The sequence below is a fragment of the Epithele typhae genome (genome assembly GCF_022376455.1).
Source record: "Epithele typhae strain CBS 203.58 chromosome Unknown BXZ73scaffold_43, whole genome shotgun sequence".
In the NCBI taxonomy this organism is placed as follows: Eukaryota; Fungi; Basidiomycota; class Agaricomycetes; order Polyporales; family Epitheliaceae; genus Epithele; species Epithele typhae.
In genome coordinates this window covers 43,305-172,199 of record NW_025954234.1, presented here as the reverse complement: position 1 = coordinate 172,199, position 128,895 = coordinate 43,305, and the positions used below count along the sequence as shown (strand labels likewise).

Below are 128,895 nucleotides of genomic sequence, written 5' to 3'. Positions count from 1 at the left end.
CTCGCTTGTCTGTGGCGTCACATCACCTCTTTTGGCCAGCTTCTGCACGTGTTCTCCTTGCACGCTTATGATCGAGATCAGGTAGCTATTTGCAGTCGACGCTCCGGGCTTGCGAGATGTACTGAACAACGATTACTACTACTTAGGGATCTGTTCTGCATGAAGACCCACCAGACGAAGAATGGTCGCGTTTCGAACTCTACGCACAGTACGTGAAGACGGTCAAGCACATCGCTCGCAATAAGATCAACTGGGACCTCTTCATCCCTCGCTACAGTCGCAACAGCCCCATTCTCCCTAACCTCGTCCGCTTAGAAAATCTCCACCTATCCATTCCTTTCCACGTCATATCTGCTCTGCAACCATACACGCTGAAACATATCGGCTTCTCGAGATCATCAATACATCAAGTCAGACGCTCCCTTCAGAATGCACTTACCTCTCTTGACGCATCTGCACGCCTCATATCCTCGTTGGCTATAATCTTTCTGGCCGAGATAGAGGAAAAGCTAGCGCACCTTCGAACCCTGCATTCGTTACGAGAGCTCTCTATTAGCGCATTCTATATTGCTCGATGCCTCAGCATTGGTATCCTGGTGACGCTTCCCCTCATTCCTTCACTTCGCCGTCTTTCCCTCCGAATGTTCAATTTCCAGTCCAACATCGACTACGACATCTTCAGTGGCAAATTCCAGAATGTAGAAGATCTTGAACTCGAACTCGAACTAGCAAGCATAGACGGACTAACACGCTTCATGCAAACGATTTTCCCTCCTTCACTCAATCGCTTGTCAATCCGATTCAAATGCAAGAGCAGACAGGCGTTCGAGGACCCACCCGCGGTGATCTCTCACGTCGCATCACATATGTCCCGCGTTCTATCTCACGCACCGCATGCGCTACAATACATACATTTCAGCATTTCCTTGGGACATCGTGACTTCCATGGAGCTCTGAATCTTCACCCCTGCTTCATCGAGCCAGCCCTCCATCTCCATCTCCTCACAACGGTCAAGGTGGAAGTGCTCAGTTACTTCATTGCACTCGACGACGCTTCTCTCTCTGCCATGGCTTCCTCTTGGCCACGCATTCAAGAGCTGCATATCCAACACGATGATAGCCTACGTCATCGCGACTCAATACCCCATCTACCCTCCGTCACTCCGACTGCTGGCGCACTCGCACTCTTCTCTGAACGCTGCCCCATGCTCGTGTCGCTCACTCTTCGGATCCGCGTGGAAGCGACTAACGTGCCTGCGACTGCGTCGAGAATGCCGCATTTCTCCAGACACCGTCTCCGGAGCCTTGTGGTCGGGCTTGGCGATGAGGAATACGACGAAGACATGTGTGCACGACTCGCACTGTACGTCGACGCACTCTTTCCGCACATTCAAGGCCTCCCGTCTCCTCTGCTCGCCGACCCTCCGCATCTGAGAGATACCAACATCATCTCCAGGCTGTTCGGGAAGGCGGTCACGAACATGCTCTCTGTCATCCGACTGAGCAAGAGAGTCATGGCGAGCACCGGCGAGAGTGCACTCAGGTAGTCGGGACAGTAGAGCGCCTTCGCGGCGTGCGAATGATGGGAGACTCAGCCACTTGGTACGTGTAACGTGGTATTCCCAGCCCTCCAGTGAATGCATGATTTCATTAATGCCTGTCCAGCTCACGTCATCCATTTTACAGCACGATGCTTATCCGACGTCGCCATGTATCTCTTCATGGATGCCCACTTTGTACCAACCACCTTCTACCCTGTGACGGATCGCGATTATCGAAAACTTGTACCACTATCACGCCCTTCCCTCCATTTACATACGGTCGTTCGGACGGTGTCATCCATTTGACTCGCGTGTAGAGGCACTGCTTGTGCTTTCTGCGACCGCACGGATTCAGCTTGTCAACGCGCCGGCGATCGCGGGGTACCTCGCCTCCCGTGCACCACGTGGTCGGGCAGAAGGTACCTTTGCGTCTCGCGCTGAACTCGCCTCCAGGCCTGTCACCTTCGTTCGTCTGGCCGTCAGTGTGTTCCATGCATCCTCGTGCGCTGCCGCGAGCCGTCCATGCGGGACTGATCCATAGGTGAGCTGCGATCATAGGGTATTCTCCCAGTGCCTAACCATCGAGTAGACAATTAAAGACCTTTCCCCGGGCGCTGAGAAGCCACCTATATCCTCTGAACATACGAAAGTCGAGTCGATCGAGCCCGATATAGTCCGTGCGAACAAGAGGACGCGATCCACATACCGCCAAGCTTCATCAGCAAAACGAGGGGCGGCCGATCGAGCGCTGTGGCGCCCGGCGAAAGCGGATGATGTCAGCTCGGCAGACGCCAGACATCGTCGGACCGGATGCCCAATGATCGGACACGATCGACTTGCGTAGTGTAGGGCTCTGCTCGACCGGTGATAATCTGGTAAGAGATTTGTTGAGAGAGCACTGGGGAGCCAGATGTATTATGATAGATGAAACTTATTCCTTGCCTCTTCACGCTAAGAAGGAGCTGGAGTGTAGTCAGAACATCCTCGGTAGGGGCGCTGGTACTACTACTCTCCCAATTCTATCCACTCGCACGTCCACAGGACTCGACTCCGGACCCCGTCACCATTGCAGACGCGCGCGCGCTCGCTCTCATTACGTGGCGCCTCCCTGAACGGCGTCACACGCTCTCTGTCAAGCCTCGCGCCTCGCCATCCCCGAAGTTCCCATCGTGCTCAGTATGCTTTTCTCTGCTTGCCCTGCCTTCCTCTAATCTTCTCCGCGTTTGCCCACTCCACTCCCTCTCTCCTCCGCGACACCCTCGGACCTCCTGTCTCACGGTACTCGTGCCCTCATCAGATTCTCGGATCTCCGCGTCTCGTACCTACATAGTATGTGGAATCGTCTCCCTCGCCGTATCTGTTGAGTCGTAAGTGTGTTTTGACTTGTTGGCCAGTTGATATTATTGCTGACGAGCCTCTCAGAAGCTCATGGTGGCCGGTGTCACCATCAGCAGGTAAGATGATTAGATGTGCATCCTCCCGTTGCCACCCGGTTCAAGCGCAGCCCATCTGGCAACAGTATCCTGGTCAACATGAACTCCGCTCAACAAGAACACTTATACCACTGGGGCCCGCACTGCTGTAGTATGAACCTCCTTCCCCCTGTCTTGTTTCCTCTTGCTTCACCAATCTTTGACAGCAAGTGCGGCGCCGCTGGCGCCGCTGGAACCGGTTCATGAGGAGTGGGATACGACTTCTCAGGTGAGTATCTCTCCCGCCCTCAACGCGTCCATCTCCCCGCGCTCAACCGATACACCCCTCTGCGCCCTACGCATCCACCTCCCCCGGTTGCCGTGTCCCTTCACTGGCTTCGGCCTCTCCGTCCGCGCCGTCCACTGGAATAACCCCGGGTTCGAGGCCACCGAGCGCGTCGCCCACGCGCAGCTCAGCGCAGCGCGACGTCAGCATGTCACAAGTGACTGCGCTGGTTGTCAGTGTTCGTACCATCCCACTCCTCCTCCGCCCGCCCCGCGCTCACCATTTCCCACTTGAACCCAACATCGTGCCGACCGTCCCTCCGCTACTCGGCACCTGGACGCCCCAAGGCACCTGAGGCCGGAAGTACGTCTTGAATTCCCTCGCCCTCGCGCCGAATCCCAAGCCCCGACGCTGACGCCAAGTTTTCAGCGTTAAGTTCAGCTTCTTCGCCGCGCTCCTCTTAGTCCCTAAGAACGGAACCCACAGGACACAGACCCATGCGGCATACCAGCTTCACGTGCTCGACCACGACCTCCGCCGGCCTGCCTGCCAGCCGCTGTATGAGCACAGAGAGTCGGTCTTAATTCCGCTGACACGGTGACTACGCATTGTTAGCATAACATTCAACATATTCTTGTCGCTCTCTTCAATGTGTAGTATGTACCTTACTCGATATAAAGTAGCAATACAATGGTTTGTGCTGCACACCTGCTATAAGTGCGTGCATGATGTCAGTGGATTGTACCGCACCAGGCATCCTGTGACCCGTCATTTGGTCCGTAATGGACGTCAACACCCGTGTCTGATCGCACTCGACAGGTCTTTGTCGGGTCAAACATGCACTGTAGTATAGCGGCTGCGCGGATGATGTTAGATCATGCATGGGTCAGCTAATGATCATACACACACCGGGATTCGATCTGACGTTCACTGGCGTCTGACCATGCCCGATCGGAAGGCGTCTTGTCCGACAGATGCAGATGAATGCCGATCGTCGCCGCCGTTAATCTACCAAACATGGATACTATCGGATCATTGCTCGTCTGAACTACAAATAATGATAGCGCTATCTGACATACTACAGTGTACTACAGAGCCCTGTCGTGCATGCACCCATTTTGCTGATGTTCTTCCGGATCTCTCTCTTGACCAGCCCCTCCACACCGCCATCTCTCTACTTCAGACACAGCACTCCGGCGACGATGGCCACTCATACAGACCCCTGGGAATCCGGTGGACGCCCATTCCTCGCGGCTGTCGTGCCCCGTGGAAGCGTCGACGTCATCGCTCTCGATGGCTTCGTCGCCCCGCGAGATCGATGCACGCAGTGCGGATACATCCCCGGTCGCCGCGAACTCAAGAACTGCGGCGCGTGCAACGTAGCCAAGTACTGCAGCCCCGAGTGCCACAAGGCGAACTGGCCCTTCCACAAGTGAGTCCACCGCACCACCCGAGTGGCACGCAGGATCTCATCGCGCCCAGGACCGCCTGCGTCCCGCGGCTGCCGAGCGCGCGCGCGCTCTGCGACGACGCCGGCGCAGGCTACAGCTGCCCGGCCGCCGTCGCCGCCGCGATGCGCGACTGGGCGGAGCTCAACCGCTTCGCGATCACGATGGCCTGCAACGCCGCCGTGCACCTCTCCCGCGGCCCGACCGAGACGCCGCTGGAGCGGATGTTCGCGCCCGAGTTCTACTACTCCCTCACCCTCCGGACGCCCCGCACCGAGTTCCCCGCGGCGAAGTTCCGGGTGGAGACCCACTCGTTCAGCAACCACCCGTACGACCACTACAAGGGGCTGCGCTGGGACCGCGCCTTGTGGGGCCGCGTCCAGGACCTGCGCCGAGACGCGTTCGCCGCGGCTGCGGCTGCGAGGCGGAACAGGTCGCACGCGGCGGCCGTCGCTGGATACTTCCCGGTCGTCCTCTGGGCTGAGAGCCTCCGCCAGATCGTCTTCCATGCGTATCCCGTCTACCGCTTGCGCCCGGGCGCGGACGGGCGCGAGCCGCAGCTTTCTGGGCAGGATGCGTTGGTCCTGGGAGATGTTCTGTCGCTCTACACGTACATCATTGGGGGTACGGATAGGGATCCGGCGGTGGTGCACCCACCGAGGAATTCTCGGATGGGGCTACCCATCTTTGGTAGAATGCGACCGAACGGGAAAAGGTGGATATTCGAGCATGTTCCAGACTGGAGCTGGGACACAAACCTCAGTCCCAGCATGAAAGCCATGCTGAAGTCCGGACTGAAGGTCTCGGAGATTTTTGCACGCTTCAGACAGATCGTGGAGATCCCGTGAGGCGATTATGAGTACTCGCATCCCTGCTTCACTTCCTAGACTTATAGTGCTACCATCAGACGTATCCAGCAGACTCGGCGGCAGCGCCGTTTTTCCTTCTGTATGATCGGGCAATAATATTCCTTGCAATACGTGCGCGCGACCGGGCGCAAGCGTCAGGGCTGAGGAATACGTTGAGAATCGAGATATCGATACTTTTATACTCACCAGTGAGTGACCGCTACGGCAAGTCCAGAAGTTATTGTGCCAAGTTCCGTTAATAGGGGCCATTGCTGAGTCCTTTGGTGTGGCATGGAACACGTTAGGGCATCGTCAGGATGTACGCTTGAAGCCTTGAAGACGGCGATTCGCGCCGTAACGCCGCGTCACAGGCACTCGGCGCTTACACCGTTGACTAGCGCTGCAGTCTGCGGCCAATTGCCAAACGACTCGCAAGCAACCTTGCCTACCCCCTTTATCTCAGTCCCTAATCCCCGCTCCGACACTGCAGCTTCAGCATCTGGCGACTGCTATAGCTGAGGGTATTAGGCGGGGCTGCTGCTAAGCTGGTAAGAACTTTCTCGTCACAACGAGTGCCCATCAACTTATCGATATCCGGCAGACCACCATGGATGTTCAGCCGAAACCAACCGACGTTCAAACTCCCACTTCTCGTGCCCTCGGCAGCACAGACATCGTCGAGCTCATCATGGACCAGCTGTTCTCCATGGGTTCTCTGTCATTCGCTCCCCTCCCTAGTGATCGCGACGCCCTCGCCGCAATAGCCCGCGTCTCAAAGGCGTTCAGTCCTCTCGCGCTGGCTCGCCTGTGGCACACCATCGCAAACCTCAAGCCTCTGATACTTCTCCTTTCACCCGCTCAACCGCGGTACTCTGGATGGGTAGGTGAAGCAGCCCAACACAGCACTAGATACACAGCTGACTCTCAATGCGGCCCAGCCTTACTTATACGAGGAGCCATCAGACGCAGACTGGGCCCGCTTCGATTCCTACTCCAAATACGTCCGACGGGTTGAGGTCATCCTGCGGCTGCTCCTAGATGGCGTGGACTGGGACTTGTTTCTTCCACGCTACAGTCGCGACAAGCCTATTTTCCCCCGCGTGGTTCGTATCGACCACTTGGACATCTCTCTCCCCGACCACATCGTCTCGGCCTTGCTCCCATCAACTCTACAGCAAGTGTGCATCGCTCATAATGGGCCCGACTCTCCCAGATCTCATCCCTGTCTCAACGCGCTTCTCACTCTCACGGCAACCGCACTCGACGTTCAGAAGCTGACTATAATTTACAAGACCATTGCGGGCGAAACTCTAGCCCCTCTCGAAACGCTGAAATCGTTGACGGAGCTGAAAATTGAGTGTGAACCCGAAGGCGAGATTTTCAGCGTCGAGATCTTGGCGACGCTCAGGAATACGGCAAACATCCGTCACCTCTCACTCAAAAGACTTCGATTTCCTGCCCAATTTGACTATCGCATATTCGGAGAGCAGTTCCAGAACCTCGAACATCTTAGCGTCACAGTCGACCTCGACGCCTGTTTTGGTCTCGTGACGTTCATGCAAGTCGTATCCCCCCCTCTTCTCTCTCTGCACATAGAAATTGCCAGCTTTAACACGCTCCTGACTCCACCCCAAGACTCCACCTCTATCAATGCACAAATCGCCAGGTACATGCCACGTATCCTTGCGCATGTCCCCACCACTCTCCAGAACATATCTATGACGTTCGACTCGGACCACCGCATGCGAATCAGGATTTTCATGGTCCATCCCTGCTTCGTCGAACCAACTCTACGTCTACGGCACCTCACGACCGTCGAGATAAATAATCCCTGCCTACCCCCCACGTCAGCGCTCGACGACGCCTCCCTCGCCGCCATGGCTGCCGCTTGGCCACACCTCCAAACCTTGGTCATCTCATCCAGCAACTCAGAATCCGCGGCGGAGCGGTGGTCTCCCGCCGCCGCGACGCCCACCGTGGCCGCGCTGGCGGTCTTCGCCGCGCGCTCCCCCGCGCTGAGGACGCTCGTGCTCCGGACCCGCGTCGAGCTCACCGGCCTGCCGGCGACGATGGCCGACGTGCCGCCCCCGTCGGGGCACCGACTACAGCGCCTCGTGGTCGGGCTGTGGGACGACAAGTACGACGAGGGCACGCGGTTCCGTCTGGGGTCGTACGTCGACGCGCTGTTCCCGAACCTCCGGGGCGTGCCGCCGCCCCTGATAGCCCACCGAGTGTTGTCGCGCAGAGGGCTCCAAAATTTGTCGTGTCCGTTCGGACCAGACGTCGCGGCCGTCATTTTTGCGATACAGCTGGGCAGAAGGCGCACGGCGATGGGATGCGCGGCGTCGCAATGAGGACGCGCGGGCTTCTCATGGGCCCTTCAGCTCGTACGAACGTCTCCAGATGCTCCTGTTCCGTACTAATCGCGTTTACCCCTCTACTACCTACTACCCAGGGCGATGCCACAGGTTCGATGATCTGTCCTGTCCTCGGAGCTCCCCTGCATCTCCATCGCCCTCCGCACGCGCTCGCAGACGGCGAAGACTCGCACGCCCTCCTGTCAGCGTATCCCAAGCTCGCGCGCGAGCATATCGTGCCTGTGTTTAGTCGTCGTGTAGCCAGCTGCCGTTCGCCAGAGTCCCGAATCTCCTACAAACACCAGAGGTATATTGTAAACCCGGCTTTTTCGGCGGTTTTCCTACCTGTACGACAGTGGGATATGAGTGTTTTTAGAATATATGCGTGCAAGGGCGCACGAGCGTTAACGTACGAGGAGAGGATTATGTCACAGTGAGAGGTGTGGCAGCGCCACGGCGCCTAATGCACTCTCTCCCCGACCACCACCTGATCATGGCTGTTTCTCAGGCCGATCCACTCAACCAGCGCATTTCTCGTGCAGCGGTAGGCATGGTCTCCTCGGGATTCGTGTCGCCACAGCTCTCACACCAAGCACTGTCACGTTTACACAGCCCACCACGAAGACATTCGTGGGCCCCGAGTCATCCGCAGCTCGTGTCCTCGGATGCCCAGACCTTCTGGAGCTCATCATGGACCAGACTCACGAGTCGAGGTCACCGTTCAAGGTCCCTCCTACACATCGTGGTCGAGGGTCCATCGTTGCAATGGCATGTGTATCTAAGGCGCTCAATTCTGCTGCCCTCTCTCATATGTGGCGCTCAATTGCTGACCTGGATCCACTGCTCTCCCTTCTGGCCCCGTGTCCTGAGAATCGTCATCAATGGGTGAGTCAGACGCTTGGCGGTCGCGGTACCATCACGTCGCTCACTAGGACATATGTTGAAATAGCGCCTGGATGAAGACCCGCCGAATGAAGCCTGGGCACGCTTCGATCTCTATGCCAGCCACGTCAAACACGTAGGGAGGGTTGTCAATAGCGTAGAAAAAAAATAGACTGGGACTTCTTTCTTCCACGCTATGGCCCCGACAAGCCCATCCTTCCTCACCTCATCCGTCTCGACCTTCTCCCCTTCTCTACACTCCCTTTCCCCATCGTGGCGGCCCTTCTTCCGCCGACTCTGAGAAAAGTTGGTCTCTTCGATCCTGGTTCCGCGACTTTCGGGCCACCCAAGTTTCGAAACGCCGTGTTCAACGCATTGTCAGCGCTCTCTGCAACTGCGTGTGGCACTCGAAAGGTGGAAATCAGCTATGAACACATCACAAGAGAGCAGCTGGCACCTCTACAGACCCTCGATTTCCTGAGCGATCTCTCTATCGAAGGACACGCCAGTATTGAAGTTTTAGCCCCACTCAGATGCATGTCCTCTCTCCGCCGTCTCGCCCTCACCTGACTTCGTTTCCCGACGGACGTTGACTACAACCTCTTTCAAGGACAATTTCAGAACGTCGAGGGCCTTGAAGTATTTGCAGAAATTGGACACGCTGGTGGTCTGGCGACATTCAGGCGAGTGTTGTCCCCTCCTCTCCACCGCTTGCAAGTATTTTTCCTAGATCGCTTCCCCTGGCAAGCTGAGGAGTCCGACATGTTACACACCAGCCTCGCCGAACACATGTCTGGCTTGCTCGCGCCCGTACCTCCGACTCTCCACCACCTCTCCTGGAAGTTTCATACGCTGAACCCCTGGCAGCTGATGGACACAATCAAGCTTCGACCCTGCGTCGTCGAGCCGGCACTACACCTGCACGGGCTCACCACAGTCGTGACTCGCGATCGGATCCCGAAATGCGTTTGCGCTGGCCATCGACGACGCCACCCTGTCAGCTATGGCCGCCGCCTGGCCGCTCCTACAGACTCTCGAGATAGCAAAGCGCCACAGGCCGTTCTCACAGTGGCCGCCGGCCGCCGGCTGTCCCACCGTCCGCGCGCTCGCGATCTTCGCGGAGCGCTGTCCCTCGCTCAAGACCCTCGTCCTCGGCACCCGCTTCCAGCTCACCAACCTGCCGAGCACCACGGACGGAATGCCACCCCCATCGACACACGCCCTTCGGCACCTCGAGGTCGGTCTCCGAGGATACGAGTACGACGAGGAGACGCGCTCCCGCCTCGCGTTGTACGTGGACGCGCTGTTCCCGAACTTCGAGGGCCCGTCCCACCCTGTGCGCCCAGATGGAACCTTTCAGATCTTTGGGTTGGGAGGGGGAGCCGAGCCGAAACCGCTCGTCTCTGGGGCTGGGGTCACGAGCACTCTCGCCGCGATCCATATGAGCAGAAGGACGGCGAAGCGACACAGAAGCACTGCAGGGTAAACACGCACGGCATTTGGTGGCGGACGTTATGGTGAAAGCTGCCGGCGATGAGAGCATGTACGTACTACATACAGGTGAGCTCTGTTCTGTCGACATTGCGGCGTGCGTATGCAACAGCTGAACACGGTGCGCAGCTCTCTCCCAGATGCCTCTCTTGCTCCTAGATATCACCCCCCCCCCCCCGTGTAGCGTGGATCAATCGATCATGCTAGGGCATCGTGGACAGTTCGAAGAAAGTTGAAAACGGTGATTCGCCCCCGTAGTGACGCCGCGTCAGCCCACGTGGTTTCCCGCCAGGAGTGAGACACTCGGCGCTTACAACGATGACTACGGAATCACAACAGCGTGCGCCTTGCGGCAAACGACTCTCTCTTCATCCCAGTCCCCAGCAATCTCCGCCTCGACGCTGCAGAACTAGAATCTTGCGACTGATATGGCCGAGGGTAGTAGAGGGGCTGATGCCGAGTTGGTAAGACCTTTTCTCGCCATGACGAGTGCCCATGGGTCATTAACTCATCGATACCCGGCAGACCACTATGGATGTTCAACCGAAACCAACCGACATTCAAACTCCCACCTCTCGTGCCCTTGGCACCACACACATCGTAGAGCTCGTCATGGACCAGCTGTTCCCCTTGGGTTCTCTGTCATCCTTTCCCCCGATCAGTTATGATCGCAACGCCCTCGCCATAATGGCCCGCGTCTCCAAGGCGTTCAGTCCTCTCGCGCTGGCTCGCCTGTGGCACACCATCGCAGACCTCAGCCCTCTGATCTTTGTCCTTGCGCCCGAGTCTCAAGAGCGGGGCTCTGCAAGGGTAGGTGAAGCAGCCCAACACGGCACTAGATACGCAGCTGACGCTCGATGCCCAGTCTTACCTGCACGAAAAACCATCAGACGCAGACTGGGCCCGCTTCGATTCCTACTCCAAATACGTCCGACGGGTCGAGATCATCCTTCGGCTGCTCATGAATGGCGTGGACTGGGACTTTTTTCTTTCTCGCTACAGTCGCGACAAGCCCATTCTTCCCCACGTGGTTTGTATCGACCACTTGGACATCTCTCTCCCCGACCACATCGTCTCGGACTTGCTCCCACCAAATCTACAGCAAGTGCGCATCGTTCATGGTGGGCCCAGACCCTGTCTCGACACGGTCATCACCCTCTCGGCAACCGCACTGAACGTCCAGAAGCTGACTATCAATTACAAGGCCATCGCGGGCGAAACTCTGGCTCCTCTCGAAACGCTGAAATCGTTGAAGGAGCTGAACATCGAGTGTGAATCCGAAGACGGGAGTTTCAGCGCCGAGTTCTTGGCGACGCTCAGGAATACGGCAAACATCCGTCACCTCTCGCTCGAGAGGTTTCGATTCCCTGCCCAATTTGATTATCGCATATTCGGAGAACAGTTCCAGAACCTCGAATATCTCAGTGTCACAGTCAACCTTGACGCCTTTGCGGGTCTCGCGACGTTCATGCAAGTCGTATCCCCCCCTCTTTCCTATCTGCACATAGGACTCGCCGGCTTCGACACACTCCCCACCACACCACAAGACTCCTCCTCTATCAACGCACACATCGCCGGGTCCATGCCACGCATCCTCGCGCACGTGCCCACCACTCTCCAGAACATATCTATGACGTTCACCTTGAGCAGCCGCGAGCAAACCGGGCTCCTCACGGTCCATCCCTGCTTCGTCGCACCGACTCTACACCTGCGAGACCTCACGAGCGTCGAGATCAACAACCGCGGCCTGCCCCCCACCTCAGCGCTCGACGACGCCTCCCTCGCCGCCATGGCCGCCGCCTGGCCGCACCTCCGAACCCTCGACATCTCCTCCGACGACTCCCAAGCCGCGACGAACAACTGGTCCCCCGCCGCCGCGACGCCCACCGTGGTCGCGCTGGCGGTCTTCGCCGCGCGCTCCCCCGCGCTGAGGACGCTCGTGCTCCGGACCCGCGTCAGCCTCGCCGGCCTGCCGGCGGCGGCGGCCGACGTGCCGCCCCCGTCGGGGCACCGACTGCGGCGCCTCGTCGTCGGGCTGTGGCGCGACAAGTACGACGAGGGCGTGCGGGTCCGTCTGGCGGCGTACGTCGACGCGCTGTTCCCGCACCTCCAGGGCGTGCTGCCGCCGGGGCTGCCCAGCGAGATGTGGCACCGAGCGCGGTGCGGAGACGTGTCGTCGCCGTTCGGGCCGGGCGTCAGGGCCATCCTCTATGCGATACAGCTGGGCAGACGGCGCGCGGCGGTGGAGAGCGCGGCGCCGCAGTGAGCGGGCGTGGGGTTCTCGTGTACGGACATGGTGTCTCCAGATTCTTTCGTTCCGTACTAATCGCGTTTACCCCTTTACCACCAGCTCAAGGACCCACCCGAATACAGGGGATAGTGCAGTGCTACAGGCTCTATGCTTTACGCTAACGACTAGATACCTGTCCCTTACGCTTGCGCTGAGCGACCCTAATCATCCACCCCTTCCCACTTCAACCCTTCAGCACACAAACATGTAGATTGTAGCGATACACATGGCACGCGGCCCCTCGAATAGTACACGCAGCAGCCCCCGCTGCCTCACTCGCTGAACGTCCTGTCCTCGGAGCTCCCCTGCATCGTCTCCATCGCCCTCCGCACGCGCTCGTACACGGCGAAGACGACGGCCTGGCCCGGCGCGACGCGGAGCACGCGCGGGGTGATGCCCTTGTAGAACGCGCGCACGCCCTCCTGGCGGACCATCTCCCGCGCGATCGCCGCGATCCGCTGCGCCGCGCTCTGGCCGGGCGCCCCCGGCGCCTTCTGCAGGCGCGTCTTGATGGTGTCGATCGGCGCGTTCGAGAAGGGGCCCATCGCGCCCGACACGAGCCCGATGAGCATGTGCTGGTACGAGGGCAGGTCCGCGCGCTCGGGCTGGAGGTTGTGCGCGAGCTTCTTCAGCTCCTGGTACGCGGTGAAGTTCGCGCCTGCGGGCGTGTGCGGTCAGCCGGGGGGAGGGCAAGGCGAGAGCGGGACGGACCCTGGTTGGTCGCCTGCCGGAGCGCGGTGAGCGAGACGCCGCGGTAGAGGGCCGCGAAGCCCTCCTCGCGCACGATCGAGTACACGGCGTGGCCGGCGTTGCGGTAGCGCGGGACCTCGAGCGGGTCCGCGAGCGAGTGCTGCTGCGCCTGCAGGCGGATCTTCACGACCTCCATCGGGTTCACGACCATCACGGCCTCCGTCACGCCTGCCCCAAGGCCAGCTGGGATCCGGACGGGCGAGAGGGGAGAGTCAGGTGGGGGAGTCGCGGATCGTGCGCGGGGGCCGCGTACCGACGAAGATGTTCCCGACGCTCGTCTTGCCCGTGTGCTTGTCCGCGAGCCACCCCTTGTACCGCTCGAAGCTCGCGAAGCGGATCGCCATCTTGGGCACGATCCCGGACAGGACCGCGCCGAGGCCCTTGTAGAGCGCGAGCGGGGTCTCGCGGCGGACGATCATCGCCCCTGTCGCGATAAACCCGCGCGGCTTCGTCTGGGGAGCGGGCACGGCCGAGATGAGTGTCGCGACACAGGCGAGGGGATCGGGAGCGACAGAGAAGTGAGCACTCACCCCTGGGGCCGTGCCGGACTTGGAGAGCTGCATGCGCACTTTGATGGTGTCGAGCGGTTGGCAGCATAGCTGTGTGCGCGCGGGGACGGCATTAGGCCTGAAGCACACCGAAGCCAAAGAGGAGAGAGAGGACGGACAGCTTCCATAGCCCCGGCGGTACCTCCCGCGATGAGCTGGGTCGCGAACCCAACAGGCTTCTTCTCAGCCGCGCGCGACATCGTTCAAGGAAGCGTGGCCGGGGAAGACTTGCAAGGTGAGAGTTTGGGGGTAGTGCTCTCGAGGACCCGAGGAGGCGGGGAGCGTGGCGGAGGGGCTGACATGGTGGGCACGGAGAAAAGGTCAGCGACTGAAGCAAACGGTGGACAGAGTCGGGTCCGGGCCGCGCGCACGCACCGGTGCGGGGCGGGGTTTATGAGGTGTGTACGGGAACTGCGGGCGTACGAAGGGGTTAAGCGGGCGTAGGCAGAGGGCGCGGGGAGATATGGAGGGAAGGAGGAAGGGAAAACAAGGCGAGATCGGGTGGATGCATGTTGTATTTGAGGGCTGGGTGGCAGGGGAGGACCGGCGAAGGCTGGGTGGATAGGCGGAGAGCGGGACAGGAGCGGGGGCGGGCTCAAAACGGGTGCTCCGTCGGCGGGCGGCGGGACATGTGAATTCACCGTTCACGGGGGCGGCGCTCTGGGCGGGTGGGTGGTGGTTGGGTGCGCACTGGCGAGTGTGTTCAGGCCTAGCTCAGGCGGCGGTGGCGATGGTCTCGAGAAAGGATGGCGTGCGACTGGGCCTTGAGCTGAACGTTCGCATGCAAAGCGCGAAGACGTGGTCCAGTCTCTCGACACCGATCAGCTCCAACCAACACAAGTCGCTCCCTGTGATTCCGGGCCAGCTCACCGCCTCCTCCACGCGACGTTGGCCCGGCATTCATCTCCGCCAGCTCCCGAGGGCGCGAGAACGATGAGCAAGCATGGACGCCTCCTCGGGTAGAGAGACGAACGCTGTTCTTGCCCTCGCACACTGCCTTCCATCTCGTGTGCGACTCCCAGGGACCATTCCAAGTGACCGCCTCCGCGCTGGAAGATCGCGGAAGCGTCATCCATCCCGGCGCGTCCTTGCAGCGTGCCCGCGGTGAGCCACCCCTGATCCCGCGCGCAGTTTGACGCGAGGCTTCCGCGTGCCGGGCGATGCACGAGCGCTCGCCCTCTGTCTCGCTCCCGCCGTCCCAGTCCCGGTCCCGCCTCCCCCCGTACGTGCAAACGCACTTGAACGACGTGCTGACGGGCCCCGACAGCAAGCACGCATCAAACGTGGCCTAATCCTCGCTCTCTTTTCCGGCCACGCTCGCCCCGGCTGTGGTCCCGGGTCGCGGCCATGTCGTAGCGCAGCGCGGTGGCCATGCTTTTCATTCGCCTTGCGCGCCCCGCACGCCTGTGTGCGCGCACATATAACACGCTCCGTGCCCCACTCCGCACCTTGCTTTTCCGCATTACGCTCCCCTTTGCTTTGGCTCTGCCCCCCCTGCCCATATTCTCCTTCGCCCTCGCCCCTCATCTCGAAGGGCGACCGTTTCCCACCCTTGCCTTTCGCTCTAGATCTCCTAAATATTGTTCCCCGCCCCCCTCAACTCCCCACACCACCTCCTCCATCCTATCATACTTGACGCCATGCCCGTCGAACTCACCCCGTCTTTCCTCCGCCTCCTCGCCCCGTGTGTGCACTACGCCTACGCACGGCTCCACCTCGCCGGCTCCACAGCGCTCTCGTACGTGCTCACCCCCTTCCGGATCGCGACGACCATGTCCCTGCGCGCCGCATCATCTGCACGGAGCCTCGTCGTCGTCTCCTCGCGCCTTGCGTTCTGGTCGAGTGTCGCCGCGGTCGCGTACGCGCTCTCAATCATTCTGCGCCGCGCGGGCTTTGCACTTGGTGACTCTGAGGACGCCCGCCCCTCAAATACTTCCACTTCTACTTCGGTGAGCAATCTAGCCAGGTTTATAACGCCAGCGCAATACTGATCGAGATCGAGCAGGCTCTCCGGCCGAGAACGCGCCCGTCATTTGACCTCCAACCTTCATCTCTTCGCCGTTTGTATTGCCTAGCTACTTCTGCCGGCACCGGAAGACAGCCTCTCCTTCCTGGTACGTTCCTTCGCTCGCTCACCGAGCATGTGCGATAATAACACCGCAGCGCACACAGGCCAGTCGATCGTCTCTGCGGAGCTAGCCACACCGCGACGGACGTACCCGCGCGAAGCGCTCCTCTCGAGCTACCGCTACGCGTACTACTACGTCCACCCGCTGCTCTCCGCCGCGCTCGTCCGCCTCGGCGCGGGACAGGTCGCGGTCATCGCCGCGCACTCTTCCTCCTCCGCTCCCTCCCCCTCCTCCGCTGCGTCCGTGCACGACGTGCCAGTCGCCCTCCCCCCGAAGCTCGCGATGTCCCCTTCCGCGTCGTCCTCCGCCCCCGCCCCCGAGCCCGCCCCCACCCCAGCACCCGCAGAGGACCCCGAGAGCGATAGCGAGAGCGAGGACTCGGAGCGCCCCGAGACCCCCGCGTCCCCGTTCAAGACCGACCTCCCGCTCGCCCCCGCCTCCGACGACGCCGAGGACGCGGACGTGACGCTCTGCGAGCCCGACCACGAGCACGCCAAGCACGCCGAGGACGCGCCCTCCTCCGACTCGGACGCCGACAGCCTCTCCCTCCCGCTCGTCCCGCTCGTCCTCCCCAAGGTGCAGCTCGTCAAGATGGTCGACACCTCCTCCCCCACGCACCCCTCCCCCGCGATCTCCCTCCCGCCCGTGCCCATCCTCCCCTCGCCCACCGCGCCCACCACGCCGTTCCCCGGCGATGCCGACACCGACGCCGCCGACGCGCCGAAGCTCGCGCGCTCCAAGACGAGCAGCGGCCGGTGGCGCCGGCTCTCGCTGCCCCTCGCGCGCACACCGACGCCGGCGACGGCAACCGCGCACGCGCGCGCCGCGACGGACTCGGCCCCGGACCTGCTCGCGCCGGTCGCGGGCGCTGAGGCGGAGGTGGGGAAGGAGCGGGAGGGCGGCGCGTCGCGCCGGGGCACGATCCGCCGCCTGCTGAGCCGCACGGGCGGCCGGAAGGCGAGCGGGGAGGCCCTGCGCGCGTCGGAGAAGCCCGTTCCCGCGCCTGCTCCCGCGCCCGCGTCGGTGGAGAAGGTGGCGAAGGAGGAGAAGGAGAGCAAGTCCCTCCGGAAGCGGTTCTCGCTGCGGCGGCTGGGGCTCGGCCTCCCGCGCAACGCGTGAGCTCGTGAGCGCGTGCGGCCCCGGGCGTTGAGCGTCGGTGCCGAGTCTGGCGCGGGCGTGCGCTGTATTTCTTTCGCGTGTATCATATCGTGCCTTATGTATCCGAGCCGAACTCGATGGGTGTATTACTATCAATACTAGCAGGCGCTGCTTGCGGCGGCATTTTAGTTGCATCGCGTCTTCGCGCGTGTTTGTGCTCTGTGAACCATCGCGGCGCGACTCAGTGTCGGCTGAACCGGGCGTGTCAGCAGGGATGCCGGACATCCCATCGAAGACTGTCTGGTCTGTCTGCCTGAATGGGAGGCTTGTACCAGAGGGTAGACGACAGCGATACGTCGTCCCTCGTGCCAATACTTGTTCGACCATCTGCTTAATTACGCCGCAGGAAGTATGCCTCCACGCGGCCTAGGCTCTTGTTGCCACACACGGTCCATATGAGGGACGGGAGTGAACGAGTACAGTAGATGTGCTTGGATGTGATGTTATACCAGCTGTGTGAGATAGTCGGAAGGAGGTGGCCATCGGTCGGAACCGACGAACACCCGGTGCGTGAACGGTAGAACACATGACGATCGGGAGCTAGTTTTCTCGAGAAGGAGACAGAGTGCGTCTCGTCGATATCTTGGGAGTTTTCAGGAGGGGCCGGGCGAGTTGTCGTTGATTGACGGCATGTTCCTTTTGAAAATACGTATTTGTGTGCGCATGCGCCTGGAAGTAATGGTAAGATGCCGGTCGAGAGGACCCAAAATAATGTCACATGTCTTTTGTAGAACAGACCTTTCCAAGGAGAGGGCAAACTATCGGTCACGGCGGAAGACATCCTCACTACTCGGCCGCCACATGTTTCGCACGCCCCGTCTCCGCGCTCCTTCTCCCGAGGTGAATCGCGAAGAGCATATTGCTGACCTCTACTCCAAACGGGTTCGAAACGCGTGACTGGTACTCCCACCAAGTCAGCGGCCCGGCGCGTAGAGGGTGCGGCAAGTCTTGAATGTTCGGAAACAACGCGTCGACGTACAGCGCGAGACGCAGACACGTGGCGTCGTCGTACTGCTCCCTATCGAGACCGACGACGAGGCGCTTGAGTCGATGCCCCGACGGAGGTGGCATATCGGCGACGGTCGAGGGTAGGTTGTCGACCTCGATGAGCGTCTTGATGAGCAGCGTCTTCAGAGAAGGACAGCGCTCCGCGAAGACCGCGAGCCCGCGGACGGTCGGTTGCACAGCGGACGGGTGCCAGTTCTCCGAAGTGATTTCGCTCGACGGGGATATCTCGAGTGTTTGGAGGAGCGGCCAGGCGGCGGCCATGGCAGCCAGAGAAGCGTCGTCAAGGGTGTACGCTGTGTATTGGGTTTCGCAGCCGATCTTGACAGACGTGAGGTTGCGCAGATGGAGTATCGGTTTGACGAAGCAGGGGTGAATATTGATCGTAGTGGTCAGTTGAGGGTGCTCGATGGTAAATAATGAGCAGGAAACGTGCTGTATAGTTGAAGGCATAGGTGCGAAGACGTCAAAGATGTGTTTGGCGATGTGCAGGTGAAAGTTGGGGAGATCTGGATGCTCTGGGGAAGACTCCACCTCAACCTTGACATCAAAGCGGCGCAGGTGGGGAAAAGATACGGCTTGTATGAACCTTGCCACACCACCAATTGTCGTAGCATCGGCATCAATGGTGAGGTATTCCAGGCTCTGGAACCGGTCACCAAAGATGTGGTAGTCGAGGTCGAGAGGGAAGTGAAAGCCTGTGAGGGAGAGGCAGCGGAGACTCGCGATGGGACCGAGCGTCACCAAATCCTTGATGCTGTCCGAGCACCCGATGTCCAGCTTGTTCAGCGACTTGAATTTCTGCAGAGGCTTCAGCTGCTCGCCGATGGGTTTACCAAAGTATGCAACACGGATCTTCCTGATATTGCATGCAGTCGCGGAGAGTGTAGCCAGTGCGTTGCGCAATGGGTACCTAAACCCGGATGTTCCCAGCGAGCCGGAATACCCTGAGAGACAGACACTCTCGAGAGTATGTGGGAACAGGGCTGATATGATTGGGAAGGGGAGATAGATGTTGAGGACGCCAAGATGGACGAGACGAGGAAGGATTGGCGTATCACGGTTGTAGCGTGGAAAGAACTGTCCCCAGTCCACCAAGTCGTCGTGGTCTCCTGGGCCAATACTCTCGACGCGTCGAATATATCTGGCATAGAGGTCGAAGCGCATCCATTCTTCATCTGTTGGATCTGTGCACAATCCACGCTGAAACATAGGTCCAGTGAACTTCGGCTTTGGTGCCGCCAGTGGTACAGGGGCTTACCATTTGTCGGTCTCTTTTGCGCGAGGACAATAATAGGAGTAAAGGTTCCAGGTCTCTGAGTGAATGCCACAGACGAGCGAGCGCAATAGAACTGTGTGCCTTGGAGACCCGTGCCATCGCGGCCAGGGTTTTGAAGTTTCTTTTCGGCGGGGAGCTGGCGCATGTTCCGCACAGCTGATCCATGACAAGTTCCACGATATCCAGGCTGCTCAAGGCACGGGAGGTAGCCATGTCGAGCGCTGTAAACGTTGGTGTCTATAAAATAACGAGATGTCCGTATCGCGGGTTTGATGAGCGTGTGCACGCCGCTCTGACTAGGAGTCAAGTTTGGGCCCTATTGTCGAACTCCTATTACCTCAAGAGGACAAAAACCTATGTTCAAGAAAACGGTAATCGCTCTTGCTTGTATCTGAGATGAAGTGGGAAGCATACCGGCATGAAGGATGGTGAATGTTCGGGTGTAACTTCATGCCTGTGAGTCTGTGTTGAAGCGCGCACTGGATTGGACGCGGCACGTGCTCTCAAAACGGCTTCACGTGCCATGACGCGTAATGTCACGGATGTAACGCGTCGCGGGACCGAACGCGCCCGACTCCAAGTCCCCAGCCAGCTGCCGTCTTCCGAGTCAACCATCCAGCTCTCAACCCCCCCTCTCTTACGCGCGACCCTTCTCCCCGTCTCTGTGGCATGACGAACTTGCAAAGCCTTCTGAGCCTAGATATCACCGACGCGACCGACTTCCCGGACGCCTCAGTCATCCCCGGTCTGCGACAGTTCGACGACGCAGTCCGATGCAGCATATGCAGAGACTTCTACGACGCGCCCGTCACTCTCAACTGCGGGCACTGTTTCTGCTCTGCGGTGCGTGAGTGGTCCTTGTTCATGCGCTCTCGTCCAGACGCCCACACCGCCCCTCTCCGTGGACAGTGCATCCGTGCCGCCCTCTCGGAGCAGGCAACCTGTCCGTCATGTCGCAAGCCCGGGTCGGAGATGCATTTGCGCAAGGATGTGGCGATGGGGAATGCGATTGACGCCTGGAAACTGGCGCGGTGCGTCTTTGAGTCTGTCCGGTGCATTAATCACTTCTCATTGAACGGTGGGCGCGGCAGACCTCTCATCCTGCGTCTGCTACGTGACGAGAGGCTCGCAAGGCGCGAACCGTGATTTCCTCAAGATCTGCACGAACCGGTTCGGATGACGGTACACGCGCAGGACAGAAGCGTAGACGCAAGGTGTCCCCGGTCCGTTCAGACAACGAAGTCGAACTTGTACCCTCCGCTCGAGCCCTATGCCGTCAGGCTCGTCTACTCCCGAAATCATGCCAGGTGAGACTTCAGCTCGCACGTTTCACGCCGTGTGCTACGCGCACGATCGTAGACACCGTACCGTGTCCGATATGTCAGAAGGATGTGCCCTCCCAGAGCATCAACATTCACATCGACAGTAATTGCAAGCGATACCTATCAGAAGGTTCAGCCAGCACCGCTGTTGTGCCTATAAAAGCTAAGAGCAAGCAGAAGCAACAGTGGTCAAAACTCTTCGGTGCAGGTGCCGGCGCGCACCCTCCAAAGTCCCGAGACAGGGGTAAGGGGAAGGCTGGTACGTTTACTTGTGTGTTCGCTTGCGTTCAATATGACTGGTCGAACAGTGCATCGCCGGAGCTCGACGAAGCATCCGAACCTCTACCAAAGGTCGCGTACGATATTCACCCGCAAAAGCGTATTGTGGAGATGCTGGCGGAGTGGAGTCTTTCTACGCATGGCAGCAAGGACGCCCTGGTGAGGCGCCACAAACGGTGAGCATCCGCGACTGGACTTGCGTGAGGGGCGTTGTAACTGACGACGCACAGATGGGTCATCATGTACAACGCGAACCTCGACCGCTTGCCCGCCGCACGTCACTCGTTAGATCGATTGCGGGATGAGCTACGCAAGCAAGAAGACGCGGAGACCAGGACATGGAGGGAAACAGTCGAGGATCCGTCGCGTATCAGTGCGTGCAGTCCTTGCACGATAGTCGCTCCGCTAAGTGTGTGCTGACTCGATGAGCAGCAAGCGAATAGGGCAGCGTTTGCATCCCTCACAGAAGCAGCTCGTCCCAGACGACCAAAGGGCAAAACAGTGTTGGATACGAAAGCCGAGTCCCGCACCCCACGAGGTGGACGATGGGCATGCTGTTGATGCGCCTGAGGTGATAGAGATAGAAGACACTTCACAGTCATAGTCGTATACGTATATACATGTTCGCGTAACAGACGTTATCATAGTTTGTGCATGGACGGTAATGGACGCGATGGGCGGCTACGCGGTGTGCCAGAAAAGGGGAAAACTCGGTCACGTGGTGGCGACAATGAGACGCGGTTGAAGAGGCTGTTCGCCAACGCCGTTCTGTGTCCCCGCCAGCCCAGCGACACCCTGCGATGAGCCTCCGCAAGGCCGTTCTGCAACGCATAACCCCGCTGCCCTCTCGGACGCCCTCACCCAACGTGCCCGCCGACTGGCCCCAGTCCCCCGTCGAGTCCGACTCCGACACGGTCCACCAAATTTCCCCCGACGCCCACGTCGCCGAACGCCCGCTCTCTCCGTACGCACCTCTCGCCCGCAGCCCTCTCGGCCCCCTCGCCCGCGGCCCCGCCCACTGATGCGCCTCTTCCGCGGCACCCGCGCCCGTAGGGAATCGTTGATGTCCCCCAATGGCAACGGCGTCGTGAAGCGTTGGCGGGTGAACATCGCCGAGCACGCCAGCTCCCTCCCCAGCGAGCTCGCGACCGTCAGCCTGAACGGCTCCATCAAGCGCGACGAGGAGCTCTGGTTCGAGGACGGCAACATCGTCCTCCTCTGCCGCGGCTCCGCCTTCCGCATGTACCGTGGCCTGCTCACCCGGAACTCGGTCATCTTCCGCGATCTCTTCTCCATGGCCCAGGCCCCCAGCGCGGAGACGGTCGACAGCTGCCCCGTCGTGCACATCTCGGATTCGCCGGAGGACCTCCGACATCTTCTCCGGGCCTTGTACGGGATGCGGAAGTGAGTCCTTCTCTTTGTTCTCGCTCTCCGTGCCCTGCTTCTTTGCAAGGCCTTCCCGACTTCTCGCGCGGCTCCAATCCTGGTGCTCCCTCTGCCGTCCCCACCACTTTCGAACCTCGAGAGTACTTGACGCAGCATACCAGAGGAGTCTCTCATCATGCGTACCGCACGAACGCCCGTCTCGGCCCCATCTCAAGCAATGCTGACCTCCTCCCTCCGAACAGATTCCCCATCATGCCCGGCGAGCGCATGGAGTTTGCCGAGCTCGCCGCGCTCATCCGCATGTCCCACAAGTACCACGTCGAAGACGTCCACGCGCGCGCCATGCACCACCTCAAGCTCTACTTCACCAACGACCTCACCACCTGGGACACCGCCGGCGCGGACGGCAACGCCTTCCTGCACATCACGCCCCCCGACGCCCTCGCCGCCGTCAACCTCGCCCGCCTCACGCACGCCGACTCCGTCCTCCCCACCGCGCTCTACCTCTGCGCGCAGCTCGACGGCGAGCTCGCCGCCGGCGTCGAGCGCCCCGACGGCACCACCGAGCGCCTCGACGCGCGCGACCTCGAGCTCGTCCTCCGCGCCCGCACCGAGCTCGTCCGCGCGAGCACCCGCGGCGCCTGCGCGATCTGCCGCCCGGTCCCGAGCGCGCAGTGCGCGAGCAAGGGCTGCGAGCGCGCGCTCCGCGAGATCCTCGGCATGATGCTCGACGGCCTCCAGAAGGACCCGATCGGGGACATCGCCGGCTACGCCGCGCTCGACTCGTGGGAGCACTGGATCGAGGACGTCGTCGAGCTCTGGCCGCTGTGCGAGCCGTGCCGGGGCATGCTCCACGCGCGCGACCTCGAGGTGCGCAAGGACGTGTGGAAGCACCTCCCGACCTACATGGGCGTCCCGCTCGACGACTGGAAGGACCCGGCCGCGTCGGCCGCGCCGGCCAAGTGACGACACGATGGAACCTACTGGTGAGTCGCGCACGCGTCCGCTCATGAACCCGCGCGCTGACGAGCGAAACTTAGACCTACGGATACCTCTGCCAGTGCTCACGGAAACCCCTGCTACACCCTGCTACAACGTTCACAGCTACCGGACACCCTCACCCTATGCGCTCCCCTGCTTACTTATTCCCCCCGTAAACTTGCTCCCCTCCTCCAAAACCCTACTAACGACCACCGCATTCCACCCCGGCGACCTTCACCTCTTCGGCATTCCTACTACCCCCGCATCGCGCACGCGCATGCCCGCACACCTGCTGTATTCCATTTCCCCACACACTGTTGCATCACAAAACCGCATCTGCATCCGGGCCCGCACCGCGCGGGTGCCCCGGCGTTGTACTCCCTGGTCTCCGACATCCCAGCCTGCCTCCGCATTAGCCTGCCAATTAGAGCGCACGTGTATCTCCGCGGCCCATCTCATATATTATTTACATCACCCCGCGGCGAGCCCCTGTGGGCTCGCCGCAGCCATGCAATACATTTATTTGACCGTAATCGGGTACCCGTCTAGCAGGAGCCGCGCGTAACCGCATTCTAAGTAGTAAGCCGTGTGCGAGGGTATCGTAGGTGTCGCGTGGCGTTGGAGAGGCGCCGAGCGCACAGCGCGAAAATGGCTCAGAAGAACCGGGTCGTCGCGGTGCGGAAGCCGTTCGCCATGCGCATGATGACCGTGCCCCCGGTCAGACTCGACCACTGGCGCGCGCGACAAAAAACAAAAGTCAGCACCGATCGGGACGGCGAGCACGACCGGAAAACGCAGCGACTCACCCCGTTCCCGATGAACACCTGCGCGCGCTGGCCGACGAGCATGTCCACCGCCTGGCCGACGTACCGCTGCTCCGGCCCGAGCTCGAGGTCGCGGCTGCTCGACACGCCCGCAAAGTGGCCCGTCTTGAGGAGCGCCTTCTTCAGCCGCGCGACCCACGCGGGTCCCCGTTCGTCATCACGAACACGCGCTCGAGCGCGGGGCGGCCCGCGGCGAGCTCGTCCGCGCGCGCGCGCTCCGCGTGCTCGACGATGCGCGCGACGGACGGGTAGCAGCGGTCGAGGTAGACGGCCATGCCCTCCTCCGTCGCCGTGCCGGGCTCGGGCCCGCCGGGGGGCGCGGTGAACTCGGCGAGGCCGGGGAGGCCGTTGAACGCGAGGAAGGTGGACGACCAGCGGGCGAGGTGCGCGCAGTGGCCCTCGTAGTCGCCGCGGCGGATGTGGAGGACGAGGAGGCCGGGGAGCTCCGTGTACCGGTCCTTGTTGTTCGTGAACGGGACGGCGGAGAGCGGGAGCTCGCCGGGGGGCGCGGGGGAGAAGACGGCGCGGTTGGCGTCGAAGGCGAGCTCGACGAGCGCGGACCAGCCGAAGTGGGTGAGGATGGGGGAGGAGGGGAGGTCCGCGGCCCAGAGCCCGTGCAGGGCGTGCCGGTCGCCGAACATCCTACGAGGGGGGGAGGTGAGTTGGTGGGGCTCAGGGGAAGGGGGTACAAATGGTGACGTACACCCAGTCGAAGATGTTGCCGGTCGAGCGCATAACCTCCACGCACTGATCGTCCACGCCCTTCATGTGGTCCACCCAACCGTCGGTGACGTCGTGCATATACCATGACTTGAAGGTGGCATGGACAGGTGTTCTCTCGATGGAGCGTATCCGACCTGCACAGGCATGGTTCCAATAGTCTTCAGCGATGGCTGGAGGGGAGGGCTTGTCTGCTGGAAAGGCGTCGCCGACAATCGGTCCTGGAGAAGCTCCGGATGTTAGCGTGAAGGTCGAGGAGGTCACCATAGTGGGGGATCGACGCCCTCATTATCCACCGGCACCCCCGCACAAGACTACGGCCGGACGTCCATGCATCGCCTCCAGCGGATGGAGCGCGCGTGTGCATGGCGCTGCGGTTCGAAGGTGCGAAGCTGGAAGCGAGTCTCCTTCCGTTCCATCGACGACAGAGCATTCGAGAGTCAGGCCCCAGGGGTGCTTCGCTGCGCAAAGTGCGAGGAAGGCGGGGCGCAGGAAGAGGGATGCAGTGCACAGAAGGGAACGCTGACCTCGGATGAGCGCAGAGAGGGGAATGCGCGACGGAATCGGCTTCCCGTTGTAGTCCGAGTAGTCGCCGTCCTCGCTCCATGTATAGTTGTAGAACACGGCTCTGGAGGGGGTTGGCATCGGTGCTTCGCGCAGAAAGAGAGCAGAGAAAGAACGCACGCTCGGTCCATCTTGTACGCGAGATGGGCGTTGAGCAGGATCTCCTGGAAAACATTCCCCCACCCGGACCCTGGGATGACCGGAGCGTTGATGACAATGGCCGCATATACACGGACGGGTACGCACCTCGCGTATGACCGGGCACAAAGAAGAACTTGGGTTCGCGTGAGTGGTCCGTCGCGTGCCAGCGATGTTGGGGCAGGGCAAGGTCGCGATGGTGCCATTGAGGGTACAGAGGAGGCAGCTTACGGCCTGGCCATCTTCTTGCGGGGTCATCGGAGCTGAGTCCCTCTAGGTTCGTCGTCGTCGGGATGCCAGCGACGGCCGGCAGAGAGTCGTAAAAATACATACGGAAGAGCAGCGTCCCGAGCGCGAAGAGGGTGACGGCGAGCAAAATATAGCGTTTTGTGACAAAGCGGAGGCAGAAGAGGGCACCTTCGCGGGGACCTGAGCCCTTGACGTCGCCCAGGCTGACGGGTAAGAGGCTCATGGCGGACGAGGCTGGGGAACGGCCGGGGGACAAGGGCAAGCTGGGCTCGCGTCTCCACGAGGGCAATCAGCGCTGGGGGCCGCGGCGGCGCTTGTCGCGTCCACTCGTCCAATGCAATTCAACAACCACACAGCCTCGAACTCGAATCACACTCTGCGACACTTCAAAGAACGCGCCCGCGGAGGTCGTCAAAAGGCGCGGATATGGCTGCTGTTTCAGTACTGCCCACAACCTCCGGCGCTTTGACGCGTCCGACGTGCGTACGCCTTATGAGGCAGGATCATCCAGCGTACAAACTTAAGACAGAGGCTCTGCTGCGAACGAGCTGCGGCTACCATGCCAGAGTAGATTCAGGCAGACCGGTATATACATTGGACCATGGGCATGCATCCACGACCACCGTGCTTTCCCCGCAGTGTCTACTCGGCACCCACAAACTCAGATGTGGTTACACAGGACTCCGTGCCATATCAGCCGCTGCGACCAATGCTGCGGACAGAATCACAGTCTTGCGGGAGGTGGGACGAGGTCCATGCGCAGCCCTATGGTTCTTAGATCTCGAATTATTCGTACGTCACGCGTCACAAGGACGCCGAATTTTTTGAAAAACCTGCGCTGTCACAGCTCACAAGCCGAAGTTCGAAACGAGCCCGTGGGCGCCTATGCAACGCCGGCCAATATGGGCCTAAAAGTCAAAACTGCCCTAATACAGCGTCTGGGTTCAGATTTCCCGGCGCCCCGTCACGGACGGCTGGTCAAAGTTCGAATGTCTGCCAAACTGGCTGTCACGCGCAAACCGTCGTTCGAATAAGTCGAAATGGTACAGTATCTGATTGCATGGGGGTCGGCGGCTCTTGCTCCTGCTCGTGGGCCGGACAGGGGAGCTGCCAGTCATCTGATACCGACTGCCTTTGGAAGTGTCTGCGCTTTATCAGCCGATCGCTCTTCTGAAGCTCGTGCAGATGGTGAGGCCTGTACGTGGAGAAGCTGAGTGTACACGGTGGAAAGCATGCGCCGTGAGCATCCTCTTCGCACCGTCTGCGAACGGATAATTTCGGTCGAGCGTTTGATAACGGCAACTCATCGCCGCCCTGACTGCCCCCGCATGATGTGGAGACCACGACGTCTGCCCAGAGCGTTGGCCAGACTTGGACTGCGAACCTTCCTCACGTCGGATCTCTCCCCCAGAACCCTATCTGGTGCGACTCGATAGCGTGTCGGCGACCGAACTCCTGGGCCGCTGAGATTGAAAGCATGTGACCAAGGTCCGGCCACCGTAGTCGAGCCACGTTCGCGGACCGAGCTCGAGCCACGCTCTCGCCCATCCTACTTCCGGAGAACAACCACAGCCAGGAGAACCAACCTCTGCGGTGGCGCGACACGCTCTTGCAGCGCTGCTCTCGGCAACTATTGTCGCCATGCATGATCCATACACGCCCATATCCCCGATAGGCCGCCCCTTCCCATCCTCTGCGAATCTCTCCACGAAGTTTCGCGCATTTGGTCTTATGTTCTCGATCCGAACGTCGCAAAACAGCCGTTCCGCCCACACTCCCCACAAACTGCGGAGAGCACATAATGAGTACGTCCGCCGCGCCCGACCACCTCCACGTTTCCGTCCCTCCCTTAACACCTCCCCACTCACGATCACTCCCGATTAGAGCTCGCGCATGGTCGCAGCCCATCTCTCGTCCTGCGCCCTCATCTCGCACCGCCCAGCCACTCCTTGGCGAGCGCAGATCACGCGCACGGCGGCCCACATTGACTTCGCACCGCCCCGGCGTCATCCCAGCCTCCCAAATCGTCACCGCAGCGTCCCCGAAGCACCGAGTGTACGATGAACCCTGCCGCGCGCACGTTCAGGGCCTCCCGGGTTCCCCGTCCCCCCGCCGGCGCAACACCTCACCCGCACGCGGTGCGTCCTCCTGCCCCCCCCGTTCGGTCGACGCCCCTACCCGCGATGCAGCCCGGCGGCGCCCCCCCGTTCTGCGCAGCGCCGAGCGGTGCTCTTCTGTCCCCCCGCGCGGCGCACACGTCCCGAAGATCCCGTACCGGCGCCGGGGCAGCAGAGCGCCATACCCTCTGGTGCCCTCCACGAGCGCGATCGCGACCTTCCCAGGTCCCAGGCCCAGGCCGCCCCTCCGTCCCGGACGACCCCTCCCGCTTTGCGCACTTTCGCGGAGCGAGCACTGTGCGGATCGTGGCCCCCTCCGTCGCGTCGCGTCGGGCGCTCGTTACCGAGCCCGCGGGGATGTGGGACGTGCATGGGGGCGGCAAGCGGCGTGGCATGAAACCAGCGCGGCGCCTGGTGCGCGAGCCTGGTGGTGGACGCCGTCCGCGCGCGCCGAGTGCGGGTTTCTCGCGCGCGACGCCGGGGTCCTATAAAGACGGGGTACAAGCGGGAGGGTGAAACTGCGAGCCCGTTCTGCGTATCCCTCCTGCCTTCTTCGACCGCGAACCCCCAAAAAAACCCCGCCATGAACAGGCAACAAGCCCAGCCCCAGCCCCCCCACCGCGTCCCCGCCCAGCACCCGGCGGCCCAGCACCCCAAGGGCCCGCCCCAGCACCGGCACCCCGACGAGCTCTTCTTTTTCGGCACGAACGACCCCCGCCAGGGCGACGTCCTCATCGGCTTCAGGAACGACATCCCGGTCCTCTACAGGTTCGACACCATGGACCTCCCCACCGGGACGCGGACGACGGTGAGCGCACGGCGCGGGCCGCCCGCCCACGGCCCCCGACTCACCCGCACGTCCAGGTCCGGTTCAACGAGCAGCTCGAGCTCGCGCTCCTCAACTGGACGATGGGCAAGCACATGGGCTCCCTCGTCCGCAACTTCAACCGCACCGCCGCCGCCAGGGGGTGCGCCCCCCACAGGGCGGCCAGCAACGCGACCCCGATGGCCGACTACGTCGCGCGGGGCTCGGTGCCCAAGTCAGCACCTGCGTCTGCGTCTCGCTCTCCTTCGAACGCCGGTGCTAACCGCGGCCGTCGTTTCAGCGGCAGGCAGTTCCGGAGCCGCGCCGTCGCCCGCAACGAGGTCTTCGAATGGCGGAGGCTCGGACTCGGGCCCACCGGGCGCCCGGAGCACTACGAGGTGCGCGTCGTCTGCGTCCGCACGCCGCCCGTGCCGTCGAACGCACTCACGTTCCGGCGTTCAGCTCTTTGCGATCAGCCCGGCCGGGGAGGACAGGATCGCCACCTTCGCACCCGATGTGCGGGAGATCGAGAACCAGGGCCGGTCGTACGCACGCCTCCGGTACACGTTCCCGGACGAGGAGGAGCTCCTCCACGACGCGGTCATCGCGCTGTGCCTCAATCGGTGGATCGACTGGCAGATCGACTGGCAGGGGATGTGAGCTCTTCGATTCGGTCGAGCAATCTATGTCGGGTGGTGTACATAGGCGAGGAACGAGGTGTATTAACAACAAAGCATGTGCCGAAAAAATGACAGTGACGGGGGGACGGAGCAACGGAGGCGGGCGTCGATGACCACGGGGAGCATAGCAAGGAAACGAGAGGAAGGAGCACTAAGCAACGGAGTGTAGGAGCGGTGCGCGCAATAGACACGAGTCCCAAATATTACCGGTGGTACCCGATGGAAGGCATAAATCAGAGCAAGGCCAGGGTGAGCGTAATCAGGAGAGCAGAATAAATGACGAGCGGAGATATAGCGGCCCAGGGTGGCAGGAGGAAAGGTGGACAAGGCGGAGATAGCAAACAGCCACATTCATCAGCTCGACCCCATCGAGCCAAGCATGTGCTCTAAACTCTGCTCTACTGTCGTCCAACGCGGGTCCGTCTCTGAGCCAACCGAGGACGACGCCGAATGGCCGGGGCGGGCCTTGCCGTTCCCGTTGCTCTGGCCGTGCGCACGGAGCTGGCTCTGGCCATGCTCATGGCCCGGCATAATGTTGAACGAGCCGGCGTCCATGCCACGCGACAGATTTTCAATCAGCCGACCGATCTGCGCGCTGGAGCTGAAGAAGACCTGCACAAACACCGTTAGCGGCCGAACGAGCTAGTTGGACAGCGGGCGCTCAGGGAGCGCCCTTAGACGTACCTTGGTCTCCGGGCGGGCGGAGCCTTTAGACTGGCTCTGTGGGGGCGGTTGCTGGCCGGCGAACGTCGACCCGGGTGCGGGTGACTGCGGAGGAGACTTCTTGCGGGAGACGAACGAGCTGACGCTCCCGCGGGACGACTTGCGCTGATGCTCTTTGAAGAGGACCTTCATGTCGTCCGCGTCCTTGAACGAGTACTCGGAGTAGAAACTCGCACGATCGCCGTAGAAGGACTCGCCGTCATCGTCCCGCAGTCCGTTAACGATTGACCTGCAGGCACGGGTCAGCGCCCCTAAGGTTCAAACTCTGCGTGCACACCGTCTCCCACGACTTACCATATTGTTTCTCCGTTTGCCAATTCGATCACCTCGATCGCCTGGCTTCCTTCCGGAAGCGCCTCATGACCCGGCGCGCTCGCGCTCGCCACCGCCGGCTCGAGCAGCTGACCCCTGTTATCGTTGCCGTACATTTCGTACCTACACACGAAGGCAGCCAGTCAGTACCGCGCCCACAGCGCAAGTGACGGTCGGAACTCACAGAGACTCGTACGCGGAACTCGATTTCTCCACCGGGCTCGGGATGGTGAGCATGCCGTCAGTCTGGACCGTAAGCGACGGCGGGAGCTGTGGCATTGGCGGGGAAGTGTGGTCCGTCGAGAAACGGCGTGTTCCTCCACGGTGTGACGGTGGGGGCGGCGTCGGGACGCGGTCGTGGATTGAGCGCCCAGAGCCCACGCTCGCGCGCCGGCGCGACGACGCCGAACCTTTGCGCAACAGCCCCGCCCCCAGCGCCGAGAAGTCAAGGGTCGACCCACGCGCGTCGTTGGCAATGATGATCGTCCGGCGCACGATCGTGTTCGGCCGCGTCGTCGGCCTCGGCGTCTCTTCCGGCTCGCGCGGAGGGGGAGGCGGCTGGCGGCGAGGAGGCGGGTCTTGACTCTTCCGACGCGCAGCCTTGGACTCCATGGCCCATTCGTCGAGGCTGGGGCGGCCCTCAGACATGGGCGGAGAGTGGATGCTGTCAGGCGTGGCCCTACCACGGATGATCGGCACCTGCTGGCTCTGGCTCTGGCCCTGACCGTGGCTCGGGGTGGGGCTCTGGCTGAGTGCCTGGCTGTGTGTCTTCCAGCTTCCATTCCCGCTCCCGCTCCCGCTCCCGCTCCCGCTTCCTGGCGACGTGGCCCGCGTGAGTTTCGTGAGCGCAGTCGAGCGCGAGGACGTCGATGGCGACCGCGCGATGAGGTCGTTGAGCGCAGCCTGATCGAGCCCAAGGTTCGAAGCGGCGTCGAAGAGCTGCTTCAGCGCGTGTTCGTCCGACGGTGTCCTAGAGTTCATAACCGGCGTGAGCGGCTGTGACCCTGGCCATGGCGTGGGCGACTGCGAGGGTGGCAACGGCCCGTTCGGACTGGTGCTCCTGAACATGGTTTGCAGCGCAGGCGCCGAAGACGGCATGGGCGGATACAGCTCTGGTGAGGTTCCCCCGAACCGCTGTTCTGACTGCAGGGCGGTCGCAGACGCAGGTTGCGGCGGGATCTCGTGTCGCTGCGGTACAACAAGGTGCGGCGGGCCTAACGACTCGGTGGTAGTTGGGCGCTGCTTCCGGAAGCGTGCCATGAAACCCTTCAGCCCGGGTCCTGCAGAAGCAGGGGGACTTGGGAGTGGTGCGGGAGCCTTGAATCTCGGCTCCGCTGCCCCCGCGGACGACGCAATGGGAATCGGCTCGCTGCGGAGTGGAAGATGAGTCGCGCTACGCGTGTGAGGAGAGGGAAGGGGATCGGCGGTTGGGCTTCGGAGCTCGAGAGGGAAAGGCGTGACCTCTTCTCCGGTGAGCTGCGGCTTTGTGCGGATAGTTGAGCGCAGCCTCTTGAAGCGCGAGCCTATCCCACCCGACTGGTGCCCAGGTGTGGTCGCCGGCGCGGACGTCGGTGACCGGATCGGGATCGCGTCGACGCTCGAGGACGCAGAGACGAGCATGGGAGCAGAGATCTCGCGTGGGGTGATACGCTTGCGCACCGTGCCGCTACCCTCGTGCAAGTTTGGGATTGAGGGGGACTTGCGCAGGGCCAAGGTCGCCGCCTCCGCCCTCCGCTGCACCTCGAAAGCGAGCTCCGCCTGGCTCATGCCCGCACTGGGTGATAGGGGCGACAGAAGGGCGCTTGGGCTTGTGGGCATCGTGCCGATCGGGGGCGACATTGGCATATTCGGTGCGGGCTTCTTCCTGAGCGACTCGGACCGCTTGGGCATCTGCAGAGGTTTGGTAGGCGACAGCGTGGACGCCAGAGGCTCGTCGTCGTCGTCATCGTCGTCGGATCCGAAGTCGGGCATGATGGATATCTGCGGAGCGGGCGACGTGCTCTTGAACGGCGAGTCGTCCGCACCAAACAGCGCGTCCGCGAGCGCGCGGTTCCTCCGCATCGGGCTGGACTGCTCGGTGCCGTGTTGTGGGGCTGGAAGCTCCAACGAGTCTTCTTGCGGCAGCTTCACATCCGTCTGAGCCGTGGGCGAGTCGATGCTGTCGACCATCGCGTCCAGCAGTGCGTTCGCGCGCGCAACGTGCTCGCTCGTCGTCCACGGGCTTGGAAGCGACGTCGACGCCTGCGCCACGGGAGGCTGCGGTGTTGAGTTGACCGCACGCTCGCCGTTGAACGAGTAATTCGACTGCGATGTCGACGGTCGCCTCCTGCGAATCGAACCTGGCCGGCGGTTCTCTGGGGTGGCCGCCTTCACGAGGGCAGCGCCGACGAGCTTGTCCTGGATGGCGGCGAAGTCGCTCTTCGAAAGCCCGATTTCGCGCTTGACAGCCTCTTCCGTCTCGGGTGCGTCGTACGGGGACGTTGCCGCAGTCGACGTGGCGCCGACGTCGTGCCACGGCGACGCGTCCGGATCGAGCGCGGAGAAGAGGCCATGCAGCCGATCCGCCTTGTGATCTTCATCCCACGTGTGGTAGCTGGAGCCGGCGGATTCGAGGGACGAGCGAGACGAGTTGGCGAGCGGAGTGAAGAGCAGTGCGTTTGGCGCGGACCCTAGCGAGAACGTGTTCGTGCTTGCGTGCGCCGTCTGCCGCGACGACCGCCGTGAGCTCCGTGCACCCTCAGGGGTGATGCTGGCGTCAGCGAAGACTGCATTCGTCGGAGACCGCGTGCCGTTGTTGGTTGGTGTCGCGGTCCGGAGCGGAGTGCTCGTCTGCATTGGGGAGCCGAGGCTCATACCGGACATGGCGGACTCGGGGCGGTCAAGGATGTCGGCGAAGTTGGTGTAACCGCCGTCCACCCAGGGCGAGTCCGGAAGTGCGGGCGACCGGAGCGAGCGTGAGGTGGCCTGGGATGTCTGGGACTTTGACCGCTCGAGCTCCGAAGTCTGGTCACTGATGCTGATCGAGCTGTTGTTCCGACTGTGGCCGCGGGTGTGCTGCGACTTCTGTGGAGTCCCGTTGGGACTTACGGGTGCGTGCCAGGTGATGTTGGACGGTGTCGTCGGGCGGGAGGGGGGAGAGGATGATATAGGTTGATAGGAAGGACCCGAAAGGGGCGACATGGGCCGGCGCCGGCCTAGTACGGGTGACTCGGCTCCGGAGTCCTTTGTGGGAGAACCTGGTTTGTTGCCGAGGCTGCCCCTTTGACGCTCTTCCGGAGTGTAACGACCGTTCATTGACCGGTTGAAGAATAAAGGTGCCGTGGAGGGGGTAGCAGGGGACTTCGAGCGCGTGCCGGAATATGAAGAAGACGCACTGGAATTGTGCCTATGCAAGCTCGACGCAATGCTCTGGGGTTGGGTATTGATGCCTGGTAGGCGAGGAGTGTTGGCGCGGGGCGTGGTGGAGGGAGTGAGATCTTCTGAGTCGAAAGTTGCCTCTCTCGGCGTCATTGGACGCAGCATGCCAGGGGTGTAGCCGGGCAAACGTGGCGTAGGCGACGTCGTCCTGGAGGCAGGGTGAGGCGAAGAGCGATCATCTTCTGCTGACATGAGGTCGTCAAAGGACAGTGCAGTCCCGGTGTCGACATCAGGTGGGGAGGACATGGGTGACTGTTCGGGCTCCAGCTGTGACGAGACACGGTTGAGGTTCATGGCAGACATGTGGCCTCTCGAGGAGCACTCACCGCAGCGCTGAGAGGCCCATTTATTATTTGGCTCGGCGGAACGTGGGTGATGGGCGACCGCTCCATAACAATTTCGTCGTCACCCTCCTCCTCCAACTCCCGTATTGCCTGGTCGAACGCCAGCGACGCCCGTCTGAAACCTTCCGGTGACAATACCCTGGAGAGTCGTTTGGCGAGTATGTTCGAGTACTCCGTGTCTTCACTGATAGCCCGGTCCTTGGAATTCGTGCTCGCGTTACCGGGGCTGGACGGCGCGGATCCCGAGAACGTGTAGGAGCTGTCTTCGGGGGTTGTAGGCCGCATGCTGTTCGCATATACCGACGAACCGCTCTCCCCGCGCGCGCTCGCGACCGAGCTCACGCTCGCGCCCGAGTCTGACTGCGCGATCGCGCCGCCGGTCGTCGACCGCGGCCCGCGCGCCGCGGGGACCCTGACGTGGGCGAGCCCGCGGTGCGGAGGAGGTAGGCCTGGTCGCGGAACTTGCCCGAGCCAAAGAGGTTGTTGCTCATCCGGCGGCTCGACGTCGAGCCCTTGGCGGAGGAGATCGAGGCGAGCGACGGCGCGCCGTGGAGGGAATGCGCGGACGGGCTTTGGGGGACGGTCATGGAGTTTGTGGTGGAGGAACGCACCGACTGCCGCGTGTCGTCCGCCGCGCCGCCTTCGTCCTCTTCGTCGGCTGCGCTCCCGGGCTCCGCGTCGTAGCCCTTGTGCTTGCTCCGGGAACGAGTCCTCGGATTCCACCGGCCGAGCGCCTCCAGTATCATGTCCTCCTCTTCTTCAGTCACTTGGTTCTGGGAGCCGCGCGCGCGTTGCTCGGCGAATTTCTTCTGTAGGTCATCGAGCCCGATGGGCTCGCCAGTCGAACTTTGGAGTACGCTGAACCGGCGAGTAAGGCTAGAGCCATGGAGGAGTGCCACGAGGAGGCGCAGGGTCAGGGAGGATACGATCGCGGGAAGAAGAAGCGGGTGCGACGCACTCTGGCAGGATCAGGGAGGTTCGAAAGTCGCTGGCCGGGGGTAGAGAGGGGAGGGAGGAGCTGTCGTGCGTGTCGGTGCTCACGGAGACGGAGACCTCGGTACCCAAGGGCCGTCTTGCGTCTGATCTTTTGCTGGAGGGTGCGCGAACGCGAAGAGAGAGATGAGATTGAGCGTCGGAGTACTTGGGTGAGAAGCTTGGCGACGAGTGCCTACCGAAAGCGATGCATGGCAATTGTCTAGCGGACGGGCACCCTCAATAAGCCGGCCTCGTTGTGAACACGTTGAGAGGGCGTGACCAGGACGAGCGGTTCGGGTAGCGGTTCGCGTGGGGGTCCGAACACGAGCTGAGGCTTGACAGGCGTGTCGCGGGCGTGGGTGGGGCAAGGAGCGTATCAGAAATATCAGAAAACAAGGCGAGAGACCGCGGGCGGGAGGCGGCGGGACGGGGAATGAGCGAGCAACGTGTTGGCCACGAGTTGGAGGAAGAAGCGTGATGGCGGTGTTAGTGGAGGCTTTGAAGGTGCCGTTCCGGGTACCTTGAAGGTGCCGTTTGGAGGTAAAGGGTGCCCAAGGGAGGAGAGGCGGGAGGAGGAGGGGGAGGAGGAGGAGGAGGAGGAGGCAATGGACGCCGCCCCTGCAGCTGATGGGAATACCCGGGGTCTCCGCCGTCCGTTCCTGGCACTGTTCTTACATCCAGGAACCAACCCCCCGGCCACACATGCAGCCCTCGGCCTGTTGTATTCAAGTCTTGTAGCTTGCGCAGTACCGACTTTTCACACAAATACCACGAAAGCTAACCAAGGTTTTAACAAGGAGGCATTGCAATCTGGATCGGCGCATTAATTGACAAATATGGCAATCGTCATAGTTCACGTCTAGATCTGTCTCTCGAGTCTCGACCGCAGGATTACCGGTACCTTACCCTCGATAGCTAACATATAAGCTACGTTGGACGTCGCATCATGGCGCAACCTGTCTGTCCAGTGGTGATTGCTCGGGATCTACATATACGTCTTCGGTTTTCAAAGGTACCCTCAATGCCAAGCCAACGTACGCCTCGATACATATCACCACCACATGGCTCCGGCATCGTTTCTGACACTTGATCAGTTGTTCTCGTGTTAGTTAGTTACTCTTGCCCACGCTCGAAACCGGAATCAGTGATCAAGAAGAAATGTTGATACTCAGATGGAATGCGGCACATTTGGAATGCTGCGGTTGATGAACACTGACTGTGCTACCGCAAATGGACCGTGACACACAGCAAGGTGTCCAATACAACCTACCGCACAACAGCCGTTAGAACGGATGTGCTACAAGTGCGGGGATCCTGAGATGGCCATCTCCAGGCAATGATATATGCGGCGAGTTCTGGTATGCCAAGGTGGTGATACAATCGGATATAAAGCTACATGCACTTGTACCGCACAATGCGGCCGACACTGATGTCTATGTCGCATACCTGGGGTGTGTATATGGGCATCAGCTTGAACTCAGACGGGCTCTATGACTCACTTCCTGGTCCATTCCTTCGCAGTCGCAAGGAATTTAGCCTCGTCGTTCTTCATGAGCTGCGGGGGGACATGTTCACATGGTATGTGCGAAATGATCTAAAGGACTTACAGCCGCAATATCAGGCTCAAAGGGGTCATCGGGGCTGGGGTTGTTGAGCTTGTCTTGAATGATGGTCAGTACTGACAGATTGTAGCCATGTTAGGAAGCAGATCTCAGATACCAACGCGGCATATACCTCACCTGACAAAAGAGACACCGTGGGTTTCCACTACAGCAACAAGTTCAGTCCGAGGGGAAGTCTTGGCGACAGAAGGACGCGCGAGACATGACATGCCTGATCACGGAGAACGGGAACACAGATATGGCCCTCATCATTGATCCCAGGGTGGTAGACCTTGGTCGCAAATGTCACCTAAAACATAGGTGGCCACGAGGGAGACCATGTACGCGTCAGGCGGCCTCTGCGGGGTCTTTGCACGTGTGGAGAACGCACCGAGGGAGCCTTGAACGGGAAGGTCTCGGGGAGAGTAAGGGTGAACTTGAACTTTCCGCCAGAATATGGACTATCTGACTGATGCACACACAGAGTTGGTTGATATGCATCCAGCAAGCGAAGACCACGCACGGCTGCCTTGATTATGCATTTCCATTCAAAGAGGTTGTCCTCCGTCGGCTCCACAGTCATACCCTTGGACCCAGTTTGACCACGGTTTGCGTGTTTAGATACATGCAACTCACCTCTATGGGGTTGTTGTTGAGGTCCCTCAGTTCCTACGCACGAATGAGCACCCAGCAACGGAAGCAACAACAGAAATGGCACCTTCTGAATCCGTCTAAGGAGGCATAAAGAGGTCAAACGCCAGCATATACACATTCGAAAGATCGAAGCTCACCGTAGCGCAGTCATGGCAAGAGATGAGATGGGGCAGTGGGTGTTGTTGTGCGAGGTAGTGGTGGATCAGTGGCAGGAGGCGTGCGATCGGGCAGTTACCGGACCGCACGCGAGTCGGGCGCCTGAAGTCCTCTTGTGCAGTGGCTGAGCCTGAGCGGCGTCGACGTACTCCGCCCGCTTCCTCGTCTCCTCCTCCTCCCATCCCCTCGTCGTCTCGTCGGACGTACTTCAATCGTCTGAGCACTAGATCTCGCGGCTGTCCATTAGAACTGACATTCCAAGCCGTCACGCCCGCCCCATCTGTCTATTCCACCACTCAGTGCTCGGTTTGTTCCCCCCTCGGTCAGAACACATTCTGAAGAACACCGCTGCAAACACGAAAGTGAGCGTCCAGCTCTGAAAAGGTCGGGCGAACAGGTGCGAGATGGAGATCGGTGAACTCTCCCTTCCCCCCACGGCCACCCCAGCACCAGCCACGCACGGCCAACCCTCCCGCAAGCGCAAGCACGCTGCCGTCGCAAACACCGCCGCCGCCTCCCCCGCTCCCTCCGACCCCGGCGCGACCCCCGCGCCCGAAAACCTCGTCCTCAGCGCCCGCCACGACCTCTCCTCCCGCCCCCGGCTCACCATCTCCCGCCATCCTGGCTTCGTGCCCGCCGCGCCCTCGTCCGAGTACTTCACCACCGAGCCCCTCTGCTTCAACCGCCTCGGCTTCCGCTACACCCCCGCCGGCATCGGCTCCCTCGACCACGCCCTCCCCTTCCGCACCATCGAGTCCGAGCCCGCGCGCCTCCGCGTCTCCTGGGAGGACCGGAGCCCGTTCGTGCGCGTCACCCAGGACGGGCTCCGCCTCCAGGGCGAGAAGGGCTTCCGCTCCGCGCGCTGCAACGCCCCCGTGCGCGAGGGCCGCTGGTTCCTCGAGGTCGCCGTCGCGTCCGGGGCCGGCGCGCGCCCGCTCGGCCCGCACCGCAACGAGGGCGCGCACCTCCGCCTCGGCTGGGCGCGCCGCGAGGCGCCCCTCAACGCCCCCGCGGGCTACGACGGCTACAGCTACGCCGTGCGCGACCGCACGGGCGAGAAGGTCACGCTCTCGCGCCCGCGCCCGTACGGCCGCCCGTTCGGGAGCGGGGACGTCGTCGGGCTCGCGATCTGCCTGCCCCCGCGCCGCCGCGGGGACCGGCGCGACCCGTACGACCCCGCGCACGTGAAGCGGGAGCGGATCGCGATCGAGTTCAAGGGCCAGGAGTACTTCGAGAGCCTCGAGTACCCGCAGTCGAAGGAGATGGTCGCGCTCATGGACGCGAACGACCGCGCGAAGGGGACGGACACCAAGAGCGTGCCGTCGGGCACGAAGAAGAGCGCGACCGTCAAGAACGTCCCCTCTAATGGCCGCGGCAAGGGTGGCGCGGGGCTCGAGACGACGCCCATGCGCCCGCTGCCCACGCTCGGGTCGGAGTCGTACATCGCCTTCTTCGTGAACGGGGAGTGCCAGGGGATCGCGTTCCAGGACCTGTACGACTACCGCCCGCTGCGGACGCCGCCGAACAAGTCCGCGCACAAGAAGCGGGCGAACAAGGAGGGCATCCGTGAGCACAAGGAGAACCCGTTCGACGACGGCACGCTCGGCTACTACCCGTTCATCTCCCTCTTCAACGGCGCGCAGGTGAGCATCAACCCCGGACCCGACTTCGCGTTTCCGCCCCCTCCGGACATCGACGCGGTCGTCGCGAACCCAGGCGCAGACATCAAGCCTGCGCCGGACAGCGAGCGGACCTGGCGCCCGATGTGCGAGCGGTACGAGGAGTTCATGCAGGAGCAGTGGGAGCTGGACGACCAGGAGGAGGCGGAGGCCATCGAAACCCACCCGGTGCGTGCCTAGTCCGTCCTTCACCTCGTCCCCCAGCTCCTCACCCCACGTCGCAGCCGTACTCCCAGCTAATGCGCGCGGACGCCGAGGAGCGCAGGCAGGAGAAGGAGAAGGAAAAGTCGGAGCCGCGCCAGCCGAAACGCAAGCCGCCCGCCGGCTCCAAAGCCTCCCGCGGCAAGCACCCGTCCTCGAAGCTGCACGACGCCGGCTCCGTGCCCCCGCCCGCCGCCGCCGCCTCCGCGCCGAAGCGCGCAAAGGTGGCATCCGCGTCCCCCGCGCTCGGCACGTTCCCCCGTGCGGGGCACGCCGCGTCGAACGCCAGTGTGGTCGCCCCGGTGGTCGTGCGCGGGGCGACCCCGGCGACACGGGAGGGCAGCGAGCGCGTGGCGTCTCCCGCGCCGACGGCGGCGTCGAGCCTCAGTCTGGACGCGCAGATCGCGGGGCTCGCCGGGTACGCGGACGAGAACGAGCAGGACGCCGGCATCGAACAGGAACACGACCAGAGCGCGTACAACACCGACTACGAGGACGGGGCCCTGAACGGCGCCGACACGGACGGGGACGTTGAGTTCGGAGACGTCGAGATGGATGCCATCGAGGAGGCGGTGGATTACTCGTACGCGTCGCGGCGGCCGTAGTACCAGTACCTCACTCGCAGCTTCGGGTGGTTGATTCATAGGGTATGTGATGGATACTTTTCGACACGGCTCAGAATAGGATATGTAGCTGTAGGCGACAGAGCGTAGACTGCTGTTTGCGTATTACACTTTACATGATCGTAATAGTAGATACAGTGGGGGGTATTATCAGCAGGAGCGTAGCGCTTGGGCTGGAATTGGACGCTGAGACAGAAAAGTGTGAGAGCAGTGATCAGAGTTCACGACAAAGATGGGATATCCGCGTAGCAATGATTAGGAGACTGGAACATAAGGATAAATGCGAGCGAGAGGTTTCGCGGTTTCAGGGAATTTACGACTGCCATCGAGGTGGTGGAGCGCGTACGGCATAGCTGTAGAAGACGTGATTAGCACACAACGTACCACATAGGATTGCGCGATGCACACACCCAGTGGTCTCTCCATAACCCTTCATAACTTCGACACGAATGTCCCAGATCAGGTCACCCGTCGAAGGGTCCCAGTTGATACTGCACCAGTTGCGGCGACCCATAATGTACTTGCTCTTAGGAGCTGTGCCATTGGTATCTCGCTCAAAGATCGGGATCTATGCGGACGTTCAGTATGTCTTCGTGACATTAAGCAGAGAGGACCATACCATAGCTTCGTCAGTTTCAGCGTAATGCAGAGTCTTGTGTTGCTTGGTGGCCAACGTCGATACCATCGAGATCACACCGTTCGGAGGCGGTGTATTCACGATAGCACCTACACATGGAACGTTGCGTCAGTGACCAGCGCAACAGCGCAACCAGCCCCCTGTTCTGCGTGCACGTACTCGTCACGACATTGATCATGTAGCGGTAGTCCATCGCAGGCTCGACCTCCGGCCGATTCTTCCCCCTCGAGTTCGTCTTGAGCACACCGACTGCCGCACAGTGCACGTCGCCCGACACGATGCTGATACGTGTGTGCGCGGCGAGCGCGTACTTCTGCAGCTCGAGGATGAACCAGTTGCGCTCTTTCTGCGAGCGCGGGCTCCACATCAGTGCTTGCAGGGCGATGGGGGTATTCATATACTCACTTTATGCGACTTGGCGGTCCAATGGTCGTTCTGGGGCACAACACAGCATCAGAGCACGAACACAAGACAGATCCAAAGGTCAATGTACGTACGAGGTCGTCGAGAAGTTCGGCGTCCGCGTTGAACTTGTTGACGAATCCGCTGAGGCCTAATGAGCCGCTCCGACCGAGGGTTACTAGAGGGTTGAACTTGGACTCGAGCGCTGTCTCCAGGAAGACCATCCGGGGATAAGCCACAGGGATACCTATCAGGAGAATGATCAGATTCGGTGCAGAAGCTCCTGATGATGTGCGTACCAGTCTGCACTATAAGATGCTCTACTGTCCGAGAAAGTTCTTGCAGCCGCGCGAACACCGCTCTGTATTCGGCTTGGCTGCAGACCTGATCTTTCTTTCGTTCCGCTCTGCAATAGGTCAGCATATAACGAAACAAAAAACAACTTTGGCAGACCTGCAGTCGAGAAGGAGTATTTGTACATGGGGACCGAGGTAACTCAAGAAAGAATGTGACGGGTATGGGATATATGGCCCAGTGTGCCCTATGATCAGGGATTTGAATGGATGGTTGCGGTCATCTTTCCCGTCGATATCGACTGTAAATAACGCGGGTTTTGGTCGTGATTATCGCTCGATAAGAACGGAACCGACCGTTAATAAAGCACTGAAACAAGAGGAAAAAGAAGTAGCCTCTTGAGCCGATACTGAGGAGGTCACGTTAGTAGAAGGGAAATTGAGGTAAATCACTATGCTTACTAGTTGAAGATGGGTGATAACATCCAGTCGTCCGGATCTAGGACACATGGATGATATTAGTCACGCATAATCGACCGTGATGTCGCAGATTTCACTAACAACTTCCGAATCCATCGATCTTCGGTTGGAGCTCAAGTTAGCGGAAGTGGGGTCGGCACGCGGAAACGCATTTAAGGCTCACCAAATCTGTGCCGTCATATCAGAACAATACAGAAGAGGTTCACGAGACGGTGCTTACCATGATCGTCTGGAGGTGATCCATTTTGGTCAGCATAAAAACCTTATATTTGCAGCGACACCATACCGAGCATGTTCAACATCGGTCTACGTAAACGGAACGCGTCAGAGTTCGAACACCCAGGGACCAGTGATAAGTCGGATTACGCACATTGTACTGTTCGCGCGCGCGAACGCGCCGCTTCGGAACGCCTGGCAGTAGTGATTGAAGAAGAACCGGTCGACGGCCAAGCTAATCTCCTCGGTGAGGACGTAGCTCTGACGCGCCTCAGGCTTCGCCTGGTTCACCCATTCCTGCAATTCCGGCTCACGCACGATACTGTCGCAATACAGCTGGTCTCCGCCACCTACCAGCGCGTGAAACGGCTTCTCAGCGTGGTGCGCGAGCAGGTCGACCCACACTGGGTCGTAGCCGCTTTTAAAGCCGGGTCCACGGAAGTCGTCTGGGTTGACACCGGAGCTGAAACCGTTACACTGGCAACGTAGCGGTCTCAGGACGGAGATCGCGAGTAGAGCGGAAGGACAAGGCTCACTGAGTACGCCGCCCAGCGCATGTTTTGGTTGCGGCCAGGCACGAAAAACTGGAGGTCGAGGCCGTGATTGATGGTATAGTTGATCTTCATCTCATGCGAAGCAAGTGGTATCTCAATCATAAACCGCCAGAAGGTGAACGTTCTGAGCGAGAGCGCGCATCATGAGAAACGAGGTCTTGGCATGGAGAGCGAAGACACACACCCTCCGTTTCCGTAATGCACGTACAGCTCCTTCCCTTCTACCTCACGGAGCTCCAGCGTTGAAGAATATCCGTTCGTGTGGACGCCGTTCTCCCCGGTCGGCGATTGCGGCGCGACGTTTGAGAGCGGGTCGGCGGGATGGGGTCCGAGGTCGAACGACTGCCCGTGCTTGCGCGTCGAGATGGCGCGCGACAGCCCCGACTGCGACACCGCTGCGGGCCGTTCGTCCGGGTCCCAAGTGTATGTGAGGGCGGGGAGGGGCTCGTACACCGAGCCTGCGTCCGCAGCTGCGAGCGCACCGCCCATCAGCTGCTTGCTCCGCCATGCACCGGACGAGAGCTCGGTCCGAAGGGAAGTCGGGATCGGACTCACTGACAATGAGCGCCGCGCCGCGCCACACGCCTGTGTGGTCGGTCGTGTCATAGCGGAGGAGAGGCCCGGCCATGTACTGGAGGAAGGGCGACATGCGGGCGACGCGGAGGTGCTTGGACCGCTCGACGGCGGACATACTCGCGAAGGAGGAGTAGGTGGACTCGGAGCGCGACCGCTCTGACCAGCTCGCGCTGCTCGGGATGCGCGCGTCGGTGCGCGCCCAGTTCTGGTCCTTCGGTGGGAGGGGTGGAGGCGCATGTCCGAAGCCGAGCGAGGGTGCTGGCGAGGGAGGAGGAAGGAAGCCGCCGACGAAGGGCTCCGCCATGGGCCCGACCTCCTCGACTGGCTGGAACCGACCATCGGGGCCGCGGACGGGGGTGCTCCAGCGGTTTTCATCCTGTAAGATGGACGCGCCGCGGAAGGGACGGAGGCGGTCATGGTGAGCTACCGTGTGGACTTGGGCAGGGGCGGGGGGCGCGGTAGGCGAAAAGGTGGGCGGGGAGGACGTACCTTCGCGCGCTGGAATGCATGCCATCCTGGGTTGTCCATCCAGAGATCGAGTGTATGCGCGTGGCGGGCGTCGCAGGGCGGGGTGGGTGAGACGAGCTGAGAGAGGGTAGGGAGCAAGAAGGGGCGAAGCGAGGCATCGAGACAGCCTCTGGACCGAGGACCTGAGCGCGGCTTGCCGCTGATTCTGTGGCCGGCAGGGTTATGTAACAGGCGCGGCGGTGTTCATGTCTGCACAACCTAAGCACAACCGCTTAATCTACATCACTACTCTCCAAATGGATCCGCAACGCCACCCGCCCATGTGTCCCCCCGATCGTCCCCCGGTAGGCATCGCAGAATACACAAAAGAGCATCGATTCTTTCCAGCGCACATCCGCCACAACATCGCTAATTATCCTAGAATATCCATCCCAGCGACACGCGAAAACTGAGCAAGATATACGGCAGAGGCATTAATCACCGCTTCAGCCTGCATGCTCCACGGCGGTCGTCACCAGCTTCCCATCAACAATCGTCGTGCGGAACATCTCCGGCACAGGGTGTTCGTCGAAGATTCCCGCTTCCTCCCCTTGACCGGGACGTTGATGTTGATTGCGCTGCACTTTGCCGTCGTGATTTCGACGTCCAGACACTCGGGCGACAAGTAGATCGTGCCCGTGTCCGTCGAGTCCAGCTGAATCGTCGGAGCCTTGCCAGTGATCTGCAGCCCAAAGCCTGGGCAGCCCGTGACAGACACCGACGAAATAACGGACTCCACCAGGACGCTAGTCTCCTTGCAGTTCACTGGTAAAGGCGTTTGGCTATTGCACACTGAACCACGACACACGACGAACTCACCGAGATTCACGGCGTTGACCTTGCCCTTGATAACAATAGTGGAGTCTTTGCATCCGTAGATGTTGACGATATGGCTCAGTCGGCATTCGCCACCTCCAACGGGACTACGTTCTCTTGGTTCTCCTACAGATAGTGAATGTTACAATAATTGGCCGTTAAGGACTGTCAACTTACGATGATCCACTTGTTACCCTCCAGCGCGAACTTGGAGGCTTCTTGCTCGACAAGGCCTGTGGTTTGGTGGGCTTCACAGGACGCTTGGGCGCTTCCACCGACGTGAGTGACGAAGTATCAACAAATCACAGAATGAACCGCTCTCACCAGAGGAAGAGGGCGTGGAGGCAGGAACAGTGCTTCCTGCTCTCAGAGCCGGGTTCTTGTGAGTCATTTCGCTCTTATCGACTTTTCGCAAGCCCTTCGTGATATCTGCACCCTTGTTGATCTGGTTGAAAACATCGGAAACGGCTCCCCAGACGCAGCGGGAGCAGGGGCCGCTGCAGGAGGCGGGGGCGGAGGCGGAGGTCCGGGAGGCGGAGGAGGCGGAGGAGGAGCACCACCAGCTGGTGCTGCGCTCGATGCGCCCGAGACGCTTTGAACTGGTCAACTGAGACACCCTTCCTCATCCAGTTAATTTTGTCCTATTCGATACTACGTCACGCTTACTTTGGCGTTCCATGTTGGACCAGAGGGGAAGAAGTCCTGTACCCAACTGCGCAGCTCGTCCAACAGGTGGAAGAACATACGAACCCATTGCGGGTGCTTTGGGTCCTAACAGTAAAGGTTGAGGATCGCGAGAGATGGGGCATGAGCGGCACTCACTTCTCTTTCAATTTCATGATGATCGGGTTCCCGTAATACTGCGTCTGCTCCTTCGCGTCTTGGACTACCTTGTACGCGTCCTTCGTCTATGCGAGCCAGTTGACCGTTACGGTCATCTCCGCGGACGTGACGGTAAACCGTACTTACCTGGGTGACCCATCCCGCACTTGGCGCAGCAGCAGTGATCATCTTCAGATGGTCCGCCCAATCTCTCTCGCGGAACGCATCCACACCCGAGCGACGGCGTCGACGCCTTGTCGAGCGGCGTCAAGATCTGGGCCAGCAGTGCCGCGTCCGGCTTCGTGCACGCCTCGAAGAGGACCACCATGTTCCGCATTTCCATCAGCTCGGCCTCGTACAGGCGCACCTGCGCGCGGACGTGAGCCGCGCGTCCCATCGATAGCCGGTGGCACCAATCACGCACCTGTTCGTTGACGAGCGGCGGGGCGAACTCCTTCGTGAGCACGAGGAACGGCTTCAGCTTGCCACCGATGACCCGCTCGTCGAAGGCGACGATGCTCTGCGGCGTCGCTGAGGCTGTCGCGGGCGCGGCAGGCGGCGGGACGGGCGTCGGTTCGGCATTGGCGGACGACGGAGACGCGGCGGCGGCGGCAGCAGCGGCCTGCGCCGACGGTGGGAGGTAGGACGTCGCAAGGGACGCGAGGTCTTCGAGCCGGGATGTCGTTGCTTCGAGCCTGTGGGATGGGGTAGACAGTCATTAACATGCACCCTGGAGATGCACAACCTGTACGACGGACCTCTTGATGATCGTGGCGAGCGAATGGAGCCCGCCGGAAGCCATGGTGGACGAAGCGTGTGACTGCGTAGTGAGCGTCGGGGTATGAAGGGCGGGGTGGGCGGATGTGAGTAGGGGATGCGATTGGGGTGAAGCTGGACGGGAGTGCGCACTGCGGTGCTGCCTGCGTGTGGCGGACGCGCTCGAGACCGGAACAGACCGAGCTTGCAGCTTGATCGACGACGCGCGTCGACTACATTCAGACGTTTGTATGCGATCGACTTTCTAATGCGACCAAAAGCCATGCCATTGACAGTAGTCTTAATTATGTGTGTGATATAATACCAGAGGCATAGACGTCCACATATACAGATGCTGGAGTCTGCAACGAAATCGAGCGTATCAATCGTCGTCGTCGTCCGCTTCTGACCCGTGATGCTGCCCTTTCTTGCCTTTCTTGCCTTCGTTTCGCTTCGCTTTGGCCTTAGCCTTCTTTCGCCTCCTCCTTTCCTGTTCAGCCTGTTTTGCTTGTTGCAAGTCCGTCTTGGATATTCCTGGGTTATACAATGCATCCAGCTGTCTGAATGAGCTTACATGCGAATGCGCGAGGGCGGACAAAGGGGGAACGAACCTTGTTCAGCAATATCTTCCTTCCAATCTTCCGGTTCTCCAGCAATGAACGAGTTTGTTGACATGACACTCGAAGGCCCGTGGGTTTGTGCAGCAATTGCACATTATTCTCAGTCTTGTTGACAGATTGACCTCCAGGGCCGCTTCCTGTTTCAGGGGGGATCATATGCATTAACAGAGTATACAGTACAAGCGCGAATGACCGAGCACCTCGTACGAAAGATTCCTCCAAGTCCGCCTCTTTTAGCTCCGGAATGACACGCTGCTTCGAGGCCTTCTTGAGCTGAGAGTAGTACAGAGGTCGTGGTGACGCATTCGCACTCGGGGTAGGCGGTGTCGAATCGTCAGCACTGGTCATGATTGGCAGCACCTTGCTCAGATTCGTCAAACCAAGAGAACCATCAACAAACAGGGAGGCTCACTTCACTGGGCCCTTTGCCATCGTCTTGGGTTGCTTGATTGTATCATTCGACCCAAGCTCCGTGTGCTCTGTGATGTTGAGCGCTGTCCGCCACGAATGAGCCAACGTCGCACGTTCCGCGGGCTCGAACACCAGGGCGAAAGCGCGACGCACCCCACTTTTCCTGCCCTTCCTCCGTCTGCGCCCCATCCAGGCGGCGCGCCTGGACGACGTTCTTCCGGAGCACGTCCGCGACGTCCCGCACCAGCGCGACCTTCTCCGCGAACTGCGCTTCGTCGACCGTCGTCGTTTCGTACGGCAGCATCTCGTTGCGAATTTTTAATCGAAACGCTGCAACAACGTGGGGTGAGCACCGCGGCCGCGGGCCACGCACACGACACGCTCACCAGTGCGGACAACGTGGTCCCCTGCGAAGGTCGTGGCGGACGCGCGCAGTGCCGACCGGTAAGCCGAGCGCGCAGATGCAAGGAGGGCTTTCGAGCTGCTCATGCCGACGCTTCACAGACAGACAAAAGAGGGGGCGGACGAGGGGGCACGGGAGCGGATCCTCTGGCGGGGACGGAAGTGTGCGGCGCAAAGCGGAAACAACGCACGGAGACGCGCACCGGCGGCACGCAGAGAATGCGCGCCGTCACGACGGGTCACAAGCACGGGTTGATGGAGCGAGATCGTGCGCGAGATCCGGCGCGCGACGCGTCCCAATATGGAAATTCCTGTGGATCGAGTCCGTGCGGGGAGGCCGTGCTTTTCCTCCTCCCATAGCTCTGCACTCCCCCGCGCGGCATAAATTCACACATATTCGCACAGAAAACACTTCACTACACGTATGCGTACATACAGGGGAAAATTCCGTCCACAACTTAGGCCTGTACCTCCTCGATAACCGCAGCAATCCCGAAACTAGACATCCCTGACAAGCACCCCTTCGTCGCGTCCCGGAAAACATACCATGGACGCGCCAGAACCTCCAGCTTCACTTTGGAAGCGTACGGGACGCAGCGGAGCAGATGGCGAACGCAGAATGGCGCGTTCCTGAGATAGAGTCTCACGTGACACAGGATTACAGTTTGTTGAATGGTTGGACGCGCCTCGGAGTCTGAACATCCTCTCTTCCTCCCGTACCACCACCATCTCCCGCCCCCCTCCCGCACGTGCATTGCCACACTCCTCCGCTGCCCTTAAGGCCCTCCCTCAAGCATCAACTATCTCTCCCATTACTATCTAGCGCATTAACAAGCAATGTCTGCGGCGAAGAAGACCAGCACATCCAAATCGGCGACCGCCAGGAAGGGTGCCCCGCGGGCCGCTCCCTCCCACCCCCCCTGGATCGACATGATCAAGGTTCGTACAGGCGGTTCCCTGAGCCTTTCTGCGTCGACACCCCCAGTGTCTTGCTGTTGTTTGCTGCACTGCGCGCGGCGTTGGCTGCAACGACCAAAAGGGGTAGGGTGTAGGGCATTGCCTGTTCCCGCCCCGCCGCCGCCCCACTTGCGCTCCCGCCTTGTCCCGTGCTCGCGCCTGTCTGCAACTGTCTTCAGCACCCATTGGATGCCTTTTCCGATGCCGAACGTCATTGTATGAGAAAGTCTGATGTTTCGTTGTCTAGGAATGCATCCTCGAGCACCCTGAGGATGCTCGGCAGGGCGTCTCACGTCCTATGATCAAGAAGTGAGCCCCCGCGCCGCCTCCCCCGCCCTCGCGCGCTCCCGCTGACTTCCGCCCGCCTCAGGTTCGTCGAAGACAAGTACAAACTCGAGATTGGGGCCGCGCAGAACACGCAACTCAGCAAGGCGTTGCAGACCGGCGCCTCCAAGAGCATTTTCGTCCTTCCTAAGGGTTGTCTCTCGCGCCCCCTTTACATGACGCCGCGCGCCTCACCCCGCCCTCGCGCTGCACGTTCACAGGTTTCGCCGGTCGTGTCAAGCTCCCGCCCAAGTCCGTGCGTCCTGCGGGCGACTCTGCGACCAAGGAGGTGCGTGCGCACGGGCCTCCCCGTGGCTGTGTCCGTCGGTGGTAACTGGGTTGACAGAACAAGCCTGACTCCAAGGCCGCTGCGAAGCCCAAGGCTGCTGCAAAGAAGCCTGTGGCGAAAACCGCCACCGCTAAGACCACGACGAAGAAGACCGCCGTCGCCAAGAAGAGTACGGCCACGAAGGCGTCGGCTGGAATCAAGAAGCCTGTGCCTAAGGCGGCTACAAAGGCGGCTGTAGCTAAGCCCAAAGCTGCAGCGGCGAAGCCAAAGGCCGCTCCTGCAAAGAAGGCGAGCACGACCGCTCCCAAGAAGGCTCCTGCAAAGAAGGCTGCGCCTGCTCCCAAGAAGACTGCCGCTGCAAGCAAGCGCGATTCGGCGAAGAAGGTAGGCACGCACGCGAATGGTGCGAAACACATGTCTGACGTCAGTCTTCAGTCTGTCACCGGAAAGGCGCCTGCAAAGAAGCCTGCGGCCAAGGCGACGGGGACTAAGACGTCCTCTCGTACAAAGGTACGCTGCATTGTTGCGTCGAATGACGGCGATGTGACTGACCGGCCTTGGTAGGCGGCGAAGAAGTAAATTCGCGTCGAATGTGTCATGATTACAATGCTACTCTCGATTAGTTGTTGGTTCCGCGTCCTCGCTCTGTTCTCGCACACGTCCTGTCTTGTCTTGTCTTGTCGTGCCCTTTCTTGACTGTCTACCTACTCCCGACTGCCGCGAAGCGTGCATCCCCATGCCCCAAACCATATGCCCATATGCCCGCGGTCGCCCACGGTGCCCGCTCAACCCATCCCTGCCCTCTTGCACACCTCTATGCCCCGCTCCCATCCAGACCTAGTCTCGATGCTCCTCACACGCGCACGGTGGGGGGCGCCGCGCCGCTCCGCCCGACCGCCCTATAGACTTGCCTTGCCACCCGTGCGTACGTCTTCTGTCTTCTTCTAACTTAACTTCTGTGTTGTATATGTACGGAGGCAAACACGGACGGTCGCTGTACAACGCAATGCGATTTTCCTCTCCCTCACCCTCCGCGCGCGTGCGACTGCCCGTCGCTTCCCGAGTACTTCTTTGAGGCCACTCTGCAGTGCATCCGGTCTGGCGGAGCAGATGAACACCGACTGGCACAGCACCCATGGCACTCGCGCGGCACGCCCGGTGCCCACGGACGGCGTCGTCCGCGGCATTGAGCGCTTATTATTGAGCGCCAGTGTTGCCGCCGGCGGTGAGTAGCCTCGGCAGGAAGGAAGCTGCCGCGGGGTCTGTTCGAAGCTTCACGAATCAGTGACCGGATCGCCTGCCCGTCGCAGCTGGCGCCGTGCGTGTGTGACTGATCGAGGCCTGGGAGGGCCGTGGAGCTCCGAGCCGCAGCGTCCACATCCGACGTCGAGGGCCCGGGACAGGCACACGGTCGTCGACATCGTAAGTGTCACAACCGACCTTGACAGGCTGAAGGTGCTTCGGCGCGTTTCACCGCGGCTCGGTTCGATTCGACTTTGGGCAGTTTGGCTGGGGTCTGAACATATGAGCGCTTGCGGTACTACTGTGCTTAGATGTCGAACACGGATATAGATTGCCAAGAAGCGGCGGGGAGTCAGATAGCAAGGATCGACGAGTACTACGTGGATGGATGTACACCGAGTGGAAACAGCGGGAGCGAGTGCGTGCCGGGGCAATAAACCAATACAAAGTGCGACCGAGCGCCGTCCGTAAACCAACCTCGCGGCGCCGCCGTGTGTCCTACATACAGATCTCAGGATACTTTTGCGGGGCCCCCCTCACTCTCTCCACGGGTGCGCGCGTGTGTGCACTGTTGGGGGGCCGGCCGGCTGCTGTCGCGCAGCGCAGCTAGTACGCGTGCGGGTGCCTATGTGCACCACATCGTGGATCATGCCACCTTGGCCCTCTCCGGCTCGACGCGCTCCGGCTCATCCACGGTAGGCTCGTCATCGTCCTCATCGACATCGCCCTGCTCCGCCCACCAGCGCCCGGCCTGGAGGACGAGCACGCCGGTGAGGGCGACGCTGCAGACGAGGTGCGAGGACGCGAGCTCGAGGGTCGGCTCCCGGAGTGTCGCGGGGAACGGAGGGAGCGCTGACGGGGGTGTGGGGGCGTTGAAGGGGAGTGGGAGCGTCGCGAAGTTCGTGGTGAGGTCTGACGGGGGCGGAATCATGGGTGAGTGGGAGCTGGAAGGGAAGGGAGATGGAGAAGGCAATGCGGTGGTAATACAGAGATGACGCAAAATACGCACTGGGGATGACAGAGTAGATGTACATCGCGATAGCGGTCGAGTAGAGGACTGCACAGTCCTCAAACATTCAGCAGGCAAGACAGCTGGGATGACGAGAGGGAACTCACAGATGCTCCCGCCGTCGAACATCAGGTTGCCCGCGCGTCCGTCGCGCAGACTCCAGAAGAGCGTAGCGCCACCACAGATCGTCGCCGCGGCGTAGAGGTATGCGAGCTCAGGTGGGCCGTGCATGAGCACGGTGTAGTATGTCGCCGCGGTCCACAGTCTGCTGTCCGTTTGCCGTTCAGGCGACTTCCAGAGCGTGAGCGAATCCGCGATCCAATGTGTGAACAGGACGCCTATGGGATCGCGGGGGTATTTGTGGTTCGCACATGATGCCGTGAGTGGTGAGAACAGTGGGAACACGCGTCCAGAGGTGGAGGCGGTCAGTGAGCTGTTCTCGTGCGCGTGGTCGGGGGAAGCGCCGGGGAGGGACGCGCACTCACCGAGGAGGAAGGCAGTCATGCTGACCACGACGCTCATGCGGAGGCCAGCCATGTCGTGCAGGAGGAGGAGGGGGAGGTAGAAGGGACGTGGACCGCAGTCCAGAGGATGAGGCAAGGTAGGGAAGACCTGCCTTTGCCCGTGATTCCGAGCAATTTCTTTACACGGGCCGCAGCATAGTACTAGCTTGGCTTACCCTTTTTAGCGACTTAATTACGTGATATTTATCGTCAGCTAGTCTTGCTTCAAGTCCATTTAGAAATGCTTTTACATAAGTTGAAAGTGCCTTCAACTACCGCTTTGACGCGCTCTCTGCCAGTTGGGAGTTTCTGCGATCACATTCGTTCTTCTGTAACGGCTTCTTCCTGGCCGTCATGCTCTCTGCTACTCTACGTAAAGAGGCGTGCCGCCTCGTCAAAAGCGCATCCTTGACGCGTCCATACCTGCGCCAGTCCTCCACACGTCGCGCCCAGCTGTCCACATCCTCCGCCGTCCACTCCTCCCCCAATGCTTCGTCCTCATCGTCCCCGGCTGGCCCTGCGTCTCTTCCTTGGTTCATGGACCCCGCCGAAGACGAGGCACCCATCGCCTCTCCGTACATGCGCCGCTCCGCGCTCGCCCAGGGCCCGCCGCATCCGCCATTGCCCGTCGACCTTCCAGAGGGACACCCGATCGCGCGCCTCCACGCCGCACTGAAGGTTTCGCCGCACCTCGAGCCGGGCACGCTGCTCGTGCGCTCCCCCATTCCGACTGCGGTGGGTCCGCCGCCGACGGACGCGCTCCCACGCGGGCGGCGCAAACGCGGGCGGACGAACCTGGGCGAGGGTGTGGAGGTGCACCTGGGCGGTCTGTGGGAGTGGCATGTTATCGCGCAGGTGAGTGGGGGCGGCCGCGGAGGCTCTGGAGGCTAGTTCCTGACGCGTTGGCCGTGTTTTTGCAGGTGAAGGAGGGGACAGAAGACCGAGGCGCGATTGAGTCGACGACGAGGGTCGTGCGGAAGGCAGTGAGTGCACGTCTCGTGGTGTTGTGGGTACATCGCTCATAGCGTCATCGTAGCTCCTTGCGTCAGAGCCACCGATTTCTTTGCCTCAGAAGAACCGACGCAAGGGCCACAATGGGTGGGCTATGATTGATGCGGGGAGCTTTGCTGTTCACATTGTGAGCCAAGAGGCGCGGGAGAGGTTCTTCCCCGAGCGGCGAGATTTCGTCTGAACACCATTTTTGTGTACATCGGTGCGTTTACTGGGCTTCTTCATTACTCTCGGGTTCATCTGCGGAGCAGTATTAGTGTTAGAGCGTATAATCATCGGCCCCTTTACTCTTGCGAGCCTTTCAACAAGTTCATCTCTGGCCCGTCTTGTACCTGCACGAGCTGTAGGGGCGACCTGTGACCGAAACCCGTTTTCATACAACGGCCCAAACCAACCCCGTGCATTGCACATGGTCCAGACTCGGACGTGCTAACGAGAACCCTCGGGGGGAGACGAACGAGTGACGTCACTCGAGCATTATACCCCCATCTATCAATGACATCTGTGCACCAACGCGTGGTTTGGCGGGGCGTAAGAGCTCCTCCCTTTACACCACAGACGTCACTCTCGCCGGCTGCTGTCGACAACATATATATATATACCGCAAAGCATCCTCACCGTGAGGTCAACGATCCACCCACACCACTCAAGTACTCACATCTCAACTCACGACCATCTCTTTATCATGTCTTTGAACGACACCAGCCTTGGTCCCAGCAGGGGCGTCGATATCCATCCTGGTGTTGCGAACCCCACCTCTCATTCGAACCACGGAGATCCCCTCGCATCCAACTTCGTGCGTCACAGGCACCCAGTCTTTCTTCCCCATGCTTGTAAATTACTAACCATTCACCGCAGGTGACGGACCCTACTACCGACGACATGGGCGCGGGCGCGGGCCCCAATTTCCAGGGCCACAAGCAGGCCGCGCGGGGCTTCACAGAGAACGCTGGCGTATGCGAGGGACGGCCTGGCGTCATCGAGTCGACCCACATTGACCCGCTCGCGGAGGACTCGAACGACGGTCAGTCTCAGTCTCACCTTTGCCGTCGCCTTTGGCCATTATTTCTCATGCGTACGCGGACAGACGACGGATGGGCGAAGACTAAGCCAACGCAGGGGCAACCGCGCTCCGGAATGACCGGAGTCGCGCAGGGGGCGTATAGCACTGCGTCGGACATGGCGACTGGTGCTGCAAGCATGGCGTCTGGGCTTGGGCAGGCGGCGTATCAATATGTCGCGGGCGACGAGAAGACGCGCAAGTCTGGCAAAGAGCAGTCAGCATGAGTGTTGATTTAGTAAACAAGTTGCATCTGCCTTTGTACTATGATACCTGTCTGATAATGTATTCGTGCGGTTGTTCGCATTTGCGCCGAGTCGCTGCTTTCTGGGCTGTGATACATCACACAAGCGGCTGTCACATAAGTCCTCTTCATGAATCTAGCTACATCCGATCTCAACCCAGGACGTGACACTCCAACATTTAGCCGATGCGTAGCAGTCAAGTGGCAGTAGTTTTCTGCTTATGTTGACGGCCTTATGCCGGAGCTTACTGGGCGCCTGACTTCCAGATGCACCTGGTCAGAGCCACGAGCGCCTAAGCATCTCGTTTTGTTTTCGCATCGTTCACTTCCGTTGGCAGGCATAACTGCTTAGTGAGCACACAACCTTTTCTGGTCTACCTAAAGAGGGTCTGTATTTTCGAATGCCATGATTAGGTCCGACGTAAGAACCGCACACCTCCGCCACGCCAGCGTACAAGCTAGGCTACTCGCCGCCACCGAGTGCAAGTTCGTCGCGGAATGCCACACGTGGTTATTCGGATGCGTTGTTTGTGCAGTGTTTGTCCCCCCGCAGGATCCCGCCATAGTCAGCCGCGGGGGCTGGTTGGCCTCTCACATCTCTTGCTTGGTCGTGCTGGTCGACGACGCCGCACGGCTGACATCCCTACCTCCACACTCGCGCCTATCCCTTTTCTCCCTTCTCTGGCTTTGTATCACAACATCTCTACCCCACACTCCTCCATCATGGCTGGACCTATGGACAGCCCTCCGCGCGCGCCCCCGGTCAAGTACGCAACACCTCTAGGCACTCGATGGCAGAAGGAGAAGGCCGCAGCCGGCTCCAACGCTTTCGACTACCCCGACGATGCCAAGTACGTCGGCCCTTGGATCATCGGCGAGTGTGTCGGAAAGGGCGCCAGCGGCCGCGTCAAGATCGCTCGTCACCGCCGCACCGGACAGCTCGCCGCGGTCAAGATCCTTCCCCTCCAACCGTTCCTCTCCTCGCGCAGCGCGGCGACCTCCACCGCACAGGCCAAAGTCGACAAGCAACGCCTCGGGATCGACCGTGAGATCATCATGATGAAGCTCATGAACCACCCGAATATCATGCGTATCTACGACGTCTACGAAGGTGACAAGGAGCTCTATCTCATCCTCGAGTACGTCGAGGGCGGCGAGCTCTTCGACTTCCTCGTCAATCGCGGCCGCCTCGCCCCGCTTGAGGCCCTCGCCTACTTCAAGCAGATCGTCTATGGCCTCAACTACGCACACGTGTTCTCAATCATCCACCGCGACCTTAAGCCGGAGAACATCCTCATCCACTCGCTCCAGCCTCCACTCATCAAGATCGCCGACTGGGGCATGGCCGCGTTTGCCCCACCCTCTCTTCAACTCGAGACCAGCTGCGGCAGCCCGCACTACGCCAGCCCGGAGATCGTCAACGGACACAAGTACTGCGGAACTGCGACGGACATCTGGAGCTGCGGGGTGATCTTGTATGCGCTCCTTACTGGCCGTCTCCCCTTTGACGACAAGAATGTCCGTGTATTACTCTCCAAGGTCAAGGCTGGCAAGTATGAAATGCCCGCTTTCGTCGACCTCTGGCGAAGGACCTGCTGGCTCGGATGCTCGTCGTTGACGTTACTGAGCGCATCACTGTGAGTTGCCATTGTATCCTCCCTCGCTGTTTGCTGATTGCGAGTTTTTCAGATGGCCGAGTCCTCGCACACCCTTGGCTCGAGGGCGCGACCCCGGTATCCTGTATGTTCCCGCTCCGCCTGTCCTAGAACTTGCACAGCCCCTCCCGTCTGCGCTGCACATCGATCGCGACCTCTTCGAGTCTCTGGCTGTCATCTGGGGCCGCCACGCGGATCTCGACAGTATCAGAACCGACCTCCTCAGTCCCGTCGGGCGAGGCACGCTTGCAAAGGCTTTCTACTTCCTCCTCCAGCAACATCGCGAGACGACAATGAATGAACATGAAACCCTCATGCGTGTCGACGAGATCTTGGGCATCGAAGGGAAGATCATCACCAAGCAGTACGCCGCACCCCTCTCAAAGCCTGGTCGCCGTTCCGTCGACACCATCCGCGCTCCGCCCTCGAATCCTGCGTCGGAGTATCTGCGCTCAGTCCGCCCTATCCCTGCGTCACTACCTCTGCCAATCTCTGGTGCTTCTTCGCCGCCTCGGACCGCCATCGCACACACTCTCCCTATGGACCGTGGACCGACCCGTTCTCACCCACCTTCCCCTGCTGGTCCTCGTCCGCAGAAGTCTCGCTCCCAGGCCGCTCGGACGTCTATCACACGGTCTGCCCCTCCGGAGTTTGTCCCGAACCCCGATCTGTCTCGTCTGCGCTCTCAGACGGTCAGCGACGTTCCTCAGAGGCCTGTATCTCAGCTTCTCCCTCGGCGACCTGTTCCGTCTCACATGCAACGTGCCCCCCTCACGTCTCCTGTCGTCCAACGCCCATCTCGCGCAGAGCTCACGGTGTCGCCTCGTGTTTCTCAAGTCTCTCCTGCATCTGGATACATCTACTCCCCACTCCCGTCGCCGTGGCACCACAGTCTCCCATGCCTGGTCTAGTTTCTCCTCACATGGCTGTCGACACTCCGCAGCTCGGAACCGGTTCCCCGATGGTCATCTCACCTCGTCCCGAAACAACAATGCAGTCTCGCATCCATCCTTACGCTGCAGCCGGCGCTCAGCTTGTTCCCTGGTCCTCTCCGATGCCTGATTCCATTACGCCTCCGGCTCGTGTGCGACGACCTGAACACTGCTTGTCTGTCGACGAGTCTCTGGCGCGCCGTTCTCTCCACTGGAACGCCATCGATACTCGCCTGGAAGCGGCTGGCCCAAGCAGACGCGGGTCGACAAGGAGAACATGGGCGCATCTGGTGTGCATGGTGCACAGTCGGACAGCTCGGTCCATACCGGGGGGCTTGGTTTCGGACACTCCGTCCGATGAACAAGGAGATGAGCAACGTGATGTTCCTGCAGGAGGCAACCAATGGCGCCCACCTCGGGAAGAAGAAGCTAGCAAGCGTAAGTCCCATCCTCCCTTCTCGAACTGCTCCTGACGTGCTTGTGCAGCACCCCCGCTCGACGTGAGCGGCGTCCCCATCTTGTCCAAGCGGTCCACCTTCTCCATCGGCTCTCCGCGCCCCGGCTCCCCGCCGACCGGGTCCCCGAGCAGCATGGGCGAAGTCCGCGGCTGGTTCTCGAACCTCTTCCACTGGAAGTCCGCCCAGCCGCTCGTCCTCTACTCCACGCGCGACGTCGCCGAGACGCGCGCCGAGACGATGCGGCTGCTCGAGGCCCTCGGCGTCGCGGTCACGCTCGCGGACCCGGACGGCAGGGGGCCGCGGCGGCGTGGAGCGTGCTGCTCTGCCGCGCGGCGGACGAGCACGCGAAGCCGGTCCGCTTCCGCGTCGAGTTCACGACGCTCGCGAGCCTCCACGGCGTGTCGCTCCCCGGGCGCGCGGTGGGGTGCGAGACCGCGACGGGGATCGCGCTCGAGAAGGGCGGGGTGGGCGCGTTCAGGGCGCTCTGCCAGCGCGTCCGCGCGGAGTGGCGGCTCGACGCGCTGATGACGCCCGTTCAGGCTCCGGGGATGGGGGTGCAGCATGCGTTCGCGGTGCGCGGGGGGAATTGAAGGCGGGAGATCTAGGGACAATGGTGTGGATGCGGCTGTTGTGGGAACACAGGCCGCAGGTGGAGGGTGGGGTTGCGACTCGGACACATATTCTAGACTATACACTTATTGAGATCCGACCAAGATGTTCATATACAAGGAGACGACGCGTGATAATGGACGGCAAGTTTGGCGTCGCACCGGCTCGCTGGAACGCCGGCTTCTCGCTCTCGGACCTTGGTTGGGGGCATCCGCGCAGTTAACTCATTCCCCCGTACATGTAGCTTTTTCTCGTACTTATGCCTGCCATGGGCTACGCTCTCAAGGGCAATTAACGGGAATCCAGAAAATGGTTCGACGTCCAGCTGAATCCGAATAGCCACGGACTAGTTCCCCAGCACTCGGCCACGTCTATATCGGCGATATGGAGCGCTGTGTTAGACTAGGAGTGTTTCGTGATTCGGAGGTGCGCGCATGACAATGGACATACGTGCACGGCACAGCGACGGAATGTACAACCACAGTCTACAGCCTAGCTCAAACTACTGGAACCGGCATTCTGACTCCCCTGCGAAACCTTCGACGCCTTCGACGACCTCGCTGCTCCTTCAAAGTCGGCCGGTGCGGAGCGCTTAGCCTTGGAGTGGTGTGGGACACCGGCTCCGGGAAATGCCTGTCTTAAGGGGCCAGTCGGTCCGCTCAACGAACTCTTTGAACTTGGCTAGCACTGTCTTGTGCGACTTGAGAAGCTCCGTTGCGCCGTACATGAATGGCGTGGGCCCCCCCGCATCGTCGGGATCCTGAAGTTGAGTGTCGGTAGCGTTGCCGGCGTCGTCCTCGTCATCAGAGTCGTCGACAATGCCGGTGTTTCCAGTGGAGGTTGCCAAAGGGTTCTCTGTGGGCTCTGTGACGGTGGCAGGACGCTTGTCCCATTCGTCGACGAGGAAGCGCGCCTGGAATAGCCGAAGGAGCCATTTGAGGAGCTCGTTGAGCGGGTGTTGGTGAATCTCTTTCCCATCTTCACCGAGAGAGTGGAACGCCAGGTTGGGCCCTGATCCCACGGTGATAATGCCCTTCGACAGACAGAGGTTGCGCGAGAAGCTGCACGTTCGCCCTCCAGAGGCACCGGGGATATCGCCGTCGAAGTAATCGTTGACGAACGCCTCGACAACGGGCCCTTCCCAGTTGTGGCACAGGAAGAGAGCGCCCTCGAAGAGGAGTACATGCAAGAAGGACTCGAGCTCGTCGTCGATCCCGATCGGCCTGGTCGCGTCCTTCTGGCACAGGGAGGACATGTAAGCCCAAGTTCCCTGCGCAGAATCAGCAAGCTGAGCGTATGAAGAGCGACAATGGTCACACGTACGGTCCTGAGCGGCTGCCTGGCCACTTTGATGCCAGCTCTCTTGGCCATCTCCCAATCCGTCAAGATCCCAAACCACTCGATTTTGGTAGTCTTCTTCACACTGTCGTGGAAGTACACCGGTAGAAGGAGGATATTGCCGGCGCTTATATCGCGATGGAGCAGATCCTCGCACTTCCTGTGTGCACCACGATGCGCTGTGAATACGTCAGCGTCATCGCTGAGCTGCAAGCAATGGACGAACTTGCCTGCCATGGCGTTGTATATTGCACGGACGAGCACGAACCCAGACGGGATCTCGCACAGCGGGAGGCAGACCTCTTCGACGACCATGCGGATGTGTCGAAGATGTCGCAGTCCTTGAGGGGCATTGCTCGCGGTATCCGGCGCGGGCTGCTCGGAGCCCGAGGGATCTGCTCCGCCGGTGGCCGATGCGGTAGCTGAAGCGCGGGAGGAAGGCAGATTGGCCCACTCATGAGGTCGGTTCGCAGCCTCGGCAAGTTGCCCAGCCGTAGGCTGGGAAGAGCGCAGCTTCCGAGAAGGCGCCGTCGTCGGCTCGGGGTTGGGGGCGGGCTTGGTGACGCCGGCGACGGAGGAAAAGTGAGTGACCTTGAAGTGCTCGGATGCGATGAGCGTAGGGACCCGTTGCACCTTCGCCATGTTGAGCTTCTTGATCGTCACGTCTTCCGGGTCGACGCCGTCATAGTGCGGTTGCCAGGAGTCCTTCACGAAGACGAAGCGCTGCGTGTGCCACTCCAGAGCGATCCAGCATCGTGTCCCGCGTCCGATGGGCCCGTCGGACCCGCAGAAGAAGGCCTTGCCGACGAGGTAGTACTTGCCCTCAACCATGAGCACGTAGCGAGCGGCGTCCTTCTCCAGAGACTCCGCGAACCCTTTGCGGATGTAGCGAAAGGTGCAGCGTGTCAGACCCTCCCAGACCTCGGAGGCCGTGCGCGACTCCGGTGCGTGCGGGCTGGGGTGAGTACCGCCTTTGACGAAAGCCGGGCAGTCGGTCCGGGCGTCGCGGAAGTGAAGGGGGATCTGCGAACCGTCGGGGTCGGGGGTCGGGTCCATCTTGCGTTCGTCAGTGTCGGAGGCAAGTAATTTGGTGTCCGCGAGTTGACTCATACGTTTCCAGCCGCACGAATCTGGGGAGAGGCGGCGAGTGGAGCGATCGAGACCCATGGCGTCGTCCGACAGCTCGCTGAGGCTTTGCAGAACGGCGAGAAGGATCTTGGTGTCTTCAACAGTCTCAGCGTACTCGACGGCGTTGCTCACCATGAGACCGGAAGGGTCCCAGTGCAAGAGACGGAACTTGGAGCCGTTCACAAAGAGCATGTAGTGGAAGTCACGGTGCTGAAAGTGTCGGATGTTCTTGCTGTACGAGTAGAGCTGACCACGGACGGCAGTGCGCGAGCGCGCTGCAGGTTCAGCGACCTCGCCATCGTCGAACGGGTCGAGGTCGGTGCCGCCGCGCTTGAACTCGACGGTGACGCGCTGGTACTCCCAGTTCGGAACCTCGTCGTTCAGAAGTGGCGCGTCTTCGACGCGGAAGAAACCACCGTCGACTTTGGACTTGGTAGCGTCGTTGCGATCTGGCTTGTTCTCAGAAAGGCGGAAGGTGTGTTTGGGGAAAAGGGTATGGTCGCCATCGAGCTCGACCTATTACGACCACGCGACTCGGATGTGAGCAGAGGTAACAAAGGACGGTCTGAAGACGTACCCAGGCTTTACTAATCTCGTTCTCTACAGGTCTTCCATGCTTCTTTCCACCCTCCGACATGTTCAGCGCTTCCCTAAATCGCTCGGAGATCGCGATGATCTTGCTGGGACCCATGTCGACATGTTCGACACGGCGCAGACCTTTCGCCTCGTAAAGGTCGTAAAGGTTGACGACCTGGGTGCAGTTCTTGCCGTGGTCCATATATCCTTCGCGTACTTCAGCGAGAGGAGGATCCGGAATGCGGCGGGTGGCGCGCTTCGTACCGCCGGACGTGTTTCCGGGGTCCTGGAGACTATCACGCTGGCCCGCGACAGATGCTGAGGACCGGCCGAGACCGTTTCCGCGACCACTGGAGTTGTGTTTGGCGGATACGCGTAAAGGCGTGACTGTCTGCGCAGCGACGTGAGTGTCCCCGTTAGACATGAAGGGCAGGAGAATAACGGGAGAAGGCAGCGAGTAGAGCAAGGATGATGGGAGGGAGGATGCGGGGTGTGCTTACGGGTTCTACGGGTCCGCCGGTGGGTGTATTTCAATGTTCCGTGAGGGATCTGCGGTCACAGATCGAAACAGCGGGTGAGTCATGAGAAGATCATTGAAGCCGGTACCAACCTGATAAGGGGAACAATGGCGGATGCGCGTGCCCTTTGTCTGCAACGTGTGGTGGTCGAGGTGACCTGAACCAAGATGCGGAAGCGCCTGTGCACGCCACTTGGTTCTGTTTCCTTTTCTGGATGACTGCCTGATCGGCGTCTACATGTGTTCCCGACATGAGGCCTTGCCCGCTACGCATGTTCACCGACGATGCGAACAAATTTTTTACCTCGGCGTGCCCCGACTAGCAGCTTTCGGCCAGGGCATTCAGCAAATTTTGACGTAGTGGCGACACTGCCATGCAAGTCCGTAGTAGCCAAGTGATCCCCACCCATCTCAACCACTGCCTCTGCGAGTCGGCGCAAGCACGGGTCATTTAGGCGGCGGTTCGCTATTCAGTAAAGTAATCAAAAAAACCCCGTCTCCTCGCGTTGCGTAGTATTCCCCACACCCGACTGTTGCAGCCTTCCCTGTTGCGATCATGGAATCCAAGGTGGTGGTTTCAATTGACAACCTTCCCAACAAATGCACAACGAAACAACGATAAGCCAAAGCCATAACAACCTAAGCAATCCTGAAAGAGCGAACATGATCAGCGTGTGGAGGGCGTAGCCCCTAATGCCGGAAACTTGGCGCGCTCCGTTCGGGTCGTTCTTTCAGGGTAGTAAGAGGGTGTAACGGAGAGACATGTCGGAAAGTAGGCGCATGCCACCCATAATGAAAGGTGCTCTGCCTATATAGGTCGGACGTCCACTGTATGATAGTCGTGGACTGATTCCCCGCTCGGCCGCACCACGCAACCTTCATACCAAGTAGGACGCCGCCGCCCCGACCGTCAAAGCCCCCAACAAAATCACAGGCACGCGGACCCCACTCGCACCGCTCCTACCACCCGAGCCGCTCTGCGTTGGCCCCGCCGCGGTGGACGGCCGCGTGACGCTCGCTCCGGCCGGCACCTCGAGCGTGAAGGCCCCAGCGGTCGCGGTAGGCGTCGCGGTGGTGCTGAACGTGCCGGTCGCGTTGATGCTCCCCGTGACGAGCTGCACGTCGAACGCGAGCGCGGTCTGGGTGTAGACCTTCGTGGAGACGACGTCCGCGAAGCCGGACCGGAAGGAGGCCACCATCGTGCACGTCCCGTCGCCGTCGCCGGGGAGCACGCAGTCCTGGGTTTCGGTGTCCGCGAAGACGTCGGTCGCGGTGTAGTGCACCTCGGTCAGGCCGGTGATGTACGTCACTGGAGGGGAGGGGGAGTGTGCGCGTGAGGTTGGGTACCGTGCGGACGGGAGCGGGAGGGATTGAAGGGGAGGGTGCACGTACCTATGTCGGGGAGGTTGTTGAACCGATAGACTCCACTCGGTGCGCCGGAGCCTAGAGAGTAGGTCGTAAGGCCGTCGTTAGATCCAAGCTCTAGCGCGGCGATTGCTTGAGGGTTGCGGTGGGGGATGAAGAGCGTCGTGACGCTGTCGGCTGCGCCTTGGTAGAACAGATGAGCTGACGCATAAGAGGCAGGGGGAGAGAGAACTCACCGACAGCAGGTGCGAGCATAGTGGTAGAGAGAGCAGCGAGTGATAAAAATCTAGCGTACATAGTAAAAAGCAGGTGTTCAGGTGGAGGTGGTGAATAGACAGAAAAGTCGTGAAGGAAGAGAGCACTGCAGCGGGTGGATGGGGTGTGGTAATTTATAGTGGGTGGGTGCACATTTCACAGGCATGCAATGCAAATATGTTCGTACCCGCACAAGGCCGGTAACGTTCTCGACTCAGGATGGCGACACACACTCCGAGTTGCTTGGCGGTTCGCATTTCACATGGATACACTGCGTGGCTTCAAAGTGGCCTTAACACAGTTTCTTCAGTTTTGCACCGCATCACAATACTATTGCACTCACCTGGTCATAAGCAGCGTACGATGCCTACTTCACTTCCGCGGATCCATCTCTGATACAGGATCGAAGCCCTTGGGAAAGACTTGCCTGACGTTGACATTGACTCGCGTTGTCCGGAGGTGGCTTGCGTAGGGGTCCCAGTCATCCGAGGCGCTGGTGCTTTCGAGATGAGGTGGGAGGGTCTCTTCCAGGACACGAGGCACGCCTACGCAAGATGGCAAATCAATGCTACGGCACGAGAAAGACAAATATGAAGATACCGGACCGTGGAAAGCCCTACGGCACGCAGGTCCTGACATAATAACCACATCTCCCGACCGGAGCAGGATAGGGGTAGGAGCTTCGTCGCGAGTGTGTCCCCCGATGAGGAATATGGCGGCGCATCCGAGCCTTATGAGTAGAGGTCAGCCACTGAAGTACAAAAATGCTTGGAGGGGTCGGTATTCGGGGAGGCACGGCTGACTCACGAAACAGACACAAGCGGGGAAGTCGCGCACAGCTCCGAGCGGTCGACATGCGCCATGAGCGTGTCCTGGACGATTTATCAGCGATCGACGGCCTGGCGCTGTGAAATGAGAGGACTGGCACCGACGTTTGTTTGATAGAAGTTGACTATACCTGCATCAGGCTCTGTTAATGCAATCAGCGTCTAGAGCGACAAGAACACTCTTGGTTGCACCCACCGTACGTCTCCCTCCAATTCACCCAGTCTGGTTCATGACTACCCCAGTCTGCCAGAGGCCCAGCGTTCTGGCCACTGAACACTTCATCCCATGGAACCGCGTCCACTGCGCTCCTGCAGACACCCCGAACAGATGCCGCAATCTCGCCCGGCCCTTTGGTGAAGTCGTACTGTTTCGTTCCCCAGTGGTAGAACCATCCAATGTTTGCCCATCGCAGCTTCGGTACCAGACTGGAAATCGGAACGGGTCTCAGAGCTTGCGAAGGGGAAGCGCGCGGTTTGGATGTTCCCGCAAGAGCAACAAGGTTGTCGGTGCTTGCAGGCTCGTTCGAGATCAGCTGGCGTGGACCAGGAGGCGGGGGAACAGTGGCTGATTCGTCCTGAACGACGACACTTGCGCGGGGAACGACCTCCTCATCATCACACTCGCCTCTTAGGACGCGGATGTATGTATTCCACAAGCCTGATTTCGGCAACACGTAGTGCGTGTCGAGGTTTGTCTCGTTGGGGTCCTGGGCTTGTTCGCATAGGGCCCATCGAATAAGCGATCGCTGGTCGACGGGAGCCGCAAAAGCAGGTAACAGAACAAGGCCTGATGTATTCCAAGAAGAGTCGAATGATGGTATAAACACGCACAATCCAACATTGCTCAGGGCAGAATGCGCACCAGGAGTGCCCGGGAACATGAATCCCGTCCTTCCTCCCCGCAGAGAAATCTGTGTACATTCCACAGCGTCTGCACGTCCTCGCCACCCCCCTCTAGCCGTCTCCTCCAGTCTCGATGGGTCTGCAGCAGCCACATCCAACACACTAGAGATATCAGGGGCGGGAAGCGGGCCTTGTACTTCTTCTCCGCCGCACGGAAGGGAGTCCACTCGGTGTCGGCCCGGTTCTCGGGTCTGTTTCGGGTTGACTTCCAGTGCTTGCGACGCGCCTTCTTGTATGCTGCGCTGGTTGGATCGTGTATGTCGCCTGACAAGGCAGGTGCCGAAGGGGCAACGGTCATGACGCGGAGGGGATGGGAGCCGCGAAACGAGAGCCGGGCGACGAGTCCGAGCCGCCGAAGCAAATAGGCGCAAATACGCATTTTCGATCCCGAGGTGCCGCGCCAGTGCGTCATCGCCAGACTCTCACCTCCGCACATTCTCCCCGTCCTTACATTCCGACTCTGCCAGTACTGGACACGACCAACACGACGCTCGCTCCTCTCTCCGACCCCGGTCATGTCATTATGGCTACCACGCGCCCCGCCCTCCCACCTCTTGCGCGCCTGTAGTCGGCATCCCCACCTCCTTGTCGGTGTGCGCACCTACGTGCTTGCCTCCGCGTCGCAAAGCGTCCGCCTCCCGCTGCACCCACTATATGCGCACGGGTTGCCCCAGGCATCTTCTATTGGCGTCCGACAGCTGCACTCTTCGCCTCCCCAGAACGAGCCCTCGCCCTCGAGCAGTGACAAGCCCCTCCCGCCAGCCCCGAAGGAGGACGCGCCAGTCGCCACGCGTGTATGGAAGAAGGTCAAACACGAAGTCCAGCACTACTGGCATGGCAGCAAACTTCTCGCCGCCGAAGTGCGTATCTCTGGGCGACTGCAGTGGAAGCTGCTTCACGGCGAGTCCTTGACGCGTCGAGAGCGACGACAAGTACGTGTCACCTCCGTTTTCATTCGCGTTATATGCGGCTGCTGATACGGGCTATATACGTGTAGCTCAAACGTACGACCCAAGACTTGCTTCGCCTCATCCCGTTCGCTGTCTTCGTCATCGTTCCGTTCATGGAGCTGCTCATCCCGGTCGTCCTCAAGATCTTCCCCAACGCGCTTCCGTCTACGTTTGAGGACAAGTTCGCTGCCGTACGTAGTCTCCCTTTTCCTGTGCTACTCTGGCATTAATTGGCGTGCACAGGAGGAGAAACAACGCAAGCTCCTGAGGGTCCGCCTCGAGATGGCCAAGTTCCTCCAGGAGACCCTCCGCGAGTCCGGTCTAAAGGCAAACGCGCACATCGTCGGCAGCGACGCGTTCAAGGAGTTCTTCCGCAAGGTCCGCTCTACCGGCGAATCGCCCTCGACCCAAGACGTGATCAACGTGGCGCGCCTCTTCGACGACGACCTCACGCTCGACAACCTCTCCCGGCCGCAGCTCGTGTCCATGTGCCGGTACATGGCCATCAACGCCTTCGGGACCGACAACTTCCTCCGGGGCAACATTCGCGCGCGCCTGCTCCAACTCCGCCGCGACGACGAGGCGATCGCACGTGAGGGCATTGACGAGCTGAGCACGGCCGAGCTCCAGGCGGCGTGCCAGAGCCGCGGGATCCGTACGTTCGACGTTTCTCCTGCGCGCCTCCGCGAGGAGCTCGCGACGTGGATCGACCTCCATCTGCACAAGCGCGTCTCGGGCGTGCTCCTCATCTTGGCGCGCGCGTTCCAGTTCGACCGGAAGCCGGGCGAGGGCGAGGACGGGAAGACGGCGATCATCCAGAGCTTGGAATCCGTGCTTTGCGGCCTGCCGGACAATCTAGTGAGTGTGGATTCGGATTGTAAATGTGAGTGTGGGGCTGACTGCCCATGTAGCTTAGCGAAGCCGAGCTCGAAGTCGACGATGAGGCTAGCTACAAGCAGAAGCTCGAGGTCCTCAAGCAACAGGAAGAGCTCATTCAGGACGAAGAGGAGCAGGAACAGCGCGAGGAGGATGCTCGGCGTGCGAAAAAGGAGGAGGAAGCGCGTTTGGCCGCCTCCCTTTTGCCCGAGTCTGAGGTGTGTGCACCGCGCCTGTCGTTTGCACCGGAGCTCACCCGCCATCCTGCAGCTCCTCCCCGACTCTGCTGCTAAGCCTGAAGTCGTCGAGGATGACGCCCGTATGACCACTGAGCAGCTCAAGGAACTCGCTGAGGCCCTCTCTGTCCTGTCCGCCAAATCATCGGTGCTCAAGGAGCGCGACGAGCTCCGGGCGCTGATGGAGGAAAACCTGGCGGCGGAAGAGGACCCCGGCTCCCCGACGAACGCGCTGACGAAGCGCATCCGGACGATGCTCGAGAAGATCGACAAGCAGCTGGATGCGTACGACGGGCGCGTTGGCTCGACGCTGCAGATGATCTCGTGTTCGGCTGACGGACGGATCTCGGTCGAGGACCTCGAGAAGGCGATTGCTGTCATCAAGCACAAGCCGGATGAGGAGGTTGGGCACAAGGTCATCGAGAAGCTGGACGTCGACAAGGACGGTTTCGTTGAGCTCGAGCACGTCCTGGGCCTCGTTCGCGAGGAGGGTTTGGGTACGTCACGGGCTTCACCAGTGTTCGTCGAGACGTTCTGACGTTTGGGTCGCAGGTATCCTTTTGGATGACGAGGCGGAGAGCTTGATCGGACAGGGTCGCGAGATCAAGAAGGAAAACTTGAAGCCGCGCAAGGAGGATATTGTTCAGGAGTAATTGCACGCCCCCCTCCATAGACATTATTATACAAGCTATATATTCAGGACCATACCGGAAGGCGCGGTCGCCGTTGCTCACCCCACCTTGACTTGACCTCTGACGAGTGGGAGAGTCTCACGAGCGTTGGTGATCGTCACATCGGGAATTGTCGCTGACTGCCTCTCAGACTCAAAGTGAAGGGCATGAAGGGTGACTACAATACACTGAGTTGCTGTTCGCATCGAATACTACATACTGCGTACATGTGCATGAGATGGCATCAATGCGCGTTGGCACCAAGCCACTAGAACACCTTGGAGAACTTCGGGTCGTGCCACACTTGCACTACTCGGTCCGCCAGTTTCATGTCTATCATGTGGTCAGACCCTCTCGCCTGCTGCAGCACCTGGCATGCGCTGGTGGAACGCGGCACTCACCGACATCATCTCCCATGTCGACGTATGCCACCATCTTGATCGTCCTCTCGTCCCGTACCGTGCCAATGACCTCGATATACGTGGACTGGTGTTCGTAGGCCTATGGCGAAACCCGAGGTCAGCGAAGCACGCCCGCGAGAGGACTCCGACGAAGAGATGACTGACGTTGAGGAGCTGGACCTCCACCTGGCCCTCGTCCGAGGCCTGCACGATCGCGGTGTCTCCGTTGGCCTACCGCGGACGCCTTCAAGTGAGCCTGCGCCACGGACGCACGAGACGAGCACACGCACCGAGATGACCTTCCCGACCAGCCGGACGGTCTGCCCGATGTATTTCGCGAGGAGCGCCTTGTTGACGCGCGGAGAGCGGTGGTCGGTCATTGCAGCGATGGGTCGAAGGGGGCGCGGGCGCGGTGGTGGGGGCGAGCCTGTCGAGCATTGCGCTCCCGCACTTCCTCATTACATACGCGCACGAGACTCCTGACCAGTGCGTGCGACGCGTCCCGTCACGGCGGTGACGCGTGACAGGACAAACTAGTTTAATTAATGTGCATATACAGACGTCCTCACTCCGGGTTTTGACAAGACGATGACGAAGCTGACCATCCATGTTTTCTCTCGTCTCTTGGCTTCCTCCGCACCTCGTCACTCAAGTACTTCAATCAGACCGCGCTTGTTCAGTTCGCGCTCCACTCCCAGCCCCGTTCGCCATCTCTCTATTCCGTCTTTTTCATTCTCTCGCCACCGTATTTCTCCGTCGATACCCTCGTGCCCCCACACCGCGTCGCCTCTTATGACGTTCCCTTGAAGAGGGGATGGTATCATGGGCATATGTGCGCATGGCTCTGCATCCGGTCCGCTCGCGCGCGACTTTCACTCGCGCCGCGCCGTATGCTATCTGCGCATTCTGCTATTCGTGCTGTCTGATTGCAGACCGTTGCGTCTACGTCGGCATGCCCTGTGGCATCGCGGTGCAGCTCGTCGCTGGACAATCCCAGGTGTGCGCGCCCCCGCGTAGGCATTCACCCGTTTTGGCAATGCCAAGCGAGTATGCCATCGATACAAAAGCCGGGAGTGGACGCCCACCTTCTACCCGTGGCCTTCGTTCTCAACATGACGAGCATGATGATTCCAGTCCCCCCCGGGCCCACCCCGAAACCTTTTCGGTTCCCCACTCCCTTCGACGACGCCTACGTCGCCCCGCTCACGCTCGTCGAGCTCCGCATGCGGGGCTACTCGGGCAAGATCCGCTCCAAGCCGCTCTGGTGGGAGAAGATCCACGACGCGACCGTCGTGGCGAGATGGCGGGAGGAGATGATCGCGCATGATCGCGAGAACGTGGAGCGCTATTGGGGAGGGGCTCACCGCTTCAGGCTCTACATGAAGAAGCCGAAGGAAGTTGTCGCTGACTACCACGACGACGAATCTGAGGGGGAAGAGGGACCCGAGGGAGTCGATGGCAGAACCACAGAAGGCGAAGAGGCCCAGGGCGAGGAGGATCACGAGTCGGAACTTTCGGACGAATCGGAGGGATACTGGTTTGATGGTTTGGTCAAACTGTGGCCGCGGGATCCACTGAGCGAGGTGCAGATAGGCTATATCTTCGACGAGCTGCTCTACGAGGCCACGAGGCGTGACCCAACCACCGGGATCTTTGTGAGTGTCATGTATATACTTGTCGAACCCGTCACCAAGATCCGACATCGCAGGAGAGCGGCATCCGCAAAGTGTACGAGTCCCATTCTCTTGTCGACGCCAGTCTGAAGGAGCAGCTCATGCGCGCTGCCTCTCTCTTCGAGAACGTTCCGGAGGACGAGAAGGACTGGCACCCCGGCTCCGACGGACAAGTCCTCGATCTCGTACATCCGTCCCTTTACCCCCTCCGTATAGGGCACACCTTGTTTCGCACAGCTGACCCTTCGGGCGGACCGCCCAAGCTTATGCTGCTCGACAACGACGAGTACATCAGCACGCGCCGTGACCTCCAGGAAGAGAGCGACTACGCCGTCTCTCAAGCTTACCAGTGGCTCCCGACGGACTTCTCGGTCACTGCGGACGGAGAGGTCACCGCGCTCGGGTACATCAACAACGCCCACCCTTTCCGGCACCGCGCCCTCTACCCCGTCGTCACTTCCCTCGTCGCGCGCTTCGTTCCCATGTTCGAGCGCGTGCTCTCCGACGCCCTGTCCCCGGACTACGAATCGCCTATCCACGAATCACCCCACGAATGGTACGACCACATCGGCGTGCCTTCGCCAAAGTGGGACCCAGTGGTGGACCACGACAGCTACAACAAGCTCTGGGAAGCATGGACGGCGGAGCACAGGTGGCCTCTGATCCCCGAACCCGACCCATTCGCGCCCCCGTCTGCGGACGGCCGCGTGTCCTTCACGCTCAAGGGGCGCACGGTGCAGGCGATCGTCAAGCTCGCCAGCGTCCACCTCGCGCCCGACAAGCCGACGTACCCCGGTGGCTCCTGGCACGTCGAGGGCATGGCGAACGAGCGGATCGTCGCGACGGGCCTCTACTACTACGCGATGGAGAACGTGACCGAGAGCCGGCTCGCGTTCCGGACGCGCGTCGGCGGGGGCGACTACGGGATGGACCTCTCGTACGAGCAGCACGACCACCGGGGGTACCTCGCCGCGTACGGCTTCGGGCGGGACGACGGGCTGAGCCAGCCGGTCGGCCACGTCGTCGCGGCGGAGGACAAGTGCGTCGCGTTCCCGAACGTGTACCAGCACCGCGTCGAGCCGTTCGCGCTCGCGGACAAGACGCGGCCCGGGCACCGGAAGATGCTGGCGCTGTTCCTCATCGACCCGAAGATCCGGGTGTTGTCGACGACGGACGTGCCGCCTCAGCAGCGGGAGTGGGCGCTCGCGGAGGCGGAGAGGGCGCCTGCGATGCGGAATCTCCCGCAGGAACTGTACGACGAGATCGTGGCGTTCGCGGAGGGTGAGTTGATGTCGCGGGAGGAAGCGGAGGAGCATCGCCAGAAGCTCATGGCGGAGCGGTCGGTCTTCGTGGACGATCACAACGAGAAGACGTTCGAGGAGGTGTTCAACATGTGCGAGCATTGAATTGCGGTCCTGTGATGTTGAGCAGCGATGTACGATGCATGGAGTCGGGCGCGCAAGGTTGGCCAGAAGAGCAGCGACATATAGTCTGTGTCGTAGGCAGGTCCGGCCTGGCAGAACTCGTGAGCAGGAGGAAGAACAGACGAACGGAAGAACGATGTCATGATGGAGATGAATCAAGAGCGACGACAGTCTGAGTTCAACATGAGATCGGCTGTTCCGGGAAGAGCAGAAGGCTGTCCCACGCTCTTGAGTCGCTCCCCGAGGTGCATCTTCTCTTGGCTGTCTCCTCATATGAGTGCTACTCTCGACTTAGAAGATGGTGGAGATACGGAACGGACTCTGGACGTTGTTGATGCACGCGAATGCAGAGACGACGTCGCCGGAGGCAGAAACCGCAAATTCAATTGGCCCGAGCCATTGGTAGGCCATCATGATGGTGTAATCTGGGTCTAATGAGAGGTCCCCGCGGGCATCGACGTATTCCGCTAGGGTGAGGAGCACGGGCGTTGGCTCTCTCAGGCCATCTTCCGTTTCAGGTTCGTGACGGAGCACTTGCGTAGGATTTCCCCCGTCAGCAACCCCGAGCCTCGCCCCAGCATCGACACTTGATAAGCGTCGAAGTTCGAAGAGAGGATGCTCTCCAGCCCTTGGGTGCTTGGAACGGGAGGAATGAGCATTTGAACCAGATCACTGGCAACAGATCTAATCTAATCGCCTCGCGCCCGGAAACTGGCGCCCGCAGCTTGAATACCACGGCGCCAACTCCTTCCACCTGCCTGCCCCAGCCGTCGTGTATACCGCCCAGTGCTCTTTCATCCTCCTAGTTCTCCTCAATGGCCCCGCTGCGCCTTCCCATCGATATCGCTGAGAATGTGCTCGACGAACTCGGCGCCCAGCACGACCTCCGCACGCTCACCACCTGCGCTCGGATCCACAGCGAATGGCTCCCCAGGAGTCGTTTCCTCCTCTGGCGGACTATCACCATCTCCAGCTTGGACAGCCTCTACTCCATCGGTCAAGCTCTCAAGTGCTCTCCCAACTTGCGCCTGTTGGTCCATGCTGTCCGACTGACAACTTTGGGTTCAGGACATCCATTTCCCTGGGCCGCACCGGCGATCCTCCTTCCTCATCTCCTCTACATCGACACATGGGAAATAAAACACCATGCACACATGGTGTTCCCCCGAGCAATTATGTCGTGCCTCCGGCACTACCGCGCCGTCAAGACCCTTATTCTTCACAGCTATTTCCCCACTCCCCTCCATCTGTACCGACTCGTTCATGCATTCCCCGCTTTAGAGACACTGGAAATATCCTTCTTGCAGTGTGACAGACCTTCGCTCGATAATGCGCTCATCTCTTCACCACCCCCCGGGAATCTTTTGAAACTCACAGTAGAGTGTTCGTACAATTATGCCGGATCCATGGCAGGGCAGCTTGCCGGGTTTATTGTCGGAAGCTGCTCAACATTGGTGCACCTCACCATCAACGTGGAGTCGCTCATTGCAGTAGGTACATGTGTACACAATCTATGCTGCGAGATTTTCAGAGCTAACTTCCACCCGCACTCACAGGCATTCCACTTGCCGACTTTACGAGTCTCACACGCCTTTCTGTCGACACCGCCTTGACATATCAATTTTATCCCACCCTTCTCTCCGATACTACGACACTCCAGAAGCTCGACAATCTTTTGGCTCGTCGCCTCCCACCTGCCCTGCGCTCCTTGGAAATCATTCTTGATCGTGTTCTGGGATATTTGATAACTTGTGACCTTAGTAGTCTACAACAGACAACTCTCCAACTCTCAGGATTGGTGAAGGGTCACAGCTATCTCAGCACCAACGGGATAAACCTCATAGTGCAAGACTCGACGCGGAACCTTGTGGACAGATGGAGATCCACGCTAGAACGTGCTTTCTCGTCACTCCATACACGGAACCTTCTACACATCCAATTCCGGTACTCCAGTGCGTTCTAATCTTATTGACCGTTTATACATGTACGGTAATCAGTGTGTCCAGGTTCATCGGCGGAATGGACGGCCCCTAGCTCCGACTCGTACGGGCACCCCTCTTCTTTGAATCACTTCATCTTCTCTCGAGATGGACATTGGGCGGCCAGCGTAGCGTTTTCATCGTTCCAGATCGCCAACTCGCAGCAGTCGGTAATACTCATAATCTGGGATATTCGCAGCGGCGGCCAACTGGCTTTGGAATGTTGGTATCGCTCATTGATGCCCGATTGGGGCGGAACACGGCTCGCCTTTTCGCCTTCAAATGCCCGCCTCTTCCTTCACTGCCATGATCAACTGAGAGCTTTCAGCCTCCCTTGTGCCCGGGAAGGATCCCTCCACTACAGCGACCTTCGGGAGACGGGACACATCAAGCCTCCTAGCGGACCACAGGAATTCCTCGCCGCAAGCTGGTCACCGGACAGCGCCCACATTCTTGTGCTGGTGTCCACGATGGAAGTCCAAATCCGGGACGCGGAGAGTCTGGTCCACGTGCGTACGCTGCACTGTCCCCCCATGGTTCAGGGTTTTTGGCCCGAATCCTATCTCTCAGTATCTCCCGACGGCCAGTTCGCTTTGGTTCACCAACGCGTTAGCCAGCCTTTCTGGAACAGCTACAGTAGGGAGAACAAATACAGTGATATCGTCTTCGCCGTGGAAATGACGTCGGACCAAACCTTCCCCTTCCTCCTACATCTCCATCAACCCCATCATTACGACGACAGCTTATTCCAGGCCGTTCTGCGACCTGAAACTAAGAGCGGCGGGGCCCCCGTTCTCCTCGCAGTCACACGAGCCGGCGCGCTTTTGGTCGACTCCAGCCCCTCCAGTGCGCGCGGCGATGACTCTCCCACCCCTACGACGCTGGCGCAGGCACTTCCCGAAGGCTGGACGGCACAGGCGCTGTCCCAGGACAGTTCTCGTACCCTGTGCTTCCGAGTCAACGCCGGGTCGGAACCTACGTGTGTCGGGTCGCTATGCGTATTCGACACTGCGACTGGACGGCCGCTCTCGGGGTCTTTCGAGGTAGAGCCCAACCGGGATATCCGTGTCGATGGTAGCACCATCCAACTTTGGCATCCTCAGGCACCGCCTGGTCTTGGGTCACCCCCACCACTCCGTGGTATTGGAGTACGCTCCGCGGTTGCCTCTACCGCGTCCCGGCCCTCGAGGGCAAAGACGTTCACCAGTTGGTAGTCACGGACGACGGATCGATGGTCGGATGGTCGGATAGACACGGAGGAGTGCACTTCGAGCGCAACGAAGGCGATATGATCCCGACATCGGACGATACGTGACGACTTGCGCTTGTAACCTTCACGCCTTCACCCGACGTCCGCACATGTACAACGAAGATGGAACGCAGGCGCGACCACTGCACGCCGGAGGTGGCGAGGACATCTCACCGAATGGACGCGCGTGTACTAATATAAGATCACGGATGGGGAAATGTTATGTATTCACTCGACTCACACACCACACACCGCCCGAGGCATCTGCCACGCAAGCTGCCTGGGGCGCACTATGCTCGCCTTTGCGGGGTCCCCAGGCTCTTGGCGGGACGTCCTCGGCGACGGCGGCTCGGTCGTCAATATCTCCAAGTGCCCTTCCGTCCGACCGACCCGCACGGAGCCATGCACTCACTGTTGAACGCGGTAAGTACACCGCGGACTACGCGTGAGAACGCTCGGCATACTCGGCCACGGGCCGCCGAGCGGCTCGGCTTACCTAAGAGCGTCTAGCCGTATGGCGCGCTCTACGGAACGCCACTGCATGGCATGCACGTCTCCGATCGTGCATCCCCCGTTCCAGAGAGCTATCTCTAGCTACTCTATGATACCGTAGTGTAGCCCCGTTTCTTTGCTCTCGTTTCAGCCTCTCTCGTGTACTGTACAGTAGCACCAGCCACTCGTTCGTACCCTGTATATATACCAGAGTATCCCGGCCTGCTAATACACAGTTCCTTTTACGACTACACTACGTGCGAGACCTCGAACAGGCTCTACTAAGCTACAGGTGAGATGTCGCGCCCACTAGCGTGAGGCTACCGTCTCAACAGGTTATGAGCCCTGCTGTCGCTCGACAGCGCCTTCATGGCTGCAGTCGGCGCGCTGAGCTTACCTGTAGGTCGCCGAAATGGCAGACCGGAGTGCAGATCCATGCGCGGTTGATCCGCTGCAGGACTCACTCAGAGCGTCAGCATCAAAGCGTTATCTCGCGCCGTAACGGCTGCGTTTCATCCGTTTTGGGACGTATGCTGATTTCTGTCTTCATACAGAACTTATCGCACTATCTTCCAATACAAATCGTCCTACACATACAATGTCTTCAACCTTGACGCAGCACGTTCCTGTCCTCGACGGCACGAACTACCGGTCGTGGGAACCGCAGATGCGGTGCTACCTGCTCTCCCAAGGGCAAGGTCCCGTGATCACGAAGACCAGACCTTCTGCGAACCCCAAGGACAACGACGACACCAAAGGCGAGACCTTCGACGCCCTCGATCAGAAGGCGCAAGGCAACATCCTCTTGCGTTGTTCGCCCGCAGTCAAAACTGCAGTGAAGACCAAGACGACCGCCAAAGAGATCTGGGAAGCTCTCAAAGATCTCTACGACAAGACCTCGGTCGCGAACGCCTTCGGTCACTTCAAGACCGCTCTCGCTACCTCGTTCCCATCAAACTCGTCACCTATCCCCGCTCTCGATCGCCTCGATCAAGCCTGGACCGAGCTCTCCGACCTTCAAATCGCGATCCCCGACTTCATCAAGGCCATGCTTCTACTATCGAAGCTGCCTAGTTCGAACTACGACTACGTCATCAACTCCAAGATGTCAGTCGCAACTATCGCCGAGCTCAAGTACCCCGAGCTCCGCGCGGAGATCATCCGCTGCTTTGAAAACCAGCGGACGAAGTCGAAACACACTCACTCGGATCCACAAGCGGCGAAGATCTCAGCCGTCAAGCGCAAGGGTGACGATCCCACCTTCCAGTCGCAGCAAATGCGCCCAAACCAAGGCAGCAACCAGCAGCAGGCGAAGAAGAACAAGAAGCGAGGCAATCGCGCCGGCAAGAGCGTACAGGAGAAGTACAACAAGCAAGATCACAGCGCGCACATCGCGTCGCCCGCGATCACCGAGCTAAGCGCTCCTCTCCGCGCTCCTCTCCCCGGTCCCGTCATCACGGATCTCCCTCGTTCTATCCCTCCTCCCGACTATTCTCGCGTCATGGACATTCACCCTCACGGAATCACCATCCGCACCAACGCCATACGCACTCCTAACACGATGGACGGCCGCAATGTCTATCCCGACATCGTCCAGGCACTCAACACCGCCGCCCAGCAGAACGTCTCCGCGTCCATCCAGTCGATCAAGAACTTTGTCTCTACATCGTCCGGACGCATGGACATCCCGCTCAGCGCGCGTATCACTGAGCCCGACAACGCGGCAGCATCTTCTTCTAAGAAGCAGCGCCTATCCCTCCAGGAGCGCCTCGGACCCATCATATGGGCCTCCGATCATGGCAGCAACAGTGGCGTGGAGACCGACAGCGACAAGAGCGCTATGGAGGACGACGACGTCGTCTCTCTTGGGTCTGCCCCTGACCGCGATGAGTATATGAGGCAAGTCCTCGCATCTTCGCGCGATCTACAACTAGCTAACGCGCTCTTCACAGCTGCGAAGACTAGTAATGTAGATGATCATGTATTAGCTAGTTTACTATGCTATGACGATCTATGTGCGCATAAGTTCACATACGCTGCGTGTACAGATTGCAAAGGAAAAGACCGCGCGCGGATGGGTCTAACCGACGATGAGCGCTGGCGCCCTGATAATCCGCATTACGCGAATCTTATCTCGTGGATGTGCGACTCCGGAGCCTCCGAGCACTATACCCATGATATCAATGATTTCATTGAGTTCACTCCGCTCGAAGATGAATCCACCCCTGTTCGCACAGCAAACGGAGTAACATTCGTAAAGGGTTTCGGCACAGTACTCATCAACACCGCAAGCGCACTTGACGGCGAACGTTGCGCCATACGGCTGCACCCCGTCAACTACCTACCTAATCTAGGTGGACGCCTCATTTCACTCGGATCCTTCTTACAAGAAGGAATGTCAGCGCGCGCAGATAAAGCCGCGCTTACTATAGTCAAACCGAACGGAAAACCGTTACTACGGTTCTCACCTAGGAAACCTGGGGATTCAATCTACATCCTCTGGGCAGTCCCGCCCGAGGACGCGTTCGCTGTATCGCGATCTGTGTTCAAGCTCGACTATGAGACTATGCACAGACGTTTCGGGCATCCCTCAATTGATGTCTTGAAGCACGCACGAAACCATACAGATGGTTTTGGCAGCGTCATCTTCCCAGATGAAGCGCCGCTATGCAAAGGATGCGCAGAAGGAAAAATGCACTCACGCACCTTCCCGCCCTCCTCCGCTCGCGCCAAGCGCGTATTCGAAACGATACACTCCGATCTCAAGGAGTTCCCCGTCCTGTCGTATCACAAATATAAGTGGATTATCACTTACGTTGACGACTACTCAGGCTTCGCCTGGACCATGTTTCTGCGCAAAAAGAGTGCTGCGTTTCATGCGACCAAGCAGTTCATCGCCGCGATCAAGAATCAACTTAATGGGCGTATAACGAACTGGAGGTCAGACGCTGGAGGCGAATATACCTCCGACGCTTTCGTCAACATGTTGCGCGATGAAGGGATCAAAATCCAACAAAGCGCACCTCATACACCAAAACAGAACGGGCGCGCAGAGCGCTTCAACCGCACTGTCATGGAAAAGGCTGAAGCTATGCGTCACGACGCTTGCTTACCTGATTCATGGTGGGAGTTCGCGATAGAACACGCAACTCACGTCTACAATCGCACCCCGATACGTAGGCACGACTGGGTCACGCCATACGAAGTGGTGTACAGCGAGAAGCCGCAAGTTGATCACCTTCGCGTATTCGGCTGCGGGGCATATGTTCATCTGCCTGAAGACGTTCGTCAGAACAAGCTCTCACCTAGATCTGAGCTTATGACTTACATCGGCAACCCCGACGGCGTGAACGGCTTCAAATTCATGCGCTCACCCAACAATATCGTGTTTACGGGACATCAGCGCTTTTCGACGAGCACTCGTTCCCACGATGCCCCGGCTACAATAAGCGAGGCACTACACCGGTCGGACGACCGTATAAACAACCCACCGTCAGCGACGAAATATTGTCGGATGATGAAGACGACGCACCTGCACCGCGTCGTGCTCCCACAACCGCAGAAAGGAGACAGGATGGGCAGCAGAATGTTGCGCCACCGCAGCAAGGGGGAGTCGAACCTGACCTTCCACCCTCGCGCGATCCTAGTCCGCCGCCACAGCGACCGGCTGCTGAACGTAAGGATAAGCAGCGCGCGAAAGCGCCGCAGCAACCTACGCGAAAAAGCACGCGTGAGCGGAAAGTACCAGTTCGTCCAGGAAACGTCTATGGGGAGTCACGAGACCCCATCAAGACTTACCAAGAGATTGAGAAAGAGAGTACATGGAAGAAGATGGTTGGAGAAAATGCGAGTCGCCATCGTAATCCCAATCAGCAAGTGGAAGCGCATAAACCGGAAATGCTGCTCCGAACGCACCTTCAAATGTGGAACAACCCTCTCTTGAATCATCCTCCTCGGGCGAGTCGTCTGAAGTCGACGACCTACTGTTGGCACAGCTGTGCCGCGAAGGGGGAGTGGAGTTATTAAACTATCTCGCAGCGAAAGCTGTACCACCAGATAGTACTCCCGATCCGTCAAACGTCCGAAACTGGACGCTCCGTGACATCGCTCGCTTACCTAAAGACGAGCAAGAAGAATGGAAAGCGGCCTGCCGCGAGGAGCTGGAAGACCTCAAGCGCAGGGATGTATTCGAACTTGTCGACCGCCCGAAAGGCCGCAAGGTTGTCAAGAACCGCTGGGTATTCGACATCAAACCAGATGGTCGAAAGAGAGCCCGATTAGTCGCAAAGGGCTACTCACAGACTGAACTTGAAGACTTCTTCAAGGTTTTCTCTCCCGTCGTACGCTACGAGACAGTCAGACTGATCCTCGCGCTCTGTGCGCTCGAAGATTGGTTCATGACTGGACTTGATGTGCGGAAGGCTTACCTATACGGCGAGCTAGACGAAGAGATATACATGGAGCAGCCCGAAGGATTCAAAATCCGAGGGCATGAGCACCAAGTATTCATACTACTTCGTGCGCTCTACGGACTTAAGCAAGCGGGCTTAGCGTGGTGGCGCGCCCTCTGCGAGTCCATGGTAGAGTTCGGATTCATCCGACTCTCCACCGACGCTGGTTTATTCCTATATAAACATAGCGACGGACGTATTGTACTCGTCATCATCTATGTTGACGATGCGCTCTTCTGCGGCAAGGACAAGGCGCTCGTGCTCGAACTCAAGGAGAAGTTCATGAAGCGCTGGGAGTGCCGCGACCTTGGCGAGACCAAGGAGTTCCTCCGCATGACGATCAGACGCGACGGCCGCAAGATCCATCTGGATCAATGCGCCTACCTCAAATCCGTCCTTGAGCGCTGCAAGATGGTGAACGCAAAATCCAAGCCCACACCTCTACCGGCCGGGTACATTCCTGAACCCAACGACCAGCCTGTGAACCTCGAGCGTCGCGCTGAGTTCCAAATGGTCATCGGATCGCTTCTATACCTCATGCTCGGCACGCGCCCGGACATCTCGTTCGCAGTTACCAAGCTAGCGCAATACGCCGCTAACCCATCTGAAGATCACCTGACCAAGGCCAAGTACATCTGCCGTTACCTTGTCGGCACTCAATCGTACTCCATGGTCTACGACGGCGACTCGGGGCTTGGCATGGTCGCTTTTGTCGACTCCGACTGGGGCACTGATCCTACAACTCGCCGCTCTCAAACTGGATACCTCGTCAAGATGGCTAACGCCGCCTTCTCCTGGCAGTCACGTGCGCAGAACACTGTCTCGCACTCTGTCACCGAGTCCGAGTATATGGCTGTAGACGACGCTGGACGTCAAATCGTCTATTCGCGCAACGTCCTCGAGGAGATCTATTACTTCCTCGAGCCTGTACCGCTTTCTAGCGATAATCAGGGTGCTATCTTCCTCGCCTCGAACCCAGTCACTGAGAAGCGCACCAAGCACATCGACATTCGCTATCATTATATACGCGAGATCGTCGAGGCGAAGAAGGTTGAATTATTCTACATTCAAGGCGAAGATAACCCCGCCGACCTCTTCACCAAGAACCTGGGGCCTGACAAGTTCCTCAAGTTCCGCCCTCTTCTAGGGCTTGTATTCCACCCTTAGGCCTCTGTCTTACTTCGCTGATGCGCCTTTATTACGGCTGCTCAGCGAGGGGGGGTGTTGAACGCGGTAAGTACACCGCGGACTACGCGTGAGAACGCTCGGCATACTCGGCCACGGGCCGCCGAGCGGCTCGGCTTACCTAAGAGCGTCTAGCCGTATGGCGCGCTCTACGGAACGCCACTGCATGGCATGCACGTCTCCGATCGTGCATCCCCCGTTCCAGAGAGCTATCTCTAGCTACTCTATGATACCGTAGTGTAGCCCCGTTTCTTTGCTCTCGTTTCAGCCTCTCTCGTGTACTGTACAGTAGCACCAGCCACTCGTTCGTACCCTGTATATATACCAGAGTATCCCGGCCTGCTAATACACAGTTCCTTTTACGACTACACTACGTGCGAGACCTCGAACAGGCTCTACTAAGCTACAGGTGAGATGTCGCGCCCACTAGCGTGAGGCTACCGTCTCAACACTCACAGCTTGCGCAACGGTATGCACCATCATCTGAGGGTGCGGCCGATGCACGCGGGATAGAGCCAAGCGCGAACGAGACCAAGAACCTGCTGGTCGGTGTTCGGGTGCCAATCTTTCTTGTCGTCCAGGGGCTCTCGTGGCCATCGCTGGACCTTGTCTGTCTTGAACTTGGCGGGGGCGTCGTCGTCGCTCTGACTGTCGTCGCCGTTCTGTGTTCACAAAACCGATCGGTGTGTTTGTTCGTGTCCGAAGGGCGCGGCAGGAGGCGCGACGAATCGTGTCCCATATACAATGTTTTCATAGTACCCCACACTCAATCGTGTCGTTCTGGCCGCTACAACTTTGACAGTTGAACGCTCTCTCCCGAGTCGACTTGGGCGTACTTCTCCATCGCGGCCATAAGCCTCACCCACCTCCCGCCATGCCAAGCCGTCATCGTCTTCCACTCCCCGCTCTCCTCGCCCAAGCACTCCCTGAACCAGTACAGCCAGCTGACCATGATCGCGTCCGCGTACGACACCGGTAGCGCGTCGCTGACCAGCAGCGTCCTCTCCCCCGCACCCGCCTCCTCGGCGGCGCGCGGGACGAGGCCCTTCGTGTTCGCCTCCTCGTCCCACCACCCCGCGAGCACCCCCGCCGCCTCCCGCGTCTTCGCCCAGCACTCCGCGCGGAGCGCGCTCCCCGCGGGCGCGAGCTCCTCGAGGGGCTGCCCGAACCGCGCCTCGCGGGTCGCGCGGAAGTACGGCCGGGCGCCCGGGCGGAGCGTCGCGTGCACCGCGGGGACGACGAGCCTCATCATCGGCAGCCCGAACGCGGCCCAGACCGCCTTCTGGAAGTCGCCCACGAGGCCGTCGAGCGCGGGCGGGATGAGCGCGACGGGGCCGGGGTACGTGCGCTCGAGGTAGCGGGCGATGGCGAGGGACTCGGAGACGGTCGCGCCCGTGTTCGGGTCGTGGAGCACGGGGAGGGTGTACATGGGGGAGCCGTCGGGCTGTTTGCCGGTGGGCGCGGCGCCGATCTGGGTGCAGACGGCCTCGATGTCCGGGAATTCGACCCAGATGGTCTTGTAGGGGAGGCCTTTGGCGTTGAGGCAGAATCTGCGCGCGAGCGGGAGATGAGATGGAGTACACTGGCCAGTTGGGCAGCGCGCGCACCTTGTCTTCCATGTGTTTGGAGACCATGCGACGGCCTTTGAAGTGCCGGGTATGTCGTAGAAGCAGATCGGCTTTGACATCCTGCGATGAGGGGCGACAAGTGGGAGACACTGGGTGTGGGGATTTGCGCCCAGTGGACTGCGCAGCTTTAAGCAGGTGCATGTCTGTGCATGTGTGTGCTTACAAACGGTGCCCTCAGAGCATCCTCGTGCTGCCCTCAGGCTGCGTGGTGCAACACACTTGAGTCCTTTGTTTCCCACACAAAATACACTGGGGGTCCGCATACCCATGCGATGCAATCTCCAGGCTGGCTGAGAGTGTGAGAGATGCTCGACTTGGCTTATTGCGCTGTTGCTCTGACGAGGGCCAGTCATCTTGTAAACAAAGACGGGCTCTTTCTGCGACAAAAAGTGACACGGACCCATGTCATGAGCGGGAGGAAGTGGTTCGTGTCCAACCAGCGGGACGCCAGCGCTGGTCAAATGCTCGCGCGGACCTGCGACGGCCGACGTCACTGCTCTCTCCTCCCACCATGTTCCGGCACGCTACTCGCGCCTTCTCCCCCCTCGCACGACACCACGCACCCCGGCCGCACACACTCAAGCAAGCCGCGCTCTCAGCGCGGCGATACGCGACGGCCCCGGACGACGGGCCAGCCGTGACGGCGACGAACCGTACGTGTCTCCACCCCCATCCCCGTCCCCGCTCCCCTCCCCGCCGCCCCTCCGCACGGGACTGACCCCGCACCCGCCGCGCAGGGGCCGAGGCGACGCTCAAGCGGTTCTGGAAGGACGTCGGGATCGAGAAGCGCGACGGGGGCTACGCCGTCACCCTCGACCGCCGCGCGCTCAAGACCCCCGGCGGGCGCCCGCTCGTCGTGCCCGCCGAGAAGCGGCTCGTCGCCGCGCTCGTCGCGTCCGAGTGGGAGAACCAGACGACGGTGCTCAAGCCGCACGCGCTGCCGATGGTGCGTCTCTCCGTGTCTTCTTATGCACTCGGGTCGTGCGCGTGCGCGTGGGGCGGACGCTGACGAGCACAAACGCACGCACGCACGGCCGCGCAGACGTCGATCGCGTCGCGGGCGCTGGACGCGTTCGAGGACGAGGGCACGCGCGCGGAGATCCGCGCGCAGCTGCTCAAGTACTTTGGCACCGACACCGTCTGGTGCGTCTCCGTCTCTCCCCCCTCCCCTCCCTCCCCCGCATCCGTTCTGAACGGACGCACCCTCTCGTCGGCGCACCGGCAGCTACCACGCGGACGCCCCGGCAACGCTCGTGAAGCTCCAGGCGGAACACTGGCAGCCGATCCTCGACTGGGCCGTCTCGATGCTCGGCATCGACATCGCGGTCTCGACCTCGTTCGCCGTCCCGAAGCAGTCGCCCGAGACGATCGCGAAGCTCGACGAGATCCTCAAGGGCTTCTCCTCGTGGGAGATGGCAGGTGCGTTCTTGTCATCCTTCGAGCCTTCGAGCGGAGGGGCCAGGTCGCTGAACGGGACCCCCGGGTGCTTGCGTCGGGCAGCGATGGAGCGCGCGACGTACACGTCCAAGTCGTTCCTCGTCGGCCTCGCGCTCGTCATGGGCAGGATAGACGTCGACCAGGCCGCGCAGGCCGCGCACGTCGAGGTCAACAGCCAGATAGAGCGGTGGGGCGAGGTGGAGGACAGTGAGTGCGTTCCCCGCTTCTCGGGAGCGTGCCGCTCACATCACACGGTCGACCAGGCCACGACGTCGACTTCCACGATATCCGGAGACAGCTGGGGAGCGCGTCGTGTTTGCTCGCCGACTACTGAGCGGCGCGTGTCGGTAGCGTCTCACCGTACATTACTCCTGTTGCACTAGAGCACATCTTATTACTTGCGGCATGCTGAGCCCACTCACCCTCGAGTTCACAAAAGGGCGACGGTGCAAGGCGATCAGATTGTGAACGCCCATACGTGTGTAGGCAATGCAACCTCCTCGCCGACCCATCCCATTGAACGACACCAAATCCGCCCGGGTTCTAGTCAAACTTCCTCCCCGCCCTCGAGCTCCCCGCCGCGCTCACGACCGACTGCGGGCCCCGCACCCGCACCCTGCTCGCCGGCCCTCCCAGCCTCCCGGCGCCGCCCCGGTCGCCCACCTCGCTGAGCGCCGTGCCCTCTTCGATGCTCTCCGCCCCGTCGCTGAACATGCGCCGGTGCCCGCCCCCGTCCCCGCTCCCGCCCCCGTAGGTGTACGCTGCGGAGGCGGAGGCGGAGGCGCGGCCCCCGGTGCCGACGCTGAGCACGCGCACGACGGCGTCGTTGAGGAACAGCACCGGGGCGAACACGGGGATGCGGATCGGGAAGAGCGGGGACGGGTAGCGCACCCCGCCGTCGTCCGCCGCCGCCGCGGGGTTGTACGGGTCGCGCGGGGCGGGGCGGGCGTGCATCGCCATGATGATGTACTGCGTGTGCGAGGGTGGGATTCAGCATCCGACGAAGAGAAGGAGGGGAAGGGCGGGGAGAGGGGGGACGCACGGAGGGGAAGAGGAGCGCGAAGAGCGCCGCGTTGGCGAGGCTGCTGCCCCACATGCACAGAGCCGCGGAGGGCAGGCCTGCGAGCGGGGGAGCATCAGCGACGTGGATCGACGCGGCAAAGGACGCGTGGAAGCGCACCGAACGCGAAGTAGTACGCCCACCGCTCCTCGAGGTGGCGCACTCGGCGGGAGAGCGACAGGCCGCGGGCGATCCAGATGAACCTGTAGGAGGCTAGCGTTGAGCACAGAGCGCAGCCCGCGCCGCAGACCACGACGCGCTCACTCGAAGCAATAATATCTGCAGGGCGCGGTCAGCGACCGGACGACACCGCTCGACGGCACGGGGGCACTCACGCGTCGACCCAGCAGAGGAAGGTGAACCCGAGCGGGGGCCCGACGAACGGGACGTGCTCGAGCGCGACGGAGAGCACGACGGAGGTGCCGATCATCACCGCGCGGTACGCGGACGTCGCGAGCGCGTTCAGCACGCCGCTGTACGTCCCCGGCGGCTGCGCGGCCGCGCGCGCGCCGTGCTGGAGGGTGAAGGTGCGCTTGGCGATGAGCGTGCACCAGGAGCTCTGCGGCAGGCCGTCAGCGCGATATGAGGCAGATCACGGACGGCGCGAAATTGGGAGGTACGGCCGGGCGGGGGTCGTGGTCAGTGATAGGAAACTGTATCGCATCGGACGCACGTCTAGCGTGGCCCTCATAGCTATTCTGACGTGTGGCATCATCCGAACCCCCGCCGCCGCCGAAGCCCGCATGCACACGACCCGTCCCCGCGTGCGTCCCCAGGCGTCCCACCACCACTCCGTATCCGAATCGCATCGCAGAGGAGGCAGTGAACCGCGCAGACTCACGTTCAAGTAAAACGACGCGCCCACGACGGGGAGGAGCCACAGCACCTGGTAGAACCACCCGAGGTTGCGGTGGAACCACCGCTGCTGCCCGCGCGCGAGCGGGAGCACGAGCCAGTCGAAGAAGTACACCGAGAGGAGCGAGACGGTGTTGAGGGCGAGGCTCTTGAGCACGTGCGAGCGCACCTCCGGGTCGCTGCACGGCGGCGGGGCCTGCGTTCGTCCCTGCGAGTTCGCACACAAAGAGCGGGAGCGGGCGCGTACCTCGCGACGACGCGCACGACGGTGTCCCACCGGCACGCGTCGAGCAGCCCGCGGCCGGCGCACGAGAGGTGCAGCCGCGCCGTGTCCTGCGCGGAGAGGAAGGTCGGGTACGCCGCCCGCGAGGAGACGTACGTCGGCGGGTCTGAGCGCGGCTGGTGTTCGAATGGCGGCTGGTCCGATGGTGGGATCGAAAAGGAAGGCTGGGGAGGCGGCGTGGAGGAGTGGTGGGCGCGCTGGGCGCGGCGTACGGGTGGGCGGGACATGGCCGGCGCACGGAGGATGGGGGTGGGTAGTGCGCACGGTGCTGGGCACTGTGGCTGGAGAGAGACCAACACAGGCGGCACGGGGACAACGTGTGCTCGCTGTGACGAAGGGCCCACGCCCCGGTCACTTGCTCACACGACGTGACGGTCCACCTCACTTGCAATTTCAACTGAACGACAACAATTCAAGAAATTGCGCAGCGAAACACGCGTAGCTTTGAATATGAACCAAATCTATACAATTCGCAATGATTACGCCTCCCGTTTATGTCCGTGTGTAGAACTACTACTAGGATCGGGAGGGAAAATATGTTTTCGTGCTACGACGAGTAGCCAGCGAGCAACGTCCAGCAGCATTGTATATAACATGACGCCAAGAATGTATCGCCTATAGACACAACACGATGGTGGCTTGGGTGGGCGGTAGGACAAATTCGACTGCAGAAGACAGACGACGATGAACACGGCAGCGAGGCGATCACAACAGGGAATACTATCGGGAAATAGCTTACGATACGCAGTCGGCATGCTCTACGTGGTGTCGCCGATCTTATAGAGCTGGCGCCGGCGCATCTTCCGCGTGACGAGCACGCCCGTAGACTGCGTCGAGCCCCCGAAGGCGAGCACGACCGTCTCTTCGGCGCCGCGCGCGATGCCCTGCTTGCGCAGCTCGATCGCGTCCTTGGCGAATTTGAAGCGGGCGTGCGTCGACCCTGCACACCGCGCGGGCGGAGCGCAGAGAAATGACGTCAGCGGATGACTGCCACAGCCAAGCCTGGGGGTACTCACCGAGGTTGAACGACGGCGACTCGACGGCGGCCTTGAAGAGTTCAAACGGCACGCGTGCGTGCACCTGAAGGAGGGTCTCGCGGCCAGTATCTGCAGGTGCGCTTGACCCATCGGGGTGTGGCGTCGTCGGCGTCGCTGGGGTGGCTTGGCCGCCAAAGTTGACGAGGGTCGGCAGTCGCACGACGAGGAAGTTGAAGATGTCGTCACGGAGGCGCTGAGCGTACGGACCGAAGACGGCCATGCGCATATGCTTGTGTTGGTCGACGACAGGCGTTGACGAGCCGTCTGAGGACGGCGGTGCGACTGAGTCGAGGAATTCGAGCCATGAGGGGAGGGAATCGAGAGTGATTGACATTCGGCACATCTCGTAGGCGTAGTCGCACAAGTCGTCCATGCGTCCGAGGAAGCAGGCCGCGGCGAGGACACTCCTTGCGTTCTCGGGGCGTACATTAGCTAGAGCCGCGGAGGAGTAGAGATATGCTAGGGCTGGCGTGAAGATTCAGAGGACAGACCGCGACGTGAGCCGAGCAAAAACATACCGAGATGGAACCCCTGTGTGCTCAGAGTGAGATCCTGCGCTCTGAACAAGACGGACCACGCACCTCGTCCGTGACTTCGGGCTCGTGGTCGAGATTAACGTAGATATTACACTGATTACTTGTTTGTGGCGTCGTAGACATCAAGTGTGCGAGGTATGGTGATCGAGACAAAATGAGGGCGTGAAGACGATACACAGTTGCTCGGACATGCTAAGTGGGGGTTAGGAGGTTTTCGCATACAGGGCATGCTGGCTATTCACGCACTAGCAGTGTGTCTGAGTAGTTCTACTAGACATGGTGAGTGCAAGTTCAGATGGACGACTATCATTGGACGTACTCCAGTTTGGAAACCTGCGTGGAACAAGTGGTTGATAATGTCACCATTGTGGGCTTCGTATATACTTGGTGGTCTGTGTGGGTCATTTTAGTTGGTCCATAGCAGGTGCTTGAGCAGTACGAAGCTGGAAAATAGAGCACTGCAGTGATGTCAAGATGTAGATAGGCGCTCGTAGACCAAAAGACCACTCGGGTACGTGAACTCTTTTTTGTCGTGGATTCAACACCACACGCGCAACAGGGCGGTGTAAATGGTAGGACCGGGCGCGTCGTTTTTTGATACGTGGGGAGGAGGAAGGCATGTGAAATCTCACGTGCCACCACGAACCCGACAAAAACGCTCCTGCGCACACACCTGGACACTCTTCGCACCGCAGAAGTCCCCCGGAGCGCGAGAGCATGATAAGGGGGAGATAAGAGGTGCACTCACTGCGCGTATCCGTTGATCTGCGGTCCCGTGCTCGTGGAGGGGTCGCTTTGGCTCGCGTAGCCGTCATCGCTTCCGGAGGGTGTGGCACCATTGCTAGGTCCAGCGTGCCCGTTCATGATGATGTGAGAGGTATTTCACAGGTCGGAGGGCGCCGGTGGTGGGATGACGAAGCCAGGCGGAGAGTAAGCAGCGGATGTCGTGCGCAGAGAAGGACTGAGGCGAACGAACGAACCCCGCGTCTCTGCTCTCGCGCCACAACGCCAGCCGTCACGCCGCCCCGGTCACCCCGTGACACCGCCCACGTGCTCAACGGGTAACAGGTCACAGCACGGTGATTACGGCAGTCGGCGGACTCGGACCGATACGTGGCCGAGCGTGGCAAGCGTTTTGTCTCGCTCAACCGTGGACGGCAACGAAGGACGTCAGAAAGGCGAGCCCGCACGTAAATGCGCAACAAAAGGGCCGCTTCGTGTCCGCGCCCCACGCTCACCCACCCCGCGCGAAGGCCGGATCTTCCCCGCGCTCGCACACACCCGCATCTCGTCCGCCGTTTACCGCGCAAGCGTTGCAAAACCGTGGCACATTCCCTCTCGAAGCACCCCCGACGTCGTCCGCGGACCACCGCCGGCCCTCTCACCCAGCCTCCTCCGCGGCTGCGAGCCAGCGCACGAACCCCGCGGCGTCCATCACGCACCCGTACCCCGCACCCCTCGCCCCACTTCCTCCTTCTCGAAGGGCTCCCACTCCCGCCCCGGCACCCTCCCCCGCGCTCCAGTCCTGGGGACCTTCCCCGCATTCCCGCTCACTTCGGCGTCCGACCCGGGCGTTCGAGTCCGCGCGACGACGTCCATCGCCACGAACGCGGACATGAGGTTGTTCGTGACGCCGAGCGCGGCCGCCGCCGGCCCGCACAGCGGCGGGTACGCCGGGGGCGGCATGGAGTACGTTGGCTGCACCGCCGCTTCTGCCGCGCGCGTCCGAGGATCCACAGCACATGGGTGTGTTTTTCGATTGAGCAGCGAGGACGCGTCCGCACGGTGGAGTCAACCGCACCGACGCCGAGGGCACACGACCGAGAGCGAAGGCGTGCAAAAAGCACCGGCAAAAAAGGGGGAGGAGTTGGTCAGAAACTGGGGGCGCGATACCGAGGAGTTGGACAGCCAGCACTCACCACCTGTTCGCTGCTTGCGGTCTGGCGTCGTTGTGCCGTCCGCATCCGTGGAGCGTGGAGGATCGTCGCCGCCGACTACACCACTAGCTACATCCGCATCCGCAGCTAGAGGCGTGATTATCTGTTCGGCGCGAACAAAACGGGACACAAGGTCAGCTTGGGCCTCTGCACCAGTTGGAGAACAAAACGGCGGCGGAGGACGACGGGACGCCTATCCCGCAAAACAACAAGCCTCGCCGGCTAGCAAATGCAGGTACGCTCCCCCGCGCGGCCCGCGCCCTCCCCGCCTGCTGACCTCCCCAGGGCGATGCGAGAGCCGACGGGGGGGTCTGCCCCAGTCTGCTAGGCTCGGAGAAACGAGCTCGGAGCGGACGTTTGATATGCGCTCCACCCCCCGCCCGCGGCACCGCCCCAAAGCACGCAACAGGGCGAAAGAGCGAGTCTGCTGACCATGTGCGTGCGGTCGGACGCGAAGTGATCCAGATACGTCGGCGCGGGCACGACTCTGAACAGGCTGCGGGAGGGGGGCGCGGCGGTTAGCATTCGGCCCGGGCGGGAGGAAATCACGGACTGGACTCCAACGTCGGGAGGGTGGGGCAGAGATGTCGGTGGGAGATGGCCAGACGCACCTGTGGAACCTGCGGTCGAGCCGCGCGGCGAGCGCGGGCTGCAGCGCGTACGGGAACGTTCCCGCGAGATAGTCTGCGTGCCTCGACGACGTCAGAGAGCGTCCACGCGCGGGAAGGGGCTGCGGAGCACAGGGAGTCGGGACGCAATCGCAGAGCCCGTTGAGCTCGTCACGGGGCCGCGGGCCGCGGGAACAGGGCAGCCGGGGTGCTAATCTTTCCGAGGCAATCAACTCCTCCGAAGCCACCCCGCGCGCCCCAAACGCGGGGCATCAGTCTATCAGATCTGCAGGGCGAGCGGGCCAACGAGCCAGGGCGCATCGAGTGCACCATCGCCCGATGGCTCGTCTCGTCGACGGACGCGGTCGGATGCGCGAAATCTTTCCCCTTCTCTCCCCGGTGCGGCCTCCAGTGTATCCGGAGCGACGTCAAATCACGCTCCTGGCCACGACAGAGCGCGCGCGGGGGAGTTGGAGCTGTATAGCATGCATCTCGTACCTCAGATCTCTCGCGGCCCCCATTCATTCAAATCATTGGCCAGCAGACCCCGCGCGCACGCATCGCGTTAGCCGTCGAAGGGCGCGGAATGTGGTCGAACGACCCCGTTTGCTCGCCCGCGGGCCACCTGAGCATGAAGCCGCGGCTTCGCGGCTCTCAGCGGGAGCCCGCACGCGCGGGGGTGGCAGGGCGTGTGCCCGTGCGTAGCTGCCCTGGTCCTCCTGAGGCCTGAGTATTGAGTACGGAGTACTGAGTCGACTGGCACAAGCTCAGAGTTCAAATGATCAATGGTCGGAAGAGAAGCTCTCGCGATGCGCGCCTGCGGTTTCGGGCGCGATCGCGAAGTCGAATGCCAGCGTGCGCGAGAGAGAGAGAGAGAGAAAGAGAGAAGAGAGAACGCGGACGGACGGAAGCTCACCTCGCCACGGGCACGGGTTGGGCAGGCTCGTGTCGAAGTCGTAGACCCAGGCCCCGGCCCACGCACCGCCCATCGATCCTCCCTCGCTGCCAACGGCTTGTGGCCGGCGCACGTCGTCGTCTTCGTCGTGCATGCGGGCTTCGCGACCTGGGTCAGGCGGTGGGGCGCCTGTTTGGAGTTCGAAGTGTTGTTCTGCTTCCGCGTCCCGGCGGCGGAGGACGACGAAGACGTGGTAGTCCCACACGACGACGCCGCCGCTCCCCGCGCGCGCCGCCTTCTGGCTCCAGAGCGCGACCTGTGATGAATGTGCATGATCAGCGTGCGCGCGTCGGCGGGAGCCCGCCCGGCGTGGCGTGCAGTGCCAATTGTGAGTCTGGATTGTGGGCGCGCCGATCCTCTCTCTCCCCCCGGCCGGTGATGCGCGCGGAATGAAAAAGGGAAACAGGACGCGAGAGCTATGCAGCGCAAGACCAGTCCCGGCTGGGCCCTGCCCCGCGCAACCCTCCGTCCTGACTCCTCGGGCACGGAGGGTCGGAGACGTCGAAACGCGGGCAGCTCGCGTGCGCTCCGACTCCGAGCCACGTATATGTATTATCCGAGTGCTCCGTCCCCGCGCGTCTTACGCGACGTGCCGCATTCGAGCCCCATCCCCACCCCTCGCAGACTGCTCGAGATGCGCCCTCGGCCCTCGGCTCTCAAGGAGAACCGCGGGCGCGGATGGCTGAGAGTCCGCCGAGCCGCGGCGCCGATTCGAAAGACGGCGACCTGCAGAGCGCGGCGGCCTCGCGGCCCCTCGATCGCTGTTCGAATGCGCGGTGGGAAGTGCAGCAGCAGCGGCCGACCTCGAAGCGCGTGGGACGGGAGAACTTGAGAAGAGAGAAGGGAGAAGCGCGACGGACGGGGGGAGCGCGTGGCCACGGAGCGTGCGGGGTGAACGTTTGAACGTTGCGTGAAATGCGTGGGGCGCGGGGCGCGAGGGAGGTGATCAAGAAGAGGATGGAGCGGGTGCGGTACCGTTTTCGCCGCGTTCGAGACGACCGCGACGTGCACGTCCCACCCCGCGCGGTCTTGTGCGGAGGCGGGGGCGAGCCGCTCGTGGAGCGCGCGCGCGAGCAGGTATGCGTTTTCTTCGCAGTAGCAGGACGTGTAGACGCTGCCGGCCGGGAGCGCGAGCGGGGGAGGTGGGACGGGCCCGTTCGCCGCCAGAGCTGGAACCGGTGGACGCGGAGGGTGCATCGGATGGCTGGTGGGCGGGAGGAGCGACCCAGCTGACGTCGTGGCCGTATCGGAGGCTGGGAGAGGCTAGAGCAGCGAGGGATGGCGGCGCGGAGAGATGCGAAGGGAGGCGGGGCGGGAGGATGAATGGACGCGGGGGGAGGGGACGAGATGGGGGTACTTACTCACGGACGGACGGACGGATTGCGATATCCCGTTGGGCTCGGAGGCGCGATCTATCCGAGTGCCACACTCGGGCGCAGACAGCGGGCGGAGAGAGGGTGGAAGCGTGCGTGTTGCTGATAGAAAGCTAGTGCGTGCGTGCGTGCGTGCGCAGAAAGCAAGTGGATGTGGATGTATGCAAGCGATTCGATCCGCCGCGGCGACTACGTACTCTACGGCGTGCACGGCCACTACTGGGGCCCGCCTCGCCAGGCGGCACCCCGGCCGGCTCTCGTCCCCATTACCCCGTGCAGGTATAAACGGTATCCCTATGGTACAACGCCGGCGTCGCTCATCGCGCCGGCGGTTTGTCTCTGCATGACGTCTCATCTCGTGCTTGTCTCCAAGCGGGTCACCGCCGTGCAAGGCGGCGGGGTCCTGTGGAGGTGCCCCTCGTGAAATGGCGGGACGGGCACCCGGCTGCCGCGGAGGCGTCGGGCCCGAGCCCTGCGGCGCCGGCGCCATGGGTGGTGGGTGTGGGTCGTGAGGGGGAATGGGTGGTCTGTTGCAGGAGATGAGCATGGATGAAACCGAAAGGCGCAGGGGGGACACAGTGGCCGGGCGACCGTGCTCGAGGAAGCGCGCACTCGACGACGCGGAAAGGACACTCACCAGGCGGGTATAGGAAGCATGAGGGGGGTATGGCAGGAGGGCGACCGCGCCGCGCTCACTGCGCCTTGCCCTGCCGGCCCGAGGACGCGATCGGGTGCCCGACCTGGTCGATGCCCCACGCCGCCTTGCCCTGGAACGCGTCCGCGAACTTCTTCTTGAGCAGGATGTCCTCGAGGTCGGGCGAGGACCGGTCGGGGCGGAAGGGGACGAAGATCGGCTTCGGCGCGGGCTGCCCGTGGCGCGCGTAGCCCTTGGCCGACGGCGCGGGCGCGGCGCGCTTCGGCTGCGGGCGTGCATCGGGCGGGCGCGGTGGTGAGGATGATGGGGCCCTGTGCGTGCGGCGGGGGGACATGCTCGAGGCGGACACGGGGTGCGCGCCGTACTGTGAGGGCGCGGCGGGCTTGGGGAGCACGACGAGTTGTTCGTGAACGGGTGGGTGGCGAGGGGGTCGAAGGAGGAGAGCACGGAGTGGGACATTGTGTCGGGGAGGTGGTGAGAGAGGTGTGGGTGTGGTGGGCGTGGGGGGGTGCGGCGGGGAGAGCGTCGAGGATGAGAGGATGAGAGTGCTGGGCGGGTGTGGAGCACGGGGCGGAATGAGAGTCGAGGGCAGGAGGCCAGGATGTATTTATGCGGGGTCGGGTGTTTGGCTGAAGGAGAGAATACGGCGCGCCGCCTGTGGCTCGCGCCGGGGGGCCGGGGAAACCACGGGGGCCCGGCGACTCGTTTCGATCGGCTATCGGCGCGACCCCTGCGATCTCTCCATCGGGATCTGGCCTCCAACTTGGCTCCAGCGCACCCTCCGCCTCGCCAGCCACTCCGCCATCTCCCCGGAGGCCGCCACTGGCCCTCTCGCGACATCTCATCGCAGCCCTCGGCGTATCCCAGAGGTTTCTCCGTCCTCGCGTGTTCCTCTCTCACCCGCCCGCAACACCCTCTCTATGTCCCGCGCGCCGTCCAAACCAGGCATCGGTCCGCCCGCACCCAACCTGCGGTACCTCCGTCCCCCAGATCGCCCGGCTGCTGAGCGAACACTGAGTATGCATGCGCCCGCGCGCGCCTCGCGTTACGGCACCCAGGCGCCGCGATATGCGGGGTAATGCCATCAAACGCACGGCGTGGAGGGCGCCCTTACCCCGCATCTTCCCGCTTTCATCCCCGCCCTCGACGCTCACGCCAGGGCGCACGACACATCGGCACCCTGCCTGGCACCTCCAGCCGTTTCCCTCACCGAGACCGCGACTCGAGGGAAAAGGCCGTCGCGCCCCGCTCACCCGCCGTCTGTGACGCACGCACGCGCGGCGCCGAGGTGTTATCACGTAGCGCGAGCGCCACGCACCGAATGACCCCACCTTCTGTGTCGCCGCTTCGGACGCCGAGCGAAACGCGGGCTGGAGGAGGCCCTGGGACGGCGAACACGTACTTACGGACGGCGCCGTACGCGGCGTCGCACGCCCACGGGGCAGCTGCGCTCGCCGCTGGGCGCGCGGGGCTGGCGGGCGAGGGAAGCGGGCTGCCTAATGCGAAGCGCGAGCGCGAGGGCCCCCGCGGGGTCAGGTGGCCCGCCGCGGGTCTGATGCCCTGTCGTAAACGACCGGGCGAGAGGCCGGGGGAGCCGCAACCATGGGAGTGCGCGACGTGCGCGGGGGTGCGGGGCGTGCGCTCTGTGCGGGCCTTGCTCCCGAACCCTCATCTTCTCCTCCTCGGCCGTCCGATACGTCCTCCCAGAGCGTAAGAGGCCGTGGCGTCCAGGAGACGGCTACGTAGGGAAGACGTGATATCCCGCGCTGCCCCCCGCCCGTGAGTCAGAACACGCCCCGGACGAGCCGGAGTAGGCGCACGGGCTGCCGTGGGGGTTGCGGGGCTGGAGGCGCAGAGGTCGGTACCACCCCCGCAGGCTTTCCCGCACGTACGTTTCTCTCTCCACCCCATACGTCGTTGGTGCTCAATGCCGGCTTCTGCACCCTATGCCGCAGGGGTGGGACGCCCACGGATGGTTATCTGGTCTCCACTTGGGCAGAAGGAACGCCGAGGACGACGGGAAGGCGGGTGGGGTGGAGAGGTGGTTATATCACAGGTGCGCCGCCACGCGTCGTGGCATTGCGGGGCCCCACACTGATCCCAGGCCGTTATCTCGCGTCGAACAGAAACGTCGCTTGCCGTCTTTGTCGACGCCGTGCTCGCCGTGCGGGACGACGAGCTCGACGAGGGCGGGAACCGTGAGGAGAGAGAGGCGGGAGAAGGAGCTCGATGACGCCACCGACGGCGATCCCAGCGCGCTCGCGGGAAGGCGGGCGAGCGGTGCTCCCCGACGTCATCGAGGTTCGATCGACGATGCGCCGAACGTTCTCAGCCCCCACTCCCCGGCGACCACTCCTCGACGTCTCGACCCCCGACGCCCACGCCCGCCCCGGCATCGCGCGGTTCCAGCCCCGCGAGCCCGCCTAGGCCCTCGACTCGACCAGCCATAAGCTGCCTCCTTCCCGCGCGCCCGAGCCCCCTCGCAACCCCCGACGCTCCCCACGCGCGAGATCGTCTCCCGCACGGCGTTACCCCCGCGCGTTCCTCGCCCTGGTTCGATCGTCGCCCGCCCCCGAGGAAAGTGGGCCGGGACGCGCGCACGGCCGCGTTTGGTGCGGCTTCCTCTTCTCCCGCTTCCGCGCACCCTAAGCCGCGGCCGCGGCCCCGCCGCTGGCGTCGTCCCTTGCGTCATCCCCGGCTTCTCGCGCAGCGCGGGGCAGTCGGGACCCGGCGGGCGTGCACAAAGAAGGCGGGCCTTTCCTGCGCGGGCTGATCAGGCGTGTGTGCCACCATTTAGACATCGAGCCTATGTTTCGAATAGAGCATTCAATTCAGACCGATCGGCATCGCTCGAGAGAACGAGAAGAGCGTGAGCGACGGGAGTTGGTGTCTTGTCAAGACGATAAGTAGATATGCCCCGGAAAGGTGCAATCGCAGTAATTGAGAGATAAGATAAACACGAGATCATCAAGGGCGTCTATCTCCCCCAGAATTTTCGAGCCGCCGAGCATGGCAGCAAGCGTGGGTGGGCTTGTCCTCAGCCACCGCCATGTCCACCACTCTCCCTCTCTTCTGGCACCTCTCTTCGGCCAGCAAAAAGGAGCGTCTTGACGCGTCCGCGAAGCTTCTTGCTGCTCTCGAACATTTTCAGTCCAGTTTCGTGCCCAAACCGACCTCCCCGGAGACGTCTGAGGACGACGAGGACGACGAGGACAAGGCCACGGGCAAAGCAGACGGGCTCGACGCTCTCAATGCTCAAGATGTCTCGTACTCGATCCGACGACTGATACGTGGGCTTGCGAGCCCGAGAGAGAGCAGCAGGTTAGGATTTGCGGTTGCATTGACGGAGGTGCGTCCTTCCCTTGACTATATGCGCACATTACCTTGACCCCGTGCACTTGCTATTCCGGCTCCCATTGCGCAGCTACTAGCTCGCCTAGACACGGTGACGTGCTCGCAAATCGTACAGCTTGTCCTGGACTCGTCCAAAACTCAAGGTTCCATGAACGGCCAAGAGGAGCGCGACGTCCTCTTTGCTCGCCTTTCGGGCTTACGTCTGTGATTCAATCTGGACTGCTGCTGCGCGACGCGACCCTCCCTTCCTCGTCTACCTCTGCTTCCGACCTCGCGAGCTTCGAGAATGTCATCGCCCAACTCATCGCCCTCGGAGAAAAGAAGTCCTGGCTGCGCGAAAGCGCGTGGTGGTCCATCAGCCTGGCCGTCGACGCCCTCACCGCATCCGGTGTGTCCTGGAAGGACGACGCCGTCGAGGCCACCCTGTCAGCTGTCTACGCCGAGCCCAAGGTCTGGACACCGGAGAAACTGGCCCTCACCCTCAAACTACAGGCGGCGTGCCCCACGAGGGCCTGGAAGAAGCTGCTCGCCCCAACCTTCAAGTCCCCCGAAATCCTCAGCACAGGGAACCTGGCCGCGGTCGCGCGCGTCCTCAAGGCGAGTCCCCCCGTTCCCCCTTCAGAGCCCGCCCCCGAGTTTCTGATGCGCGCGCGCCCGATTTCCAGGAAGCGGACGCGGACGAAGATGTGGAAAAAGATCTCCCGAAGTCCGGGTCTTGGAAACCGCAGGTGCATTTCGTCTGGGACGCGCTCCTGGATCACGTTCTGCCGCGCGGCGGCGACCGCGCGCGGCCCGGAAAGAGCACCTTCCCAGAGTTTTTCCGGATCGTCGTCGACGGTTTGTGGCCCTCCTGCCTTTTTCCGCCACATCGTGGCCTCGGGCTAACGTTGTCGCCCGTTTCTGCCGCCCATAGAGTCGCTATTTGCGTCAACGTCGTCGCCGGAGCGCAAGTATTGGGGCTTCCAGGTCTTCCAAAAGGCGCTGCCGCGCGTCAGTGCTGGGGACATGCCGATGCTCTTCACGAAAAACTTCATGCGGTCGTGGATCAACCATTTGAGCAACTCTGAGCGCTTTCTGCACAAGGCGGCCAGGCAAGTGGTACGTCTGCGCGTCGCGTCTATCGCTGCTCATCGAGATGCCACGGCCCTGACTTGCGCCCCGCGTATCGTAGGCCGCAGATGTCCTGAACGTCGTGAAGGGCAACCCTACTCTCGGGTTCTCGCTGATCCTCCAGCTCACGGGTCTGCACGGAAGCCGAAACTTCGACAAGCTGACGAAGACGAAGACGGTTGAGACCATTTTGACGTCAATGGACGAGGACGGGATCAAGGCGTACATCGACTACCTGCTGAAACAGGTCAACGAAGAGCAGACCGCCCCTGGTTCCGCTTCCGCAGAGTACGTACTCCTCCGCTCACTCCCGCGCTTCTGTTCACCCAGGTCCCGTTTTGGCCACCGCTGATCCATCGTATCGCGCCATCGTCATCGGCCACGTTTTCTCGCGCGATCGTATCTGAGCAGTGTGGACGCCGATGCCGATGACATACAGGCCCTCAACACCCGGCGGGCGTGGATCGTCGACCAGCTCAGCGCACTAGTCCGCAACGCGGCGGTGCCTAAGGCCGACGGATGGATGCAGACGATCCTCGACTGGCTGATCGTCCATGGCCTGTTCATTGTGGCCAAGATTCCGAACAAGAGCGCCATCGCCGCGGTAAGTTCGCGCTCGCGCACTCCCCCACGCCCTTCGTTCCACCTGCCATCACGCCAGCCGGCGCCGCTGCGTTCCGTCTCCCCTCTCCGCGCTTCTCGCGGGCCACGTTTCGCGATACGAGACGCATGTTCCGTCCGCGTACGGCAGGCTGTGTTAATTTCGTGCTGCCTCCGAAGAGCTGGAACTGACGCCGCGCTCTGCGCTCTCCCCGCCCCAGCTGCGCACGGTTCCCACACCGCGTTTTCGGACGATCTGCGACGGGCCTGCCGCGAGCGGCTCCTCGCGTGCTTGGCGGAGCTCACGTCGCAGGCCACTGTTATCAAAGGTGCGCGCCTTCCCTGTGTCTTCCGTGTGGCTCGCTTGGGCCCCGCCGCTGGAATCGGGGCTGGACGGAGATTGACGACGGCGGGCGCGCGTACGTGCAATCTAGACGACGAGGGCAAGGCGAGCAAGGTCCCCGCAGTCGCCGCCGACGGCCGGCTGTGGGTCTCGAGGGCGCTGCAGACCATATGGACGCTGGAGAAGGACACGAAGCACGTCCGGCCGCTGGACGAGGCGGACGAGGACGAGGCTGCGCTCCGGCAGAAGGCGCGCGAGGTGATCGCGCGGGTGCAGGACGTGAGCGCTGTGGCTGCACCGGTCAACTGTACGTACTGAGGTCATCGCTGCAGGTGCACGACGACCGGCGCGAGGCGGCGCGCGGGGTCGAGCTGCTGCTCGCGGCGACGCTGCTGCACGCCTACTGTGCGGATGAGGACGACGCGGATCCCGACGCGCTCGAGGTGCGTCCATCTCCTTCTCATTCCCGTCGGCCCCGGCGCTCACCTGTGGCCTATCTCCCCCTCTCGCGCCCATGCAACGCAGAGCTGCATCGACGGCGCGTCCCGCATGTTCCCCGACGCGCCCGCGACGAGCAAGAAGCCCAAGAAGGGCCGCACGCCCGCGCAGGACGGCGCGGAGGACGACGGCGAGCCGGCGCCCGTGGACGTGCTCACGGACGCGGTCATCGGCTTCCTCGAGAAGGGCACCGCGTACCTCCGCGCGGCGGCCAACCAGGCGTTCGCCCTCCTGTCGGGCTCCGCGACCGCGAGCACGATCGATCTCGTCCTGGCGGTGAGTCGCTCACCTTTCCTTCCTGTTTGCGCGGTGCGCGCGGTGTGCGGGGGAGGGGGCTAGACCCCGGGCGATGTGCACCGCGCGGCGCGTTAGGCAGTTCGTGTCGCTAATCGTACTTGCGAATCTTCTCCGTTCTATTCTGCAGCAACTCGAGCGCCGGGACCCGGCGGAACTCATGGCGGACGAGGAAGACGAGGACGTGGAAATGGAAGGCGCTGGAGAAGACGACGAAGACGCCGAAGACGCCGAGGAGGACGAGGATTCCTCCGACAGCAACGGGGAGGACGAAGAGGAGGAGGAAGACGAAGACGAAGAGGCGGACTTGGAGCTGAGGAAGAAGATCGAGGAGGCGTTGCGGGTGAACGGGATCGCGGCGGCCACCGGGGACTCGGACGAGGAGGAGTCCGAAGAGGAGCTGATGGACGACGAGCAGATGCTCGCCCTCGACGTGCAGCTCGCCGCCGCGTTCAAGGCGCGTGCGGCCGAGAAGCGGGACGGCAAAGGTAACGCCTTCCCTCCGCCTTCCCTTCCCCCTTCCCCTCATCCGGCGTACGACGCTCACCTCTGGCCCGCACAGACGTCGACGCGCAGCGCGAGGCGACGCACTTCAAGGCGCGCGTGCTCGACCTCGTCGACCTCTTCGCACGCAAGCACGCCGCGAGCCCGCTCGCCGTCCGCCTCGTCCTCCCGCTCGTCGCCCTCGTCTCCTCCACCGGCCCCGACGAGCGCCAGCTCGCGGACAAGGCCGCCGGCATCCTCCGCACCCGCCTCGCCAAAGCCAAGGACGTCCCCGCGCTGGCCACGCCCGAGGACGCAGCGGAGGCGGCGAAGGCGCTCGACGCGCTGCACGCGCTTGCGCGCAAGGCGCCGTCCGCGGACGCGCTCGCGACGCTCGCCGCGTGCAGCCTCTTCCTGTCCAAGGCGCTCCTGCACGCGGGCGACGCGGGGCGCGCGCAGGTGCTGGACGCGTACCGCGCGAGCCTGCGCGATTCGTCGCCCGCAAGGCCTCGCGCCTCAACACCGCCTTCTTCGACGAGCTCGTGAAGCGGCTGCCCGCGGCCGCGTGGGGCCTCCGCGCGGACCTGGTGCAGGCGGTGGGCGGGGCGCTGAACGCGTACCGGCAGGCGCAGTGCTTCCACGTCCTCCAGACGCTCGTGAACCAGATCCAGGCAGTCGTGAGCACCACCTCTCTCTGCTCGTTTTGTTTGTTTATTGACGCTCGATCTGCTATCGCGCAGGGCGGGACAAGACGGAGGCGGTGCCGTTCATGGCGACCCTGAGCGCCGCGTTGCTCGACGCGCTAAACGGTGCGTGCGCGGACGCCGAGTCGGCCGTGCAGCCCGCGCACGCGAAAGACGCGCTCAAGCTCGCGCTCGTCGCGGCGCGGCAGACGAAGCGCGTCGCGGCGGACGCCGAGGCCGTGGCGGGCGCGTGGCCGCCGGCGAAGTGGGCGGCGCTGGGGAGTGCGCTCGCGGCGAGCGAGCGGTTCAAGGGCGTGACGAGCCTGCCGGCGATGTGTAAGCAGGTCGTGCAGATCGTGCAGGCGCAACAGGAGGCGAAGAAGAGCAAGGGCAAGAACGCTAAGGAGGGTGCGGTCAAGGAGACGGAGGGCACGGGCCCGCGAAGGGAGAGAAGAAAGCGGCGAAGCGCAAGGTGGACGAGGTGGCGGAGGACGCGAGCGGGAAGAAGACGAAGCGCAAAAAAGTGCGTAAAGCGCAGTCCGGGTAGCGTTCTGGAGATTAGGAGTGTGTAGTAGACGGCTCGGAGACAGACATGGACTCTAGTAGATCGCGCAGTCGGTCAAGCGCGACCGAGCGTTCGAGGACGCTGCCCCCGGACGAAAGACACTGCTGGACGAGCCGGCCGCCTTGACGGAGCCTGTGCGCGCGATCAAGTCAGCGTCGTCTCGCCGCGGGGTCGCCGCGCACTCACTTCGTGCGCCGTATGCGCTCCTCGACGACCGCCTTCATCCCCGCCGCCTTGTCCGCCGCGACCGCGAGCACGCCCTCCGGGAGCCCCGCGAGCCGCGCGCACTCGACGCCGAACGACTCCCGGACGAGCCCCGGGGTGAGCCGGTAGAGGAAGGTGACGTCCCGGGTGCCGTTCAGCCGCGCCGTCTCCGTGAAGCCCATGTGCACGTTGCCGACCGCGGCGGGGAACGCGCGCGCGAGGTCCGTCGCGACCTGGGGGTAGTGCGTGATGAAGAGTGTCTTGCACTTGGCGGTCTGGACGAGGTGCTGGAGCACCGCGCCGGCGATCGCCATCTGCGTGCGGTTCGCGCGTGAGTGCTACCGGGGCACGGAGGGGGGAGGGCGGGACGCACCCCATCGAACGTGGACGTGCCGCGGCCGAGCTCGTCGAGGACGACGAGCGTTCGTGGGCTCGCGATCCGGAGGATGTCGCTCGTCTCCTGCATCTCGACCATGAACGTCGACCGCCCACGGGACAGCTCGTCGGACGCTGTGCGCGCGCGCATGCGTGTCAGCGTTCGTCAATAGATTCCGGAGAGCGTGCGCTCACCTCCCATCCGGGTCAGCACGCCGTCGAGCAGGCTCAGCCGCATCGAGTCCGCGGGGACGTACGACCCGACCTGCGCCATCTGCGTGCGACACCGCAGTCAGCACCGCGTGGCGGAAGAACGGACGAACGGAGGGGAGAGGGACACGCACGATCGCGCACAGCGCAGCCATGCGCACGACGGAGCTCTTCCCGCCCATGTTCGGGCCCGTGACGATGAGGTGCCGCGCGTGGCCCGCGCCCATGCGCACCGAGTTGGGCACGAACGGGTCCGCGCGCACCGCCTCGACCATCGGGTGCCGGCCGTTGACGATCTCGAGCACGTCCGCGTCCTCCGGCTCGACGAACGTCGGGCGGCAGTAGCCCTCCTGCGCGGCGACCTGCGCGAGGCTGAAGAGGCAGTCGACGACCGCGAGCTGGTTCGCCGCGTCGCGGAGGAGGGCGTAGTGCTCGTCCGCGATCTCCGCGAGGAAGGCGCGGAAGGCGCGGCGGGCCGCGAGCGCGAGCGCCTCCTTGTGCTGCGCGCGCTCTTGGAGCTTCACGCGCACGTTGGGGGTGTGGTACCGGCGGACGTACTTGGTGCTCGAGAGCAGCGTCCAGTCTGGGGGGATGTCGTGCTTCGCGTCCTTCCGGACCTCGATCACGTACTGGGGAGAGGTCAGGGTCAGGCGGACGCGGCAGGGCTGCGCGGGGCGAGGTATTACCTCCTCGGTCATCCAGGTGGTGTACTGCAACGCAGGCTTCTTGAGCACCTTGCGGATACCACTCAGCTCGTCCTTGAGTTCCGACTCGGCGACTTGTATCCACTGTGTCGTTCGTCTGTGAGCCTCGGGACACATCCTTCGCGGGAACGCATGGCTCACCGTAGTCTCCTCATCCAGGTCCGGATACCTGTCCGGGTCCGTCCACATCTGGTCCTCCTTCCCCTCCGCGGCCGCGTCAAACCTGACCGCCGCACACAGCTCCTCGACGGGCCCCTTGAGCCGCGGCAGCGCCTCCAATGCGCGCACGAGCAGGCTCGCTTTCGGCCCGTGGGCTCCGCGGCGGCGGCTGGCTCGGGTGGCCGGGGCGAACGCGCTTGCGACCCGGCGGAACGCCTTGAGGAGCGTCGCGAGCTCCTGCGGGGTGCACTTCCCGTACTGGATGCGGCACAGGCCGCGGGCGAGATCGGGTAGGCGCCGGAGGACCTCCCGGAGCTGGGTGAGCTTCGGGGAGCGGTTCGCGAGGATCTCGTCGACGGCATCTGTGCGCTCCCGGAGCGCGCTGCGGGAAACCAGAGGGGGTCAGCCGCGGCGGAGCAGAGGGGAGGACGGAGTGCACTTCGGGTCGACGAGAGGCTTCCCGACCCAGCTTCGCAGCAGGCGCGCCCCGAAGCGGGTCGACGTGCGGTCCAGGATCCACATGAGCGAGCCGGTCGTGGTGTAGTCGGTGTCGTTCCGGTAGATCTCTCTGTGTGCCGCGCGCGGCCAGTGTCAGCTCGAGATTGCGATGCGCGGGAGGAGCGCGTACAGGTTCGTGAGGGTGTTGGCGTTCAGGAGCATGTGCGTCCGTTCCGTGAATTTGGCGAAGAACCGTGTTTCGCGCAGTGCGTCCGCGACGTTGAACGTCTTGAGGTATTTGAGCGACTGTCCGAGCGCGATCACCACGAGTTTCGAGAACGCAGCGACAGCAGCCATAAGATCGCCTGGAGGCAGTGGATCAGTATCGGGAGGTCGGTACATCGCAAACGCGGCTCACCCTTCTTGAAGCTCTCCGACGCGTCGGCGTGCTTCTCGGTGTAGAACTTCGACAGAAGGGCGAACGCGTCGCTGTAAGCCATCTGCTTCCGAAAACGTTCTATTCGAATACGATGTTCCATGTGCGAATGTCTGGCGTTCATCGCGAACTATAAGCAGAAAGCGGTGGCCAACGCGAGAGACAGACGCACTCGGTGAAATGTTTTATCATTTTCTCCGTCGCAGGGCTCAATCCCTTGGTCGGCAAAAGGAGCTCGTATGGCTTGGTGTGAACCATCCGTGTCTGCCATCAGAAACGCGCCGTGAGCATTCGGCTCGCGAACCCAGGCGAACTGTGCACGACCTACTTCTAGCTCGGTCCGCATGTGGTTATCTGCGCGCCTGTCAGCCTCATGTTCAGAGTGAGCGGTAGGGCGAACACACCCTCAAACTCGTCCCAGACGACGTCGCCCGTGCTCGGAGAAATCGAAATCATAGCCAACAGACCCGCTCGTCCGTGCCCATCCCGCCTTGGGGTTCTTCAAGTAGACACATGAGCGGAGGGGCGTTGTTCGGGTCTAGTTCATCTAAAGTGCTCAAATTGTCCACGAAACTGGAGTAGGTCTGTCAGGAAACGCGACACTAATTCCAGTACTTGTGGAGCTGGACGTACGTTGCAGCGGTATAGAGGCGGGTGACCTCGCGCGCGAAGAGCTCGTTGCGGCTGTCGCCGCCTTCTTGAGCGCTGCCGTCTCCGTTGTTCCACGACGCCAACCTTGTAGCCCTGCGAGAGAAGTCTGCGGGTTGCTTTGAGCAGAGGTCCGACGCTGGGTGGTTTACATACTTTTCATGTGGACGTCGCATCGGTGGATTGGATCATGGACGTTAGCAGGTTGCGCTTGGGGAAGCAAACCATGCCCAGCTCCTTCGAAGCAATCTAGGCCGTGGAGGAAAGTATGAACTTGAATCGTTCAAGCATTCGGCTCGCAGTCTCACCTTAGCGTCTTCTTCGAAGAACAGCATCTTGTACCCTGACTGGATCATCAAGACAGTGCCCGGGTGTTTTGCCTTCAACTCTCGGACCTTCGCATGGCTGAGTGGGAGACAGCCCGGTCGACAACACGCGACGCACCTGCAGCTCGAACGGGGTCCACGGTTTGCCGCTCGGTCCTAGTTCCTCCGCCTTTTGGCTCTTGGTCTTCGCAGCACTTTGAGCCCAACACTCTTCTTGGTCGCTGTCTTTCCCTTCTTCTTGCTTGAGCTGCTTGCGAACATGTCCATCAGCTCACCGAACTTGCGGTCCGCCTCCGCCTCTCCGTCCCCATCTGCATCCTCTTGTTCCCCGCCCTCCTCCACGTCCGACGAGGGCGTGCCATCCGGCACGGCAGACCGCTCTCTTCGCCGCTGGAACACGTCAGAGTCGCCGAGAAGGATGCGCTTCGCCCGCTCGTGAGCGCGCTGCTGGCCTTCCGAGCCCCCGCGTTCTCGGGCGACTTTGTGGGAGAGGCGGGGTCGAAGCGCCACTGCTCCGCCTGGCCCGTCCGCTTAGGCGGGGGCGTCGCAACCTGGCGGGGACGTGACGAGGACGCCTTCCGGTCAAAGGACCCGCCCGAGGTCTTTTGTCGCTTTGCAGGGGGCGCGCTCGTGTCCTCGTCTGAGTCGAGCGTGAGGTCTATTGGGGCTGCCCGCGAGGTCTTGGATAGCTTGGACGGCGAGGCGGAGGGCTGCTGCGAGAAGTACGCAGAGATGGACGACTGCGTGCTGCGCTGCGACATACTGAAGTGGTGAGAGTCGGACATGGTAGGGATGGATGGAAGAAGATTCAGAACGTGAGGCGACGCGACTCTGGTGGTCGCGCTCACAGAGTGACCTCCTGTGGCGCGCGGTAACGCGTCAGTCACGCGTTTTCTCACGTGCCGTAATTCTACAGCAGGGACCAGTGTTCGAGTCCTTAACGAAACATCCCTCTCTCCCCCTCTAGCACTCCAGGAGCCATCCTCTATAGACACGCCAAACGCTCAGCACATGGTCCGGATCCTACAATGTCTTCAACTCTCCAGCGCATTTCCTTTCACCTCCATGTGACAACACCTCGAACCATTGAAGGACGCCGTTCAAACGTAAAAACCCGTGCCCCAATTGCATAGCCTCATGGTCGTCGAGATGGGACCCTTAAACCACCCTGCACTAGCCATCAACGACATATACTTGGCCGCGTGGCCACTGTATCATGGTCTCTCCTTCAAACTTCGACGATATCACAGTTGGGCGCGCCTTCGCTGAGGGAATGGCCGCCGCGTGCGCGCGGCTGAAAACGCTCATCCTCAAGACTCGCGTCAACCTGCCGCCCACCCGGCTACCATTCCGCAACCCTCTGGATACCTACTCCGACGCCTTCCGGTGGGTCTCGATGGGCAGGACTACGACGAGGTCATCCGCTTGCGCCTCGCGCTGTACGTCGGTGCGCTCTTCCCGCATTTCGAGGGCCTGCCATCTCCCATCCTCGCGGACCCATAACGTTCCGACGATCTCTCGCCCGTTTGGAAAACGGGTCTCGAACACGCTTGTTGCAATCAACCTTGCCAAGCGGGGATGATGACCTCGGGAAGTAGGAGAGGGCGCCAGCAAGGGGCGCGAAACCCGTATACATGAAATATTCCCCCGGATTCTTTGCGCTCCGAGCTGCGTACCTTTCTGAGACAGTTATCCACGTCACCGCTCCCGATTGAGATCTGCTTCGGGACCATCGTTTCTTCGCTGTTCGACCACAACAGCTTTCAAACCGTCCAGACCTCTCCGCAGTCGTCCCCGCCACTCCCTGAAGCATTCTTTGTCAGCTTCGCCGATTGTCAACTCCAAAGGCACCTGCCGCAACACCTTCTTTGAAGGCTGCGAGTACCCGAACGACCTTGCTCCAGAACCTCAGGCCACTCCATCTTCCCTAGTCCTCCTTGTCGAAGAATGTTGTGGTCCTTGGCTGGGCCCGTTTGTGGCCGGTACTGGCGCGTAGCGCATATATAACACCATTATCTGCACGCCGAGCTGCTCGTTCATCTGTGCGACATTCTTCCGTGCGTCTTCCGACTCGTCGCTGTGACCCCGTCCTCTTCCCGGTGTACTCAGCATGCAACGCCACCCGTCCCAGAGTGGCCAGGCGTCCGAACTCGTTCTCAGGCTTCGCAAGTTCTCAGGCAGCGTGATGTAAGTGTGCACCTCCACACGCTGCCCCTTACTAACTCCAACCACTTCACAGGAACGCGGTGAAACCTGCCAGACCAGACCCGACGCCGCGCAGGCAGCCGTCCTACCGTGGGGGCCAACCGGTGCCCAAGGACCGAATCGGCCTCCCGAACGAGCAGCTCCGCCACCCCTTCGGGCGTCGCTCCCAAGACGACACCGAGTCCCACTCCACGCCTCCCCTAGGCGGCTGCAACCAGCCCACCATCCCCCACCGGCCCCAGAACACCCGCGCCCGGGCCCCCTTTCCAGGCCTCGGGCGGAGCGCCACCCTGCCGACCCGCAGGTCGCGCGGCGAGAGCTTCTGCGTCGTCCCGCTCGGGGACGAGGTCGACGCGGCCAGGCGCGGGGACCGCGACGCCCTCGGACGGCTCGACCGCCTCGCCTCTGAGAGGGTCGAGGCACCGCAGCGGGAGAGCGCACCGCCGCTGCTCGCGGCCTCGCGCGCGACCAACGCGACGCCGCACTTGAGAGACGCGAGGAGGAGCGAGCATTCGTCGAGGTACCGGGACGTTCCCTACTACGCTTCGAAACCGTCGAAAGCGCAGGAGAAGCCGGTGCGTGTCGACCGCGTCCGGCTCGATATCCAGGAGTGGGCGAGGAAGCAGGAGGAGAAGAGGCGGAAGGAGGAGAAGGAGAAAGAGGAACAGGAGCGCGGGAGGCAGTCCTACTATTGCGCGGTCGGGAAGCCTTCCGTGCAGAGGACCGGCGCGATTAGAGGCAGGTCTGAAGACGCGTGGAACCGCGCGGGGCAAGCCTCACCGCAACGCACCCCTTCTCGGGAGGCCGGCCACGTTGCTGCAGACATCGTGGCGGCGCTCCGCGCAGACTCGCGCTCCCCGACGCCCTCGCGCTCTCCCGTGTCGTCGCGCGCCCCAACCCCGACGCCCCGCGCGGGCACGCCCACATCCGTATCCACAGTCCTGTCCTCGGTGCGCCGCCGCGCAATGTCGCCCGACAGCGCGGCCTCGCGCTCCCCCGCGCGCTCCCACCTCTCACACGAAATCCCCCCACCCCCACCCGCCAAGGCCCTCCCCGTCGGCAAGCGGATGCCGCGCGACGTCCCGCGCGACGTCAGCCTGTCGGTCTGCACCTCCGCATACGACTCGGACTCGGACTCGGACTCGGACTCGGACTCCGCCTCCGCGTACTCCGTCACGTCCGCCAGCTCCTCCGTCGCCGTCCGGATGCCGCTCTCCGCGAGGCTGCTCAGCCAGATGCAGGAGCGCGTGCAGCACGCGCAGGCCGCGCGGCCCGTCCCAACCGTCGTGCACTGCGACGACGGCGAGCTCGCGCGGCGCGCCTCGCAGCGCGCGCACATCGAAGACGCGGCCTTGGCCACCGCCGCCGCCGACATTGCTCAGACACGCCGGCGTGCGAGCAAGAGGGGGCATGCGCAAATAGAGACGGTCGGTGCTGGTACCCTCCCCGGGGCCACTGTGGATGGCGCGGAAATCGAGTTGACCCGCCCGCTCAACATCCGCAAGGTTAAAGGTGGACAGAGTCAAGTCTGAGATGTCTCAACCTCTACGCTTTCAGGTTAACCCGTCGAGGCTGGCTCTTCCACCGACGTGCACATTTCGCCCGTTCTATACTTATCAGGTTATTTGGCCGCCCTTCACGGCCCCACACACTCCTTCCGCGCAACCTTCAGTTACTAGCATGTATCATTAGCAGCCTTAATCTATGACTTCGTTCCAAGACCGATAACGAACAACGTGGATATGAGAGCGCACAAAGCGAAACCTGAGAAAACAAGACACTATTGGGAAGGAAAGCATTTGACAGTAAACAGCAATTACGAAGATACTATATGGAGCGATGCGAAGAAAACCATCATACAACGGACGATTCAAGAGTCTCGTCAGTGTCGGCGACTTTGGTTTCAACTTTGGGTCCAACTTTGGTGAAGCGGTGTTTCTGGAATCTGCAGGGTGAGTACTGGTGTCAGCCTCGGCACGCCTCCCGAGGTAGCGGCAGGCTCACATCTTGCGAATAGAGGGATCTACTTTCTCGGCCCCAGCCCGGACGAGACCCACATGATGAAGCTGTCGAGTACTGAGGATCAGATGGCGACGGAAACACGCAGAGAGCGCACCAAACGGGCAAGCAAATTGATCCCTGGCGTGTCCAGCATCAGCAGCGGGAAGACGCAGTTGCACCGTATCTGGAAGCCCTCCATGCCGATCAATACGTCCTCCAGCTGAAGCACGTCCGTGTCCGCAGGTAGTTTTAGAGCCTTCAAGACGGATCGCATATCATCGGGTATCGGAGAGTGGGCAGGGAGCACGCTTTCCCGGAGACACGAGCCTTCCATGTCGTTCCAGACTCCGCGGTGGCAGGTCTGCATGTGCTCCAGCACGCCGACGTACGTCATCCAGTCGGGGAATGCAGTTTGGTCGCAATCCAAAGGCGACCTGCACATGAAGAGCGCGGTCGGCCGCTGGAGGAGCGCGAGGTCGGCCGCAGGGTCGATCACCTCGCCAGGTTCGGGCTCCACCACCATGATCTCCTTGCCTTTCCCTTTACCTCTAGAGCCCTTCCTCCCATCTTTATTCTTCCCGCGCGCGGTCGCCACCGGCGGCTCGTCCTCGTCGTCCTTGCACAAAACACGCCAGAGCCTAGCGAGGTCGCCCTGGATCTTCTCGGTGTAGGGTCTCGCGTGCTCGACCATCTTGTCCGCGATCTCGGCTTCGCACTCCTCCACGGTGAGCGCCACGTTCGGCTCGGCGGACGTGATGAGCGTCCGAACCGCCGGAAGCCTGAACGCATCGAGGACGCTCGGCAGCGTGCGCTTCCACGGGTGGAGTTCGCGATCGGCTTGAAGGAACTTTCGTAGAACTGGCGGAACCCGGCCATGCGAGCCTCCCACTTCGATTTGAAGGCGCGGTCCTGGCGACTTATCTTGGTGAATACGATTAGGTCCACGAGCTCTGGGCGGATGGTCTTCCAGACTGTCGTGGGTGCAGACTGAGTGCTGAACGGGAGGACAGGGGACTGACTTACTGCGGTCAGTCAATGGGCGCGGCTGATTGAGTATACTGTTGTAACGATGATTTAGCCTAGGAAGATCCTCTTCCTTGTGGCCAAGCTCGATCAGCCTCTTTTCGATGCTGAAGGTGGAAAAACGTCAGCTCGGCACGTATTTCACGGTGCGAAGAGACATCGCTCACGCGCTCGACGCTTTTCGGCTACTGTCTGCTGTGCTTGATGTTTCCCTTCTTGATAGTCAAACTCCCACTTCCCCATGGCGCGATGGAACTGCAATACGTTGAGCATCGCCGCGGATGGATATGGGTCGATTACAACTCACGTTAAGCCTCCTAAGAGTGTCCGTCTTGCGTTGTGACATCCACAGGTTGAGCGAGGATGCCGGACAACTGCGGCGGTGGTCGAGCAGTTCCTGCCAAACCATTTGAAACTCGGGCTCGTAGTACTTATCGTGGCCGTGCTGATGGAAGTCCTCGAGTACGTTGCCTGACCGTGCTAAATTGATTGTTCAAGTTTAGTCATTGTTGTAGACAAAAATGCGCACGTACGTAGATATTGGGCCACTTCGGGAACCAGGTAGAAAATATCTGTTTCCTTCCTGTCTCCTAGGTCCTTGACCAACCTCATCCCCAGTTTGACACTAAACACGTCGGACTTCAGCGCGGGCAGGCAAGCTCGTGGTATGGTACTCACTTCTCCTTCCAGCACGAACCGCAGAATCGGATTCTGTTGGCGTAGCAGACCTTGTGGTGAGCCCTGCCCGCGCCACACGCCTGTGTAGGGAATCCCGATCAATAAGTGACGCCGATCAGACGCCGGATTCCCGGAATGGCAAGTCGCTCACCATGCAACTCTTCTCAAAGACGAGGGAAACAAAGGCAGGCTCGGGGAAGTCTTCTGGGCATTCCGGCGGGGCTGGCTCCAGTCTCTTGAGTGAGGCGACCCAGAGCCACTTCATTCGCCGCGACAGGAGCATCTGGCGCAGTTCGAGGGAGACACGAGACAACTGCAGCAGGTCGATGGGCTGCAGGTGCGAGAGTATCTGGGCACGAAGCGTGATTAGCGCCAGGACGCGTGTCGAGGCTGCACACACACCTCGAAAAATATCTCCACGGGAACATTCATGACGTTCATCAGCTTGCCCACATTTCGACCTTTGGGCCGCTTTCCCTTTGTGTTCGGGGCGAGCTTCGGTGCAGAGCGAAATGCGCGCGTGTCATGGCTTATGTGTGGATTTTCCATGTCTGCGAACAGCACGATCGTTCTTGTGGGAAAGGTGGTGATAGTACGGGTGCAAGCAGGAAGCCTGGGCGTCAAGAGCTAAAGCGGCTGTGTTCATAGTACGGCGCTCATGCCTGATAGACGCCCATATCACGGGACCGGGTCGTTCTGGTGCTTTCGATCAAGATCGGTTGAGGCCTTCATCGTCTTCATTCGCATACCAGTCTCGTTTCCATCCGTCTCCAGAGGGCCGAATGTCTTGTCCGTTCCGGGTTCGTGACGGAGCACATCACGTGGGATTTGTAATTCTTCTTGTCATCCTGTAGGCTGTCAGCAACCTCGAGCCTTGCTCCAACATCGACAGCGACGACACCTGACCTGCGTCGAAGCTCGATGAGAGAGGAGAGGATGCTTTCCAGCCTTTGGATGATTGGAACGGGACGAATGAGCAATAAACCCCCAGCTGGCTACTAGTACTGATGCTGTGCAGTGTCCTGAACAATGTCGTTATCTTCGACATGACAATTTTATTGACCGATCGCGTGCACCTAATGTGGGCAGTCTGAAGGTCAGCGTACTCAAGTACTCAAGCCTGATTCGAAGTGGCGAAAACCCTATCCATGTACATGAATTTCAGCGCGAGCTCCTGTAGCCACCACTCGGACGACAGGGTCATCGGTCCGTTTCCGATTTACTGATTTTCGCGAGGCCTCCGTGCGAGCGATGTGATCGAAATTTTGAGAGTTGGCCAAGGGTACATAGAGGGCGGAGAGAACAAAGTTGGTACTTAGGACGGTTGAACCAGATCACCGGCTACAGATATAATCTAATCGTCTCGCGCCCCCCAACTGGCGCCCGCAGCTTGCCAGATGACTTGTCCGAATACCACGGCGCCAACTCCTCCTGGCTGTCCCTGTCATCCTCGTAGTTTCATTCAATGGTCCCGCCGCGCCTTCCCATCGAGACCACTGAGAAAGTGCTCGACGAACTCGGCGCTCAGCACGATCTCCACACGCTCACCACCTGCGCTCGGATCCACAGCGAATGGCTCCCCAGGAGTCGTTTCCTCCTCTGGCGAACTATCACCATCTCTGGCTTGGACAGCCTCTACTCCATAGATAAAGCCTTCAAGTGCTCTCCCAACTTGCGCCTGTTGGTCCATGCTGTCCGACTGACAACTTCGGGCCCCGGACATCCGTTTCCCTGGGCCGCACCAGCGATCCTCCTTCCTCATCTCCTCCACATCGACACATGGGAAATAACATCATTATATGCCCACATGGTTTTCCCCCGGACAATTATGTCGTGCCTCCGGCACTACCGCGCCGTCAGGACCCTTATTCTTCACAGCTCTTTCCCCACTCCTCTCCATCTGTACCGACTCGTTCGTGCATTCCCCACTTTAGAGACACTGGAAGTATCTATTTTGATGTGTGACAGACCTTCGCTCGATAATGCGCTCATCTCTTCACCACCCCCGGGAATTTGTTGAAACTCACAGTAGGGCGTTCGTACAATGATGCCGGAACCATGGCAGGGCAGCTTGCCGGGTTTGTAGTCGGGAGCTGCTCAACATTGGTGCACCTCAACATCAACGTTAAATCGCTCATTGCAGTAGGTGCATGTGTACACAACCCACGCTGCGATATTTTCAGAACTAACTTCCACCCGCACTCACAGGCGTTCCACTTGCCGCCTTTACGAGTCTTACACGTCTTTCTGTCGATACCACCTTGACATATCAATTTAATCCCACCCTTCTCTCCGATCCTACGACACTCCAGGAGCTCCAAAATCTTGTGGCTCATCATCTCCCACCTGCCCTACGCTCCTTGGAAATCACTCTTGACCGTTTTTTGGGATATTTGATGACTTGTGACCTCAGTAATCTACAACAGGCAACTCTCCAATTCGCACGATTGGTGATCGATCACGACTATATCAGCGCCAACGGGATCAACCTCGTAGTGCAAGACTCGACGCGGAACCTCGTGGACAGATGGAGATCCACGTTAGAACGTGCTTTCTCCTCACTTCATACACGGAACCTTCTACACATCCAATTCCGGTACTCCAGTGCGTTTTATTCTTATCAACCGTTTATACATGTTCGGTAACCAGTGTGTCCAGGTTCATCGGCAGAATGGACAGCCCCTAGCCCCGACTCGTGCGGGCATCCCTCTCCTCCAAACCACTTCATCTTTTCTCTAGATGGACATTGGGCGGCTAGCGTAGCGTTTTCATGGATCAAGATCGCCGACTGGTGGTCTATAATGCTCATAATCTGGGATATTCGCAGCGGCGGTAAACCGGCTTTTGAACGTTGGTATCACTCATCGGTGCCCGATTGGAAGCAAGCACGAACACCGCTCGCCTTCTCACCTTTAAACGTCCGCCTCTTCCTTCACTACCATGATCAACTGAGAATCTTCAGCCTCCCAGCCTGTGCACCGGAAGAATCCCTCACCTACGGTGACCTTCGGGAGATGGGACACATCAAGCCTCCTAGCGGACCACAGGAATTCCTCGCCGCAAGCTGGTCACCGGACAGCGCCCAAATCCTTGTGCTGGTGACGACGATGGAAATCCAAATATGGGACGCGGAGAGTCTGGTCCACGTGCGTACGCTGCAATGTCCCATGGTTCAGGGTCCTCGGCCCGAATCTCATCTCTCTGTATCTCCCGACGGCCGGTTCGCCTTGGTTCGCCAGCGCGTTTACCAGTCCCGGCCCGATAACCATAACACGACGAACAAATTCAGTGATAGCGTCAACGCCGTGAACTTAATGTCGGACCAACCCCTTCCTTTCCTCCTACATCTCCGTCAACCCCACCATTCCAGCGACAGCCTATTCCAGGCCGTTCTGCGACACGAAACCAAGAACGGCGAAGGCTCTGTTCTACTCGCAGTCACCAGAGCCGGCGCGCTTTTGGTCGAATCCAGTCCTAGTGCGCGCGGCGACGACCCTCCCTCTTCTATGAAGCTGGCGCAGGCACTTCCCGACGGCTGGAAGCCGAGGGCGCTGTCCCAGGACGGTTCTCGTGTCCTGTGCTTCCGAGCCAACTCCGGGTCGGATTCTACGTATGCCGGGTCGCTGTGCGTAGTCGACGCTGCGACCGGAAGGCCGCTGTCGGGGTCTTTCGAGGTCGAGTCCTCCCGGGGAATCTTTGTCGATGGCAGCGTCATTCACCCTCGATATCATTTTGCGCCAACTCAACCCACTGGCACAGGGCGCCGGCGCCCTCCGTGGTATTGGAGCACTCTCCGCGGTCGCCTTTACCGCGTCCCAGCCCTCGAGGGAAAAACAATTCGCCAACTGGTGGTCACGGACGACGGATCGATGGTCGGATGGTCGGACTGGCACGGAGGAGTGCACTTCGAGCGCAACGAAGGCGATGTGATCCCGGCAGACGATACGTGACGACTCGGCTTGTAACAGTAGTCCGCCTTCACGGCTTTACCTGACGTCCGTGCATGTACGGCGAAGATGGAACGCAGGCGCGACCATGCCGGAGGTGGCGAGGGCATTTCACGGGGGAGTGGGCGGCGTGCGCGTGCAGGATCGTGCGCATGCGGCATATGGATGGGGAAATGTATATGTATTCATGCTTGACATCGTACTCCGTCTGACGTATCTGCCGCGCAAGTTGCAGGTGCACGGCGCTCGCCTTTGCGAGGTCCCAAAGCTCTTAGTGGGACGTCCTCGACGACTGCGGCTCGGTCGTCAATATCTCCAAGCGCCCCTACGTCCATCCGAGCGGAGCCATCCACTCATGGTTTGCGCAAATGCATGCATCATCACCTGAAAAACAGCCAAAGCCTGCTCAAAGGAAACGGCCGGGTCCTCGAGATCACCTCTTTCTGTCTTCGTCCGAGACTCCCTCATCCCTTCCCACAGCGTCCAATTCAGAGCGGTACCTGACGAAGGATATGCTGCCAGAAGACGCATTTCGAAACTCATAGTTGCAAAGCAATACGACGATGATGTGACGATACAGTTGGCTCTAATCGATACATGCGGTTCGTGAGACGCGTACGTTTACATCTTTCCGACAAATACACAACGGCACGAGGATCTGGGTTGGAGAAACTACCGGTGTCGCCAATTAGGCTGCATGAACCCGTGCGGGTGATGGTTCGGTCCAGGAATGGGAAAGATGGGCGGCGTGGCAACGGCTTGTAGAGGGTAGTGGCCGTGGTTGTTGAACTGTGTCGCGCCGCGTGGGCCCGAAAGGAAGCCGCCCCGACCCATCGCTACCTGGTGAGCCAATGGGGTCACGGTGCCGGACGCTGCGGGCGTGGGGACAGTGCTCTGGGGTCGTGCCGGAGGTCTGTATTGCTGTCGAGTGCGTGTCAGCACATGGACTTAGGGTTACGGGGAGCGGAGAGACTCACGTATTGTTTTCCCTCACGATAGACTTCCTCCAACTTGCTGTCGAACGAACCTTCGGCTTCTAGCTGCAAGTACACCTTGTACAGCTTCAGTGCCGACAGTGCGTCTTCGATCGAATCATGCGTGTCCGTCTGGATGTTCTCCTTTAGAACGAACCAAGTCAGGAACTTCAAAGAGAGTCGGCGCTGGCGAGCTTCAAGGAAGTATAGGTCCACGGTATCGATCACTTGCTCCTGCGGTACGAAGATATCTACAAAAATTTGAGTGGTTGTCATCATCGGGGCAAGAGATGATACGCACTGATGATGCGGAAGTCCTTCGATAGGCCGTGCCCGATAAAGATGCAACCGCTGTCGACAAGCAAACGCAGCTTTTTATACACGACCTTCAAAGGCGTCAACGTGTATCGCGAGAGGCTGGGATCCAAGTCGCCGACTAACAACTTAATCAGCATGTAACCATGACCTTCGCAGGAATGGCTTACACTTGATGCCGGAGAACTCCGTCAGATAGTCGACGATGATCTCGCTTGTATGGATGTGGTCGTCGATGAAAGGCATGCCCTCCTTCGATCCATCACCACGCAGCACAGACACGCGAGCAAGCGAGAGACGGGCAGGTCGAATGACCTTCTTGGTGCCGTCGGATCGATACTCGGTCTCCTCTTGCTGCATGGACACGAACTCGGCGTCAATGGCAATCAGAGTACCGGGTTTAGGCAACTCTTCGAAGCGCAGCGGTTCGTGCTTGATGACTCGGGAATCGCGATTTCTGTAAAGGCAGAGTTACATGCTACACGACAAAAGACGGAGCTCTGATGACGTACACGGCAATGTTGGTGTCTCGGCAGAGTATCGACCTGTCCATCTTGTCCGGTAGGCCGTTGAAGTCGAGGCGCTGGCAAACGTCCACGCGTTCAAGGTACAGTATAGCTGGCACCTACGTTCACGATATTGAGAATCTAATTCGTGGGGTTCGGAGATAACCGACCTTCCATCCCGAAGGGAAGCTCAGAGCTTCGTCCTCAGATATGTTCTGCACCACGAAGTCATTGAAGATGAACCACGGCTCCGGGTCGGAAATCTCCGCCTCCGGCACTGCAACGCGAAGTCAGCGCGACACAAAGCACCCACAAAGCGACACACACACCCTTGATGATCGCCACGAGGTGCGAATTGGCATCCTTCGGCACGACCTGCGTCACGATCGCGCGCAGCTCGTACACAACCGCCTCCGGGTCGTCCATGCCGTCGATTTGTCCGTGGATCTGGACGCGGGGGCGCAGGAACGTCTGTCGCCTCGAGTCGCGCCAAAACTTGTGCGCCTCCTTCTCGTGCGCAGCGGCGTTGACCGCCAGGGCAGGCGAGAGGTAGCCACAACATTCCGCCTTCCACGCGGCAGAGGGGCGAAGTACATGTTTGTAGGTGCGAAGTCGGTGGAACACGGGGATAACAGCAAATACTTGTAATGCGGCACGCCGACAGTGTTCAGGAGACTGAGCAGTGCTTCAGCACAAGCTTCCAGCCGCACATAAGACCACTCACGTCGTGTCCGTCCAAGTGATGTCCGGAAGAGCTTCCGCAGAGTCGGGCCATTCGATCGGCTTCCCGTCGAACCCGTTGAAAGGCAACATCGCCTCTTCCTCCGCCGCCGAGAGCAGATGGATCGCCCCGTCCGAGTCTCCGAACGCCATGTAGCCAGCGGTAGGAGAGACCGCCACAGAGCTGATGTATGAGGGCGCGTCCAGCTGATAGAACTCGTTGGTGGCCGGGTTCGTAGTGTCCACGATTTGTACTAAGCCTTGGCTGGACGTGATCGCCAGTGTAGACGGGCGATTTGCGAAGCGTGTGATGAAGCTCGGGCCTTGCGAGAACGGGAAGGGTGTGAGTGCTTCAAGATTACGGAGGTCGTACACCTTCACGAGCGGATCCGGGAATGGCCGTCCTTGCCTGTTGCTTCTTAGACATTAAGACAGCAAGGGAGGACATACCGCATGCCTAGGCCGATCGTGTAGAGTAGCGTCGAGGTCGTTTCTGAATGCCGCTCAGATGCGCCTTGACCATGTTCGATCCATAGGAGCGTGTCGTCGCGTCGCGTGGGTCGTGCAGCCTAACCCATCCATCCGCGTCGCCGGACACAAAGTACGTTTGGCTCACGGTAAAGTGCAGATGGGTGAGGATGCTCGGGACGGATGAGTGGCGGAGGACAGAGCCAGTCTGGGTGTTGAGCAGAATCAGCTCCGAGCTTGCGGTCGAAAGCGCGACGGTGGATCCATTGGACGGCTTCTTGGAAAACGTGGTGATTTGGTTACCGGGCCTAATGCGTGGGCTCGTAAAAGCACACGAAGAGAGTGCAAGCGGACGCACCTGAAGAACCACGCGTTCAAGCCGCCCTTGCCCCATGCGCCGATCCCATCACTCGCCACTCCGCACGCGATCACGTTGCTTTCCGTCGCGAGGATCTTCTTGACCGCGAGATGGCCGCCAACGGGATAGTGGACGCCGCGCAGACCGCGCGCGGTATAGTTCGTGCAGACATGACCGGAATTGGTACCAGACCAGAGAATGTCTGTGACCGGGTCGAAGGAGAGGGAGGTGATGGGCTGAGGTAGGACATCTCTCTGGTAAACGAGCGACGGTATCTGGTGGTAAGAGGTGGTAAGTGGCCGACATTCAGCGAGGCATGTAAGGAGAGTCAAGGCAGAGGGCGGATCGCAAGCGCGCTGGCCTGCTCTTGAATTTCTACCACCACCACCCAGACGCTAGATGCACTCTCTATGGCCTTTCTCCATGTGACACGCAGGAAGGTTGCTACCTTTGAAGGATAAGACAAAGCAGCATGGCACTAGCGGACATGCGACAATATTGTCCATGGTGATTACGGGGTGTCTACGTAGTAAGAGTATCCGAGTCCTTGTCTCGTGCGGATCGTGCTCAAATGTCCTCAACCAGCACTGCAGCCCGCCTCTCACTCCCAGGCTCACTCGCGCAGACTCGGCAATGACTCGGAGGTTTTATCAGACGGGTTTGTATTGTTGCAGTTCCCTGGAGCAGTGCATCGATGCGCGGTCTATACCGTCACCAGCGCCCGCGAAGCCCTCCCGAACCACCGCCTGACGACGGCGCACCACGAGCCGCAACCAACGTGACCGCCCGCCGTCCAGCGGCCCCGGAACCCGCGCTGCCCGCCTGGGCCCGCGACTGTATTCCGAGCGCTGCACCCTCGGTTCACAACGCGGTTGCTCCTTTCTCCCAGCCCTCCGCCGCGGACCGCGACGTCCCTGCGTCACCGCTGGAGACCATCAGCTGGCTGCTCTCGACGGACATGTGTCGGGCGCGGAACAACTCGAACTCGCCTCGCGGGGTTGCATCCTCATATCACACATGCTCGGTGCCTACGCGGTTGCCCCGATATTTACGCTCGCCCGACCATATAAGGGTCCCCTTAACGTCGGCCGCCCCGTCGCGAGGATCCTCCATTGCGCTCTCTCTGCCGTCATGGGCCTCAAGTCTCTTCTCGCCTCCCTTCTTCTCATCTCGGCCGCGTCCGCCCAGCTTAGTGGCAGAGTTGGCCCCACCTCGTCGCTCTCTTCGAAGCAGAGCACCATCTGCAATGTGCTCGACTATGGCGGATCGATCGGCTCCAGCGACATTGGACCTGCTATCAACAGCGCATTCACCGTAGCTAACACGTTCATATCGCATCTCATGACATCATGCTAATCATCCGCCACTCAGAACTGCGTACTCAAGCACTCTGGCTCGACACTCTATGTTCCCGCCGGTGAGCGATCTAGTGTAGTCACTCTCGGCAGCACTGACGTGCCTCTAGGCAACTACAACATGCAGACATGGGTCACTCTCACTGGCGGTACCAAATGGGCGTTCCGTCTTGACGGACTCATATCACGCACTTGTTAGTGTCCACTTTGTCCATCCATCACTGTTGAAGTTGACGCCACTTTAAGCGACGACACACGGAAACATGATCGCCATCGTGAACGCGAGCGATTTCGAGTTCTACTCTGCGAACAGCGCTGGTGGAATTCAAGGCTACGGCTACCAGTGCCGCAACAATGGGTAAGGCGCCTCTTGGATGCGCACATAATGACAACATTGACGCTATCCAGTCCCCGTCTGGTCCGTATCATCACCTCCACCAACTGGTCCATGCACGATCTCATCCTCGTGGATTGTACGCGTTCGCAGCGTCCCAATCTGTCGCTGTTTGCTCACGACCATTGCCAGCCCCTGAGTTCCATCTTGTGATAGAGAGCGGCTCCAATGGAGAGGTTTACAACATGGCTATTCGCGGTATGCTTCCGCCTCCCCTTGATTTTGTGGTCACTCTGACACGCATATAGGCACCAACCTGGGTGGTTCGGATGGTGTGGATGTTTGGGGAAGCAACCACTGGATTCACGATGTCGAGGTTACGAATCGCGATGAGTGCGTCACTGTGAAAGTAAGGACAGCTGTCGCATTCCGTGCAGGAGTAACCATTGATCGTCCGAAAGTCTCCCGCCAACAACATCCAAGTTGAACGAAGTGAGTACCTGTGCAGTTGCGTTTTATTAATGCGCTGATGGCTCTTAGTTTGGTGCAACCAGTCTGGAGGTAGCGCGATCGGCAGTCTTTCTGATGGCACCGCTATCCAGAACATTCTGTACAGGTACGAACTTCGTATCTCCTTCAGCTTGTTTCCGACTGACTCGCCCATAGGAACGTCTACACCAACGGCGGAAACCAAGCGTTCATGATCAAGAGCAACCTCGGCTCCGGCTACTGCGCAACGTCGTCTTCGACTCGTTCATCTCCCGCGGTACTGCCTACGGTCTCGACGTCAACCAGTACTGGTCCTCCCAAACCCCCGGCTCGGGTGCTGGAGTCCAGCTCTCCAACATCACCTTCTCCGTGCGTCCTCCCATACCAATTCCATGTACTCTACTGCTAATCCTCCTTCAACGAATCCGTGTCTGCACGCAGAACTGGAACGGCAACGTCGTCGATGGCGTCGCCCGCCCGCCCGTGCAGCTCATCTGCGCCGACGGCGCGCCCTGCTCCGGCATCACGCTCTCGAACGTGAAGATGTGGTCCCAGACGGACAAGGCCGTCGTCAAGTGCGAGAGCGCGTACGGCTCCGGCGTCGCGTGCATCAAGAACTCGTCCTCGCACACCTCGTACGCGATCGTCACCTCCTCGATCACCAAGCCCGCCGGCTACTCCACCCCGTCCACCATGGCCGGCGACCTCGCGTCGGGCTTCGCCACGAACGCCGCGATCCCCACGCCGTGAGTGTTCTCGTGATCACAGCGAGACAGCGGAGACGACGAGGCTGACGCTCGAACTGCTCAAGGACGATCCCGACTTCGTACTTCCCTGGTCTCGCACAGATCAGCCCGCTCGCGAAGAACAACGCCGGCGCCACCGGCACCACCACCTCGTCTGGGTCATCCAGCACGGGCTCTGCTGTCGCCGCGTACGGCCAGTGTGGTGGCGTCGGCTACTCGGGGTCCACGGCCTGCGTCTGTGCGTACATCCTCTCGCGAGCTCTTTTGGTTGTCAGTGCTGACCGCAGCTTACGGACAGCGGGCTACAAGTGCACCTACTCCAGCGAATGTGAGCATGTCCTATCCCCAAGCAAACACTTCCACTGACGCTTCTCGCAGACTACTCTCAGTGCCTCCCTTCGTAAGCGAGCATATTTCGCCCTTGCGATAAGGAGCCTTGGGAGCGTTCGTTGTACATAACAAACCTGGAAATCCATCTTCCTTTTGCCGAGTCGCAGGTCGAGCCCACGTATCAAACAAAGCAGGATATCGATTGACGCATCCATCCATCGCTGCTACATAGAGCAACGCTACACCTAATTAAGCGGCACTACAGTAAGACGCGTGGCACCGTCACAGTGTCCGAAAGGAGTGCTACAGCTAACCCAGGCCGTATGGATACATCGGAACTAAGAAAACAGAACGAAGAAAACGATAAGGATACACTAAGCAGGAGAGGTCCGGAGTCGTCACCCAGTCGTACCGATACAGCGCGAATCCATCATAGAGAGGGGCGGGGAATGTCCATCAGGCGTCCAGACGCCTGGTGCCGCTCGAAGCGGAAGTCGTGAACAGCTCAGAGTCAGAGCTGGAGCAGCGCGCCGATGAGGACGGCAGCGGCGACGACGCCGCCGCGCGCGCCCGTGAGAGCGCGCCGCCGTGTTGCCCGTCGAGCTGGTGGTGGAGCTGTTGCTCATCGCGTTCGCGAGGAACTTGTCGAACGTGTTCCCCGTGCTCGGCGCGTTCACCACGAAGACCATCCCGGCGTTGCAGTGGCTCTTCGGGTTCGTCTGCTTGCAGAACACCCAGATCGGCGCGGTCTGCAAAGCACGCGCACGTCAGTGCCTGTCACGCACAGCGAGAGCGAAGTGGGAGCACTCACGTCGTTGACCGTGACCGTGAACACGGGCGCGACCGCCGCGGCGCTCGCGGGCATGAAGCCCGAGTCGAAGCCGACCTGGCCGCTCGCGCTCGTCGCGCCGAGCGGCGCGCACGGGTCCGCGAACGAGCTCTGCGTCGCGGTGTGGTTCTTGTCCGCGAACTGGAACGTGATCCGGTCGCCGACGGCCGCGGAGAGGTTGCGGGGCGTGAACTCGAGCGCGCCGTTGCCGCCGACCATGACGACGTGCGAGACCGCGGCGCCCGAGGGGGACGCGGCAGCGGAGGACGACGATGAGGAGGCGGTCGTGTATGTCGTCGTCTGCGCCGCGCCGTTCACCGTCGTCGTCGCCGTCACGGTAATCACGCTGACCGAACTCGGGGCCTGGGTCGAGATCGCCGGGACGGACGAGGTCGCGACGGCGGAGGTGGAGGAGGATGCGGACGCGGTGCCGAGGGCGTTGTTCATGAAGGTGTCGAAGTTGTTGCCCGGGTTGATGGCGAAGACCATGCCCTTCTGGCAGTGGCCGGTCTGGCGGCAGTACACCCAGACGGGCTGGGTGTCCTCGACGAGGAACTGTGCGACTGTGAAGTTCGTGGTCTGGTCGTCGGCGATGGGCACACTGGGAGAGCCCTGGCGTCAGACATTGTTGGCTGGGTGCACCGCACAAAAGCCGCTTACAAGCCGGAGTCAAAGCCTCCCTCGAGGAAGGAGCAGGGAGCGTTCAGAGAAGACTGGGTGACGGTGTGGTTCTTCTGCTTGAAGGTGAAGGTAATGACATCCCCGGGATCCGCATTCTACAACAATGACGCATCTCGTGAGTACAATCCTCATATCATGTAGAATTTAGTAGATGAGACGTACAACAACTCGGGTCGTACTTGAGGATCCCGACACCACCAACAGTCACCTGATGCTCGCACCGAGAGCGACTGGGATGACGAGACCGACGAGAGCAACGGCAGCGAGGACGAACATGTTGTAAGCGTGCATGTATAAGGTAGTGCGTGCGGGCGTCGTAGAAAGTCGTAGAAAGCCAAGAGCTGAGGCGGCGCGAAAGCGTGGAAGAGGAGCAAGTCTAGGAGACAGAACGGTGAGGATGCTCGAGTCGTCCATGGCTTATATGTCTCGACTCGGCACAATGTGGGAACAAGAGACGAGCGACACGATTTCGCGCGCCTTATTGTCCTATGCGGTCACGTGGCACCGCTATTGTCCCAGATCCAGGGCGCTTTAATTGCGCCTGGAAAACAATGGTGGCCGACAACGCCACTGACCGGAGGCGGTGATTCAGCGACAATTTTGCACCAATTGCAAAGCAGACGGGGTTCCCGGGCGAGTCATGCAGAGCTGAATACAGGTATGGTGAATACAGGTATGGGATACACAAGATGGGGTCGCACAGCTTGCAGCGGCAGATCATAGCAAAATGCACAGCAACGATGGGCAGCTCGGGGAGGATAGCGAGACGTCAAGACTCCGGCCCAGAGAGCGTCCAACTCCAACCTACACATAAGCCTCAACAAAACCGCCCCACTTCTCGATAACGGGCTTCACGATCTTGTCCCATTCCCTTCCGTGGTAATTCCCTTTGCCACGGGGGAAGGAGAAGATCTCCTTGTGGACTTGATTGCCTACAACATGCGATAAGCTTCCTCACTCTTCCCCAACGACAAGAGCACTCACAATCGGGGCAAGGCGTTCGAGTCACAGCTCGATCATTGCCACTGCCGTCAATCGTAACGTTGGGGAACTTCGGATCTAAGTATGGCGCGTTGAGCGCAAGGTCCGCAAGTTCCAAGTGCACAAGCTTCTCGAGCTTGTGACAATACGCTCCCGGGTCTCCGACCGGAACCCGACCTCTCGCCAGATTGCCCGCGTCCGCATCCGGGGTGCTCGGCCAGAACCCCCTGAGATGAGTCTGTTTCGACTGGCACTGCTTGTCCCACTCCGCGAGCCGTTTGGTGAGCTTCACGGCGCGGCCGACCTTGATATGGATGACGTCCGGGTCCGAGGAATCTGCCTTGCGTGAGCTTCAGGTTGCCCGCGTGGAAACAAACAACTTACCGTCAATCTCGAACGCGTAGATGTACCCAGGCACATCCGCGGCGGAGTGTTTGGTGCTCATCTCAGCTCGCAGAAGCTCCTTCGTCTCGTCTTGGAGATACTCAGGGACCCAATCTGCGTGCAAAGTGTGATCTGAGCGACAGGGAAAAGCGTGTGCAGAGCCAACTCACCCTCATACTCGATCACCAGACTCGGGTCCTTGTGCGACCGGAACCGCACCTCCGCAAACGACGACTTGAGGTGTTGGTGGCAGTAATGCTTGTGCTCCTCCCCCGTAAGCCGCGAGATCGGGGCCGTGACCGCGACCATGCGCGCGCACCTCTTGTCCTGCTTCGTCGTCGCGCTGCACTGCACCTTCAGCCCGCCCTTGCCCGCTGTCGGCGACGGCGGGCTCGACTGCGCGCGGGGCCGGTTCGGCGTCGTCTGCAGCGGCCCCGGGCGCGAAGGTCCCGCGCTCACGTTCTGCTTCGCCGGAGCGGAGTTCGGCGCCTGATGGACGCGCGGCCGTTGCGGCGTCGTCGGGGAGAGGAAGTGCCCCGCCGGGTACGCCCCCGAGTCGGAGTGCGGGCGCGTCGCGGGCGGGGGGCGCAGGCTGCTGTCCGCGGGGGGTGAGCCTAGCGGGGCCTGGCCGTACTCTCCCAGGGCGATCCGCATCGTGCGGGACTTGTCCGTGACCGGGACAGGCATCTGCATCTGCATCGGCGGGGGAGCGGGGAGCGGGGGGAGCGGGCCATCTTTGCGGTGGTGGTCGGGCTGGGGAAAACGTGGAGGGGGTGGGGATGGGCCAGATAGCGGGTCGGGCGGGTAGGCGTTGTGCGCGGCGAAGCCTCCGACGAAGGTGCCGTGCCGCTTTGCGCCTCCGCCGCCGCCGCCGTCGCTCAGGTTGAGCCTCCCGAACGCATCCGCGACGTCGGTGGAGGTGGACGTGCGCCCGCCGTAGGTCTTGGTGAGCTTATTGGGGGGCATGGGATCCACGCTGGGGCTAGCAGGGTCCGAGTGCGGGGAAGGCCTCGTTCGCTTGAAGGGCGCGAAGAGGTCGAGGGGCATCGCCGCAGGACATGGGCATATACACGGCCGGGGTAGGCGGCGGTGAGAACGACGAGGTTCACAGGCGGACAATGGGCGTGAGCGGCCGCTCCATCGGCGGCGATGGCATGAGGCGCGCGGGCGTCTCGAGTGCTGCAAGTACCTTTTCCAGCCCCTCCGGCTCTCTCACCGAGTCACTTTGCCCGCTTCAGACTCCCCTCTTTGCGCGCTCGCATTCTCTTGCACACGAATCTATCGCTCTCTCCACGCAGGCCGATTGACTGCGGCCTTTTGCATCAGTCGAACCTATCCACGCGACCTGACAATTGACAATGGAAGATCCGGAGTTGGCCGCCATCCGTGCCTCCAGGATGGGGCAGCTGCAGCAGCAGGGCGGCGGCGCAGGTGGTGCGAAGGGGGAGGACGACGGTGCGAAGCAGCAAGCAGAGGAGCAGATGAGGAGGGATTTGCTTGCAACCGTTCTTGACTCTGCTGCTCGCGAACGGCGTGAGTCTTCCCTCGCGCTCCCTCTCGCGCACGCCTTTCGTGCTCACGTTATGTACTGTTGCGAAGTTGCGCGCATTGCGCTAGTCAGCCCTGAAAGGGCGCGCCAGATTGAAGTCATCTTGCTGCGAATGGCGCAGAGCGGGCAGCTGCGCGGGAAGGTGTCCGAGGAACAGCTGATCGACCTCCTCGATCAGGTGCGTCGTCTCCCGCCTGTGTTTGCGTTCAGTTTGCTGATATACTACAGATCGACGGCGCGCAGTCGAAGACCGCGTCTGGCAAGGGCTCTATAGTGGTGAGCAACTGGTGTATCTATCACGTCGGATACATGCTCATCGCAGTCCGAAGTTCCAACGCAGAAAAGGAGGCTTTGACGATGACGATGACTGGTGAACTCGTGAACGACGGAAGATGCTGAGCTCAACGTGTTCCCCTTTGTACAACCACACACTGCCCAAGGACCATCGCTGCTGTATTCCTACTCAATCCATCTGCGTACCACACGTTTCTTCGGGGGCTCAAGGATATGCCGACACATCATTCAATTGCGCTCAACCAGTCGCACTACTACATCAGGAAAAGGGGTATGTACATAAGGTGGTACAAGGTCGTTTGTATGCAAAGTGACAGCGGAGGCTTCGGGATTGATCATGGTATGTGGTGTGTATGGGGGGCGATCGATGCGGACGTACGATACTGGTACAGTACAGGATACAACATAGTCCGGTTGGAGATACAGGTCTAGTCTATAAAAAAGTTCAGCCGGCATCGGAATGCAAGCGACGTACAGCGTACCTCTTCAATGCTACAGAGTGGCAAAGTGCTCCATGACGGCTCGCGGTTTGAGTCCCGATTTCATTGCGAACGACGGCAAGAATGTCCCCATGTGGTTCCACGACAGGAACAAGGTTCCAGGGACGGAAAAGAGAGAGCGCCACTGCCAATCCCTCTTCTTGCGCTGCAGAAAACCTGGGGTAGGGACGACGTCTTGGTCCTTGATCTGCAAAATGGCTCCGCCCTTCATGGTACCCTTGATCGTACCGATGACATCCCGGCAAACGTTCACGTTGAACTCGCTCAGCGGCAGGGGCGCAGGGGAGTGGTAGAGGGTCGATGTGGAGTAGAAGACCATCCCGGTATCATAGCCGAGAGCGTCATGGACGTGGAAAATGAGCGAGACAAGTCCGGCGAACCATGGATCGCAGTGGCCATCCCGCCAGACCTTCATGTCTTTCAAGCGCGCATCCTCCCCTCCCGCCCATATCCTCCTCGGCGCCGAGGCAGGGTCGAAGTCCTCTGAAGAGTTGACGGAGACAGAGCGGACGTAGAACGCGTTCCCGGGATTGGAGCCGATCTCGGTGTCGCGGTACGGGGAGATGACGAAGACGACGAACTTGGAGTTCTTCGTTTGGAGGCGCATCGCGTTGGGACCGCCTTCGAGCATCACGGCCGCCTTCGTCAACGAGGAGAAGGCCCACTTGTGCCAGTCCGCCCAGGTGATGACCGCATGGCCGAGTTCGACGGCAGAGGAAAAACCTAGCTTCTTTAAGATCCTGTCGCGACTCTCGTCCACAGACACTGGCCCAATATTGCCAGTACGCTGGGACCTGGTGGAGTCACTGCGTAGACGGCATACGGACCTGGGAGGCTGGGTAAATGCACACGGAGTGAAAACATCAAGTAATACACGTACTTGTGCATTGGCCAAGCCTTCTTCTGGCATTCCTTGCCGCAGTACATGACGACCTGACAGCCCGTGCATCGCTTGAGCTTATCTTTGGTACCGCTGCCGCAGAGATGGCAGGCGCTGATGTCGTTGGGGAAAGTGAACCGAGCCTCGGTCGGATCCATTGTGGTCTGGGAGAGTGAAGGGGAGGGCGGTAGAGGGTGTGGACGGACGCGAGCCAACTCGACGCTGCTCGGAGAGGCCACGCTTTAAGTTGGGAAGGCATGTGCCACCAGTCTGTATCGCGCCCGTTCCATCGATTGTCCTTGCGTAGGCTCCCACACCTGCAGGTATTGTAAGGATAGCGTACTGGTTGAGCCTGCGCACAATGGCGACATTATAGGATGAGGTGAGGGCGACAAAGCAAAGTTGCCCTCTGGCTAGAATATACAGCTTATTATTGTCCACATTGAGCGACGGAAGAGACGCCCGCAGCATCTTGAGCGCGGCGCGCTCAACGTGTGTTGAGACAGCAGCCGAGTGATGGTAACCACGTCTGCCCAGAGGATAAGTACGAACCACACAAATCACCCGCAAAAATTCAATCGCGTCCAAGCCGTCGTGTGGCATGAGGAGGGAGAAGTAGAGACAGTATGATATAAGGGTTACTTGCATGGGAAGGTATAATCGTTGATCTGAACGAGCCCACGAGCCTGATGACAAGATGCTAGTCTAGAGGCTTGGATGAGATACATGCGAGTGGAAACACTAGTACAGTACAGGGTACAACATAGTTCGCTCGAAGTGGATATAGAGATACAGGTCTGACTCTTGTGGGAGTCTATGAGGAAGATTAGCTAGAATCAGATTCTGAGCGGGAGTAAACGTACCCTTTTAGTGTTACAGAGTGGCAAATTTCTCGAATAGAGCTTGTGGCTTGAGTCCTGACTTGGTGGTAGACGGTGGCATGAGGGCCCCCATGTGGTCCCATGAGGCCAGCAGGCACCCGGCGCCGAATATCGAGCGCCACTGCCAGTCTTTCTTCTTGCGCCGCAGAACCCCCGGAATAGGAACGACGCCGTCGTCCTTCTCGACACGCAGGATGGACCCCGCGTTCGTGGTACCCTTGATCATCCCGACGACATCCCGGCAGACCTTCGCGTTCAGGTCGCTCAATGGTTGAGCCGCGCGCGAGTGATAGACGGGTGCAACGTGGGTGAAGGCCATGCCAGTGTCTTGGATGTGGTACACGACCGAGACAAGACCTGCGAATGACGGATTGGTACTCGAGCGTAGCCATTTGCCCATGTCCATCAAGCGCCCATCCTCCCCGTTCGCCCACGTCTTCTTCGGTGCAGGGGACCCAGTGTCGAAGTCCGAGGCGTTGTTGACGGAGACGGAGTGAATATGGAACGCATTTCCAGGATTGGCCCCGACCTCAGTGTCGTGGAGGGGGGAGACGACGCAAGTGATGAACCTGGAGTTCTTCGTGTGGAGGCGAAGCGTGTCGGGGCCGCCTTCGAGCATCACGACGGCCTTCGTCATCGTCGCGATGGCCCATTCGTGCCACTCTGCCCAGGCTACGAGAGTATGGCCGAGTTCAACGGCGGTGGGGAAGCCTAAACTCTTCAGGATTCTGTCGCGACGCTCTTCGACAGTTTCTGGAAGCTTGGGATCCCTCTTGGTCGGATCGCCTAGCTGAAGTCGACATACGGACCTGTGGGACAGGATGAGGTCGTATTCAGAGAACGCCTCGAGTAGCATACGCACTTGTGCTTGGGCCACGCCTTCTTCTGGCATTCCCTACCGCAATACATGACGACCTGGCAGCCCATGCATCGCTTGAGCTGGGTCTTCATCCCACCGCCGCAAAGATGACAAGCGCTGAGATTGTTGTTGAGAGAGAACGTGACATCGGTTGAATCCATGGTGGGATCGGAGGGGAGAACTGTGAGGACAAATGAGAGATGTGATAGTGGGGGCGGACAATCGCCTGCAAAGTCATGCAGTGCGAGAGGCCACGCTTTGAGTTGGGAGGCTTCAGGCATGTGCCACCTAGTATCACGCGTGCTCCATCGATTGTCGGTGCGCTTAATCCTGCGCCTGTAGACATTGTGAACATAGTG

The 128,895-nt window shown here is 60.8% G+C and overlaps 44 protein-coding genes across 44 annotated transcripts; 20 read left to right on the top strand and 24 right to left on the bottom strand.

Moving 5' to 3' along the window:
• Positions 1-3,238: 3,238 nt before the first annotated feature.
• On the bottom strand, positions 3,239-4,122 carry BXZ73DRAFT_79360 (uncharacterized protein; the record flags this gene model as incomplete). The annotated part of the gene is made up of 4 exons (XM_048023072.1): positions 3,239-3,425; positions 3,520-3,706; positions 3,748-3,840; positions 3,948-4,122. The coding sequence occupies 4 exons, from the start codon at positions 4,120-4,122 to the stop codon at positions 3,239-3,241; spliced, it is 642 nt and encodes a 213-aa protein (XP_047875498.1).
• A 319-nt stretch (positions 4,123-4,441) lies between these two features.
• BXZ73DRAFT_103693 (uncharacterized protein) lies at positions 4,442-5,535 on the top strand (the record flags this gene model as incomplete). Its single annotated transcript, XM_048015659.1, has 2 exons — positions 4,442-4,671; positions 4,722-5,535. 2 exons carry the CDS (start codon positions 4,442-4,444, stop codon positions 5,533-5,535), a joined length of 1,044 nt encoding a protein of 347 aa, XP_047875497.1.
• A 607-nt stretch (positions 5,536-6,142) lies between these two features.
• On the top strand, positions 6,143-7,889 carry BXZ73DRAFT_79358 (uncharacterized protein; the record flags this gene model as incomplete). Its single annotated transcript, XM_048023071.1, has 2 exons — positions 6,143-6,415; positions 6,474-7,889. 2 exons carry the CDS (start codon positions 6,143-6,145, stop codon positions 7,887-7,889), a joined length of 1,689 nt encoding a protein of 562 aa, XP_047875496.1.
• A 1,888-nt stretch (positions 7,890-9,777) lies between these two features.
• Positions 9,778-12,531, top strand: BXZ73DRAFT_103691 (uncharacterized protein; the record flags this gene model as incomplete). The annotated part of the gene is made up of 3 exons (XM_048015658.1): positions 9,778-10,110; positions 10,791-11,075; positions 11,131-12,531. The coding sequence occupies 3 exons, from the start codon at positions 9,778-9,780 to the stop codon at positions 12,529-12,531; spliced, it is 2,019 nt and encodes a 672-aa protein (XP_047875495.1).
• Positions 12,532-12,827: 296 nt separating this feature from the next.
• On the bottom strand, positions 12,828-14,053 carry BXZ73DRAFT_50775 (mitochondrial carrier; the record flags this gene model as incomplete). Its single annotated transcript, XM_048020502.1, has 5 exons — positions 12,828-13,213; positions 13,267-13,488; positions 13,559-13,757; positions 13,836-13,904; positions 13,973-14,053. 5 exons carry the CDS (start codon positions 14,051-14,053, stop codon positions 12,828-12,830), a joined length of 957 nt encoding a protein of 318 aa, XP_047875494.1.
• Positions 14,054-15,493: 1,440 nt separating this feature from the next.
• Positions 15,494-17,101, top strand: BXZ73DRAFT_103689 (uncharacterized protein; the record flags this gene model as incomplete). Its single annotated transcript, XM_048015657.1, has 3 exons — positions 15,494-15,802; positions 15,859-15,967; positions 16,026-17,101. The coding sequence occupies 3 exons, from the start codon at positions 15,494-15,496 to the stop codon at positions 17,099-17,101; spliced, it is 1,494 nt and encodes a 497-aa protein (XP_047875493.1).
• An 825-nt stretch (positions 17,102-17,926) lies between these two features.
• BXZ73DRAFT_103688 (uncharacterized protein) lies at positions 17,927-19,569 on the bottom strand (the record flags this gene model as incomplete). The annotated part of the gene is made up of 2 exons (XM_048015656.1): positions 17,927-19,332; positions 19,407-19,569. The coding sequence occupies 2 exons, from the start codon at positions 19,567-19,569 to the stop codon at positions 17,927-17,929; spliced, it is 1,569 nt and encodes a 522-aa protein (XP_047875492.1).
• A 524-nt stretch (positions 19,570-20,093) lies between these two features.
• Positions 20,094-21,468, top strand: BXZ73DRAFT_103687 (uncharacterized protein; the record flags this gene model as incomplete). The annotated part of the gene is made up of 5 exons (XM_048015655.1): positions 20,094-20,271; positions 20,305-20,455; positions 21,055-21,201; positions 21,256-21,398; positions 21,458-21,468. 5 exons carry the CDS (start codon positions 20,094-20,096, stop codon positions 21,466-21,468), a joined length of 630 nt encoding a protein of 209 aa, XP_047875491.1.
• A 357-nt stretch (positions 21,469-21,825) lies between these two features.
• On the top strand, positions 21,826-23,377 carry BXZ73DRAFT_50707 (uncharacterized protein; the record flags this gene model as incomplete). The annotated part of the gene is made up of 3 exons (XM_048020487.1): positions 21,826-21,989; positions 22,079-22,429; positions 22,654-23,377. 3 exons carry the CDS (start codon positions 21,826-21,828, stop codon positions 23,375-23,377), a joined length of 1,239 nt encoding a protein of 412 aa, XP_047875490.1.
• Positions 23,378-24,045: 668 nt separating this feature from the next.
• BXZ73DRAFT_91362 (uncharacterized protein) lies at positions 24,046-26,110 on the bottom strand (the record flags this gene model as incomplete). The annotated part of the gene is made up of 8 exons (XM_048025947.1): positions 24,046-24,123; positions 24,199-24,336; positions 24,378-24,858; positions 24,920-25,157; positions 25,464-25,564; positions 25,621-25,690; positions 25,747-25,883; positions 25,968-26,110. The coding sequence occupies 8 exons, from the start codon at positions 26,108-26,110 to the stop codon at positions 24,046-24,048; spliced, it is 1,386 nt and encodes a 461-aa protein (XP_047875489.1).
• A 2,477-nt stretch (positions 26,111-28,587) lies between these two features.
• On the top strand, positions 28,588-29,469 carry BXZ73DRAFT_103684 (uncharacterized protein; the record flags this gene model as incomplete). Its single annotated transcript, XM_048015654.1, has 4 exons — positions 28,588-28,812; positions 28,869-29,044; positions 29,111-29,207; positions 29,272-29,469. 4 exons carry the CDS (start codon positions 28,588-28,590, stop codon positions 29,467-29,469), a joined length of 696 nt encoding a protein of 231 aa, XP_047875488.1.
• Positions 29,470-36,755: 7,286 nt separating this feature from the next.
• On the bottom strand, positions 36,756-37,666 carry BXZ73DRAFT_91360 (ubiquitin-conjugating enzyme; the record flags this gene model as incomplete). The annotated part of the gene is made up of 8 exons (XM_048025946.1): positions 36,756-36,815; positions 36,868-36,938; positions 37,000-37,027; positions 37,094-37,171; positions 37,253-37,330; positions 37,385-37,447; positions 37,498-37,522; positions 37,653-37,666. The coding sequence occupies 8 exons, from the start codon at positions 37,664-37,666 to the stop codon at positions 36,756-36,758; spliced, it is 417 nt and encodes a 138-aa protein (XP_047875487.1).
• Positions 37,667-38,075: 409 nt separating this feature from the next.
• BXZ73DRAFT_79349 (uncharacterized protein) lies at positions 38,076-40,156 on the top strand (the record flags this gene model as incomplete). The annotated part of the gene is made up of 2 exons (XM_048023070.1): positions 38,076-39,518; positions 39,575-40,156. The coding sequence occupies 2 exons, from the start codon at positions 38,076-38,078 to the stop codon at positions 40,154-40,156; spliced, it is 2,025 nt and encodes a 674-aa protein (XP_047875486.1).
• Positions 40,157-40,487: 331 nt separating this feature from the next.
• On the bottom strand, positions 40,488-43,860 carry BXZ73DRAFT_50764 (uncharacterized protein; the record flags this gene model as incomplete). The annotated part of the gene is made up of 17 exons (XM_048020499.1): positions 40,488-40,527; positions 40,585-40,742; positions 40,794-40,900; positions 40,971-41,157; positions 41,217-41,246; positions 41,309-41,460; positions 41,513-41,619; positions 41,667-41,808; positions 41,864-41,916; positions 41,969-42,005; positions 42,068-42,098; positions 42,268-42,292; positions 42,357-42,679; positions 42,739-42,880; positions 42,941-43,226; positions 43,312-43,708; positions 43,822-43,860. 17 exons carry the CDS (start codon positions 43,858-43,860, stop codon positions 40,488-40,490), a joined length of 2,256 nt encoding a protein of 751 aa, XP_047875485.1.
• A 425-nt stretch (positions 43,861-44,285) lies between these two features.
• On the bottom strand, positions 44,286-46,279 carry BXZ73DRAFT_91358 (cyclase-associated protein; the record flags this gene model as incomplete). Its single annotated transcript, XM_048025945.1, has 13 exons — positions 44,286-44,348; positions 44,396-44,604; positions 44,659-44,732; positions 44,759-44,781; positions 44,850-44,923; positions 44,971-45,152; positions 45,247-45,272; positions 45,322-45,367; positions 45,478-45,563; positions 45,625-45,688; positions 45,711-45,844; positions 45,902-46,172; positions 46,236-46,279. 13 exons carry the CDS (start codon positions 46,277-46,279, stop codon positions 44,286-44,288), a joined length of 1,296 nt encoding a protein of 431 aa, XP_047875484.1.
• Positions 46,280-46,690: 411 nt separating this feature from the next.
• On the bottom strand, positions 46,691-47,753 carry BXZ73DRAFT_177 (RF-1 domain-containing protein; the record flags this gene model as incomplete). The annotated part of the gene is made up of 6 exons (XM_048017552.1): positions 46,691-46,789; positions 46,845-46,990; positions 47,054-47,213; positions 47,271-47,347; positions 47,418-47,594; positions 47,651-47,753. Coding segments are annotated over 6 exons (762 nt in total), but the record flags the coding sequence as incomplete, so codon positions are not given.
• Positions 47,754-48,503: 750 nt separating this feature from the next.
• On the top strand, positions 48,504-49,815 carry BXZ73DRAFT_103679 (uncharacterized protein; the record flags this gene model as incomplete). The annotated part of the gene is made up of 7 exons (XM_048015653.1): positions 48,504-48,605; positions 48,871-48,932; positions 48,994-49,100; positions 49,169-49,236; positions 49,294-49,620; positions 49,672-49,746; positions 49,801-49,815. The coding sequence occupies 7 exons, from the start codon at positions 48,504-48,506 to the stop codon at positions 49,813-49,815; spliced, it is 756 nt and encodes a 251-aa protein (XP_047875482.1).
• Positions 49,816-51,124: 1,309 nt separating this feature from the next.
• BXZ73DRAFT_50662 (Shr3 amino acid permease chaperone) lies at positions 51,125-52,024 on the bottom strand (the record flags this gene model as incomplete). The annotated part of the gene is made up of 4 exons (XM_048020479.1): positions 51,125-51,390; positions 51,488-51,535; positions 51,595-51,825; positions 51,973-52,024. 4 exons carry the CDS (start codon positions 52,022-52,024, stop codon positions 51,125-51,127), a joined length of 597 nt encoding a protein of 198 aa, XP_047875481.1.
• A 320-nt stretch (positions 52,025-52,344) lies between these two features.
• Positions 52,345-53,182, top strand: BXZ73DRAFT_91355 (uncharacterized protein; the record flags this gene model as incomplete). Its single annotated transcript, XM_048025944.1, has 3 exons — positions 52,345-52,845; positions 52,911-52,973; positions 53,027-53,182. The coding sequence occupies 3 exons, from the start codon at positions 52,345-52,347 to the stop codon at positions 53,180-53,182; spliced, it is 720 nt and encodes a 239-aa protein (XP_047875480.1).
• Positions 53,183-53,686: 504 nt separating this feature from the next.
• Positions 53,687-54,288, top strand: BXZ73DRAFT_103676 (uncharacterized protein; the record flags this gene model as incomplete). The annotated part of the gene is made up of 3 exons (XM_048015652.1): positions 53,687-53,797; positions 53,860-54,025; positions 54,089-54,288. 3 exons carry the CDS (start codon positions 53,687-53,689, stop codon positions 54,286-54,288), a joined length of 477 nt encoding a protein of 158 aa, XP_047875479.1.
• A 740-nt stretch (positions 54,289-55,028) lies between these two features.
• Positions 55,029-57,875, top strand: BXZ73DRAFT_79342 (Pkinase-domain-containing protein; the record flags this gene model as incomplete). The annotated part of the gene is made up of 6 exons (XM_048023069.1): positions 55,029-55,942; positions 55,995-56,652; positions 56,904-57,042; positions 57,081-57,182; positions 57,286-57,330; positions 57,379-57,875. The coding sequence occupies 6 exons, from the start codon at positions 55,029-55,031 to the stop codon at positions 57,873-57,875; spliced, it is 2,355 nt and encodes a 784-aa protein (XP_047875478.1).
• A 576-nt stretch (positions 57,876-58,451) lies between these two features.
• BXZ73DRAFT_79341 (uncharacterized protein) lies at positions 58,452-61,425 on the bottom strand (the record flags this gene model as incomplete). The annotated part of the gene is made up of 4 exons (XM_048023068.1): positions 58,452-58,596; positions 58,628-59,229; positions 59,283-60,941; positions 61,003-61,425. 4 exons carry the CDS (start codon positions 61,423-61,425, stop codon positions 58,452-58,454), a joined length of 2,829 nt encoding a protein of 942 aa, XP_047875477.1.
• Positions 61,426-62,396: 971 nt separating this feature from the next.
• Positions 62,397-63,180, bottom strand: BXZ73DRAFT_79340 (uncharacterized protein; the record flags this gene model as incomplete). The annotated part of the gene is made up of 3 exons (XM_048023067.1): positions 62,397-62,827; positions 62,911-63,084; positions 63,120-63,180. The coding sequence occupies 3 exons, from the start codon at positions 63,178-63,180 to the stop codon at positions 62,397-62,399; spliced, it is 666 nt and encodes a 221-aa protein (XP_047875476.1).
• A 330-nt stretch (positions 63,181-63,510) lies between these two features.
• Positions 63,511-65,166, bottom strand: BXZ73DRAFT_91352 (uncharacterized protein; the record flags this gene model as incomplete). The annotated part of the gene is made up of 7 exons (XM_048025943.1): positions 63,511-63,683; positions 63,744-63,868; positions 63,946-64,010; positions 64,071-64,108; positions 64,162-64,752; positions 64,828-64,970; positions 65,006-65,166. 7 exons carry the CDS (start codon positions 65,164-65,166, stop codon positions 63,511-63,513), a joined length of 1,296 nt encoding a protein of 431 aa, XP_047875475.1.
• Positions 65,167-65,383: 217 nt separating this feature from the next.
• On the top strand, positions 65,384-67,583 carry BXZ73DRAFT_50786 (LETM1-domain-containing protein; the record flags this gene model as incomplete). The annotated part of the gene is made up of 6 exons (XM_048020504.1): positions 65,384-65,800; positions 65,866-66,009; positions 66,062-66,676; positions 66,730-66,912; positions 66,965-67,427; positions 67,483-67,583. 6 exons carry the CDS (start codon positions 65,384-65,386, stop codon positions 67,581-67,583), a joined length of 1,923 nt encoding a protein of 640 aa, XP_047875474.1.
• Positions 67,584-67,869: 286 nt separating this feature from the next.
• On the bottom strand, positions 67,870-68,382 carry BXZ73DRAFT_91350 (replication factor A protein 3; the record flags this gene model as incomplete). The annotated part of the gene is made up of 4 exons (XM_048025942.1): positions 67,870-67,934; positions 68,003-68,102; positions 68,168-68,233; positions 68,293-68,382. The coding sequence occupies 4 exons, from the start codon at positions 68,380-68,382 to the stop codon at positions 67,870-67,872; spliced, it is 321 nt and encodes a 106-aa protein (XP_047875473.1).
• Positions 68,383-69,225: 843 nt separating this feature from the next.
• BXZ73DRAFT_50735 (uncharacterized protein) lies at positions 69,226-71,081 on the top strand (the record flags this gene model as incomplete). Its single annotated transcript, XM_048020494.1, has 3 exons — positions 69,226-69,399; positions 69,532-69,657; positions 69,711-71,081. The coding sequence occupies 3 exons, from the start codon at positions 69,226-69,228 to the stop codon at positions 71,079-71,081; spliced, it is 1,671 nt and encodes a 556-aa protein (XP_047875472.1).
• A 10,161-nt stretch (positions 71,082-81,242) lies between these two features.
• BXZ73DRAFT_50680 (uncharacterized protein) lies at positions 81,243-82,142 on the bottom strand (the record flags this gene model as incomplete). Its single annotated transcript, XM_048020483.1, has 2 exons — positions 81,243-82,005; positions 82,063-82,142. The coding sequence occupies 2 exons, from the start codon at positions 82,140-82,142 to the stop codon at positions 81,243-81,245; spliced, it is 843 nt and encodes a 280-aa protein (XP_047875471.1).
• A 452-nt stretch (positions 82,143-82,594) lies between these two features.
• BXZ73DRAFT_50768 (ATP12-domain-containing protein) lies at positions 82,595-83,854 on the top strand (the record flags this gene model as incomplete). Its single annotated transcript, XM_048020500.1, has 6 exons — positions 82,595-82,736; positions 82,821-83,029; positions 83,126-83,226; positions 83,309-83,502; positions 83,584-83,727; positions 83,784-83,854. The coding sequence occupies 6 exons, from the start codon at positions 82,595-82,597 to the stop codon at positions 83,852-83,854; spliced, it is 861 nt and encodes a 286-aa protein (XP_047875470.1).
• A 209-nt stretch (positions 83,855-84,063) lies between these two features.
• On the bottom strand, positions 84,064-85,945 carry BXZ73DRAFT_103666 (etoposide-induced protein 2.4-domain-containing protein; the record flags this gene model as incomplete). Its single annotated transcript, XM_048015651.1, has 7 exons — positions 84,064-84,489; positions 84,563-84,639; positions 84,701-84,783; positions 84,845-84,859; positions 84,916-85,139; positions 85,422-85,614; positions 85,683-85,945. 7 exons carry the CDS (start codon positions 85,943-85,945, stop codon positions 84,064-84,066), a joined length of 1,281 nt encoding a protein of 426 aa, XP_047875469.1.
• A 531-nt stretch (positions 85,946-86,476) lies between these two features.
• Positions 86,477-88,155, bottom strand: BXZ73DRAFT_50772 (uncharacterized protein; the record flags this gene model as incomplete). Its single annotated transcript, XM_048020501.1, has 7 exons — positions 86,477-86,658; positions 86,735-87,220; positions 87,274-87,286; positions 87,337-87,483; positions 87,538-87,558; positions 87,611-87,683; positions 88,040-88,155. 7 exons carry the CDS (start codon positions 88,153-88,155, stop codon positions 86,477-86,479), a joined length of 1,038 nt encoding a protein of 345 aa, XP_047875468.1.
• A 4,701-nt stretch (positions 88,156-92,856) lies between these two features.
• BXZ73DRAFT_103664 (uncharacterized protein) lies at positions 92,857-93,278 on the bottom strand (the record flags this gene model as incomplete). The annotated part of the gene is made up of 2 exons (XM_048015650.1): positions 92,857-93,130; positions 93,214-93,278. 2 exons carry the CDS (start codon positions 93,276-93,278, stop codon positions 92,857-92,859), a joined length of 339 nt encoding a protein of 112 aa, XP_047875467.1.
• Positions 93,279-95,868: 2,590 nt separating this feature from the next.
• On the top strand, positions 95,869-100,756 carry BXZ73DRAFT_91344 (DNA polymerase phi-domain-containing protein; the record flags this gene model as incomplete). Its single annotated transcript, XM_048025941.1, has 15 exons — positions 95,869-96,168; positions 96,244-96,316; positions 96,340-96,770; positions 96,839-97,010; positions 97,087-97,271; positions 97,345-97,571; positions 97,695-97,891; positions 98,105-98,212; positions 98,318-98,505; positions 98,559-98,669; positions 98,752-99,000; positions 99,149-99,506; positions 99,581-99,960; positions 100,008-100,178; positions 100,253-100,756. 15 exons carry the CDS (start codon positions 95,869-95,871, stop codon positions 100,754-100,756), a joined length of 3,654 nt encoding a protein of 1,217 aa, XP_047875466.1.
• A 175-nt stretch (positions 100,757-100,931) lies between these two features.
• BXZ73DRAFT_103662 (muts domain V-domain-containing protein) lies at positions 100,932-105,034 on the bottom strand (the record flags this gene model as incomplete). The annotated part of the gene is made up of 19 exons (XM_048015649.1): positions 100,932-101,267; positions 101,327-101,463; positions 101,524-101,602; positions 101,673-102,167; positions 102,225-102,326; positions 102,384-102,783; positions 102,841-102,969; positions 103,030-103,204; positions 103,258-103,388; positions 103,448-103,539; positions 103,604-103,629; positions 103,680-103,686; positions 103,743-103,848; positions 103,909-104,019; positions 104,093-104,172; positions 104,232-104,318; positions 104,368-104,480; positions 104,525-104,631; positions 104,730-105,034. 19 exons carry the CDS (start codon positions 105,032-105,034, stop codon positions 100,932-100,934), a joined length of 3,018 nt encoding a protein of 1,005 aa, XP_047875465.1.
• Positions 105,035-106,359: 1,325 nt separating this feature from the next.
• Positions 106,360-107,986, top strand: BXZ73DRAFT_79332 (uncharacterized protein; the record flags this gene model as incomplete). The annotated part of the gene is made up of 2 exons (XM_048023066.1): positions 106,360-106,436; positions 106,489-107,986. The coding sequence occupies 2 exons, from the start codon at positions 106,360-106,362 to the stop codon at positions 107,984-107,986; spliced, it is 1,575 nt and encodes a 524-aa protein (XP_047875464.1).
• Positions 107,987-108,308: 322 nt separating this feature from the next.
• BXZ73DRAFT_103660 (uncharacterized protein) lies at positions 108,309-110,588 on the bottom strand (the record flags this gene model as incomplete). Its single annotated transcript, XM_048015648.1, has 10 exons — positions 108,309-108,399; positions 108,459-108,520; positions 108,571-109,313; positions 109,373-109,469; positions 109,668-109,733; positions 109,786-109,958; positions 110,012-110,103; positions 110,157-110,236; positions 110,308-110,505; positions 110,559-110,588. The coding sequence occupies 10 exons, from the start codon at positions 110,586-110,588 to the stop codon at positions 108,309-108,311; spliced, it is 1,632 nt and encodes a 543-aa protein (XP_047875463.1).
• A 1,626-nt stretch (positions 110,589-112,214) lies between these two features.
• On the top strand, positions 112,215-114,106 carry BXZ73DRAFT_79330 (uncharacterized protein; the record flags this gene model as incomplete). Its single annotated transcript, XM_048023065.1, has 5 exons — positions 112,215-112,298; positions 112,583-112,760; positions 112,806-112,988; positions 113,127-113,302; positions 113,333-114,106. 5 exons carry the CDS (start codon positions 112,215-112,217, stop codon positions 114,104-114,106), a joined length of 1,395 nt encoding a protein of 464 aa, XP_047875462.1.
• Positions 114,107-114,775: 669 nt separating this feature from the next.
• On the bottom strand, positions 114,776-117,950 carry BXZ73DRAFT_103659 (exonuclease-domain-containing protein; the record flags this gene model as incomplete). Its single annotated transcript, XM_048015647.1, has 13 exons — positions 114,776-115,024; positions 115,081-115,328; positions 115,379-115,513; positions 115,563-115,849; positions 115,905-116,017; positions 116,069-116,175; positions 116,228-116,465; positions 116,561-116,573; positions 116,623-117,027; positions 117,069-117,187; positions 117,235-117,394; positions 117,445-117,719; positions 117,939-117,950. 13 exons carry the CDS (start codon positions 117,948-117,950, stop codon positions 114,776-114,778), a joined length of 2,361 nt encoding a protein of 786 aa, XP_047875461.1.
• A 511-nt stretch (positions 117,951-118,461) lies between these two features.
• On the top strand, positions 118,462-120,772 carry BXZ73DRAFT_103658 (rhamnogalacturonase; the record flags this gene model as incomplete). Its single annotated transcript, XM_048015646.1, has 15 exons — positions 118,462-118,758; positions 118,816-118,861; positions 118,910-118,993; positions 119,046-119,157; positions 119,208-119,272; positions 119,326-119,391; positions 119,442-119,542; positions 119,595-119,625; positions 119,674-119,749; positions 119,800-119,899; positions 119,929-119,991; positions 120,064-120,368; positions 120,434-120,606; positions 120,667-120,696; positions 120,747-120,772. The coding sequence occupies 15 exons, from the start codon at positions 118,462-118,464 to the stop codon at positions 120,770-120,772; spliced, it is 1,575 nt and encodes a 524-aa protein (XP_047875460.1).
• Positions 120,773-121,154: 382 nt separating this feature from the next.
• BXZ73DRAFT_103657 (uncharacterized protein) lies at positions 121,155-122,484 on the bottom strand (the record flags this gene model as incomplete). The annotated part of the gene is made up of 5 exons (XM_048015645.1): positions 121,155-121,313; positions 121,376-121,447; positions 121,510-122,128; positions 122,188-122,303; positions 122,440-122,484. The coding sequence occupies 5 exons, from the start codon at positions 122,482-122,484 to the stop codon at positions 121,155-121,157; spliced, it is 1,011 nt and encodes a 336-aa protein (XP_047875459.1).
• A 528-nt stretch (positions 122,485-123,012) lies between these two features.
• Positions 123,013-124,227, bottom strand: BXZ73DRAFT_50670 (uncharacterized protein; the record flags this gene model as incomplete). Its single annotated transcript, XM_048020481.1, has 4 exons — positions 123,013-123,140; positions 123,193-123,525; positions 123,574-123,687; positions 123,744-124,227. The coding sequence occupies 4 exons, from the start codon at positions 124,225-124,227 to the stop codon at positions 123,013-123,015; spliced, it is 1,059 nt and encodes a 352-aa protein (XP_047875458.1).
• Positions 124,228-124,931: 704 nt separating this feature from the next.
• Positions 124,932-125,496, top strand: BXZ73DRAFT_103655 (DNA-binding TFAR19-related protein; the record flags this gene model as incomplete). The annotated part of the gene is made up of 4 exons (XM_048015644.1): positions 124,932-125,106; positions 125,173-125,300; positions 125,351-125,398; positions 125,452-125,496. 4 exons carry the CDS (start codon positions 124,932-124,934, stop codon positions 125,494-125,496), a joined length of 396 nt encoding a protein of 131 aa, XP_047875457.1.
• Positions 125,497-125,908: 412 nt separating this feature from the next.
• BXZ73DRAFT_79325 (uncharacterized protein) lies at positions 125,909-126,954 on the bottom strand (the record flags this gene model as incomplete). Its single annotated transcript, XM_048023064.1, has 2 exons — positions 125,909-126,743; positions 126,797-126,954. The coding sequence occupies 2 exons, from the start codon at positions 126,952-126,954 to the stop codon at positions 125,909-125,911; spliced, it is 993 nt and encodes a 330-aa protein (XP_047875456.1).
• A 715-nt stretch (positions 126,955-127,669) lies between these two features.
• BXZ73DRAFT_50691 (uncharacterized protein) lies at positions 127,670-128,533 on the bottom strand (the record flags this gene model as incomplete). The annotated part of the gene is made up of 1 exon (XM_048020484.1): positions 127,670-128,533. One exon carries the CDS (start codon positions 128,531-128,533, stop codon positions 127,670-127,672), a length of 864 nt encoding a protein of 287 aa, XP_047875455.1.
• Between the last annotated feature and the right edge of the window lie 362 nt (positions 128,534-128,895).